We start from the raw sequence: 144,179 nt of genomic DNA, 5'->3' as shown, positions 1-144,179 counted from the left end.
GGTTAGCTATATAATAACCTTTAAAGCGTATACAATCAGATTAGGAACCATGGCGCAAATGTTAGCGCAGCTGACTCTCATTCTGCGGGTCTGTGGTTCGAATCTCGTAACGGACATACTGTCGACGGTACCTATGGTAGGTTTTTTCCTATATAAAAGTGGGGGCGGCAGCAGCCAATGTACATCTCACACTACGAAACCACGTAGTGAGGGTGCGTTTTAGCAACCCCGGGTTTTCTCCTGGGGGGTGTACATGGCGCTGTTCGTTTCGGTTAGAAAAATTCTCCGGAGATATATCTATGACGCCCCCAAAATAAACAGTAGCATGGATGCATAAGCTCTAAGTCACATGGGTACCCACAAAAAAAATTTAGAAAAAATGTTTGGCTAAAAGAAACGATCATGGGATGCCGAGAAAAGACCATAAGAAAGGTCTCAAATGAAGACAAAAGTCTCGGGACAAAAGTCTCAAACAAAGGATCCCATGGAGCCACACAGGCCAGTGCAGGAACCCATGAAATTGATAACCGCTCATCATTGCTACTGTTCATTTTTGTTACAATTTATTATTCTGAAATATATACTTTTTATTCTGAAATATTTTTTTATATTCTGAAATATTTTTTATTTGATCGATTTCAGTACCAACCACCCCATCAGAATTAACAAACTGATTGATTTACATGATTTTGAGTACCAACCACCCCATCAGAATTAACAAACTGATTGATTTACATGACTTTGAGTACCAACCACCCCATCAGAATTAACAAACTGATTGATTTACATGATTTTAAGTACCAACCACCCCATCAATTTCTGAATAAATAAAATATTTCTGAATAAAATATTTCAGATTATAATAATTATTTCAGAATAAAATATTTCAGATTATAATAATTATTTCAATTTGCACAATTTTAAGTACCAACCACCCCATGAAAATCAACAATCTGACTGATTTGCACGCTTTTGAGTACCATTTTACCCGTCAAAATTAACAATCTGATTGATTTGCACAATTTTAATTACCAACCACCCCATCAATTTCTGAATAAATAAAATATTTCTGAATAAAATATTTCAGATTATAATAATTATTTCAGAATAAAATAATTATTGCAATTTGCACAATTTTAAGTACCGTTTACCCCATCAAAACAAACAATCTGATTGATTTGCACAATTTTAAGTACCAACCATCCCATCAGAATTAACAAACCGATCGATTTTGTACCAAACCATCCCATCAATTTCTGAATAAATAAAATATTTCTGAATAAATAAAATATTTTAGAATAAATAAAATATTTCTGAAAAATCATTAAGATTTCAAATACAGATTCACAATCAATTCCTCTCCCCTCGGGTCAATTAAGCGTCCAAAGTGGTCTGTGAACTTAAAATTTATTCGTGTTAACATATTATTATTATTATGACACCGCAGATATACAGGATTGATTGGTACTTGCACGATCAAATACCCAGGGGGTAATTGTGGTGAGAACGTGTATAAAATGTATCCTTGTTGAGCCTGATTTGATTTTCCAAGATCTATTTGATAGCTGCCATCGATCAAATCAGAAACGAGATTAACCGCGATTGTCGATGTTATATTAACGATTCCTGGTGAAACATGTCTGCCGCCGCCGTATGGATCGTTTTCATGTTTGAAAACAAGCGGTGGTGGGGCTATTTTGCTCCATGATTGGATGATTTTATGAAAGTTTTCGTTGATAATATCGTTCAGTGATTTTACTAGTTTGTCAGCATTAATCCCTGGTATTACAAATGTTGGTAATTGTTGTTCTGTTATTTGTAATGATTGAGAAACAACCGTTTAGGGGTCGTTGTTGTAAGTGGTTTTGTATAATGATCAGCATCACCGTGGTAAAATATATTCCAGATGACAGTTTTATTGACGTATCTAAGATCTGATATAACCTGATTTAGATGTTTTATCGTCTTAACGATTTGCTGTTTCACATCATCACTGTAGTATTTTGTGATGTCAGAAAAGAAATTTCGTAGTTTGTTGATTGATTGTCTAAATTCAGAATGAACAGGATCGGAAAATGATTCATTTTATCATCATAGGTATACAAATGCTCTATTATTTTAGGAAGCTGTTCACCATCAGGAGCAACAGTAATTAGGATAATTCCAGTCTGTCTCCACGGGTATTTGCCTCGATATTTTGAAGCTGTTATAAATTTCTTTTCATTTATTGTAAAATCACCCCGACGTGGTTCTGGTGGTCCCTGATATTCTGGCGGAATTTCAGGCCAACCTAGTACTGATCTTAACGATGATTGTTAAATATCAACGGCATAATCAGGTGAATGTATTTCAATCGTTGCTGATAAAGTTGGCTCATGAACGTTAATTGATATTTTTGCTTCTTTTCCCGTTATTGATTTTATTCTACGCGCAAATTCTTCATTAATCTCTTCAATCTCATAACTGCCAGTGGGTATCCCAATAACGTTCCAGTCAGGTGTTCCATCATCTTTATTTTTATTAGCAAATACAAGCGAATTATTTGCTGGTGTACCATTAAATAATTTCGATCTGATATTTGGCCAACTGTGATATACTCGTAATTGTGCCAGTGCGATTTCTTTTACTGGAATCGCAGTTGGAAAACTGACGTTAAATTCAGGATTAATCGAACTTACTGAGATCATCGCTGTTTTCAGCGGAGTTGTGTTTGTCACGATCTGCTGGAGTAGCTCTAGCGATGTCATTATTTAATATATTTGTGCCTTTAATACCAGCACAGTTGTATATTTTAATCATTTCTGTAAACTCAAAATCAGATATAATTCCATCATTAAGATCTATTGATAACAACGAAGATAACTTCGAGTATGCTACCGTCGCCGTGTGCAACTTTATCATGCAATCGGATAATCTTTTATTCGTGCAAGTACTTATCTATTTTGCAATGATATTGAGCACACCTGCAATTGATGTTGTAGCTGAAATACAGATTGTTACGGCTACTGGCGCCATCATTGTTATTGTTGATAATAATACGCCGGTGGACACAACAACAGCGGATATTGAATAAACGATTACGTCGACGATAACTAGTTGTCGTCGATATTTCTTTATTTTTACCGTATATTGTTCGACTCGATTTTTTAAGTTCGTTTGCCATTCACGTGCTTGATTGTGCCTGTAATGCTGCGATGCTGAGGTACTCATTATATTTTATACAGTAACCAATTGAGATGTTTCAGCTACAAATTCTAGACACCACCAGAAAGATGCTTCGGTTAATTTCTTATCAGCTGCTTCCAGAATAAATATTTCTTCGTTTCCGCTATTTAATATGATAGACACAACTCCAGAAAACTTGTCGGTGGAATGACGCCATAGGTACGTTGTAAAAATCTCGAATTTTGCAGCACTAAACACAGACAGCCTGTACACGCCAGTGACTGTTGCGGTATATTTAATAGTTTTATTTTGCTGTGCCCATGGTGCGAATCCAGATGACACCGTGCATACAATATTGGTAATATGTCCGGGAGTTATTCCGGCTGAAATTTTAATCAGACTAATTTTGTTAACGATATCAGGAATTCCACTTACGACATCTTCTAATGTTTTTTAGTTGCGTCTAGGTTTGTTTTGATATCAGAAAGTTTTATGTCAACGGCGTGCGGAGTGCCGAAGAATTTATCGATGGCTTCATCGGTTTTTTGAAAATTTCTTCGAAATCTTCCAAAAGCGACTACGTGCACATCACACTCTGCTTGCAACGTGGATAAATTACCATCTACGGTGCTGTAGCCGACGTCATACTCGGCCCGCAACGTGGATATTTTACCGTCAACGGTATTGTAGTTCACGTCGACGTATCTTTTTGTCGCAGCATCTTCGTCGGATGTTGGATCTCTTAAAACTACTGTCTTGTTTCCGTTTATGCTAAGTTCACCTGTCATTATGTCGCCGGTGTTTCTTACACGATTAGCAACACTTTTTGCAATTTCATCTCTGATGGTTATAAACGATATACTTGAATCCCTGATTCTACCGCCGTCAGTAAATACAGGAATGTTATCCGTGATCGCACCGAGTACTCGTCGAACTATATCATTCCATTTGATATTGCTCGTTTTTAGTTTTCCATATCGGTCCTGAAAAACAACAACTTCATCTCGGTCAACTCCAGCCAGGTTCATAATATCAGCGAGTTCATCTTTAGTCGCGTACTTCGACAAATCAATGTCGGTTTTTTTTTTACTGGTAGAAGATGATCTTCCGTAAATATCAACCATTATAATTTAAGATCTGTTCAAAACGAAGCGGTTACTTGTATAATCATGCACGACTTTATGAGGTGCCGCGGAGGACTTTGATATAGCGTCGAGTACGTTAATTACTTCACTGCCACATATTGGCGGATCCGTCATTGTTTGTGTTGGTAGCGTTGAATACCAAACCGCTGCGTGAAGTGGCGCGACATACCTGATAAACTCACGAGGTGGAGCTAACCCGTACGAATCGAAATAAACAATTCCACGTGGATCAATTGCGTATGCGGTCCAATGAGTACCAGGTCCTGAATTATCATCGAGATTAATAATACCTGTTTCAGCTCTGTTTGGTCGGTCCGGCAATTGATCTCGCATAAAATCACCTCTGAAGTTTTTTATTTTTAGTTGTTTAACAGCATCAAGTAAATCAAAATCTGATGCTGGAATAATTAACGAAGTGATCCTGGAAGCCTCAGACCTTTTCCCCAACGAGATCCCATCAATCTTAATCCGGTCCCTCTTTTTTTAATCCTCGCCCTGTTGCTTTCTTTACAGCCATTTCAGCAGCGGTTCCAACAGCACCTAATGCGGCTGCTTTTGCTACGGCAGGTGCGGCTGCGGCAATTAATGCTGTAATATCCGCGAGAAGTGGAAAAATACCGCCTGTTTTAATTGAGTCTTTAACCGCACCCGCAGAGAGATTAAGTTTCACGCCTGTTTTTGATTGTTTAGCACTGTTGAAATGCTTAAGTTGACGTTCTGATAATGATAATTTATTTTGACCGCCCGTGATCTGATCTCGCTTTAGTGATAATTTCATTCCGCAGTTTTTTGCTGAATTTGATTGAAAGTTTTTAATCTGACCAGGAGTCAGACTGACACTAACGTGATGATATGGCATTTTATGATAATACTCGTGTTTTTAAATAACATGATTAAAGATTTTCCAATGGTGCATCAATAACCCTCATTCGACCACTACCATCTTCAAGTAACATCGCTTTGTCACTGAGTATAACCGCGATTGCTCTGTAGGCGGCACCACCTGGCAGGTCAGTAACACGAGCTCGAAAGTGTATATCAACGACAGATTGCTTGGATAAATCAAGATGCTCCGGCGAAAAGTAATAAATCGGATACAGATTTATAAAATCTAACTGTGATATTTGCAGCCCAGTATCCACCTTTTGATCACGTCCCATAAATGACATCAAACGATGACATGCACGCGCTACGTGATTTTGACCAAACTTTAGCAATATATCTTCAGCTGGTTCTTGATGTCCATTTATCCGCAAGGAAACTTCATCAACTCCAAGTTTGTCAAATATCATATGTGAATGTTCTTGACTATTCGTCCGATCATTATTTTGCAGCGCAATAAAAATATGTCGTGGCGCAGAAACACCTTGCTGTGATGCTATATTCCATGTAAATAAACCATTAGCATTATTTTGAGCAGCATCTGTGGTTACTGTTAACCATGATAGCAATGATTTACCGCCTTGATCCGTAAAAGAGAGTAATTTTTGTTCTTCAGCAATAGATGGAATCATTACTGGCATCCACAATGAAAGCTTCGTTATATTTACTTTACCAGCATCAGCAACACCAACACATCGCCAGATTGCATCATTATCATCACTTTTTCTTGCGAGCACAACTGTGTGTTTAGCTCCAAAGATGACCTTTCTAACATTTCTGCAAAATCCAAAGATGTGAGACAGTGGAATTGCACATGAAAAATTTCTATTATCTCCTGACAACGCTGCTCGGCGTGTTGCAAATCCTAAGTTGTAAGTTGCATTAACTTTTCCCATGATATCAAAAGCAGCACCTGGTCTGGCTGCATATTCAGGACCATCAGCAACTGGATGTGGATCAACTGCAGTACCTACTGGTGTCCGTATTTTAATATATTGAACATGGTCAGCGTTGTTGGTAATATCCTTAGCAAACATCATTGTTGGACCAGCTGATCTTGTGTAATCATCAGAATATCTCGCTAGACCAATTATTGTTGTAGCAACATCAACATCATTCTGAATTGATTCAATATTTTTTCCATCCATCATGTATGTGGCGCTATTAAACAGTGCCATAATCCCGTTGTTGACAAAACCAACTAGGTCATTGACGCCGTAGTTAGTATCATCCGCCTTTACAAGTTCACCTTCTACTTCAATAAACGCCTCAGCGGGCAAGAAATATCTACTTGTATCCTGAACCTGTAATTCGATTCTCCACCGCTGATTTGGTTGTCTTGCGTCATAGGAATAAAATTGATAATCACGTACTGATTCATCTTTGAGGACCGGTGCATCCATGTCAAATGCTGGGTCGGACATACGCTTGAACATTTTATTATAATTATCAATTTTCCAAATGGTGCTCTAAATTATCGCCGAAGACCACTTCCCGCCATTAAATTTGCAGTTATATTTCTTTCTGCTTCTTCAGATAATTCCGCTAGTTTTTGATTTGCGGCCTGATTTATTATTTTACTGACATTTGCGGGCATAACTTCAGTGCTGGCCAGTTTCATTGGTTGCTAATTTTTTCTTCGTACTAATCGAGATAGTCTGTCCTTGACTGTCGAGAACGCTTTACTGGCAAGATTACCAATAGCGCCAGGAATTTTATCACGAACAGCCTCAATAGCCTTCATCCCTAATTGTTATGCAATTGGTATTGCTTTTGGAGCCATCCTTCTAAATAGACCCTGAACAACATCACCAAGTCCATCTCCGTAAATTGTTTTGTAATTTGGCAGTCGTAAGTTTACTATCCTGACCATGATTGGTCCACGTTGAACAGTGTGTATAATCATTTTTATATACTGATTAATTAATTGTTTAGTCGCTGTGATAATCATCAGCAATTTCTTCAATAAGAGAACGATAAATGCTGCGATCCATAATACCGCCTTGAAATAATCTTCGACAAATATCAGATATTTCATTAACAATTTCTGAAGAATTGTTTCCAGCTCGTTTTCCTCCAATCAGTATTTCTAGTCGTTCTACGTCAGAAAGAACACTGTTAGGACAGGCAATAAGACCACTCCCTTGAGTAACCAAAGGAAAACCGCTTCCAGTGGCACCTGATTGTTCTGGAGGTTCTGATAGTTTTACCGTTCTTTTTACATCCTGTAAAAAATCTTTATACTCTGGATCATCAGTATTAATACTTGAATTTTTAGATGCAAAATATAATACAGGAACCCAGAGTTTAGGAGATATTGATTCAACATATTCAGGTGTCACATATTTTTTTCTGGATTTATAATGAAACGCAGCAATATTAACTAATTTATCTCGGTCAGTAAAAGTATTAAGAACTTCATCGGTAAATACATCTACAGATTTTATTTTTTTTTTTTTGGTTGTTCTGTCTGTTGCAGAGGTGGAGGAAGTTGATAAGAAGATTCTGGCCGGGGGGATTGCGGTGGAGAAGATTGTTGTTGTTCTGCTTGTTTCACTCTCTCTCTCTATAAAGTTTTTGTACTTCGTCAAAAAGTGTATCATATTTATGATCATTACGCCTTACCTGTTTTATGTTGTAATATATACGATATATCCATTTAATAAAATTATCATCATTTACTTTTTCAAAACCGGGTTTTAAGATACTAGATTTATCCAATATACCAGTTACTATTTTTTCAGGTAAATCATCTTCTTCAGTATTTCTAATTTCTCTGATAAATTTTTCATTAAATTTTTCGATTATTTTAATGTTTTCTGTTATTGGTTTAGACGCAAGTTCTTTTTTCACGTCGGCGATTTCAGTACGAACTTTACCAAAAACCTCAAGTATTTTTTCATCAGGTAGAGGTTGAGCTGCAGCTATTTCAGTTGGAAGATCTCGTAAAATCATTTTTGTTTTCTTGGTTCTTTCTGCTATTTTTGTAGTCTGCGCAGCGGTTTGTTTTAATACTTAAAGAATACCCTTCTTCTTTTTCTTCTCCTCGTCCTCGTCATCCTCATCATCCTTAAAATCTCCCCATACAGCTTATTTAGTAATTGTTGTAATGAGTTTAAATAACTGGTCTGTGCCTTCTGTAAATTCAACTTGGGCTTCTTGATGTTCTTGCAATTTTTGTCTAACAGAATCACGAACAGGAAGAAATGTTTTGATTGCTTTTAGTCTCTCTCGAGCTAATCTAGCAGTGTGAGATTCCTTAGCTGGTGGCATTATTAATACGATAATTTTTAATTGATAGCAGCAGCGGGGCGGGACCTCTGGTATGTAAACACAACTCTCGGTCAGGTTAGTAGTGACCTTATTTTTATTTATTTCGGAAGAAGCTTATATTTTAAGCAAATTAGGTTTCAGACAAGTGGTCTGTTCGCCCCCTCTGCTGCTACCTTACTGTAGATAAATTTTCTATGTTTATGTTCATTGTTGTATGAATTGCAATCTTAAGCTACAGCTAAAGTGGGATGATTAAGCTTACACTGTAGATGACACTGTTAAAGAAACAGTGCTTACACTCGACAGCCTATTGATAAAAATCGAAAGTGTTGATACTGAAGCCAAAAACGTCTTTAAAATTAAGTAACAAGACACGGTAAAACCAAACAAGCATTCAAGTTTCACACACACACACACACACACACACACACACGTCTGTTGATTCTTTCTATGGATTCTAATGTTTTCAATACAATATTTTAGTGGGGAAAATAAGCAGTCTCTCCGTCTCTATCATATCTGGTGCCAATTGGAAGCAACAACTTCATATAAAAAGACATTGTCAAGCACTTTATCAAAATATATTGTTGTCAACCTCGACTAACTCTTAATTTCTCGGCGGTAGATACCGTGAAATGGTCATATAGTCCTCATCGATACTTACGGTACTCTCCATTATCCCCAGCAACAAAAGCGCCACTTTCACCCAGTATTAAATACCAACGTGTGGTGACATTTTTAATAGTTTAAAATGTATAGCAAAAAATCATTCACCACATTTTATAAGTAGACTGTTCTTGAATATTTAAAGTTGTAAAAGTAGTTCCAGGCTTAGTGTCCGATACGGAAATTTCAGATGTGCAATGCAGAATCAAAGACTGAATTTCTATATCGAGCATCAGTGTGTATGGAAAACAATTCTATTTATAGTATTAATTTGTGACAGACAACAGTTTTGTAAAAAGAAGTTAATTTGTTGAACTATTTTGTCATGAATAAAGAAAACACGATGTTAATAAGATTCAAGTCGTAACGATATTACTCGGGAAATTCCTTACATTTTTCACTGACGGAATAATAAATAAAAAAAATGACGTGGTTAACCGCATTACCCACTACCTCGCGCCCCACTACCTCGCTACGATTGCTGTTCAACGACGTGGTTAACCGCATTACCCACTACCTCGCGTCCCACTACCTCGCTACGATTGCTGTTCAACGAGCAAACGACCAAAGCATGATATTATCGATTCCAGCTGGGTACCACGAAAACATTTTGTATTGCGGTATTTCAGAATATACCGCGATACATATCACGGTACACCGCAATTTTATTAGAGACAAACACTTTTAGTTTTCTGGGGCAGGGGCATGGGATTTTTTAAAATAAATGGCAGACTCTAAAATAGCTGGAAAAATATCTTGCTTTGAATCTTGGCACAATAACAGCGTAAAATCTACATTATTTTATCTAAGAATTTTTTTTATATTATCTTGTGATAGTTTGAAAGATAATCGAGAGACCCATCCACCTCCACCCCTCAAAACTGAAATGGGCAGTACCTTACAGTAGATGAATTTACTATATGTTAATTGCTGTATAAGTTGTCACCTGAAAACTATTTGCTATATGTTAATTGCTGCATAAGTTGTCACCTGAAAACTATTTGCTATATGTCAATTGCTGTATAAGTTGTCACCTGAAAACTATTTGCTATCTGTCAATTGCTGTATAAGTTGTTACCTGAAAACTATTTCCTATATGTTATTTGCTGTATAAGTTGTCACCTGAAAACTATTTGCTTTATGTTAATTGCTGTATAAGTTGTCACCTGAAAACTGTAACTGAAGTGGGATGATTAAGCTTACACTATAGGTGACACCACGTAAGAAACTTTGTGCTAACATTAGAGAAAATGTTGATAAAAATGGGAAGTATTCACATAGCCTCTGCAACCACTGAATGGAAAACAGACGAAGGACAGTTGACAGCTAAGCTAGTATCACTTGATTCAATATCCATAGTCTAACATGGATGCACAAAGGAATTCAGATTGCATGAGCGCACCTGGTAGAAGATGAAAATCACATGCCCTGGAGCTTGCGTCCGTGCACACACTTGACAGCATTTCTATGTACAAATTTGGTTGAAAATAATGCCTGTTGATGTTTGGTGAAACAAGATGGCCGCTATCGCTTAACCGGCTTAAAGCAGTTGTTCCGTTTTTTAGTGCCGTTTTCACGATATTTGTGCTTGTTGCCTGTTTTCATCTTCGTTATTGTGTTCATTATGTATTGGCTGTTAAATTCGTATATGTTTCTTCATCACCTTCTTTTGGAAATGAGAATAATTAGATTTTTTCTTAGCTGTCTTGCTCCACTGTTTTTGAACAAACCGCCATCACGTGATACCCGCCTGTCAACCAGTTTATGCTACGATGGACCCTCATTAATTGCTTTAAATGTTCACTCCTTGGCTCTCCACACTACACTGTGCTCTAGACTAAACGAACTGGGACTACATTCATCATTACCTAAATGTAAACAGAAGCGGAAAAAGAAACGTTGTTTCAAAGCTGGCCGGCGTAGAACAGGAATAAGAATTCCAGTTATCTCCCTTATTTCGGCACAACCATTAAATTTTTTTTCGACCGTTAATTTAGATAACCTAATTCAAATCCCAATTAATTCGTCAACCTTTATGTCAACTATCCAAGAAATACCTCTGCGCATTGCATTATTCAATGCCCAGTCAGTAGGACCACCGGAAAAGCGCACAGAAATAGTTAATTTTATCAACGAGGAAAATGTTGACATATTATTCTTGACAGAAACATGGTTAAAACATCAAGCAATGAGCTGAAGTGTGCGGATCTAACACCCACTGGTTACTCCATCAAATCGTTCCCCCGTAATTCTCGCGGAGGTGGAATTGCTGTCATCACAAAGAACTCCATGATAAAACGTCTTAACTACACCACAACATTCAATTTCGACCACACATCGTTTGAACTAGTCCAAACCACACTCACACTGGAGCAAAGGTCAGTCCATTTTTTTCTGCCTATACGGCCCTCCTCCAAGTAGAAAACCTGATTATTCTTGGAGATTTCAACTTTCACTCTGACTGTCCCGGAAACTCAAATACATCAAACCTCATAGATTCCATTAATGTTTTCAACCTCAAACAGTCAGTTAACCAACCCACCCATAAACATGGTCACATTTTAGACTGGATTCTTCATAGACCTGATGACAACATTCTACGGTCCCCCCTGGTATCCAATGACCTTGCATCAGATCACCTCTGCATTATATGCCATCTTGACGTATCAGTCCCTAACCCTCCACCTTTATCTGCTACTAAGAGAAACCTCCGTATGATAAATAGAACCAAATTAATGCACGACATCCAAGCTAACCTAATAACTTGCTTACCTCCTACCGCAGAACAACTCGATAACTGTCTGCGTTCATTACTTGACAAACGTGCCCCAGCTACCAAGTGCAGAGTATCAATTAAAAAGTGTTCTCCATGGTATGGCAGTGTTAGGGACCAGCTTCGCGCTGCTAAAAGAGACCGCCGTAAAGCTGAGAGGCTTTGGCTTTCCACCAGACTCACTATTCATAAGCAAATCTATGAAGCCGCTAAGAAGAATGTCACAGATATGGTCCATGCAGCGAAATCAGCCCACTGCACTACTAAGATCAAGGAAAGTTCCAGCTGCAAAGAGCTCTTTGAGATTACTAACAAGTTAATGTCAAGGAACAAATCAACACCACTTCCAACTACCTTCTCTCCAGTCGACCTTCCGGACATGGTTGCAAGTTTTTTCCGTGACAAAGTACAAACCTTTAGAGATAACCTTGACACCACAATTTCAATTGACTCGTCGTCACCATACAGTTGTGATACAGAATTTGAGCGGCAACCATTAGCAGCATTTGAACCTGTCTCTATGGATTTCGTACGTACAATCGTGATGAAGAGTGCGCCAAAGTCATGTGAACTTGATCCAATTCCAACATCACTGCTGCTTGAGTGCTTAGATCCAGTATTGCCTTCACTAACTGATGTTATTAATACCTCTCTCTCTTCTGGGGAATTCGCATCATTTTTAAAAACTGCCATTGTAAAGCCTCTGCTGAAGAAACCAACACTAGACCATAACGATTTAAAGAACTACCGCCCAGTTTCTAATCTCCCATTCATTTCAAAAATCTTAGAAAAAGTTGTTCTATCCCAGCTTGTAGTTCATCTAAATTCAAACAGTCTTTTTAGCAATGTACAATCTGCATATCGCCCTTGCCACAGTACTGAAACTACTCTTCTAAAAGTAGTTAATGACATTCTCTCTGCATTGGATAGCGGAAAGATTACAGTCCTCACCCTCCTTGATTTGTCTGCAGCATTTGACACAATAGACCATGATATATTACTTCACCGTCTCCAGCATGTATTTGGCATTCATGATACAGCCTTACTGTGGTTCAAGTCCTACTTGGTCAACAGGACACAAATTGTATCTGCAAATGAATACACTCCAACCCAATTGATCTATGTTGTGGTGTTCCACAGGGGTCTGTTCTTGGACGTGTTCTCTTCATTCTGTACACTCAATCGCTCTCAAGTGTCATAGATCATCATCCAGTGTCTCATCAATTGTACGCTGATGACACCCAAATATACAAATCTAGCCACCCAACTGAAGTTGATGCTACCATCCAAGGTGTAGAGAGGTGCATTTCTGATGTGAAATCATGGATGACTTGTAACAAGCTGCAGATGAATGATGATACAACTGAGGCCATTCTGATCACAACACAAAGACTTTCTCATTCACATCCTTTACCTCAAACAATAAATATCAGCAACACCAACATTAAATTCACACAATCAGTACGAAACCTAGGTGTTACTCTGGACAGTACTCTCACATTGCACCAACATGTCATGAACATATGCAAGGCTGCATATCATGAGCTGAGACGCGTCGGCTCAATTCGCAAATATCTTTCAGTTGATGCCACTAAAACACGTGTGTGTTCATTAGTACTTTCAAGACTGGACCATTGTAACTCAATTCTGTCTGGTTCATCTCAATATCTGCTCCAGAAACTTTAAAAAGTTCAAAACACAGCTGCTCGGATCATACTTAGAGTATCACAATCAGAGCACGCCACCTCCCCGCTGCTCTGTACCCTACACTGGCTATCCATTCGATCCAGAATCAAACACAAAATTTGTTCTCTGTGCTACATTTCACTGTCGGACTCTAGTCCAACATACCTATCTGACTTCACCCACGTGTACACACCAGCAAGATACTTACGCTCCTCTTCTGACAGCCGTATACTCGTTATTCAAAGTATGAAAACAAAGTCATATGGACAGCGTTCTTTTGCATACCAGGGCCCATCAAAGTGGAATGAATTGCCCACTGAACTTAGACACAAAGACACGGTGATCACATTCAAGAGTGCTCTCAAAACTCACTTATTTCGACAGCAAGAACAAACTTAAAGACCTAAAAATGTTTCCTACCTGAAATATTCTCAGCATGTTCAATTAGGGTTCAGCCCAACCAAACCAGTGATTGAGAATGTGTTTCTGACCTTTACCAATAGAAGTGACCAAATACAATAAATATATTAATGAAGTTCATTTTTAATCTTAGAATTTAAACGTATTGAATCGACAGTATCCAGACGCTGATTCCAATATATTTCTTTCTGACATAAGTTCCATTTCCAAATTAGCAATTTCAGTTGCCTTAAATGAAAAATCGTGTACATTATCGAAGCTGTCATGAATGTATATGAATGCATCAGATTAAAAAGATGAATTGATAGAGATATTTATGTCAAATCTATGTTTATTTTTCCGTTTAGATTCTTTCTGACAGGGATGTTAAACACATTTCTTTTTACAAGCTATAAAAGAAATCATATTCGACGTTTGCACAGTTAGTATCGTAACGCATCCAAAATGTTTCTATTGGTATTACTGCTACGAAAAAGAAATAGTGAGATCATCTGGGTCTGTTGTATTGGGTTGCTGAACCATGATTTTTAAACATTTAAAACCTTATTTAATATTAAAATATGCTAAAATTGTGAAATCTGATGTTAGAACCAACCTGCCATACCCTTCAGTTTATTTTACATACTTAATAGACCTACTTTATATTTTTCATACTTAATAGACTTACTTTATATTTTCCATACTTAATAGACATACATTGTAATTTTCATACTTAATAGACAAACTTTATAACTTTCACATATAATAGACATACTTTATAACTTTAATACTTAATATACATACTTTATTTTTTTCATACTTAATAGACATACTTTATAACTTTCATCCTTAATAGACATACTTTATAATTTTCGTGCTTAATAGATAGTTTGTAGACTTACTTTATAATTTTCATATTCAATAGACATACTTTATAATTTTCATACTTAATAGACATACTTTATAACTTTCATACTTAATAGACATACTTTATAATTTTCGTGCTTAATAGATAGTTTGTAGACTTACTTTATAATTTTCATATTCAATAGACATACTTTATAATTTTCATGCTTAATAGACATACTTTGTTTTTCATACTTAATAGACATACTTTATAATTTTCATACTTAATAGGCATACTTTATTTTATAATTTTCATACTTAATAGACATACTTTATAATTTTCATACTTAATAGACATACTTTATGTTTTTCATACTTGATAGACATACTTAATAATTTTCATGCTTAATAGACAAACTTTATAATTTTCATACTTAATAGACATACTTTGTTTTTCATACCTAATAGACATACTTTGTTTTTCATACTTAATAGACATACTTTATAATTTTCATACTTAATAAACATACTTTATAATTTTCTTACTTACTAGATATGGTTTATATTTTTCATACTTACTAGACATACTTATATTTCATCTTCGCTTCCTGTTCTTATTTATACTTATGTACAAATATTTTACCATTCAGCTTTATTTCATCATGACCTGTGTTCCTTAAGGAATTTGTATATATTTTCAACGTATGAAGGCAGCGTAGGCAATTGTTACCTATCCACTCTATAGTTACAATTTTCATTTCATGTCTGATTCTATCATACTCTTTTTTACTCGATTATAAAACATTCTCGCATTGCAACCAGATATATACCTTTCTGTCCTATACCAAACAGCCATATCACATTATATTCAAAATAGTTTCTTTTAAAAGAAATTCAAAACAAACCATGCAACAAACATAATATGTAACAAACAAACCAAATTCCTTCCTTTTCACACATTTCATGCAATCAGATTCCTTCCTTGTCTCACATTTCATGCAACCGAATTCCTTCCTTGTCACATATTTCACGCAACCAAATTCCTTCTTGGTCACACATTTCATGCAACCAAATTCCTTCCTTGTCATGCAACCAAATTCATTCCTCCTCGCACATTTCATGCATCCAAATTCATTCCTCCTAACACATTTCATGCAACCAAATTCCTTCCTTTTCACGTCAAATTTCATGCACAATAACTTCAATTACAAATTTGTACATGCCATTGTTCCCGTGTTCTCTCTTTATACCTTTTTTTAAAAGTGGCCATCCTATTTTTGTAATTTGTAATCGATGCAACTAATTCGTGCCGAACTCTACCAGCTGGTGTGTGAGCCATTCCCATTTCAGAAATTCGCCAGTGATTCATATTACACTCAGTGCCATCTAGCGACAGACCGGGGTGATGTTTTGAATTCCTACAAAATTTCATATTTGTTACCAACAATCTCACTGATCGGATTTTCTTTGTAAGAAAATGATGTGATTAATCGGTACGTGAAATTTAGGTAATTGAAATTGGTCGATGGCACAAGTACCAACATACAATCTAAATGTTGTCTTTACTCATGGGCTGCGACTTGTATCCCAAACAAAACGAACGCAGTATAACAGGTTCACATGTAACGCCTTGATACTATATGTTTAAATCTTCATAAGTCCAAAACAATTTTAATTTACTTGTTAATGAAGTTTAAGTGTTACTGCTAACATGGCCACGCTGTTGAAAATTCAGCGGAGCATTGTCCGTACTGACATGCTCTCTGACAGTTGTAAAAGTTATATTACGTACTTTCTGGATGCAATTTAAGGATACTATTTTAGTTCTAAGGATATTGCTCTGAAAATTTATGAAGCTCAAGTGGGGATGAGACAAGCATAATGTTATAGTTATGTTATCAAAAACGGCAGTCACGTTAAGCCATTTTGTTACATGGCATAATGGAAAATGAAGTCGCTCAATAGTTAGCCGTCATACATGGCGTCATAAACGGGCAACGCAAGTACATAGATACAGACAGCTGAGATTTGTACAGACTGCGGACGTGTTTTCATTAAGTCTGGACGTTCATTTCTATTGAGGGAGATCATTTTAATTCTTGGAGTTTGGAATAACAACGCTGAACACGACGTGTAAGTTGGCAAATAAATTAGATTTAATTGTTAAATTGATTAGCATTTATGAGAGTGCATGGTTGAGATATAAGTTTGTAATGATAAATAAATATATGATCATTGTAATCCTTTGATGTAAAATCGATTACCACCTGTAAAAGTATATCATGGTGAGCTTTTTGTTTCAATAACTTTGCGACACAGGAATATACCAAATTAAATATCAAATTAATTACTGTCGTTGTTGAGATAATGCAATAGTATTTTTTTTCTTCCACATTTAAAAGGAGACCACATAAGAATTGTCTGCTACTCCGGTTTTGTTGTATGTAAAAATAGAACTATATAGTCTTTCATGTCGCAAACGTGTAATAAGCTTCTTCTGGTTCATCAGTGCTTGAGATATGTCTGATTTTTCGCCACTGAAAAGAAGAGGGAGAGAACAACCAACTAGTATAGGTATAGGTGAAGCAATTAGTGCATCTCTAAGGCAGAGGCTCTATTTATTTATATACGATATATATTTTCATGCACATCCGTCTGTCCGTAGTTCCATTAACAACGAAAATATTTTAATCCAATTCCAAGCTCTTTGATAGTGTAATAAATGTTGAAAACGTATAGTGCGTATGTACTCAAACATCACGCTTATATATATGGTTTCACACACACATGGAAAGGGGTTGAAGTTGATTACATCTTCGTCGTCCGGTTTACAATTCCCATATACTGAAAACAAACTGATCTTCTATAATATAAATAAGATCGCTAACCGTTTAAATACTTTTCCAAGACGATACCTTACTACTCGACGACGTTAAAGAAGTCACTGTAATCTAAATGAGATGCTACATTTTGCAGTTACCATGCTCCAGTCGTAAATTCAGCTTTGACTAAAAATAAAGCAAAAAGCCGCTTACCTCCAAAAGTTATCATTTCGATGACTGTAAATATCGTTATATTCATGACATTGGTGGGTTCTAGTCTTCGGCTCGGCCTATGTGGATACGTGAAAAAGCTTGCCAGTAGTTTCCCGTGGATCGGTGGTTTTCCCGGGTTATATTGGCCGCTATGTATAGCCTATTGAAAATGGTGTTAGGCCCACAGAAACAACAACAATAACAACAGCAGCAACATATTAGTGGTATCAAAATATATCAAAAGAGATTTTATCATCACCCTATGTAGTTTTGGGTTCTACAACCAACACTGTTGAGTAGAATTGTCTATCAATTCCTAGCTATTTAAAATAAAGCATCGATAGTATGTACTTTCAATTATATGCCATGGAGAAATAATAATAAATCTATAACATTAAAGACGGCCACACAACACAAACCTAGTATCAGAGTTTTCAACAGGAGTCATCTCATGTGCCCCACCCAATAATAATAATATATATATATATATATATATATATATATATATATATATATATATATATATATATATATATATATATATATATATATATAATTTATAATGATATAACCTTATCTTAGCCAGCTACGGAAAAAAAATATATATATATGTGTGTGTGTGTGTGTGTGTGTGTCCTAGTTAATCATCTTCTTTTAAATAGATTTAATAAGATGCTCCTTAATTTAACTGCACATGCAGCACATGATAGATTATTTTGTGGAATAACTATGTAATAATAATAATAATCTTTATAATGAAATAACCTTATCTTAGCCAGCTACGGAAAATAATAATGTGTGTGTTTAAGGGATGTGATTATGCGAGAGTGGTGAGTGGTGGTTGGAGTACCATGCAAAAATAAAGTTGCGAAAAATAAGACACTGGCTGGGTATTGGAGAACCTCTGTGGTTGCCAAAGGAACCTACTCTTTTACGAATACCACAGGATAGATCTTATACGAGGAGTATTTAAAAAGTTCAGAAAAATAGTACTCCGTACAACAATATACTTTTTGTGAATTCTCTCCAATTACTCCCCGAACACCTCTACACATCTTCACGGTCTGATTATCCAGCTATAAACGGTCTTCCTAAACACAGTAATGTACAGTAAAGGACAGTAATGTACTGTAATGTACAGTTATGTACAGTAATGTACGGTGATGGACAGTAATGGGCCGTAATGAGCAGTAATGGAGATGAAAATACTGTAATGTAAGAGAAATTCCAGGAGTGGAGTAAATTAATGGAACTAGTTTATAAGATTTATATACCAGCATGTTATATACCTATACTCTTACATTACTCCTGTTTCATAAACTCTTCTGCTGCACATTTTCTCTCTTTTCTTTCTTACATCTTTTAGTGTTTTCTCTCTGCAGGCTATCTTCTTATTTTCTTGTACCTTTATTCCATTCATTGTGTAATAGCTCCAAATCTAACTGTTTGAAGTCTTTATACAGAGGACATGGCTTACGTAGAGAGAAAGAAACAAAACAATAAATAAATAAACAACTGTAAGGCAAGTTGACAAGCACACAATATATGCTCCAAGTTATTCTGCATTTGGCAATCCTTCATGCTCATATGAATTTCCAAGAGAAATTGGCCATTATTTCTTTTCTGCAGAATATTTAATGAAGAAACAAATGAACTTTATATATCGCAGATTATCAGTAATAAATACTGATTCTGATACATTTTTATTTAGCAGTGAACTTTATACTGTAGCATAAACAAATTTGCTACAAAAGAAATGCAAAAATTTATTATTAACAGAAAAAGATTCAGAAACATTTATTTACTTTTTGTTAATTCACAATTTACATTCCAGACCACATGAATCACTATTCCTCTGATTAATCCTTCTTGTATCCCTCTCGCTTTATTATTCGTATGTATCCAGACTGTCTTGACTTTTACCAGACCTAGTGCCTGTGTGTTCATTTTTTAAAACTTTTTTGTTGCTAAACGGAGCCATTATTTTTGTATGGAGACCACTCTTTATTCCAAATGCCCATCTCATCCTACTTTTTGCAAAGGCTCAGCTGTCTGTTTGCAGCTCATGCCGGTTTGCCTTATATCTGAGACCAAAAATCTAAAATCCGGACACGAAATCGGATTCCGACCACATGCGAATTTTGGGTTTTAAAAAGTCTGGTCCTAAAAACGAGGTTTTTTATCTGTATTTTGTAGTGCAACTAGATATTCCAGATTATTTGGTATCATTGTAGAGCTACATCTGTCTACCTTTCTATAATACCACCCATTTTAGTGTATCATGTATGACCATGACGCTACAGAGCTCGGCAGTAGGATACTACCTCCTGCCCCGTTAAGTTGTCACAAAGGGGTTAATGTGTTTAAGTGTTCGTTTTTCATAATTTTCATCAAAAATAGTTAGCTGATTTCTATTTTAGGATTAATAGCTGAAACTTTTCAATTGCACAACCAGCTAAAACTAGTAGACTGTGCTTTCATCAAATGCCGCATTCACATCTGTAGCACGTGTGCTTGGTGTCCACTTTAACTGCACATAGAATACAATAAGCCGAGTAGGCAGTGTCATGTATGACCAAACATACGCATCGTTTATTGGCATACTTTGAGATGTAATGGTCAATGAACATTAATAGAATGGAATAGAGGTATGAACAATGTTGTTTTTTTTTAAAACTTGAATTGATATATGAACAATAGTGCTTGTTACAAACTTTCCCTAATGTTTAAACATAATATAGGAAACTATAACTATAAGACTAAAACTCAACTGAAAGACTAAATAAACTCATGTACCAGGAGTGTAAAAAAATATTGATATACATAACATGGTAACAAAACAACCTTAAGGCATAAAAGCCTGGCAGGGATTAGATCGATTGAGAGAATCAACGCTGAAAACGTTCAAAAACACACTCATCCAATCCACTACAAAATTTGAAAATGAAGAGTAGTCGGATTTAACCAATAGATGAGCAGCGAGTCTATGTGTTCTCCCTCTATCCAAGCACCATATTAATAATCGTGTACAGGTGTGTGTCACGTTATAAGTACGGAACAATAGCCAGATTGCAACGTGTAAATGCCAGACCCTGATGCTAATTAATCGCTTCATAAATGTTGCGAGTGTACACTGACATCAAAAGACGGGTCATAGGAACTTGTTACTGGCGCCTTATTCGGCGGCGAGCGATTCACAGGTAAGTGACCGGTTTGGACTCGAAAGAACATCAAGTGAGGGTCGTAAATCCACCCTTGACAGACTGCCGGTGAGGAGGCAATGTCTGCTAATTGTGTTGACCACGGGTGAATCGACATTCACTCGGGATTGAGCAAGGCGTGGCCACGATTGGAATCGCAAGTTTAAATCTAGTGTCTTGAAACTAAACGTCAGAATTCGCTAAACCATCTTGCGGTAATTACATAAGGAAGTTCTAAGCTACTCCTACGTCATCCGAAATTGACGGGAAACATTGTGATTCTGGGAATTACAAAGTAGCTTCGGAAAGGTCAGTGACTTATTTGCTCGATTGTCGCAATCTATTACGGCAAGGTAATTGTACTTTAATTATGTGCAGTATGTATACTTCATTACTAGAATCGTTAGTACGTAGAAGTACCATTTGTAGCGTTTGATTCATTTGTAGTGTTTGATCTACATACATATTTTGAGATATGATCAATGTTTATGTAAAGAATTAATATTGTAATTCGCTATTTGGTTAAGTCGTAGTAACCTCGTGCATTTAATCGTGTGATATTCTAGATTTGCAAATGTTGAATTGAATTATAACTTTGGATAATGGTTGCAGTGTGCAACATTAGTTAATATGAGTATTTGACTATTTGTGTATACTTTGTAGGAGTATAATGTGTAAGGATATATCAGCGCATGGATATATGGATATCTGTGTACACTTAGTAGAGGTGTAATGTACAGAAATGCGTCTGATTATGTGTTATTGTTCTGTATAATAAGATTGAGAATCTATATACATGTATACCGATGTGATGAAATATGTTGATATATGCATGATAAGCAGTTGATACCGTGTATACCATACCAGAATGTATGGGTATTTCGATGTGCACGAATGCGTGACCAAAGAAGGTAATGGCTTATCTGATGATAGATTGTTGTTTAGTAAGGCTAGATAGCTAGAGGAATATACTAATGTCCTTGTGTGTGTTCGGACAGGAAGCTTTTAGGGACCGGAGGAACTGTAGGAGACAGATAAGGGGAATACCCTGGTACGGTTGGTCCCGAGTCTCTGGGAGACAAGAAAAGGAGAGAACGGAAGTGGAGAAGGTGGAAGGGTGAAGGACGTGGTTGTTGGACTGAAGGTGTACTGGATACTAGCCAAGAAATACTACAGATCAAGAGATGAGTAGAAACACAGGACAGGAGGTAAATCTATCACACTAAGTCAGATGATGAAATAGGCTATCACTTTGTCGAGTGAAAGACGAGTGATAGGGTTTTGAATATTGAATTTCATTTGAAGAAGGATTATCTGTAACTGAATGGCGTTACATTTTTTCTTTTTTTTTCAATTTCACCTTTTGCGTATTCAGTAATTTAACTGTCGGCATCGCTGTCTGGGGGCTTGGAGCTTTGCATCTCTATCACTACTTCAATTTCTAACAAAAACGAGCCAGGGTGGGTCTTCTGTAATAATTAAAGATAATACTGGGAGCATCCCATCCCAACCTAAGGTATGCAAAGAGAGCCTCTTTACAGTGTGAGGCGACTAAACATATTGATCTTCGGCTGATTGGTTTCAATGAAATTTAATTCAGTGGGAATGCATTATACAGTGGTAAAATGTCGTTTGTTATTGCTTTTATGTGTTGCTAGAAAAGATACATACAATTTTCATAAATGTGTATAGCCTCGCTTTCATGATATCTATTGCGTGATGTATATATTAACCTTCGAATACAAATAATAACCTCCTCGGCATTTAACTTGCAGTTATTAGACATGCTTATAAATTAAAAAATAACACAAAATATTGTTAACTTTATTACCATTTCTCCAAAACTTTTGACACAGATCTTTATATTTTAGCTCACAGCATATTTAATTGATAAAAGTTGCTTAGTTTTCAGTGTGATCCACTTAAATAGCATGTGTAATCTTTTAATTGACTCATATTTGTTGTAGCGTTTTAATGTAAAAGTTTCATTTTGATGCATTTGTTTGGAATGTCTTCCCTTGTCTCTATTACAATGAAGTTCCCTGCATAAAGCCAATTGGTTGTGGCAAATACATAATGAACATAATATACACAGAACTGGGTGGTACCACACAGATCTAGAATCTTTTCTGATTTATTATTAAAACTTAAATGGTACATTATATATATATATATATATATATATATATATATATATATATATATATATATATATATATATATATATATATATATATATATATATATATATATATATATATAACATTATGCATGCACGATGTGTCTCCCTAACAGTTGAATTTTTAAATACTTTTGTCATGTCGGCTGTTGTAGCGTCTCTTTTCTGCTGTCACCGTAATGTCTATAAGTGTTTCGCTAATATGTACTATATATATATATTTGTTGAATTATGAAATACCTTTGTTTTGTCATGTTGATAAAATAACTTGCACAGAGCTTGTGGTTTTTTTTACCAAGACCACAGATGTTTAAAAAATATTTTGTATTTTCTTGAATCTTCTAAAAAACAAATTCTTAGAGACAGCTTTAATTTGCAGACAAATAGATTTTGAAACATACTTGTATCCAAAAGGCGAACTCCATTTCTAATATGATAACACAATAACTTTTCCGACCATCCACAAAATGAATTGCTTTGATCCTCAGCCATAATGATAAAAGTGGACTCACTTTCGAGTTTAACGAATTGACATAAATGAGTGACAATGCAGCATGACTGGAGAAAAAAGTACAAGGAAGATATAAAAAATGTATATAATTTCTTGTGATATTCTATTGTCTAAATAATTCCTTCCTCATGAAACACAATTTTAATTTGCATCAGCTGAGCGGTTATTGCAGAAACCCTCCAGTGACTGCTTAAAGCAAGAAGAAACTAATGTTTTGCTTAGAAAATATTTGCCTCTTGACAGCAGACGGCATGATCGTTACATACAGAATATTTATGAAACACATTTGCTAGAGGGAGATTATATAGGATGTGTCCCAAGAAAGATATTTAGAAACGGTGTGTGTAGAGTATTTCGATTACAGATCTGTTTGATTCAGGCACATTTTGCCACTACAGTGGCAAAGGGCAGCGCACTCGAGACCTGTCATATGGAATCTGCAATGTCCCCTGTATTAATGCATTTGCAACACATTTTGCCAACAAGCTTTTGCTGTATCTGGAAGAGTTGTCCATCATATTTCCCAGGCACATCTTGCATTTTTGTTCCACTACTCACTTGTGTTACGTTTAGGCTCTTACAAAACGCAACAAGAAAAGAGTGAAGACAGCAAGCTTTGTAAAATTTAACAAATAATTTATTTCCTTAGGAAAAACAAGGTAAAAATGAGAAAAAGAACTAACGGTTTTACGAATCAAATCTATAAATAATCCAAGAATAATTCAAGAATTAAAAAATAGAATTCCTAATAATAAAAAGTCATAATGAAATTGAGTTCGAATTCCGATCAAATCCGAAAATGGAAGGCGATGACGTATACTGTGGTCAGTGCCGTACTGATGTGTCAACATTTCTTTGTTGAATCACAGAAAATAATATTCCAGTGTTTGAATTCTGTGCAAATTTCGATAACTGTCATTGTCCAAGAATTAACTGAGAGCACAAGTATTTCCAGAGGAAAATAATCTCTTGAAATCCAAATAATTTGAATAAAACAAAATAATTAGCCCCCTCCCCCCCAAAAAATGGTCACAACACAAAACACTTTAACTTCTCAAGTGTTAAGGCAAGTAATGAATATTCTTTCTCAAAACATCAATAATAAATATAGCTACGGCGCAAAACAGATGCCATGATACATGCAAATCCACTTTTAAAAAACCTAATTGATACATGTTATTTGACACATACTCACATACTTGAAGCATAGCCTAGATTTCCATTTATGAATCTTACTCTGAGAAAGAATTTAAAAAAATAAAAAAAGTTGTTTACCTCAACTCTTACTGATTCCGAATCAAGGTCAGGAACTAGGTCAGTATTAGATGCAAAGTTCTGTATTAGTTGTTTACGAAAAATTAGTCAGGTCAAATATAACTACTGAATTTCTGGAAAATGTAAAATCCAGTAAATAAAGTAAATAAAATTAAATCAAATATAAATTAAATCAAATATACATAACACTTCCCCCCATAAAGAAAAAGAAAGATCTATATAATAAAGCTTTCATTTTACCATGATTAATTATATGAGTTTTTTAATTTAAAAAACATAAGAAGAACTCTTATGAATTATACAAAGTGTACATGAAATACTATTTCTATACACGGAAAGCGCATCTGCTATTAATTATCTTTTCCATTGATGTGCCTGATGTCAATATTATATTCTTGTAACAACAAACTCTAACTCAGCAGTCTTTGATTTTTATTTTCATCTTGCCGATGAAAGCAATGGGGTTGTGGTTACTAAACACAATAATCAAAGAAGGAGCTAAATTACTGTAAGCTTCAAAATGTTGTAATGCTAGTATCAAAGCCAATTAATCCTTATCGATAATTGAAAAATTTCTTTGGTGCCTATTTAATTTCTTAGAAAAATAGCACAATGGATGATCAACACCATTATCTTCTTCTTAAATCAATACTGCTCCAACGCCAACATCACTTGCATCAACAGACAGTTTAAATGACTGGCTGAAATTTGGTGTGGTAAGAACTCATGCGCCCTTAAGTATGACCTTTAACTTATCAAAAGTCTCCTGACATTTTTCAGTCCAATGAAACTTGGTTTTCTTGCTCAATAAATTTGTCAGGGGTTCAGCAATTATGGAAAAATTGGAACAAAATTTCCGTTAGTGTCCATCTATACCTAAAAATCGTCCCAGTTGCTTTTTACTAACAAGCGGATGGAATTCAGAGATAGCCTTGACCTTAGCATCTATATGTTTAACTTGTTCATGTCCCACGATATGTCCTAGAAATGTTACACTAGCACGGCAGAACTCACTTTTGGATCAATTAATTGTCAAACTTGCAACAGTGAGTCTGTCAAAGAATTTCCGAATTGTCGCTAAATGTTCTTTCCAGGTGTCGTTGTAGATGATGACATCATCGATGTAAGCATCACAATTATATAGACCAGATGTAATCATATTTATTCATTAAACGTTGAAAAGTTTTTGCGAACCCTCCATCCCAAACGGAATCACTTTGTATTGATAAAGTCCATATGGAGTCACAAATGTCCAAATTTCCTTTGCTCTTTCCGTCAGTGAAATCTGCCAAAGTCCTTTCAGAAGGTAAAGTTTGGTGACATACTTGGCATTTCCGATCTTATCAATGCAGTCATCGATTCTTGGTAATGGAAATGAATCTGTTTTCGTCACTGTTCACATTCATATAATTAATGCACATACGGAAAGTTTCGTAACAAGTATACATGGTGAACTCCAGCTACTTTTGCTGGGGTCTATGAAATCGTTTTCCAGCAAATACTGAATTTCTTTTTTCAAGTATTACAGTTTGAGAGGGTTCATCCTGTGTGGGTGTTGTTTCACAGGTTTGGAATTTACAATTTCAACGTCATTGGACATTTTATTTGTTCTTGTACGAACATCTGGAAATAAGTGCACATATTCAAATAATAACTGTTTAAGTTCATGGGACATTTTATTTGTTCTTGTACGAACATCTGGAAATAAGTGCACATATTCAAATAATAACTGTTTAAGTTCATTCCTTTCTTGCCGTTGTAAGTGTGAAAGTTTCTGGTCCAGATAATTTATAATTTCTGATTTCCGAAGATTTGTCACTCCAAAATCAGCGGAGTCCAATGATATTCCTTCACTTCAATCTTCACTGAGTGGGACAGGTACAACTAAATTGATTGTACGTTCAACCTGGCTATCTCTTTCAATATACTGGTACTCCTTTAATTTATTTAGATCCCAGGAGAACTATAATTTTAATTTAACTCATTTTCTCAACTCTGTAAGGACCGTAATATCTAATCTGAAGAGAATTTCGAAGAATGAGCAAGAGAGACCGAACTCTATTACCAGACTCAAAAGTTCTCTCCATTGTAGTTTTGTCACTTTTGACGAATTGCTGAATGCCAAATTAAAGCATAATTAGCTGGATAATTCCCGACATAAAATTTGACCCTTGATCAGATTTGGGAAGGCCAAATTGAGTATAAAAAACTTTATCAAAGCTTTTACTATGGTTGTAGATTTAATATTCCTTAAAGGAATTGCCTTTTGGGAACCTTGTTGACGCACCTATTATGGTCAACAAGTATACATTACATGACTTGGTCTTAAGTAAGGGACCAGCACAATCTAGCATTATGCTGCTAAATGGTTCGTCAAATTCGGGAACAGGTTGCAGATTAGCTTTATGTATCTTCTGATTGGGTTTTCATACCATTTGACAAGTGAAACAAGATCTACAGTATTTACAAACATCACTTTTGATTTTTGGTCAATAGAAGTGAGTTAAGATATTGTGATAAGCCTTATTAATCCCCAAATGACCAGCCAAAGGAGTTTCATGGGACAGGCTACGAATTTCCTGTCTGTACCATTTTGGAACTACAATTGATAGTCTGACCAACTGACACCAGCAGGTACCTCGGGAGGTCTCGATTTTCTCATAATAATTCCATTTTTAGTGAAATAACAGACATGTACTTCAGTGGATTCAGTTTCACTAATGTCATTTTGAAACAAACAGGATATCTTGTGATCTTTTTTCTGTTAGATGACAAGTGATAGTCGTTTGTCACCCTGATTAAAATAAAGAGAATGAGTGGTTAAAAGAGGATCACTGTGATCAATACCCTTTGATTGATCCAAACAAAATGTGAAAGTGACCTCATCAAAAGCCTGACCAATACACGTCAGCTAAAGGAATACTTTCTTGATCAGCATCATTCTCAAGAGCTTTCTATGACAAAGCTCTAGTAACTGCACAAGCTGGGTATAAATCAGGGAATTCTTTTTCAATAGGATCGACTTTCAGATCCAAGCAAGGTTTGTCAGTTACAAGTGGATTAACCACAACCATATCTCCAGCTAGGTCATTGCAAGTAATGAATGCCCTCAACAGGTAAAGCATAGTGTTCTGACTGTCATGGGTCTTGAGACTAAGTCTGATGACAGATTTACACAATGAAGAGGAACATTAACAAAACCACAATCTACTCCCTGAACAAGAACACTCTCATTAGAAGAAGACTTCTCAGGAAAAGTTAAGTACCTGAAAATAAAAGACTCGTGAGAAGCTCCTGTGTCCCTTAACTTTTTTAATAGGGATGGGATTGGCCAAAGATTGATATAAACCCTTTGACATGAGGTTGAGGAAATATAAGCCAATGAAAAAGCTTTTAACAAAACTGTAATGCAAATTTTCTACTACTGTGACCTTGACTGCAGTCCAAGTACAAATTTAAAGCTATCCCTACCAAGACTGGTAACTTAAAACATCGAGTAACAATAAATCAACCAAAAACTGAATATTTTCAAACACACTTGACTCTGCATGAAGACAACTGAAAGGGTAGTGTATGAATTTGAATAGGCAGTGTTTACTGATTCAACAATACAGTTCAGATATGAAATCTTTATCTTTTACGTGTTGGGGGTTATGACCTTAAAAGGGAAAAATATCCTTTAATTCAAAATGCAATCTGGATTTAAAAGTGACCTCAACTATGTCCAAGAGATTGAGATATTGTAAAGGTGTGTGTGTATATCAAAGGGCAGTGCTTGTTAATTCTGCAGTTCTCTGATGCCTATGACTTGACACTATACACAAATTATAGTCCAAGTTAAAAAGCTATCCTTTGTAGGTTTTGGGATTTGGGATCTAAGAGAAAGTCACATCTATAAATCTAATGTACATTTTTAAAAGACTTCAACCTTGCCTGAAGTTTCAAAAGAAAGAAATGACTTAAGTCCAAGCATGAGAATTACTGATCCAAGGCTTTTGGAATAAATACCATACTAACAACTTAAAACTTAAGCAGTTCACTGTTGCAAGCAGAATGAGTGGTACCTATTGCATCTATTAAAGGAGGTGAGACAAAATATTAAATCCTTTTCTCTGGCCATCATGACTAAATTGTCACAAGATTATCCTTCAAGAAAGTGCACGATTTTCTGCTTTGTGTGAAACAAGCACTGTAAATGAAAGAAAACAAGTTTAAAATAGACATGGATGTCAGTCTTAATGTTTAGTGAGAAAGAGTAAGAGTTTTTTAAAATCCAAATATGAACTCTTGACATGTCAAATCCACTTTCAAAAAATACTGATGAGCATAAAATGTATCCTAAAAACAGAATAGTTAGGACAAACAATATCAGAGGATTTTCTTTTATTTCCACAATGAACAGTTTAATTTGTTTCAAATAAGATTTTTATTGCATATAAATCATCATCAAGCAACAAATCACAGATGCACATATTACTTATACAAAAATCAACTTTGTTATTTTATGTCATTTCTTCTCATTGAAGGAAACAGCAATAAATCCACAAGAAGTGCATGCAGATAAGCATAAAATTGGTAAATTAATACACACCCATACATACACATATATTCTAGCACCATAAATCTGACATGAAAATGAAAATATTTTTTACTGAAACATTAATTACAAATACACAGAAATAAAATCAACAATAAAAATTCAAAATTGTGTGCATGGTACATTTTTAAAACCATTCATGCTCCAAGTATTTCAATAGCATTATAACAAGGCCAAAAATGAATCTATCTGACAAAACTGACCAGATAAAAATTACCAGTTTCAGTAAAGGTCAAGCAATTTTAATCACTTAAATACCCATCAAATTAAATGTCAGAGAAGAAGTTTGCAGAGTCAATGATGTTAAACCTTGAGGTTGGAATTCCCATGACCAGTGTATGAGTCTTTATCATTGATTCGTTGGAACCTGGTGTAAAAAGTACTTCACAGACTGCTGTGTTACTGTCACTACAAAAGTGCTTTATCTTGCACGACATATTTATGATCAAGTACTAATGTACAATAATTAGAACCAGCTGTAAATCAAATATTGGAAATTTTTATTAATTATTAGAAGAGTATACAAATTTTAATAAACAGTGCACCAACTATTATGAGCATTGATTAAATTGATATTCACTGCACCATTCATTTTGTACATTAGACATCCAAAACTAATTAATTATTGATTTTAAAATTATTTAATAGTTTGAAAATTACAGACCTACCTAACAAATGAATGATGACAGATTGAATGAAATGATCATTCACACCTTCAAATCATATGCAGTGATATGAAATGTTTTTTTATTTATGTAAGCTTACTGGTAAACTAACAAGCACTTTGATCATCAGACTGTGTTAAGTCATAAAGCACGATAATATAAATGGCTCTTTAAGCCCTATAATATAAATGGTTCTTTAAGCCCTATAATATAAATGGCTCTTTACGTTGGTCACATTATTCCTAAAAGTATGTCTTTGGATAAGACACAACATTCAAATGCTGTATGATATCTTGAACTTCAGTCCAGGGAACAGTAAAGGTGTAGCTGAGCAGAAGCTGTGACACTGATGTGCGATATACACTTGCTTACAAGCCAAGTCCGAGCACAAAAAACATAGACCTTAATCTTCTGTTGCATAATGTGCCTGGTCCAGCAGAGCAGGGTCTATGTTGTTTGTTCTACTGATTACTTCTAATTAACTGCAAAGACCCAGATGTGCCAGCGCATTATGTCATATTAGATTTGGGTCTGTGCAGTTCATAATTGGACTCAATTTATAAGTGAGTGTATACAGAAGTCAAGTCTTCTTTATGTGAAATGAAACAACTGCACATTGTGAATCAAGACAGATGGTCATATGTAAACAATTTTGTGCAAAACCACTTCTTTACTAAGATAATGGTCACTTTATTATGTAACACCTGTGGAATGTTCAATTTCACCTCAAATGAATCCTTTCCAAATCATGACATAGTAAAACATAATGCTATGCTCATGAAAGAAAATCTTGTCTCCTTCCCGGAAAAAAACACTTGTTCACACTTTTTGCAAGTAGGAACTATTTTATCACATCACTACATTTAAACATCAATGAAATTCAAAACAGACATGAAACCCATCACAAAATATTCTATGGCATTTCAACAAAGCTTGATCACAGTTTTTGAAAGCAAGAACCATTACCACATTACAACATCTGTATATCAATGAAATTTAAAGCAGAAATGGAATCGATCACACAATTTTCTATTCCAAAGAAAAGCTTTTTCAAAGTGTTTGGAAGCAAGAACCATTTTACATCAAAGCATCAAATAGAGATGGACCTCACCATGAAATATGCACTGGCATTCCCATAATCAAATTCATCATTAAATGATATTCTTCTAGAACACTTGCCCGACCACATGAATGTTAAGAATTTAAGCTCTACTACCTATAAAATCCCAAAAGACAAAAATTTGCCTTTCATGTTGATACTGTACAGAAAAAGGTCAATAAGTCTTTCCCAATACTTGCCCTTGCAACCATCAGGTAGTGATAGTTACAAGCTGAGTGGAACACCCTGAACAGGATGCTCACATTGTAGGGAGGATAGGAGGGTATTAAAGTAATGTGATTGGGTAAGTATTCTGGGAGAGACATAATTTACAGAAAAATTTGCTTTCTCCAACATACTGAAGTATCATCACTTTTTGTGTGAGACCAATAATCGTGTTTTTTGTTGTTGCCCAGAACCACGAATTTAAATCCCCAACAAAAAATGAGCCACGTAGGATGATGACCCCCTGCCCCCTCCCCCCGATTTCTTACAGTGTTTCATTCCTAGAGATTAACACAGCCAATAGTATTTGATAAATCAAGGTCAATACTGTAATCTGATAATTAAATATTAGCTTTTACGTGTTTGTTTATTTTTTATTTTAAGCTTTTGAAACAAGAATTATAAATCACTTTATATTGTTTCAATGCACACGTTTGATAAGGTATCTGATAGCTGTAATTTTACACTCACTGCCTTAAATTGATATGTGAGGTAAGTAAGGATAGAGAGAAAATAGAGAAAAAACAAGGTAGTGGAGGTAGTGCTGATGTCAGCTGGGTCTGGTAGCAGCCTATGCAACTGCAACTGGGCATCCCAGATCAAAAGTGTGTCACTGTGGAACTAAATCATATAAGCATGTCCAGAAGGCTGACTGTGTGCAAGCTGACAGCCTTGACAATGTCTCGGATAGAAAAATTATGGTCAAAGACAAAGCTTGCAGAGACTGCTCTGATCTCATAGGCTAAGATTTTCATGAGGTGACTTTGTTCAGGTAAGATGTCAGAGTATGCAATTAGATGGTCAGTTCTTGGGCTGCCGGGGCCCCGAGTGGCCGATTGGACTACAGCGCTCTCCGTTACGGATCACTGCCATCTCACCTCTGTCTGCGTGGGTTCGAGTCTCAAATTCAGCCAATGTGGGTATGTGAGAAAGCTTGCCAGTAGCTTCTTGTGGGTTGGTGGTTCTTTCCGGTGTTTTCCCGCGTTCTTCCTCCACCATTAATACTGGCCACCATGTATAGCCTATTGTGTGCTGAAAAATGGCGTTAAACCCTACAATAACAACAACAACTTGGGCTGCCTGCCTCCATATGTCCTCTATCTGCCACTGAACAGCAAAGGTGAAATGAAGGAAATGGTCTGCAGGGTCAAAACATGGCATGAGCTTAAGCATGTGTTGCAAAACATAAGGTCAAGGTTGGCAGAAGCAGTCAAACATTTGCCATCCAATGGTGAGCTACCCAGCTAATCACATTTGCTATTCATTTGGTAATGTTACGCAGATGCACAGAGCTATCACTCAGATCCCTGGCAACATTCCATGGAGAGCTGGATGCTATAGTCAGTAGTCAATATGGCATCAAAAATAAAGATGATGGCATGGTTTAATAAAGTCATGCATAAACCCAACGTGTTTGGACTTACAGGTCCAAAAGACATGCTCAGACATGTGTTGGTGGTGGGGACTTGTGCCCACTGGACTGCCAAGAATTGGGAGAAAAGTCCCAAAAGTGTAAAAATTCTCAACATAAAGAAAACAAAAGCATGAAAATGGCATGAACTAATCAACTCTTGCTGTACCAAGTGGCCACATCTGTAATTACTGAGATTGTGCAGATAGTTAAGAAGTCAAAGTTCCTCCATAGATGTAACTATTGTAAAAATAGGTAAGGTACATCACATCTTGGGGAGGTGGGGTGGCAATGGCATCCCCCACCAGGCTGGCCAAAGACTCACTATTATGATGAATGCTTAAAACATCAGCATTTTCTGCCTTTGATTTTCCACATCTTTACGTGTTTTATGCAATTTTTCAGTTATGTAGACAATGTATTCACCATCCAAATGATGCACATGTGGCACGTAGCCAACAATGTACACTGTGTACAGCTCAGACACAGGTCATGAGAGAATTGGCTCCAAACTTCTTGCATTTAACACATTCTGTTGCCATGTTGATTTTGAAAAGACAGTAGAGAAATGAAAGAATATTTGACTGCATAAACACATGCCAGAAACCCCATTGCATAAAGGGTGACAAGATAAATACTGCGTGTGAACACAATATATGACACATGCTGTTACAACATTGCTTTGTAGAACCATGCTTTCAGAGATTGCAGAAACAAAGTGTATGTGATAAGACTCAAATAATAATGGTAACATTTTGATGAAAATATTTACTGCACTAATCCCAGGAAAATCATCCAAGTTCAGAGAAAAAATGATCGAATTTTACAGTTTAGGGAAAAGAAAACTTTGTGAATATCTGGGATAAATAGACATATAATGCCTTTAAATATGAAAATGACCTACATCTGATAAAAGAAATTTACTTTATAAGTATTAATATGTAGCCCATAAGCATAAAAAAAAAAAAAAAACCTAAATGAATGAATGAAACTAGCACAAATTTCCAGTAGATTTCAGTAGGTGATGTGAACGATGAATTGTCAGTTCACAGCAAAAGTTTAAAACTAGCATCACCTTGTGGTGGCAAGAGGAGATAATGTACAAAAGTTATTGCCCTTTTTTGTCTCTATAACAGAGCAAAGTTTAATTTTTGTCTTTTGGGAGGGCTGGGTTCAGGAGCTACTAGGGCTTGTGTTTCTAATGTTAGTGTGTTTGGGGAATATATTTGAAAGAGAAATGGTTGTTTACAGTTTTTGAAAGATAGACAATGAACAATTTTGCCACATTACAATGTATGTGATATTGAAAGCAAAAGCCATCACAAATATCCAAACAGTTTTATTTGTTGCTTTCCCCTCCCACAAGCTGCATCCAGGATCCAACCTTTATCCCTTTACCAAACATAATCATCCTCCTCCACTGCTCCTCAATTGATGTTGACAGAGTTCAGGTTGCAAGAGGAGTCTATAAAAATGTGACCTTTGATCCACCCCACCTCCTCCTTCCACTGAGGTTCCAACCAGGATTAAAAACAAATGCTGTCATCCATGCTTCCATGTTAAAAAAACACAAATAACATGCCAAATATGGTTTCCCGCTTCATTTAGTATAGACAGAGCTGAGCTTAATAGGAAAATGGTGATGGATGGACAGAAAGCTGAATGGATGAATGGACATATCCTAAAATATCAGCAAATGTGCAAATAGAAAGAAGGGATATTTTGCTTAGTATTTTCATCAATTAATTTGAAGCTCATGTAGCATTAATATGAGTTTCTTGCCTCTTTTGCTTTCCGGAACAGCTGCAAAATGGAAGTAACTTACTGGAGAATAAAATCATTTTATCATTCACATGTACACCTTGCTCACATCTTATAACATTACTGAATTAATATAAGCATTAATAGGAAATTATCACATTTTCATTATCTTTATCCACAGCTGTGAAAAATAGAGAAAAATTTGCCACTGTATGACAATACTGTCCTTCAAAACTCTTAGTAAACATTTAGTACTTCTGAGAGTATATAAATATCACATTTGAGGAGAGTAAACATTGCAATAAAATTGAAAAAAAATAAAAGGCATCTTATTAATACACACCAAATTGGTTCTTTGGTTTATTAAGCTCAAAAAAGTAGTTTCATTATGATTTCAAGTAGTGACCATCTACCCTGTGAGGAAAATGCAACTGATTTCCTGTAATAAAAAGGGTTATGTTTCTTAGCACGACATCACTGGTGCCAATTGTCATTTTGCAATTATCTCTGCTTATCTCAACCAGTAATAAATTCTCTTAATGTCAAGTTACTTTGGACCTCAGTTTTAAATAGAGACTACACTGTTACATGCTTTCAAATTTGGGCATTTGCTTCACGTTTTAATAGCTTTTACAACTTTCCCATACATTTATGAATCACAAAATTGTAGAAAACAAATCTGTTAATTAGTTAATATGAAATGCCTTCATGCAAAAAAACCAAGGATCATTCTATGTGAGGGCCATTCTTTATAGAGTGAGAGTCATTCCAGGGTCATTCATGATTGAGAGAGAGAGAAGAGTAATAATAGTAGTAAGCAACAGCTTGTTTAAATTACATCTAATTAGCAATAAGTGCTAAATTACATCTAATTAGCAATAAGTGCTAATTAAATCTAATTAGCAATAAGTGCTAAATTACATCTAATTAGCAATAAGTGCTAATTAAATCTAATTAGCAATAAGTGCTAAATTACATCTAATTAGCAATAAGTGCTAAATTACATCTAATTAGCAATAAGTGCTAAATTACATCTAATTAGCAATAAGTGCCAGTTTAATATCAATGAACTAATTCCATTTAAATCAAATTTTTCCACTTTTAACTGGAAGACACAGTGATCAAATAAACATCAGATGAAACAGATTCAATAAAATGAAGACCTGTATTGTTTTCTTGTTGGAATTAGTGGCTTATCAGCCATGTTTAAAGTTTTTTGTGTGACCCATCAAAGTGAGACATAACAAAGACATAACTGCTTTATTGTTTTGTCTAATAAAAGCAAAAAAGTAATGTCTGTCATTCTTGCAATTTACAAATAGCATTCTTTACTTCTTGGTTTCACTATGGTCAAAATGTCAACACATGAAACAAACTGTTACCATGTAAATGAAAATTAGCAAGTTTTCCAATCGATCTTACAGCCTTTCAATGTTGTTTTCTTTATCCTCTTGTTAGTTCTCATATCTTGGTGCATTCATATATTTCACAATTGTCCTATTTGTCTCTTCTCTTGCACAATCATTCATGTCATTCATTGTTAATTTATTACTTCTTATACTTCCTCTCTGATTGTTCACACATTTTCTGTACATTTCTTTCTTAAAGCCATTTAATTAAAAAGGTAAAATCTCAGATTGAATTAATTATTATCATTTTGACAGTTATAATTGTTTTTTAAAAATCAGTTGCCAGTAAAACCATACTACATAAAGTTACATTTAAATTGATACTTTCTTAGTGGAAAAATAACTGGTGATTTTTTTGCCCATGAAATCTCAGGCTTTAAAACTGCATTTTTTAAAAGTGGTGTTGCACAAGTCCTCTGATCTCTATCTACAATAAACAACCTTATCCAGAACGGCCATTTCTTATTTGTCTTTGACAAAACAAGATGGAAGTTTGTCTTAAAATTGTCTCCTTTGCTCAGTGAGTATTGCTTTTCACAACTAAAGATGATTTCTTGCAAAGAATGATACATTTTTGAGGATTCTGCTAATTACTGTTAGAAAGCCACAAAACAGGATATCAGACAGACTCAGTTTCATTTCTTTACGAGGATTAATTCTACACTTGTTGTTACCTATGAAGATGAATTTATGGTCCTGTAACTGATGAAGGATCTCTTCAAATTTTCCTAGAATGTACTTTCTACACAAAATATTAGTGACATAATGAAAACGGCAGTATTTTGAGAAGAAAGAGCATTCATGAGGTGAATGAAGGAAGATTTTACAAACATTTTTATATCATTGGCATGAGATGAAAAATCATCTCAGTTCACTGAAGCTATATTAGTGAAAGCATAAAACACTGCTTTCTTAAAGTGATTAAGTATCATTTGATCACAAAGTTGATAGTTAAAAAGGTTATTTGTCAACTGAAACAAGTGAGTGCTACATGTCGGACCACACTGACCTCCATTATAGGAATAATACAATGCAGTAAAAGACTGCCTTTTGGCACCAATGATGTCACATGTTTGAGTATACCAGAATTAAAACAAATCTCTTGTTTCACCTCTGCTTAAAATGCATATTTTATTGGCTCTATCGTCTGATGAATCGTACCATATCATGAAAATTAAATATTAAAGCTCATGGAGCCCATATATTACAGGCTGTATATAAAATGAACCGTACAGAAAATATCATCATATTCATCATGTTAACATGATGATCACAGGAACCAGACCTGGAGTTTTATCACTTTCGGTCAATATGAAACTCATCTCCTTCTCTGATATTAAATGAAAACAACTGCCTGTTGCTTGACCTTAATTCTGTAGAATCCTTATACTCTCCATGAAATGTTTCCATGTAATAAAGTCGAAACTTGTTCCCTGGGAGTCCAGTGAAGATTTGAAGGACCTTCTTGAATTCAGTCACAGTGTTCCGTGAATCCACCAGCATCATTTCTTCTTTGTCCTCAAATTTGACCTTTATGTTGAATATAGTCTGAGGTTCAAGGTTAACCTTTACTAGTGGATCCAATTTCCCATGTATGGCTTCTAATTCACTGTACCTGAAAATGATTAATAATAAAGAACATGGGTTAATTCAACACTAGAAATGAAAGGTACCTTATATCAAGCTTGTAATGTTGACCAAAAATTCTTAATTTTTACATGACTGACAATAACCAAACTGATGCCATTTAATTGAAATGATTAGAAACTTAAACCTTTCCTCCAATTTGGCTTAAAGTACAGCTGACAGCTGTTACAATGTGCATGCTGTACCTTGCTCAACTTAACGTCTGTTTCATTTGGTGTATATTGTTTACATGTTGTATGACAGAATTTAGTTTGTAAGACATGTCTTTTGTTAAAATTATCTGACAATTTCCATAAACATCTCTTGGAATGTTGTGATATTGTTTTCTATTGCATCATACACTGCATCTTCATGATGACAAAATCAATAATGCAGCTGGATGGACTGCCATGGCATGTGTATCAGATGCTGCTGACTGATCCAAAATGACTAAAAAACAATGTATTTTCTTACAAACTCAAAATGGGCGTCTCTTTAAACTAATATGTAACTAATCAAAGGTTCTGTTAAGAAACACATTCAAAAGGTAAATAATATAGTTTAAAATATTTGCATCAGCATTATCAATAAACCAAGCTGATTTGCAATGTTGTATTCTGTGCACTATTACCAATTCTTTCTGCTTTTTCCTACAGATGAAAAAAGAAAAATTAAGGAAAATAACAAACTGCTAAACTTTCCAAATTGGAGATGTGGAAATATGTAATAATTTAATTGCATTAGGTAGTTCCTGCATCACCATCTTCACTAGCCAAGGTTCCAATATGTTAACTCCATCTACACCTTGGCGGATCGATCAGCTATTTCAATGCTTGGTCCAAGTGCATCTATTGGATTTTATGTGTTGCCTTCCTTAGTGTGTAATAGGCTGAAAATGGTGGTGGCAACTGACTTCAAAAGGATACTTTGGAAGTTTAACATTGAAAGTATGACTTTGTACCAGACAGCAGCCATTACATGGACCGACAGTGGAAAACGAGTCCATTCCAGCTGTGTGCTCCACTTGTTTCGTTCATATAGGAACAGTATTCAAATTTGAACAACTTGATTTTGATTAGATGCTGTAGGTTGCTGCCACATCCAGTGAAATTCACAGGCCTGAGGAGCTTGTGTGGCATCAAACAATTCATGACTCTTTGGTGTTTATGAAGTTTGTCGAGATGTCTAAATGTGTGCTATCTCCCAATGCCAAAACACCAAAATCCAAGCAACCAAAGTATCACACAAATTCAATCATGGATGGAAATGGGAATTTCAGTGGTTGCAGTCAAGTCTGAGGAGACAGTAATATGCATTCTGCTCTTCTTTTACATGTAAAACTGATTTTAAAATCAGTTACGGATGCAAGAATGACATGTGTCATGCAGAAACCAATCTCATAAAAGCATAACAACCATGGTATGCAAATGATGAAATCCATGTTCATGGAAATTGCATAAAATGTGAATAAAGTTACAGATGCTGAGAAGCTATTTGCCAACTTTACAACTGAACATAATCTCACATTTCTGGTAACTCATCATTTTTGAGATGTAATAAAAAAACAATTCTCAGAAATCACGGAAAAGTTCTTATGCAAACAAATAGAAACTACTCGTGGTGTGACTCAAGCTTTGACTTTCCTAAGTGAATTTTACAGGTTATGATTTCGATTTTGTAAACATCAGGATTGTTGTAGACGGTAATTTTCCATTAGGTAATGTGTTTCTTTTAGAAATGATAATTGTGGCCTGAGGCCAAGTAGAGAACTATATAATCTTGTGATTGTGAGTACCTGGTCATTTGTGCTCTAAGTCTTAGCACAATCAAACTGTATTAAGGTGGCGCTCTACAGTTTCGTATTTTGCATAAGGTTAGAATTTTAAAGAAAAAGAATTTCCCTGGCTTCCTCACTGGTTATACTGGCTATTTGCCAATGTGGGTATGTGAGAAAGTTTGCCAGTAGCTTCTTGTGGGTTGGTGGTTCTTTCCAGGATTTTCCCAGGTTCTTCCTCCACCATTAATACTGGCCGCCATGTATAGCCTATCTTGTGCTGAAAAATAGCGTTAAACCAAACAACAACAAATACTGGCTATTTAAAAAATATCTTAGGTAAAGTTCAAAGAACCTTTAATTTCCTTTATTTTGGTATATGATTGATGGGTGTAATATGGGTTATAGAGTATACAGCCTGGTCTTACTCCAGATGTGCACCTTTTAAAAAAAGTGCTAGCTCCACTTGGTCATTTTCACTTCCTAAACTTCAGAGGTAAATTGTATAGAAAAGAGCCAGTAGCATTTTTTAAAATACATTTTATATATTTGGTAATTCATTCTTTACACTTTCAGAAACTGGAATTGTCTAGTCTGGCAAAATTCATTTTCCCTATTTTAATAGTTGTAAGGGAGCAGTCATTATATTTAGCAGTGAGCTTAGATCATGTACAATTTCCAAAAGTACAATATCCAAAGAAATATCATCCACATTACATTAATTTAGCAAAGAGGTATGCCAACATTCTCTTCAATGTGCATGTTTTAAATGCAAACAACTTCACCTCACATAGGTCACTCTCTCAAAGGTACATAACAACTAGTGAGCACCCCCTATATGTTGTGACCAGTTGGGCTCAATTGCATTTTCTCCAAATTATTGAATTCAAGTGATTATTTTCTCTGGAAATACAAAAGTGTTCTGATAAAACTCTTGGATGAAGACATTCACTGGAATTTATAATGAATTCAAACCTTGAATTATATTACTGTGATTCAACAAAAGACTAGACACATCAACACTTCAATAGCTACCACAGACATGTTATTGACTTCAGTTTTGGGATTTTTTTATACTTTTATTGAATTTTATTCAAGACTTTAAATTACTAGGACTTGTGTCTGTAAATCTGTGATTATTCTAGGATTTAATTCGCCATACCGTAAGTTTTTTTCTCATTTTCACTTTGTATTCATGGCAAGTAAATATATTTGTCAAAATTTACAAAGCTTGTACAGTTGTCTTTCACTCATTTCTGTTATTTATTTTAGGAGCAAAGATTTGTAACAAACATTAAAAAAATAAAATTAAAATAAAGCAATAATTGTCATTCTTATTATCATCTTTTTAATTTCAGTCATATAAATTTGAGAATGTTCTTAAAAAGATAACTGCTGCACAGAAATTAATCCATAATGCCTGGGATTAAGTGATAATCATTTTCAAGCTTTCATTAACGGATGGTGAAAGTGGTGATAACAATGACATCCAAGGGTCCACAAATTAGCCTTAAAGTCACAGAGTATTATGGTATAATGTATGCATTAGCGCTTCATGTGAACAATCTAACTAACATTAAAACAACACAAGATGGGTGGGAGAGCAATAAATACTCAGTGATCCTATTAGGTATTTTGTCTTATCTCCTATATAACAAATTGTAACTGTCAGCTATTAATGGGTTAACAGTGAAACAATATTAATGGTTGAACTACTGATTGGAAATTAAATGCAGTGATCAGTCCCTTTAAAGGATAATATCATTCCAGAATTTTTTTGTTTAAAACTGTTTCAGTAAAATTCCCTACAGATTATATTTTGATAGAAGTGTAATTTTTAGATTTATACCTTATGAAACCACTGTAATTGATTATAATATTTTAGGCAAATTCTCCCTTGAGCCAACTGAATTGGAAATGTAAATGGAATGTAATGATTGAAAATAAAACATTAGTCAGAGAGAAAAATCCCAAGGTTTCTAACATTGGATGCATATGCCACCTGGTAAGCATCTATATCCCTTTTGATCTTAACTTCAATTTCTAGCACTCTGAGACACGTTCACAATATAGTCAAACCACAATGCATATGTTTTTTCAGGCATGTTCTACTGCACAGAGGTTAGTAACATGGTGGACAAATTTCTATTACATGATGAAATCCTTGAAGCCATGGTCTACCTAAACCAAGATGTCCAGGATTTCAAAATGTCCCAACTCCAGCAGGTGAGTCAGATAACCATTTGATTCTTTTTTTTGTGAAAATGAGAAATAAGTTTTCCAACAAAAAGAATGCTTGGACATGTAGTCTTTCTTCATATTTAAATGCAGCATAAAACCCCCAAATTTTATTAGAAATAAACAGAGTTGCCTTATACATGTATTATATTTTAATTTACCTATTGTGTCTCCATGGCAACTAAATTTTAAAGTTATAAAGCATTGCATTTTGTTCTGCAGTGGTGAAGCTGTCACAGAGGTTCACGACATTAACCTGGAGTGGGAGAACTGCACTGGAAGATGAAAAATTTAGGACTACATTCTCACTCCCAAAGAACTTTCCAAATTCAACCCAGACAGTAGCAGTCTTGAGCAGTGTGGGCAGACAGCCAGCAATCTAAATCTATCCACAAGCAGGAAACAATTTAAACTTCTTGCTGGACTCTGTAGATTTGTACTGACATTGCCACATTGCCATGCAGACAATCAAAGGAGATTTTCCATTCTGAGAAAATTTGGGCTTATTCTAGAGGAATCCTGGATCCAGTGACAGTTCATCGTTTTTTAAATGTTAAGATCATCAATGATGAGGGGTGCCATCCAGACAATGAAAAAAATGCCTGTTGTACATAAAAGGAGACTTTTGAATGGCAAAAAGTTACTGTAGAAAATGACTAATTTACATATTTTAATATTAAAAAACTGGAAATATTTTTTTCAAAAGTTTGTCATTTTTGTCCATTTGCTAGCTAAAACTGGGTCAATAAAAATTTGTTGAGGTCAAATCTCCTAATCTGTTCCAAGATGACCTCTCTCTTCTGTTACAAGTATAAGATGGGTCCAACTGTGAACAGCATAAACTCAGACCTGAGGTCCCAGACTCTGCATGAGAATACCAGTCATATGCATAATAAGTGCCAGACTGTCGGTGTTGTTGTTGTGGGGTTTAACACCATTTTTCAGCACAAGATAGGTTATACATGGTGGCCAGTACTAATGGTGGAGGAAGAACCAGAGAAAACCCTGGAAAGAACCAATGACCCACGAGAAGCTACTGAAAATCTTTCTCACACACCCACATTGGCTGAACCTGAGACTTGAACCCATGCAGACAGAGGTGAGATGGTAATGATCTATAATGGTGAGCACTTTAGACCACTCAGCCACTTGGGGTCCCTGCCAGACTATAAGCAGCATAGACTCAAACCTGAGGCCCCTGACTCTGCATGAGAATACCAGTCATGATATGCATAAAATGAGCCAAACTGTCCACTGCAGAGACTAAGATCTGATGCCACAGAGTCTGCATGAGAATCTCATGGTCGACAATGTTCATTTTTGTTACGATTTATATAAGAACAATGTAAATTCAGGCCTAGAGATCAAAAAACAAAAAGCCTGAGTTTAAGACTGAGTTTTCACTTTGACTCAATCAAAACTGATGTTACAGAGACTCGTGTTTTAACGGCTGACCCTACTGGGTCCACATAATATATGGGCAGAGATCATACAACAGTTTTATTGCATAATTATCCATTTAATCTCTCATGCTTGATTTAGCATTCGATACAGCTGTTCAGTCTGTATTTCCATCTCAGACACCCTGACTGGAAACACTATGTAGTCTCCTTGATGTTGCTGTGTCTGTATTTTTAGATGCAGTGAATCAAACTTTCGTAAATCCTAAATCATTCTTAATTTTATTCATAAAGTTAAAATACTTTCAAAAGAGAAAAAAGATGGGGTATGCAATAAATACAAAACCACATTTAATTTTTTTCAGAATCAGCAGAAAGACTTTGGTTAATGTGGGTTACGAATATGTTCTGGCCTGATGACCTTGACATCCCAATGCCATATCAAACTTGTTCGTTCCACAGACTTGGAACAAAACACATATGAAGTTCTGTGTATGCATAAGACAAACATACACTTGTCAAAGAGAGAAAGAGAGAGAGAGAGAGAGAAAGAGAAAGAGAGAGAGAGAGAGGGTGAAAGAAAAGAATTAATAACCTACAACTCCTACAATCATTAAGATGGAGACTTTATATTTCTAAACATATATAGGACTTGACCAAAGACTTGCACAAAAGTCTAAGCATTTCTTCTTTCCCAAAGCTCCAGTAAAAAGTGAGGTGGAAATCAACAACCAAGAAAAGTGTGAAGACAATGGTTTTTCCTGAAAACTTTTAGTAACAATTAGTATGTAAAATGCTGTCACCTCTTTGGCTTCTCTTCATGGTTGATATAATATCGGATAAATGCTCTCTCAGCATCCTCTCGCTCTGCTTCTGTCACTCGGCTACCATTGAGACGTGTCAACTTTGGCAACCTTGCAATGATGAACTGTCTCCTCTCCTTCTCAGGGATTTCCTGGTAAGGCACATGAAAAACAACTGAAACATATGAATATCAAAGTAAACTGTTTAAACTAACTCATAAGAATTGAGACTTTGTTGCATCTTGTCTCTTCATTCTAAAATTGTTAAGGGGGTTTAAGATAGGAAAAACCAGAGTGTAATCAACAAATACACAACTCTCCTCTACTTTTACTGGTCTCCGTTTGCCCTAGTCAGATCTTGACTCTTTACTAACTAGTTTTCTTTTTTGCGATATCTTTTATAATTGCATTTTACTTCTAATCATTTTTAATTTTGAACTTTCATTTTGGTATTACAAAACCAGTATTGGGATGACATTGTGTAACCAACTACCTACCAACCCACCTACCTACTGTGACAGGGCATAAAAGACAAAAAACAATAAAAAGGAGCATTCTATCCTATCAAAGTAAAAGTAAAAAGTTGATAAAAAAAACAGAAATTATTTTTTTATTAATTTTTTAATTCACTGTTCTTAAAATCTGCTTGAAAAGCTGTTATCATTATCTGCACCTAGAAGCCAGATTATACTGAGTGAAAGTAATAGACTTTGAGTAACCTTGGAGTGACATTCAACAGTACATAGTTCATGCATCAATACTTACCTTATTTAACTATTACAGGAGAGGGATCAAATGAAAAACATGTAGCATGCAGTCCACCCATCTAATTCCTACACCCATACGTATTTACAATACTGTTATATACTGAGGGTAACATATGAGCATATACAATGAATAGTAATTAATATGGAAAGTTTACCAGTAAATAAACAAATTTATTCCTACTTCCAGCTGCACTGGTCAGAATAAAGCCTTGTGAGTTGGCTATGATGTATATATGGTTATCATATGCTCATAAACACTAGAAAAGTATAAATTGTAGGTTACTACGACCTTCTTTGGTTGAAAGGCTGTATTAATAACAGATGCACCAAATTATCAAGTTTCATTACTGCACCCATGATGTGAACTTTTAACCCTAAATTCAAAGAAAGTCACTGAGCATAAAATATAGGCCACTGAGACATTTTTGGCAAAAAGGCTGAAGAATTTATAATGATGCATCCATTCATAAAGCTTACAAATCCCTTGTAGGATAGCATGCATATAACTTGTCAGAAACTTGAATGGTCATAAGCTAAATGAAAAAATGGAGAAAAAACCTTGTCCAAAGCCAGGAAAATAGTAAATAGAGACCATGATAACCCTCCTTTGTTAAGGGTGTGGTAGTAACAGAAATTCAAATCGTCATCTATTCATTATTCTTACATGATCAGTGCCTGAAAAATCAAATATCAAAATTATAAAAAATGTCAGTTAAGTGTAAAATATGCCTGATGTTGACCTACTTCTCTAACCAGGAAGAGCTCATCAAAAAGTTTCCGTACAGATCAATACCCACAAAGCACACCAATAGTCTATGATCATGGGCAAAATGTAACAACCTGATGCAAGCCAGTAAAATGTGGAATATATTTCAGTGACCTTTCATGATACAGGTGTAGTACTAAGAATGATATATGCAATCACCGAGTTTAATTATTTAAGCATGAACGTTAAATGCATCAAATTGAACCAAAGTCAGTGACCTACTTTTTCGATGAGACTATAGTACTCACCCTAAATACAACTCACCATGTTACATTCTTCCAGGTAAAGCAGTGTCATACTGTAGCAAAACACCAATGTGGTCATGAGCTAAATGCAAAATCATGTAAGTCAATAAACTGTTAAACGTAGGTCACAATAACCTTCTTTCACTGCAAGGGTGTGGTAATAATATAGATGCATCTGATCACCTAGTGATTCTAGCAGGAAAAATGCCCGAGAGTGAACCAAGGGCTGTGAAGCGTAAACTATGGGTCACAGGAACCTACTTCTTTCATAAAGGTATAGCACCCATTAAAATACATCCCATCGCCATATCTGTTGAATCTTTTTATAAAAGTATATGTACAAGGTGCTGGAAAAAGCTACGTGGTTATGAACTAAATACAAAAATGTAACCTATGTCAAAAAATTGTGAAATGCAGGTCAGTGGCATTCTTTGGTGGTATGGGTTTGGTACTAATAGATATGCATGAAGTCATCAAGTTTGATATTTTAGTATGGACAGAGCTCGAGAAATTTATTTAGAACAGGTTACCCATGTCAGCTAAGCACAAAATATAGAACACAGTTACCTAATCAGAGATGCTCAAAGGATTTTATCATAAGGGGGATTACCCCCACCCCCTTGTCACAAAGATAATGGGGGATGGGTGTAGAACAAAGTTAAGGGTGAGGAGGAAATGTCATAGTTCAATATATACAAAACATGCAAATATCTATCTCTCTTTCTTCCTGATCCACTCTGAAAGACCCCTACTGAATTAAAATCTTTAAAAAGATGTTCCTTCTAGTTGTATACACATTAATCTGTTCACTGTTTCTCAGCCTAATCTGTTTTTCATTTGCATATGGATATAGTTCTGTATTGAGAACACTCATGCACATCTCACAGGTATTGTCTTTTGGATAATTCTGCTACAAAATAAGATTTTTAACAAACACAAGCTTTGCCAAAAAATAACTTTCTTGAGTTAGCACTCTTCTGACTACAATGCGCGATTTGCTAATCCGTAATACTGTATTTAACTCCATTAATGATATAGTCTTCTTGTTCAAACAGAGGTATTTATATTAAAAAAATATCTTTACTTTTCAATTCCATTTTTTATTCTTATTTTGAAATATCACTGAAAAGAGGAGTTAACTGTCATGCCATCTGTTTCTGTCCATCCAGCATGTACATTGGATTCATATTTAACATCATTATTTGAGTTAAAAATTACTGACTGGTATCTCCATTAACACTTTCCCTGCTCCTTTAATGTGATATAATTCCAAAGTTTAAAAATAAGTTGCCTTCATTACTATGATCAGTCAGTATATACTGATTATAAAATTGTCATCTGACGATGACCACTTGGAATCATCCATTTTGGGCCTTGTAGATAGCCCATATTATAAATGCATATTTGTAAAACTTCCTTGACGCAAAGTTCAAACTTCAACAATACTTATTACTGGGCCCATGAGCCATTCAAGTTTACTTTAACAACCTCTCTTGTCAAGCCAAAGAAACCAGATGTGTAAACAGTTATGAATAATATGAGCGCTAAAATGTTCCTACCATTCTAGCAAGCACTTTAAGGGTGAATGGCTGAATAAAACTGAAAAATAATTTGTGGGATTTCTTGTGCATTATCACCTTCCAAGTGTGCAGATCTGTATGAATTCTGATCTCGTGCACTGTGTGCATATCTGACTACTTATGTGATAAGTGTGAAGTGCTCATCAAAATGCATTCCCTCACGAATATAGCAGTGTGTGTGTGTGTGTGTGTGAGTGTGTGTGTGTGTGTGTGTGTGTGTGTGTGTACATAGTGTGTGCTAATGACCTATCTGAGCATTTCTTGGCTCCCTGGTTCACCCAGGTCAATTGCTTGATAATCATCAATCTCTCTTTAGATCAGTGACAGCAGATGTTGAAGGCATAGTTCAAAATGAAACCCCTAGCAGCTTCTACAGCTTTAATTTCTTACACACCCCATATTTAACCCTGCATATTGCAGGTGATACCAGACTGCTCCAGTGGTCTAAGTGTTTTGAGCATCCACCTCGGATACAGGAGGTTGTGGGTATGAACCCCAACCAAGTCATACCAAAGACTTATAATAATGGTACTAGCAGCTGCCTTGCTTGGTGATTAGCATTAAGAGGTTAGTGTTAGGATTGACCTGTCTGGTGTCAGGATAATGTGACTGGGTGGGACATCATGTTACATCTCTGCAGCATGATGCCCCAGTGCTAAATATCACTAACTGCCACAATGCAGACACTGTAGCGACATGACTGCTTTTGTTATAAAGCTACATTAAAATCCATATCACATGCACGCACGCACTTATGCATGCACGTATGCACACACACACACACACACACACACACACACACACACACACACACACACACACACACACAGAGGTGAACCTTATAATTAGAGAAACAATAGCATATAGAAAAGAATCAGACAAGCATCCCACTGAACTTATAATGAAGTGGATGCTATTAATTCAAGTAAATGCCAGAGGACATTGCAGAAATGGTTCTAGGAGGAAATGATCATTTAATATAGATACAGCTAAAAAGGTCAAGTAATGAGAAGAAAGCAAAGAGCAATGGCAGTGATTACCTTATTGTACAAGAAAGACAACTGATGTACAAAATATTTATATGATGATACTGAGTTTATGCTCAGCTGGATGACTTCAAAGTTATTTTACTGGTGGACTAGTCATCCAACTGGACTAGTTATCCAGCTGGATGAGTTCAAAGTTATTTTACTAGTGGACTAGTCATCCAACTGGTTGACTTCAAAGTTATTTTACTGGTGGACTAGTTATCCAGCTGCATGACTTCAAAGTTATTTTACTAGTGGACTAGTCATCTAAAATTTTTGCAGACCTTATTGTTGCTCCATGGAGACGATGTACTACATTATACCTGATCACATGCATGGATAGGGTGAGTGTTTGATTTGAATTTTGAATGTAACTTTAAAATTTCAAATTTTTTAAATTTTCAGTCACATTGCTACGATGTCTGCAGTGTGACAGTTTGTAGTGATGTCAAGCACTGGGACATCATGCTGCAGACATGTAGCATCATGTCCCATCCAGTCACATTATCCTGACACCAGGCTGACCAGTCCTAGCACTAACCTCTCAATGCCAAGTGAGCTAGTTGCTATTACCATTTTGATCAATCTTTTGTATGACTTGGCCAGGCTTTGAACCCATGGCCTCCAGCATCCAAGGCAGAAACTCAAAACTACTAGGCCACTGGAGCAGTCTTGCAGGGATAGGAAGAATAACATAAAATACTGGAAAGAAAATGCAATCTCACCTCCAAAAATGGTATATCCCATAATCGTACATCCTGCAGTGAGGGGAATAGGTCCAATTTATCTATCTCCTCCCATGAACTGAGGTTTGTCTTGCTGATATTTAATGCCACTAACTTTGAAAAGACATCACAATTAGGTCCATCCACAATGATGCTCTCTATATTGACGTTAATCATAACCATGTTTTCAAGACTTCGAAAGGCCTGGCCAAGCTTAATAATCTCATGCCACTCACTAAACTTGTTTTCATTCAAGAAGAGTTTGGTTAATGAGTTCTGTTGGCAATCTGATGGCAGGTCAACTGTAGCATAGTTGTTTAAGCTAAGATGAAGTTCAACAAGGCTGAAAAAAACAAACAATGAAAGACAGATAGTAAGCCCCAGTACATAATGGTGAATTACAGTATGTAAAAGTTATCTATGAATATTGAGAATAAAAAAAAAAACTAGATAAATTCAAGTTGCACGTCTTACCGTTTAAATTTTAACTTACCAGCCATGCATAGTCAGATTAATGGGATGAAAATTCAAAGTTTTGTTCTTTTTTTTTTCTACTTACTTGCCCAATATTTTTTTAGGTGTCTGGAGCAAATGTGCAAGTGAAATGATTTTGATTTAAACTATTTATTTGCCACCACACATGAAAATCTAACAAAAACGGAGTAGACAGTTTTTCATGCTCAATAATATTAATGTTTACTTTTTTATGTCACTGATGTTAGTAATGAAGGCAGAGGATTGCAGACATTGAAAAAACTAAAGAGATATTAAAAGAAAATTGTACATACAATATTGTAACAATATCTGACAAAGTATATATATAGTGGAAATATATCACATGTATTATAAACATAGAAGACAAAATATGAAAATGTTGGTGCTAATGGCGAGGAAGGTAAAGGCCCATTAACATTAGCTCAGATGGTTATCTCTCTCTTTTTCTCTCTCTCTCTCTCTCTCTCTCTCTCTCTCTCTCTCTCTCTCTCTCTCTCTCTCTCTCTCTCTCTCAATACAACATGGTTATGTACGTAGTAATTAAATATGTACAAAATTTTCTTTTACTGCTCCTTCATTTAAAATAATCCAGCAAATCTTTTTATGACATTTTATGTGAAGTTGCATTTTCCTACTTCACCGAGCATTTGACAAAACATACAACATGGTGCAAGACTGAAATATTTTTGACACCATTCCAATCATGACATGCATGTGACCTCTGCTTCTGTACATTCTGTAGCCAATAGGAATGTAATATGGACATAAGTTCATTTTGGGGAAAGGTTTAAATAGTTTCAAGTTTGAAAGGATCAGAAATTTTATGCCTGAAAAGCCCTAGTGAGCTTATTTTTGGTAGATAATTATTACTAGAAAAAGAGAAATGTTCTTGTTGAAAGACTTCACAATGTGATATGAAAATATAAATACATCTGCTTTCATTTTCTTCTTTTGATTAAAAAGATATCCAGCATACAATTACAGAATTTGCACCAGCATCAATCAGATTTATGACATTAGTTTGTTCAGTTTGGGTCAGATTGTAATGAACTGTAGGCTTCCCACAAACCTGTTTCCAACACTGATTATATATATACATATATGTAACTGATATTATATATAATTAGAAAAGATTCAAGTTTAAAGCTGCAATGGAATTTTATCACATGAAGATCTGAGGATACTTGCTTTGGAAACAATTTGAGGACTTTGCCAATGACATCCCATGAAACAAAGGTACTGTTCAGGACAAGGTCAGTGATTTTTGGAAATCTTCCACTGTAATCAATAGGAAATGTTGAGTCCTGTAGATTGTTCGAGGTTAGGTTTAGAAACTTCAGCTGAGGCATCTGTTCCACAATTCTGAAAACCTGAAAAGATAAGCAGCAGGTTTAAAAATAGTCAAAAATAATCATTACAAGGGATCAAAACAAACGTTTGAACAGTTAGAATTGAGGGAAAAGTGTGTAATACAAACTACTGTATGGCTATATGACGTGTGTCAAACTCTCACATATGCTGATACAAGAGGTCTACAAAAATCTGGAAATGCTGGCAGTTATTTGACTTGTCAGTAGCATGCCTATCCCTTCCATATGTACCATATCTCAGTAATAAACTTTACTTAAACAAACATATTAGTCATTTAGTTTACAAGTTTGCATACAGCAATGGAAATGCCATCATAATCGCCCTTTGTTTCTTAAATGCAGACCACAGCTTCGATCACAGAAGATGTATGTTGTCTACTAATACTCTACTTTGATGACAGTCACACCATAACAAGTCATGCAGCTAGCTAGTCACTAACTCTGGAAGAAAACCATTTAAAGTTTAGGGGTAGAACAGTATACAACTGAACCAACTTTATACTCAGCTCCTGCTGTGCACTATGTACAAAGCCAAAGTTATCAACCTAAACAAATACTTAAATATGGATTATTTTTTCTTCTCTTTGCCCCTCCCTTATTCAAATGACATAAGTGATTGACAGGGATCCGTCTTAATCTTTGAAATTGAATGTCTACTCCCAAACTTCGATGCGGCATCGTAGAAGTTACATCGTACCCTTTGCGAAAGCCAGAATGCAGTTTCAGATCTATTACAATAGCATTTATTGTTACCAATGCCAAATATGTCAAGTGAAGATTCTGTCTGATGTCTTACAGTGTTTTACTTTCTAAATGATAAAACTCAAAACTGTTTGCATGATTACTTTATTTGAAACAAAGCTGCAACGGTTGTTGTTGTTGTAGGGTTTAATGCCATTTTTCAGCACGCGATAGGCTATACATGGCGGCCAGTATTAATGGTGGAGGAAGAAACCGGGAAATCCCCGGAAAGAACCACCGACCCTCGAGAAGCTACTGGCAAGCTTTCTCACATATCCACCTTGGCCGAATCCGAGACTCGAACCCACGCAGACAGAGGTGAGATGGCAGTGATCCGTAACGGTGAGCGCTTTAGACCACTCGGCCACTCGGGGCCCCTGCAACGGTTGTCATAGTAATACTAACGAAGATGAAGAACTGATTCTCTCTGAGACATGACATTACATACACCCGTAAAGATGGCATCATTCAGAGGCAGAGGTAAATATGATAACTGGATTTGATAGTGAAAGCATGAAGCCAGGATGAGGAAGCATATATGACTGATCTCATGGTGTTGGACAACTGTCACTGTCACATACAGGAATTGAACTTATTACATTTTACATTGGTGAAGTTAAATATAAAAAAAGAAGAAAAAAAAAGATTTAAGTTCATATCTACAAATGTTCGACAGGAATATATCATGGTCCGTTCCAGTATTGTTACCATCAGACATGTCAGGCATATACAAGTGTTTAAATGATATTTATCATTTGCTGATTATTACTTACCACTGGTCAATACCTGCTTAAAAAGGAGTGAGGAATAAACTTAATCACAGGCACACAGAAAACTTGTAGGACATTCAGGTCTAATGTCCATCATGTACTTAAAAATACTTATTCATACAGGAATAATTATCAAAACAGAAAACTGATTTTATACATTACTCTGTGTTAATGATTAGGTAGACAGATGCAATGAAAAACCAAAAATCCCCAAATCCTATACCTTTCGAAAGATTTGACCACTGATATAACAATTATGTTCAAGATATTGAATCACATCATAACTGGTTAAGAAGAGAGTTACTGGAAACTTTTACCAATGTAATCGTGGGCAAATCCAGCTATGGTTCTAGAATGCCTATATATAGGTTGTGCTGATGTTAGCAAGGTCTGGTGATGAACTGTGCGGATGTTAGCAAGGTCTGGTGAAGAACTGTGCTGATGTTAGCAAGGTCTGGTGAAGAACTGTGCTGATGTTAGCAAGGTCTGGTGAAGAAATGTGCTGATTTTAGCAAGGTCTGGTGAAGAACTGTGCTGATGTTAGCAAGGTCTGGTGAAGAACTGTGCTGATGTTAGCAAGGTCTGGTGAAGAAATGTGCTGATTTTAGCAAGGTCTGGTGAAGAACTGTGCTGATGTTAGCAAGGTCTGGTGAAGAAATGTGCTGATTTTAGCAAGGTCTGGTGAAGAAATGTGCTGATTTTAGCAAGGTCTGGTGACGAACTGTGCTGATGTTAGCAAGGTCTGGTGAAGAACTGTGCTGCAGCCATTGGTGCCACTGGATTCAGTTCTTGTTTCTGGAGAGCTATGTCCAGGAGATAGAAACTTAAGAACTTAAAGGTTGACTGCGCAAATCTGCCAACAGCTTCTATTTCATATCTTGTATCATATCATTGCTCACTGAGATTGCTCAAATTTCATGTCTTGTATCGTATCATTGCTCATTGAGATTGCTCAAATTTCATGTCTTGTATCATTCCTCATTGAGACTGCTAAACTTTCATGGGTTGAAATCTTGATAAGGTGACTCTGATCTCTTGAGACCTAAAAGTTCACAGAGTGTACGAACCACTTCAGCAATGATGCTATGGGTTGAGGGGTAATGTCTTTTTCTTTGACCTTGATCAGGAAGAAGAGCTGTTGTCATGTTCCTTGAATTATTTCTATGTGCTAAAAGGTAATGTTTGAGAATGAAGACAGAGGGAGCATATTTAAACACTGATTGCCTACTGAAGGCAGTCTCTTCTTGGCAATAAAACCTGGTTATGTCGTGCGGACCACAAAACCAACTGATTTGAACTGAAGATAGTTGATGTCCACTGAAAGCATATGAACTTCTCTCACCCTGCCAGCCAAAACTAAAGCTATCAGAAATTTTTTTGGTATGATAATATCTTCTTTGGAGCTCTGGCTAAAGCCTCAAATTTGTCTAAATTGAGCCAAGTCAGGGCCCATAATAGATTCCACTTTGGAAACAGGGCGAGAGACTTTGGTCAATTCACATCTAAATTGACTAGATGGTCTGATAGATCTTTGTCATGACTGATATCTTATCTACCATAACGCTGGAATGTGGTGACATCATGGAACAGTAGCCCCTGTTGGTAATTGGGGACGACCTTTTCTCATAAAGCCTGAGAATTTTCTTTCTCCAGTTGTGTGTTTATGCAACTAAAAGGGACGATATTATCATCTTTGCACCAGTCTCTGAATATATGCTGATTTTCCTTGTATGTCTTCAAAGTGGAGGGTCTTCTTGCTCGTGAGATTCTGTCTATAATCAAAGGTCTGAATTCTTTACTTCTTAGAGCACTCCTGATATGAGCCAGTTGTGAAGGAGTTGAATGGAAAGGAAAGGAATACCTGTGACCACAGCTGACCGATAAGATTTCACTTTGCTGGAATCTTCCTGAATAGATCTATTGCCAGATTTCAGACCCAGGACTTGTTCCATTTAAGAGGGGCAATCAGAATCAGTCTGGATGCTCCGAATTATATTTGGTACTAAAATTGTGGGCGTGAATACAAAAGTCCCACAGACCATTCCAAACGATTGAAAGTGCATCTATGGCCAAAGCTGCTTGACCGAGTATCAGCCAAGACATTGAGTCTGCCAGGAATATGTCTTTTTTTAATTGTAATGTTGAGTTGAGAACACAAGAAATGTAAAACCAGAATGCACAGGTTAGGTGATTTGGTTCCCCCTTGCCTGACATAGATCACCACCACTGAGTTGTCTGACATAATCAAGACAACTTTACCATTGAGCTGAAATAATTATTGATTATTATTGATCACTGATTACAGCCATCATATCTAGAGGACATATCCTCCGAGTCCCAATGCCACTGGCACTCTTAACCATAGTGGCACCACTGAACCAGGAATTATAGTATATGTGATATTAGGTATTCCAAGCACTTTTAGGATATCAGCAAATACAATTAAAAGCAATAAGCTGTTGTTACCATCCTTAAGACCTTAATATGAAAATAAAATGTTGAAAATATCATGTAAATTGGTCAAATACTTTTCAAGATATGAACTTTCAAAGTTTTTGAGGGACTTAGGAAAGTTGTGATCCTCACTGAAAATGCAATTACCAGATGAGCAAAACAAAATAATTTGAAGCTATACAACAATGGCATTTACTGCAAAGCAAGACAAGCTCCTTGTTATTCAAGAAATGCAAGCACTACAAGCATACACAAAAATTCCTTTTTATTAGGTTCATACTAAAACAGCAAAACTTCAGAGGGCGACCTTACTGGAAAAGCCAGAAATTGAGCATTTCTATGACTTTGCAACCTTGCTATAATAAGACTATGACATTTAAATGCAAACTAAAGTATGTTCCTGTGTGAAAACCTTCTGAAAACAAAGCCCAATTTATTCTGGGCCAATGGGTATGAAACTTTTGCCGTACCAGATCATAGAAATTGGGGAAAAAAAGTAAAAATGTGCATGTCCGAAAATATGCAAAAATGACAATTTTCAAAAGGTCACAACTTTTTTAAAATTAATTAACAGATTTTAATAATTCTTGTACCAAAATGCAGGGTATTATATGAAGAATTCATGCAACATACAAAGAGTGTCAACATTAGTGTGAAAGTAGGTTTTAAAGCAGAAGCAATATCTGAAAAAGACAAAAATGGCAAAAACAACAATTAATGATTTCAAGTATTCAAAATACAGATATAAAGACAAAAATAAATATAAAACATTAGAAACAAATCATTTTACTTACAAACTAGTGATAAATAATCCATGGATGGAATATCGGAGGTCATATTGCTTCTTGGATTTACATTGAGTCATGTGGCATAAGAGTTATGCCAGCCATTACATATGGCTTATTCCCACAGCATACTTTAAAAAGCGCGGTGATCTCGCGTGACATCACAGAAAATTCTGCTGTTCATACAGAAATTAAGTATAATGAACACGTTTTAAAATGATATCAAATTTATATTTTAAAATTGAGATTTACCTGAAAAATTGTCATTTTGAAGTTTTCAAAGTGTAAAATTTGAAGCAAAATCAAAACTGATTTACACAGTAAAGATATCAAAATGTAGGTCATTCTCTCTGCTTAACAGTGGTGCTAAATATAGTAATATGGGAAATACCATGCACAATCCCAAGCCTTACAATAAACATGTATGCAAAATTTAGATGTTCGGATGAACCACCGCTGCACAAATAATGACCGTTACATACCTCAAACAAACATATTTTTAAATAAGAAAAGAAAAACACAAAGATGTATGCACAAAATGATAGAAGAAAAGTAGTTATTGTGACAAATGCATATATTTATTGATTTTATGAATAGTGATGACATAAAATTTATTGTTCAAAATGTGCAACAATTTTACTTTTGCCCTGCTGGCAGCCCACTGACCTGGTCAGCTAGGGCAGCTTGGAATACCTTGAAATATGCATTTTTAATGGAGCTTTCACACTTTTTCAGTCATATCACTATTTCTTTAGTATGGCAGTTTATAGTGATGTCTAGCAGTGGAGCATCATGCCGCAGACACCTAGCATCATGTCCCACCCAGTCGCATTATCCTGACACCAGGCTGACCAGTCATATCACTAACCTCTTAACTCTAAGCGCCTAGCAAGGCAGCTGTTAGTACCATTTTGAGAAGTCTTTGGTATGACTCAACCAGGGTTTGAATCCGCAACCTCCCACATCTGAAAAGACACTATAACCACTAGGTCACCGGAGTGATGGAATTATATCTCATCTGAGATTCTGATCTTTTGATCATGTGGACTGGGAAAGGGAGCCAATGAGCTAGCAAATTAATTTGTAAAAGGTGCATGAAAAGACAGCCCACTGGTCTCAGGTTAGCTGCTGCAATGAATAATCTGAGGAGTTGCAAAAAACTCTCTCGCAGAAAGCCACTTCCTTTTGGAAGTGGGCTGTATGAGTTCCTTGACAGTCACCATTCGAACAAGAGTTAGTCATAACAGATTCAGACTGATTATAAATTCAATCCCAAGGTAAACAAAATACTGGGCTGGACAAAGGTCAGACTTTTCCCAGTTGAGCGATCCAATGACAATTTATGTGCAGCAGTCTGGCACATACCAGATTACTGTCTGCAGACATTTGGGATGGTATGACATTGACAGGAGTTAGGAAGCTTGGGTTGGGAAAATCTTGTTTCTTGCCACTCCCTACACCCAATAAGTCTAACTCTTAAAATGATAGGGCTCCTGTTGCCTGCCACTGGACTGAGATCATGAAGATTTCTGTGCTTGTCCAGAGAATGATCCCTTGTTCCTTTGAGGCCAATCATCTCTCCTTTGGGGTAGTGACTGATTGGGTCTATAAGGTGGTTGAATGATGAGCTGCTCTGTTAATGACTCTGGTAATTGGGGCTGTGGACATCCATGCATAGTCATTACCTGATTTCTCATTGAGCTGGAAAATTGCTTTGATTTACAAGCCCAAATGAAATGGTCTTGTAGCCACGGGGTGGGATTGTTGCTTATACTTAGAGGCATATCAAGAAAAAAGGGGAGGGGGGGGCACATTACACTCCTCAATACTTTTGTTTTTATAACTGAGGGATGAGAGTGGCTTAGGGGCAACCCTTGCCCCAAATGAAGAAATGTGGATTTCAAGGACATAAATCTTGTAAATACCTATGCATGCATGCATGTACATGTAATATCCCTGTGATTCTTCATAAACATGGTGATAAAAATCTGCAACTGATGTTTTTACTGTTTCGTGTCTTATCTGTACCATTGGAACACCATTCTGTTTATATTGTATGCTTCTGCAACCCACTATGTAGCAGCATTGGATAAGGACATTATACTCTTGGGATCTTCAGTGTACCTTATGTACTCACTTGTAAGTTGAGGCAAACTGCAAACAGCAAAGATCCTGATCTGCCACAGCATATTGTGCAGCAGATAAAGGTCTCTCTTGTTTGATCTACTTATTTACTCCTAAAATACTGTACAGACCCATATATGCCGGCACATTATGTGATGGCAGATCTGGGTCTGTGCAGTTTGCAGTTGGAATGGGATTATAAGCATGGTACATAAAATTCTTGGCAAAGGCTCATATCTAAATTAAAATTCACTCTTCACTGAAATTTTCCTAACTATATCAAGGTCTATTTAGGATACCACTAGTCCATTTCTCTCCACCTTGCAGTCAAACCATGTAAAAATCTGTATTATTGACAACATGCAGGATAAGTTGTTTGAACATCCATGTATAATAAACAAAGTTTAAAAAATAAGACCTCTTGCCAGTCCCTGATGCTGTTCCCTGTGAGGTCCAGTTCAGTCACATGACTGCAGTGGGTGGCAATCTCCTTTTCATTACCAGCATAGCAGATCCCACATTTGTCAAGGGCAAGAGTTGAGGGAAGAACTAGCTCACCAGAATCTAGAAAACAAAGCAGTATGTAGACCAAGCTGAAGTCATAAACTTTTTTTAAAATTCATTCTTGATTAGCCTAGTTTTGACTGGTTAGACATGTAAAGTTCAGCTGTACTCAAAACATTAGAACTGCATGTTAGAGTCCAGCTCTTTAGGTTTGCAACTGTTGATCTTGGCTACTCTGTACAATCAAGCTTCAATTCAACTCTTCATCTGTCCTCCAGAAAATCGTTTTCACACAGGAAATCATGTTTGAGATCTATAAAATAAGTTTTTCTTTTTTATGCATATAACGTGAGAAGATGAAAAAAGAAATGTACTTGTCCAGTGAAGTTTTCAACACATTCTTGACTTACATGCAATTGATTTTTCAAATATACATCATTCTATCAGACTGCGGATAAGATTTTTTTTATGAATTAGGAATTTGACTTCCTGCTTTGGAAAAACATTTAAAAAAATTTCAGAAGGGTATTTTGTTAGTACCGTAAATTACAATTTAATAACACAGTACAAAGTCTTAATCACAGTGTGGTTCATGCCTTTGAAACATCATCAAATGGCTTGATGACAATAAATGATGAACACTCAATATGATAGCTTTGTTTGATGCTTTGTTCCCACTGCCGATGAATACTATCACTGCAAAACATGCACAAAAATTCTGAAACTTTTCTCTGTTGCAGCTTCTGTTTGCCAATTTTACAGTACCTTAATTTTTTTTTACTGTTCTATATCTTTCAAACTACTCTGCTACTGCATATTTTAAATTCATAAAAAATTATTTATACAATTCTTGTCCACTAGTTTGCATAAAATATGCCACATGCCACTTACCCAGGCCTCTGTTGTATTATTTTCTGGTAAAATATGGGAATACTATAAATCTGTAAGATATAATTACTAACATGTCATAATATTTAAGAATGATGCCTATTTTTGTAAATTAAATTGAAAGTGGTATATTTATGACCTAAAATTCTGTGTTTATTGTGATGGACAAAATGTCAATCTTGTTACCACACCAGGGCTCTCAACTGAGTAAAGAATGAGGAGTTCTAGACTCTTTACTCATGGAACTCATGAATCCCCAGCCTATTTCATGAGTCATGAATTCATGAGTCATTCACTTTCAAAAGAACAGAAAAGAAAATAAAAAGCAAATTATCATTATATTATTATATAATGGGTGTAAATACTCACCCTCAAAAGATCACATTATAGAGAAATTTATTTTTCAGCAAATGTCCAAAATACTTTTTATTATACTGCACTCTATCATCAGAAAATTAGTTTTTTCAAACAAGTTAAGTTCTTCACTTTTTCTTGTTCTTTGACTGCTACATGTAATCATACACTTCACTGCTCCACGTAGTCATACACTTCATAGCTCTGTGTAGTCTGATTAGTCTGTCAATTAAATATGCAGTATGAATGTAGTTGGCATCACATCTCATAACTTTACATGAAAGTGAAAACTAATTGTTCTTCAAGTCTCTGTCTCATGTCTTTTGGACCCAACATGCATTTGTTTGTATTAGACCAAGAAAACATAAGAGCCTGAACTGCCAAAAGATGGAAAGGAAAACAAAGCACTTATGAGAGTTATGAAATTGTATGTTTCTGAGGCTTCAAAAGGTTGAAGGGACGGACAGCTATTACTAGAATATTTGAGTATATTTATTTGTATGTACATACTGAAACAGAAATGAACAGTTTTATTTACCTTTAAACATGTATAACTGATTAAACATTATGAAATTATCAATTAATGAAGCTTATAAAAAATCTCAGAACAAGAACTGTTAAGATATGCATGATGGTATCTAAACAGTGAATCCAATGTTTCCATTAATACATAGCCAATTTCAGAACTAATGATGAATTATGCCCCTTTGTACAAATATAATAAATGTTCTACTGTATTAGTTTTCAACAGATACATGTAGCATAACGACCCTGTTTAATGTATCTTCTAATACATCATTTTTCTGTGCCATTTTTCATTTATGGAATATAAATAATTTGTTAGAACACTACAAAATGATCCACACTAATATGTCATTTTGTCATTCTGGTTGTAACTTTATTTCTCTCTTAGAATTCAATGGGATTAAATATCATAAACAATGATTTAAATTTAGTCCGAAGAATCAATAAAGTAAAACTGATCATGGATTTTACATGTATGTAATTAGAAATATTAAACAGAGGTCTCGCTAGGATTTTAAAACTAGGAGTCCAGGACTCCCATTTTGGTAAAAATACGAGTCCCACCATCAAAAGTTGCAGTCCCTTCTTTCCTACAGAATCAACAGACGTGAGTGCATCTATTTTTATATGGAGAGGTTTTCACTCACTGTAATATAGCTTCATTACAAAAAGTCCATTCACAGGTTCGCAAAAGTTATAGTTTATTTATTTGTATACGTACTTGTAGTAATTTTAGGCAAATAAATAGTATCTGATTTGCTGTTTTTCCCAGTATTTTCGCAAATACATGTCAAGTCAGAAAACAGATTAGACCTTAAAGCACATCTTGCAAATTCCACAACATAGCACTGTCCCATATGTTTCTGACCTTCATAATTTGCATTTTAAAGTTAAATAATACCTATGCTTTGTTTTCAATGATTTGTATATTTATTCTGAATATATCTGCCCGATGATTTAAGAAAACAGACAACCTAATAAACTGGTACATCCCAGACTTAGCAAAGTCCACCATTATTTCCCATTAGGCCTACTGGTTCACTTACAGTTTAAAACTAATTTTATGACGAATAAGTGTATAAGAGGCAGTTAATATATATCCAGATCACCGATTCTGATCTTAAAACACACGTTTGTTTGTTTTATCATCAAAGGATAGCATACAGGAAATTGATAGTTGCTACCTTACTTGGAAAAGGATTAATGGTCAATTAGCTATCAAAACATAATTCCTGTGAATGGGCAAGAGTTTGTCAACGTAATTGATATAAAAACTACGTATAGCTACTGATGCCTTGATGAATGCATTTCGCTACAACACCAGAACTAACCAGGCTAAGGCGAGGGGCATTTTAAAAAAATACGCTATGGTCAGTCAATGTACCTCTTAAAAAATCACATAGCGAAGTCATTTTCACTTTCCTAACATAAGATGGCGAAGTTTACACTTTTAGGCAACTTGTCACCCCCTTACGAATGGCATTTTGTCTAAGTCTCAACATGTCTTGATTCTGAGGTCACGTGCACTGCTTATTCCGCTACATTCGGAAATGAGCAATAACAAAAGCTAAAGTTGTTTATTTGATGTACTTTTATAAATGACCACATAAACATCTCTGGGTCTTTCTGCCTCTGAATTCAATCTCTGTAAATATCAGTACATTTTGCCACCCGGCCGCCATTCAAAGCCTTTGAACTTGCCACCCAGCTATTGCATCATGTTTTTTTTTATGTACTCTTATAAAATGGCAACATGTATGTACATCAAGGGGTCTTTCAGTCACTGAATTTTGTCATTGTAAATATCAACACTGCTAACTGATCAACACATTTTCCCACAAAGCAGGTGCCTGAAGCAGGACTGGCAAGTCTTTGAATTTTTCCACACACCTATTACATGCGTACGGAGGTATCAACATGGGGTTTTCCTGATGTCTACTTGGTACTAAATAAAAGTGGTGCCAATCTGACTTTAAATATGATTGGCATGGTAACCATCTTGAAAATCAACATATACTTTTATTCTTGAAAATTCTTTGTAGGAAGTCTAGTTGGTCCCAATAAAAATAGTGATGATCTTACATCTAATATTGCAACCATGGTACCCATCTTAAAAATCTTTTAATTAAACAAGAATATTAGAGATTGTTTGAACACTCAGCAGTTAATAAGAAGCAATGGTCTTTGATTCCTGGAAATTCTAAGAGCATCATGTTGTTAAATGTGTCAGTTTTGTTGTCTTTAATAAGTTGTATAATTTGTTTGCTCTCTTAATTAAAATGCAACACTGTTATTATTAATTATTTCTGTACTTTTTATTAAAAAAATTGGACTCCTATATATTATAAGCTGGGACTCCAACATTTTCAAAGCTGAGAGTTCTGATCCCAAGTTTTAACATTCTACTTAGAAGCCAGAAAGAAAACAACGGTAGAAGTTAGAGCCCAAATACAAAATGAGAATAAAGGTAGAACTGAGAATAATAATCTGATCTGTTGAGATATATAAAAAGAATTTTTACAAATAATATGCACCAAAATTATAACTTATTTTATAGCTTTCATATAAAATAAAATGAACTAATTTGTTTTAAAGTAAAAAGGGCAATAAGAACATAACTTCACCAAGCGCATTTAACATTTCACATATACAAATACTAAGAGGCTTCCACATCTAGAGGTGGAAGCCAGACAAGAGTGATCTTCCCTTGGATAGAGAGAGAGCTGCTAAATGAATACACTGGTTGCTACTTCCACTTGCTCTTACTGCAGCAGTACTGATGGTGTATGCAACGTTCATGCCGTTTCCTTGCTCTCTCATTTGTCCAGTTACTCTCTTGGTCAAGATGGTCACCCCTACATTCTCTGACCATCATTTGCATATACAGCTCGCATCAGTATTGATGCATATACTTTATCAGTTAACACCCACCATGATCAGAACATGTCTTATCTGTAGTGACTATAGGACCAACACCAACTTGGCATGGTGACCTATCTGGGTTAGTGATGGACATATATTTACATTCCAGTACTGGTTACTATAATTTGTCCCAAAATAGCCTGTGCTGGACTTTGGTATCTGATTGACTACAGTCAATACCAGCTCAGACACAGTCTCAACCTACACCTGGAGTTCCCATGACTGGGTATGATGATCTGTTTCCCCAATATACATTGTACTCAGTCCTAGGTTCATGACAGAGATAGCTTCTGACATCTGGAATTTCTAGCCCTACCACTAGTTCTGACTGACTTCTGCTAATCCCCAAAGAAGCATCAAAGAACAATTGACCTCACCTCCATTAAATTTTGGCCTCCAGATGGCAATATTAACTGACACAAGACAGGCTCCTTCACAACCCAGCAATGGATACAGTGACATTCCAGACCCAGATGCTAGGTACCAAGTGTTAGCAGACCTTTCATTCTGCTGCAATGAATCCCAGAAAATATTAACAAGGCTTCTGTAAGATGCTTATAAAAGTTTTTCAAATGGAAGTCCCTGACATTGAATGGGAATGACAAAACTTTGCAGGATCCATGCCTGATTTCAAGGATCCGTGCTTGATTTGTTATCAGTGGTTATAAATCAGCAATTTAAACAAAGATCCATGCTTGATTTGTTATCTACGGTTATAAATCAGCAATCTGAACACAGAGTAGCCTTGCCCACTGATAATTCTGTTGATCATATTGGAAAGCCAGTACTGCAGATGGTGCATGTTCCGATCTGAACTGAGCAGCACATCACAAGTTTGTCAGTTCCATCAGTGAATTTGGAGCTTGTGGAAATAAATGCCTTTTTCTCTACTTTCACCCTCCTTAATGATCACCATAAAGCTTGATTCAGATACAGCCACTGTCATCCAGCAGATGTTTGGCCCAAAGAGGCAAACATCACAAACTTCACACAGGCCAACATCCTAGAGTTTAGGTCTCATCTGCAGGAGAAACATAAGGGCATGGCAAAAAGAAAACAGTCTGAGAAGCAATTTTCACAAAATAAAAATTTCCACGTGCCCATTATCACAAAAAGTGGAAGATGATGATTGTTTACATTTACGTATTTACACCACCACCCTCATCACACATTCAGCTGGGTGGTGGTACTCAAGTGAAATTGTTACTATTGATGCTTTGAAAATACAGTGGTCCCCATTATGAAGGGCCCATCTGACCAGTGGCCACCCACTTTTTGCTGCCAGAATCCCAGGACACTGATGGGTTTGTGTTAAAAAATACACCCTCAAGAAAGACCACCCCTCTAATGCGACCAGCGGCCAACATATTAGTGCACAAATGTAAAATTTACCCATTACAAATGGCAACATTTTATTATTAATATGTGTTCATAACCAATATTTAGTTACGGTAAGGTAAGTAATCTGATTATCTTTCATAATGTCTGTTTCCGGTGTATCTGGTTTTTGTTATTGAAAGAATCTTTGGCTAAAGTACATGTACCACTAAGGTTATTATTAAATCATTAAGGATGATGTTTGCAGGAAATGAAGTCAACAATGTTTTGATAGATCTTTGGGCTTCACACAGCAATATTTTTTTAAAATTGAGGATTACGACTGGACATAACTGTCAAGATGATAACATGGTCAGATAGAAATTTGGTCATCAATGTAAAAATAGAGCTTTGGGCTTCACACAGCGTTTTTTTAAATTTAATTGATGATTATGACAGACATAATTGTCAAGATCATAACATGGTCAGATAGAAATTGGGTCAGCAATGTTTTGATGAGCTTTGGGCTTCACTGAGGGGATTTTTGTTTTTTTTAACTGACGATTATGACAGACATAATTGTCTAGATCATAACATGGTCAGAGAAGCTAAAAATAGGGTTTGTGGATTAACACACATACACTCCCCCATAGAAACAATTAACCGTGAACAAACAGGGTACCAGACAAAGACCAAACAATCATGTGACAGTACATATATCACATCCTTTATAACAAGGCATTTCATTTACAAAAGTTTGCAAAATTAAACTGCAGTATTGTACAATTAGCAACATAGGAATAAATCATTACAAAACTTTAAAATGTCATCACATGAACAAAGAAATATTACTTTAGAAGAAAAAGTAAAAGTTATTCGACTTGATACCAATGAGAAGAGCTCATTTGCAGAAACATTTTATATTGAGAAGACTCACTGAACACAAATAAACAAGATTGTAAAAGATAAAGAGAATATTCTGCAAAAGTGAGAAAATGCTGTAAATGGAAAGAGAATAATTTTAAATACAAAGCAACAAATGTACCAAGATTTAAGTAACATTTTAAATGACATGACAACAATACCCCCAATCACATTTCATGCCTGAGAATAAGAACTATTAATCTGTTACCTTGAAATAAGTGTTTTTAAGACAAAAAGAACATTTTAATAATTAATGCTATTTGTAAATGAAGATATTAACTGCTTTAAGTTATATGTAGTTTTCCCACTACATACACATACATACAGATCTCACAAATATAATCCCCCTTTGGAAAGGCCACCCGTCTCATAAGACGACTTTCCCCAGTGCAGAAGGGTTGGCTGTATCAGAGGGGGACCACTGTATAATATTAAAAGTACAGGATGGACATTTTATGCATGTACCTGACTCTGGCACAGTACTTTCAATGCATACAAAGTGAAGAATTCATGTGTGTGTGTGTGTGTGTGTGTGAATCATGGTGTTCCCAGAATCCCAGCTCTTTATTTTTTTGAGCAAAAGATAAGTATTACAATACTATCATGGATAATTTCTGAACACACTTATAATGTGAAGGCAAGTGAGGATATTATTCTTTTCTTATGGAACAGGTCCAAATCAGGCTTCTAACTACTTAACTTTTAATAAACTGCAATTTAAATTAGTCAAAGTTCAATATTTTGCTTATCGTGTTATTAAAAAATGTGCGTCAGTGTATGAGAATTTGGAGTCATCATAAAATTAGCAAATCATGCTTCCTGAGCAAAAGTAAAACAACAACATTCACCACTCCCTCAATAACTCGTGCCCTGATAACTCACGAACTGACTTATAATGCGGGGTCAGGCGTGGATCCCATTTTTTAAATCCGAAAATAACCCAAAAATGTATCCCTACTTGTTGAACTTTAAGAAAATTGCGATCAAAATTGGAAATGGAAACTTTGATGTATCGCTCGTTTTATCATTAAAAATGGTAGATAGAACCTGGAAATTTTAATCAACATTATGAAATATCAAATTTAAAACTAGGTCATAATTTTTTTTTACATTTTCTTTCCAAATGCCATTCCTGGTACACAGCAACTGACGATATGTAAGGAAATTTCAATCAACGAAAATATAACTTATGCCAAGTTCAGGCAGTAGTTTAATAACTAAATAATTATTTTTTAAAAATTGAAATTTGTGTTTAGTTCTATCGTTTAATTCCTTTTAAGTGCAATCGTCATAAATGCAATGTGTCCTCTTGTAATTAAACGTAAAATGAGTCAATCTACCGTAAAAGCTATGTTTGTGAGCTTTTCTCTGAGAACCTAATAAAGTGCCAACTGTGTTTTGATAACTGACTTCCAGAAGTATTTGTTGTATTGCTGTGCTGAATTAAAAGCTGGCTTCCTTTGTATTATCACATTAATTATATCTTTTGAACAACAAAAAAAGGGAGGTGGAATAAATAAAAAGTTAAAAGGCACAAAAATTGTACAAAATTAAAATCTAGCAGCCGTATGTCAGGTGAACTCACTTCATTTGATCAATCAAACACTGTTATAAATGTTATTGTGTATGTAACATAAGCTACCTTAATTTAAATTACTCTTTTATAACTGTGATCAAAGAAAACAAGGCAGCCAAGCGAAATGAATACTTGGTGTAAAACAATGAGCTTGAGTTCACAGATACGGACCATTGTGGACAGGCGAGTTTCAGAGAATTCTTGAACTGGCACTTAGAGATATCTTCATGGATGATAAGAAATTTCATTATTACTTCCAATGAAATCATGACATAAATATTGTACAGTTCAAACATTGAGTTTTGACATGGATGATTGTCTCACGAAATGTATGTCGCATGTTTTTGTAAAAAATAAATCTTGTTTGGTGGTTTATCAACAGTTAGTCTAGTTCCCTGCTTGTGGACTCCAGATTTGGCAGGATACTATTAAACACCACTACAGGAACCAGACTCATCAAGAAAACAAAAAGCAGTGACGTAATACACAGATTTTTCGTGTACACGTGATGGTTATTTAAACCAGTCAGAACAATCTTTCATATGTTGGACATTTTAAAAATAAATGTTATTTAAACAGAATAATGCATAACTTCATTAGAAAAAGTGCATTATTAAAAATTATTATCGACATGATTGTAAAATGAGGATTCAGTCATTAAACAGCCCCGTTTCTTAATGCTGCTCCCCCCACTGTTTTCTTGATGTCAAAGCGATTTTTTTCAATTTTTGGAGGTCCCTCGGTAACTCGTGCATCACTTATAGTGTGGCATATGTTTGTGGACCCCGCTGTGTGCAAGTTATCGAGGGAGAGGTATAAAATGAAATATCAGTCAGTGAAAATGTTGAAAAAGGCTCATGGTGCCACCCCAGTATGAAATAAATAACAATTAAAAAGGTTATCTTAACTGAAATATGTTTTTAATTAATCTATGAATTAATTTTAATGTAAAGTAAATATTTAAATGTGAAAAGAACACATCGATCGTCATGCCAATGCCTGCATATATTTCTATCAGAACCTAATTAAATGCTTATTCAGTTTCTTTGCTGGTGTACTTTTGATAACTGTTGTGAACTTAATAGTCCTTCAACATCACACATGCTAATTAACAGATTAACTGTCTCAGGCTTATTTATTGTTGTGATTCTAGATATGAATCTATCTAACAGAAAGAAGCAAAACAAACAAATTTAGTAAAATCAACGAGTTACTTATTTCTTGAAATTACAAAAAAATGAAAAGTTAAGAAACACAGTATTGTGAATTAAATTCTAAATAATCCTAAAAATTATATGGCAAGTTCAAAAGTACTGATATTATGAATGAATTACAATAGTCCTCAATGTCCTGACTTACAAATAGTCATGAATTTCTTGAATGTCCTCATGCACCTAGTCTTAAATGTCCTGATGTACCAACAGTCCTGAGTGTCCTGATGTAACAATAGCCTTGAGTGTCCTGATGTACCACAATGTTTATATTACGATCACCGAGTTGTATTAAATCCTTTGCATCTATTATTGGCAAATAAGTACTGACCTTTGATATGGCTATTTTGAGAAATAAACTAGTGTAGCCACATGGATGTGTTTGAATTCATCAGTTTATTAGCTACATGGCTTTAGTTCATTCAATTTGCTTTTCAGGAATATATATTAAAAGTCTTTTATCAATTTATTAACATTTTTTAACTTCTTAAGATGTACCATCCAATGATACAAAATCCATTGCATAAATATTTGTGTTGGTCCAAGGAGATTATAATTCTCATGTATCAACTAAAGATGCTAGCACTGCCCCAAATGCTAGTCAGTGTTACCCAAACATTTCTCTTGCTATCCCACATTCTAGCTTATGATGTGGTTGATGTTTATGGACCTCACTGCTTGAGAGTTTTCAAGAAAAGGTGCATTTGCAAATAAAGGAAACAGCAGCCATTCTCCACAATGTGCTTGCAAAAACTGATTTAACTTTTTTTTAAAGTGTTTAACTAATACTCAATAACTGCCATCAATGTGTCAACTATTGGTTGTGTCTTGGGTAATCCCAGGATATAAACTTTGACATCGATGCTGTACTTTTTTAACAGCCACTGGTCAATAAAATATATGATTTTTTTGGATTGACAGGACAGTCCTCATATCTGTACAAACAAAACAGGTTTGTCTGAAAACCAAATTTGTATCAAGTATGATAATAGGAAAATTTACCAGTTTTGCCTGGAGCACTTTTTGGCACAAATATCTGAAAGCTCTGGGCTGTAGGATCACTGTCATACTTCTCAAGAACAGCACTTATCAATGTGTGTCCATCAAAAGATTCAGTCCTACCAGTTTCCATTTCCTGCAAATACAAAAATTAAAAATTTAATCTCTCATCTTTTACTGATTTCCTGATTATTTCATTGACATTTTAACCCACTTACCACTCAGAGATTAATACTGACCAGTCAATCTATACAATCTCCCAGAATGCATATGTTCCTTTCAGAACTCTAGATAAGCTGGGCTATCCATACTGTAAGCAAAACAGTAGTCTATAAAAACAGTAAGAACTGTTTTAATGTATTTTAAAGGTATGCAAAAAATTTGAACTGTTAGCAGTTAGTACAAAGTTTTCAGCCTATTACTCATGCTATAAGTAGAGTGAAGGCTTTATTGAGGCATTCTATTTATATGCACCACGCAAATGGGACAAATTCTTTATGACTGTTATGTGCATGTTTCAAATGAAAGACTAATTCAGGCTGACTTTTTTTTAGCATAAGGGAGCAGTCATTTTAGTTACCAGTGTGCTTAGATCATATACAATTTCCATAAGTACAATATCCAAAGAAATTTCAGCCACATTACATCAAAGCAGCATTGAGCTAAGCCATCATTCTCTCCATTGTGTATGTTTCAAATGGAAACAACTTCACCTTACATATGTCACTCTCTCAAAAGTGCATATTAACTGGTGAGCGCCCCCTTATTCTTACAAGCATGATAAGCATCTTAAAGATTAAGTACCATATGTTGTATTGTAAATTGTTCAATAAATATCCCGTACATTTTGCAGAACTCCAATTAGTTTTAATCCATAGAGTAAAGACCAATCATTACAAGGCTAGGGCCTGCATGTTGAACTCACTATCAAAGTATTACCTAAAATGTGTGATCTTGATGTTAAGGTCTAAAGGCAAGGTGAGCATATTATTGAATTAACTGCATTAGCCTTAATGAAACCAAAGTATGAATAAAATCTAATAATGGGTTTAAGTAATGCAAACAATGAAAAGATTTTGACCAAAACCGTAATGCAAATTTTCTATGCGACCTTAACATCAAGGTCAAAGGAGCAAGTGAGTGTGCAACATAATGAATTGTTTTAACTTATAAGGTTTCATCAACAAAAATGAAGAAAATCAATCATGGGGTTTCGGTTATAAAAGAATTTTAAAAATATATATAACCAAAATCTTAAAGGCAAATCTTCTATAACTACAACCTTGACCCCAAGATTACAAAGGCAAGAAAACATGATGTAGAATGTCTTGGCTTTATAATGGTTCATCCCAAGTTTGAAGAAAATCCATGACAGGGTTCAAGAAACATGAACCCAAACCTTAACAGACTGTTGACAATGATGACAATACTCTCAGAAAAGTGACTCCTAATGTTTTAATTCTCACCAATATAGGCTCAGCAAAAATCCTATCTTGAACTCTGATTTTGCAACAGGGCTATAGAGAATCAGCTGAGATTATCATGGGCAGAGGATGTAATTTGTGAAATATTATTCTAATTAATGACATTTGTACCTTCTACATTTCCTACTGTGAATTAGAATCCTAATTGTGAATAAAAGTTTCTACTAAGCAAAAACCACTTCTTCCCATCTAATTTGATATATTATTTTCTACCTTTTTTTATTCATTATTCCCGTAATAGATTGACCAATGGGTTGAAGAACACCATCCCATGGTCACCTTACAATCAAAACATTTCTGGTTATCAATTAGTCAATGGACAATAAATCAGTGTATCCCCAAGGGGTTAAAGACTGAGGGTCAAAAATCCAATTGTTGTCAGAATTGGGGCTGGGGGGGGGGCAGACAGAGTAAAAAACCAACTTTGGTATCAAAACTGCAGGTCAAATTAAAATTGTGGGGGTCCTTGAAGCACAATGAGGGTAAAGGGAAACACTGGATAAATAAATTACTTTCTAACTTATGATCATTTTAATAACAAGCAAATTGATGTCCGCCATGGTCAGTAGTTTCATCAAGTTTCCTATATGATCTAGCTCAAACCAAACTGTCCATTACTAAGACAGTAACTGAGTAGTAAATGAAAATGGGTGGATCTGACAATTATGAACTATATCTTCTCTAAATGATGGTACAGAATGCTGATCATAAAATATAATAAAGTGAGTGGATATGACAATCAGATTCTATATATAAAACTGAACTCATATCAAGTCTGGTTCAAATAAAATAATAAGACATGTTATGGTACCAAATTCAAAGTGTGATGACTGAAGGATGGACAAAGGGACAGACAGGCCTAGTTTACTCTCCTCATGTTTCTATCAAAAGTGGGGTGGAGGCAAAAACCACTGAAGTTTTCTGGAAATAAATATCTCAGTTCTATCCAGATTATTTTTTTTATCGGAGTAAAATACAATTCATGCTAATTTCTCAAAAACTGTATATCATATTTTAAGCCCTACCTTTATTTTACTAAATACCTTCAATATTCATGTAATGAAGGTGAACGGGGTTTCTCCTTTTTCTGTTCTACCATAGACATTGATAAACATTAAATAAATTGTTTTAAAAGATACTTAATTCTTCACAGAAATAGTAGCATTGCAGTTTTTGATGTATGTAAAGTCTAAGAAAATAAGTTTCGTTATTGCATCACCCATACTGAAGTAGAAAAGTAGTTTACCAAAAGTGACAGCATTTACAAATCACAAATCTGATCAAATTTTACTTTCACCTATTATTTTCAAAATACAAGATCAAAAGTTTCAAATAACATATATTAATCCATTCTTACATCAATGACAAATAAATGAGTGTGATTTGGATTTTTAACGTAGCTTCAAAACAAATTATGTTTTTTTTTATCAAGTTTGTATGATTTTAATAGTGAATGTTTTGTGGTTTATGAAATAAACAAGCATATTTTGCCTCTGTAAGCCTGTGCACCATGCTTTTCCTTTGATCACAGGAGTTAAATGCCCTCATTTACATATCAACTGGAAACATATTATACTTGTTGGGTTATATTAGGGGTTATCTATCCCTGCTTATGCTAGTCCAGTAGTCTACTAATCCTTGTGAAACAACATACCAACTATAATCACAAAATAGTGTAGATAAAGTTCAGACTATAAGGATAGTCCATGTTCCTATGAAAATAAATTTATGACCATTGACCGATATCCTTCCTACCCAAGGGGATGCACCCATAATGCAAAATCTATTTCTCTCAACTTATCAATGTGAAACATCATACCAAGTATAATTACCCTTCCAAACATGGTGTAGATGGATAACACAATACAAATTAGTGTCAATATTACTGGGAAATGCTAAAATATTGAGCAGTCTCTTGATGTCATAGTTCTGATTAATCACCAGAACCTGCTAATATTATGCTAAAATGCTGACCAGCTAATATTATGCTAAAATGTTGACCTGCTAATATTATGCTAAAATGCTGACCAGCTAATATTTTGCTAAAATGCTGACCAGCTAATATTTTTGCTAAAATGTTGACCTGCTAATATCATGCTAAAATGCTGACCAGCTAATATTATGCTAAAATGCTGACCAGCTAATATTTTGCTAAAATGCTTATCTGATAATATTATGCTAAAATGCTGACCTGCTAATATTATGCTAAAATGTTGACCTGCTAATATTATGCTAAAATGCTGACCAGCTAATATTATGCTAAAATGCTGACCAGCTAATATTTTGCTAAAATGCTGACCTGCTAATATTATGCTAAAATGCTGACCAGCTAACTATTGTGAATAACAGTTGATCCAACTATGGATTTTTATGATTGAAAGATGTGGAACTTATTCTTTTTTGCCCTTGTCAATCAATGGAGGTTGCAGATTGGTTTAATTATAATCAATATTTAAGCTTATGTCAGAGTACTGTTCCAAAAAACTGTCTAATAAGTCAGAGCTGTGCATGACTATAATGAGACAGTCAAGCAGCATTTAAAAATTAATTTATATTGTCTATACTGATTTACTGTATTTATTCCTCTTTGACAACATTGTAATTTTATTCCACATTTTAGAATATTAAACATTTCTGGAATGAACAATGAACCAGAAAAATGTGCTTTACCTTTCACAAGATTTCAGACGATGTACAATACAATAATAATAACATATGGTTAAAATAATGCTAAATTTGTACAAACCATATACTCTAAAATAGCAATAGTGAGTATTTAAGGTTTTGTTCTTCTCTTCCTTTTTCTAGTTTACCATCTTCTCATGTTAATGGAATGAAATTTCAATGAATTACTTGTAGAAATTATTTTATTGTACAAAAATGGCAGGCATTATTCACACATAAGAAATTATAATAAATACAAAATTATTATTGTTAAAGTTTATTATTATAACACTTGCAATCATAATACAAATAATATTACTTTTATTATTATTTCACATAAGCTCTTGTAAATACAACTTTCTTCAGCGTTCAGGTCATACAAATTACTATAATCAAGACGACTGTTTTGACCATTATGTAGACATCTGCAAGTTTGTATAGGGGTGAGTAAATCTGTTATAATGTTAATTTACAAGAAGCATACCTAAAAAGAATTTCATTAAAATTATCATGAGATTAGTATTTTTTTGAGAGACATACATTAGAAACTATTTATAGATACTTCTTAGTAGTCTCACTATTCCTACACATTGATCCATATTTGATTTAAATTAATGGTTATTTACAAAGGTAAGCACACCAACACATCTGCACTGTAAGTTTTAGTTGTCAGAAAAGTGTTAAAATGTGCAGACTCATCAGCATTTTACATTAATCCTCTACCATGACATCTTTGCTGGCCAAGGTTCAGATATGTTGACCTATATGTACACCTTGGTGGACTGATCAGATATTTCGGTGCTTTGCATTAGTGACACTTACTGGATTTCACAAGTTGCCTCACTTAGCATGTGATGCCAACTAACCAATAGTGGGTCATAGAGGTGCATTGTACATTGGCCGCAAATGGTAGAGGCAGTTGCTTGACAAAAGGATACTTTGTAAGTATGTCAAAAGCATGACTATATATCAGAAAGAAGCCATTACAGGTGTATTTGGGGGAGTGTGTGTGTGTGTAATTTGGATTTTTTTACATTTTTTCAGTCATACTGCTATGACGTCTGAAGTGTAACAGTTTATAGTGATGTCTAGCACTAGGGCATCATGCCGCAGACATTTAGCATCATGTCCCATCCAGTCACATTATCCTGATAATAGGCCGACCAGTCCGAGCACTAATCACTTAAAGCCGAGTGCAAAGTGATGCAGCTGCTAGCACCATTTTTATAAGCCTTTGGTATGACTTGGCCTGGGTTCGGACACTAACCACTAGGCCACTGGAGTGGTTGTATCCAAGGGAAAGGATGTATATGTGCTAACATGGACAGGCTGTGTAAAATAGCTTATTTATGAGTCCATTCCAGTTGCCACAGCATCCACTGAAATTCACAGACCTGAAGCAATATGGAATTCAGGTTATGAGGAGAACTGAATGATGGATGTCTGCACAGATACAATGACAGAAAGAAATTATGAACTAATGAAATCTATCCTGAAAATGTCAATAAATATAGAAATATCCTATAGAGTATTGATATAGTAATTATTGTTATTAGTATTATTATTATTGTTATTTTTATGCAATACATAAAATGTTGTATGTTATACAGCATCCACATAAAACAGCTATAATAGACATAACACACATGCAACAATGAAATCATACATTACATTAATAAAACACCTACATATATAAAATCATTGCCTATATAACATATCATTACATAATCTAAAATAAAGCAAATACTATTCCACAAAGAAAAATAAAGAAACTCGTTAATCTATCAACGAAGCTATAAGTTCCTTTTTTAAAAAAAAGTTTCCAATTAAGTCCTGATCAACAAACAATCTGTTCTCAACTCTTGTTTTATTTTTGGTCGTGGCAAGTCAAGTCACACACACAAAAAAAAAAAGAGCAAAAGGCCGAGCACAACTTGCTGGTCTAGACTACCGAGTCACTAATCACATAATCTGCTAAGTGCACACAGGTTCTCGGGCAGACCCCACCCCCCATCAATTTTAAAAAATGCATTCTATTAACTCATAAACTGTGGCCCAACGCTTTTCGTCACCTGCACCTTTGCCAACTGTCGCTTGATCGTCCGTTATTAATAAAATTGCATTATGATTGTAATATAATTAATTTAGTAGACTATTAGAATTTCTTAACAAATGATGTAGTAAAGCTATTCAGATTTAAGATGAAATCTGGCTGAACAGCAGGCGCTTGATGAAACGATGAACTAGACATTTAAATTAAATCTAAATTTAACTTGGACGACCAAGAAACATGAACATGACTCACATAAATGACTGTACTCTACATTTCAAAATAGATAAATAAGCATTAGCTTATTAACATATTCGATACACAGTCCAGCAAGATAATCGAGATCAACTTCTAGAAATGCTTTTAAAGTCTTAATCAACTAAATAAGCGTCTACAAGCCGGGACTACTTCCACGTAGAAATGGCTTCTTCATAGGTTATGGATGGGAATTATGAGAAGATACCTCGCGATTCTGCTGACATACAGGGAGATATAACAGTTCCTGTGGTTCATAATCAGTCTCTTAAACACAGGTTTTTTTATTTACAATTTTTTAAAAGCAAACCCTTTATCGGGTAATAGCTTAACACAATATATTTATTATGAGATTTGGGCCAAAACAAACTTTCTTACTTCAGCCTTAGGCCATATTATTCTTACATTGTAAGTTACACCACCCCTTTTGTTTGTACCCCATCGGATGTTAAAAACACAGATAGATAAGGTTAGTCCTACAATTAATCATGGAATGTGTTACACAAGTTTACACGCATATTTAATCTATTTTAATCTATTTGATTGCAACAAATTAAAAGTTTCATTTTTTTTATTTTGTTTCTAATAGTTGGGCCGACCAGAAACTTAAACATATTTTATGTTTGACTTTACATCATTATGGTTCACTCTATGATTAATATGACATTGTTAATCCTAACAGATTTTTTGATTATCCATGTTAGTCTTAGTACTAATATTAGTACCCTTACTTGTACCTCGTGGACAGGGTACTGACATGAGCATATACGTGTTAATGGAGCAAGCCGGGTGTGATTCACACCCGGCGCTCTTTTAGTCTAATAATAACACTTTAAACATATTCCTTGCATATAATCCAATAAATTGAGTGGTCCTCTTATTTAATACCGGAAGCATCAAAAATCATTGTAGAAATAGCTGTAAAATCTCGTTTACCTTTTTAAGTCGATATTTTCGTTTAGATCGTCCACCATATTATTTCAAATAATGATTACTTCTGTTCTCAGCCTCGTTTGTTTGTGTGCCATATAAGGACCTTGACGCCTTATTTGGAAATGTAAACAAATTGTAGTAAAACTTTGGCGCCATTTGGGTCAGAAATTCTGCGCATTAAAAGTAAATATGGTTTATCGGCAACTTTGAAATTCCACCAAGAAGCGATTATTTGCCACTTGATTGATAATACTATAGCATAGAATATCCAAAATATGGTCTGGCAAGCCTTACGTAGAAAAGGGGTCACGGCAAGAGTCTCGCGTTATCTGTCGTGGCGGACAGGATAAGGTTAGAGTGACCATGCCAATTTATTTTATCATGTAAGGGCTTAATAAATTCAAAATAAGCCAAACTTCTTTCACAACATGATTATACTTATGTAATTGATTTCTACACTGTTTGTTTTTCTGACTTTAGTGATGATTTGTTTTGTTCCATTACATGATATGGGATCAGTTCGTAGCCTCAACCACAACAAATCAAGTTGAGACTATGACATCGTAGCTATGTTAGTCCTAGAATGTAAGACTTTTATTATGTCACTTGTTTAGGCTCGAATAAACAGTAATACAAGACGGAGTGAAAACAACAAGCCTTTAAAAATACAATAATTTATTTCCCTGGAAAAATTCTGTAAAAATGAAGAACAAAAATATAAACTTACAGTTTAATAGAATCAAATACAAAAATAATAAGAGAATAAAATTTTATTAGTCCTAATAACAAAACGTTATACTGATTTCGCATTCGAATTCTGACAAAGAATCCTAGATGGGAGACAATGACATATGCTACAATCTGTAGTGTTGATGTCTGTATTTCCTTGTAGAAATAAGAATTATCACTCCGGTTTCTGATAGCTGAATAAATTTTTTATAAAAAACTATTTTTGTTCCACAATATTGCATGAGCACACGTATTTTCCCAAAAAATAACAGAATTTATCCTTTTGAATCCAAGTAATGTGAAATATCTTCAGACCAAATAATTTGAAATAACTCCAAACAGCACAACATTTAACAGTTTAACAGCGCAACTTCTACTGAGATTAATTCTCCAAAACATGGGTTATATAGGGTTTCTAAAACGTAAGCAAGGGTCATATGATCATCTTCTGGAAGTTTATAGAAGGAAATACATGTTACAGATCACGGTGACCCTTACAAAAACCAATCATTTTAACTCTAAGAAATAAAAAAAATAAAATATTGTTTATATCTTAAAGACAAGGTCCCATAATGACCTTGGAAACAACCAATAATTTAAAATAAAATAGAACTTGTTAATGAAGGTTGCTACAAATTCTGAAACCAAGTCAGGATTTAAATCAACACCTGTTGTTTATAAACTAACAGTCAGGGGTCAAACTATTTTCTAAAAAAATATCTCTAGTGAATAAATTTACATTACAATATCATGTAATGAAAAATAATTTTTTAAACTGACAAACAATTAAATTGAAGTAAATATATATTAAATCAGATATAATTAAAGCAAATATACATAACACTTTTCACATGTTAGTTGTGTTTCAGTTCTGTATCTTACTACCCAAATAATGGCCTTGTATAGGTTGTTGTGATGTTGGTTGACATTGGAATGAGTAGTCAAAGTTTCAGGTATATCTCACACACTTGGCAGACCATATTCCACTAATTTATATGTAATTAATATACTTACTGTGCTGTTTTTATCCTGGTAAAGCAAAATTGGACACTAGCAAATGGACGCATTTTCATGTTCTGTTGACATGCATTTGAATTTGTTGAAATGGGATGATAGTCAAGGTATGCTGAAGTATGTTCAGTTAGGTTCATGTGGGGGATGTGTTTCTTGAACAAAATGAAACATTGCTTACAGTTCCAATAGGCATAAAATATAATTTTATTTGTTTTGGTAAAGAACAATATTTCATCTTTACCAGATTTTGGCATCCCCTGCTTTCATCACTTTCCAGCCAACTGAAATGTAGGCAAACAAATCCTTGAAAACAGGTTCATTTGTTTTGTGAGAACTTTAATTTATTAGAGAAAAGACATCAGAGTAAGTAAAATCTGACTAAAACATTATGACTTTACTTTGTAGAAAAGCGTCATTATTGGTTGCCAGTTATGTGAGATATTCCTGATAATTTGACTTTCGTTGTGATGTTAGTCGACATCACTCTACACAGCACTGTTAATTAGGCAGTAAGACCCAGATGCCTAAAACATAAATATCAGCATCAAGGTCTTACATGTATGACTATATCCATGTGTGATTTTTGTCTAGCTATTATTCCACAAGTCAGTGTTGTATGCAACAAAATTGTGATTCGTTTGATTATTTAAATGCCATATTCCTTGAACTAAAGTTAGCTGATAGGAGAAACAGTCGCATGCTCTAAAGTGATTGCCCATTTCTTCAACAGCCCAATGAGAAGGCATAATACATATAGTGGATCATAAATATTTAGTGTGTCATGTCAGAGTAGGATCCAGTCTGTAGAAAATACCAGGTTATGGTGTAGTAAGTCTTACAATGAACATAATCCAACTGAATTTTAATTGACTTTTTTTTCAGACTCATGTCAATTTCCTTGTCGAATGTCACAGCCCGAGAGTGGCTGCAGAAAAGAAGGGAAGCAATTCAGCCATGGGGAGAATTCTTGAATACTGGAAAGTTTAAAAATCCTAAATCACTTGCACCACTGCCTAAAAGGATAGTCAAGAACATTGAAAAATTTCAGAGCAATTACTTGTTTGTGTTCATTGGTCTTGTGATATTTTGTGTGTAAGTATCTTGAATATCTATACTGACAAACAGTCTTATCTTTTCTGCAGAGTTATTTAGGATGTTTTAAGAGTGCTATATGTTGTATGGTAGGGGTGAAACGATTCATTGATACATCGATACTTTTGCTGTAATGATACACATCGATACAAGAGATGGAGAATGGATGCAAAAATATACGTTCCGTATGCAAGTTATTTTAGTCTTCATCAGTCATAAATAATTATTATTTGTTTACCTTATTATTTTTTAAAATTAGAATTCATCTGACACAACATTTGTAAAAATGAAAATGACTATTGAGAATACTCACTCGCGATCTCTAAATTAATACGAAGTGACATGGTTGATAATTTGCCCCCTTCCATGCTGACTGTCTAAACCTAGCAACACATTTAGCATGTGTATAATGATTCATTATGAAGCACTTTACTTATCATTTAATAACTCACTTTTATGCGAAGTTTCTACATTGAATTGTATCATGTCAACTTTGGTTGATTTGAAAGCTACACTTCCAGTGTGTCGCACAGTCATATATGTTACACTGAATTCTCATTGGTGGTTATTGCTTGTTCTGGTCCAGGCGAAACAATAACCACCAATCAGAAATTAATGTAGCTTATCCCCTGCATGACAAAGAGAAAGTATTGGCAAAGCAACATAGAAACTTCATGCAGAAGTCATTAATTGATATGTAAAGTAGTTGAACAGAGATGCTGTCAGTGTGCATGATTGCTTGAGACATGCAAAATTTAGAGAACAGTGATGTGTGAGAACTCCCGCAAATTAGTTGATTATTGATAAATAAAAGTTTTTAGATTGATAAAATATTGAATTCTTTAAATTGGTAATGATATAGACACAGTGCATTGTATTAATAATCCTATGGAAACAAAATATATGTAGTATAACAAGTTGAAGCTGCAGTTTTACATAAACACCATTGAGAAGAAAAATCAGTGGCAACATTTTTAAGTACATGATGTGACCTCTGGCTGTGATAACATGAGAATAAAATAATGAATCTTTCTTTTGATGCAAACTATTTGATTTTTTGACTGGATTACAAACCAGTGCAGGCATATGGTGTCTTTTGGAAAGTCAATTTGCCCATCTGACATCAACACTGAGGTTACGGTTTGTGTTTTGGTCATTTACTCAGACACTTTTGTAAAGATACAGACAGTGTTACAATATATATTTACTGTCTGAGTTTTCCATTCTGCAATCCATGAGTTTAAGTATGAGCAAAACATATTTTTTTGTGTGCAAAACCACAAAAATGTATGTCTATGAAAAAATTGAATTCATGGTACATTATATTACAGTTTGTAGGCAATGTATGAACCAGGGGTCTCATAGGATTTTAAAACTAGGAATCAAGGAGTCCCACCAGCAACAGTTGTGATCTCCTTCCAGAAGCATGTTGCAGTGGCTAAATGTCCATTAAAATGCCAGGAATAAACAGACACAAAACTTTGTCCATTTTATTTGTAATTATTTATTATTCTTAAAAAATTATGTATTAAAATTGATATCATTTACAAATATATTATTTAACTTCAATATAATTCACTTTCGTCTATGTTGTATTTCACTAAATTTTCTGATGCTGGGCTTTGGGTCATATTCCTCCACACTATGTCCCTCTTTGACTCGCATCAATTGTTTTAAGGTCTCATGTTTTATTCTGAACCTTCCCTTCATTTTGATTTTGTTTGCACACTGAAGCCTCTCTCACATGACACGGATGTCAGAGGTGACACCGACACAATTGCAGCTAGGACTGCAAAGTCTGGAAATACATTTCTGTACTCTTGAAGCAGAGTTGTACAGGCTTCTGTCACTGTGCAGTTCAATGATTTTATGACTACCAAGCGAGTAGGTGGTCTCATGATGTCCCATGCCAAGAAAATGTGGAACTTTGCAGATAATAAGAACCAGTATTTGCCATCGAATTTAATTTCCACATTCTTTACACCACTGGTATATAGTTCTTTTTTGTCCATCAGAATGAATTTTGACAATCCAAGGAAAGTTTTTATTCCACTTATATCACTTATCTGTAAGGTCACTCACAATCACATATCACTTATCTGTATGGTCACTTTATATTCACATATCACTTATATGATCACTTCACATTCACAGATCATTTATCTATATTGTCACTTTACAGTCACATATCACTTATCTGTATGACCTCTGTCTGCGTTTGTTCGAGTCTCAGATTCGGCTAATGTGGGTATGTGAGAAAGCTTGCCAGTAGCTTCTCGTGGGTCGGTGGTTCTTTCTGGAGTTTTCTGGGGTTCTTCCTCCATCATTAATACTGGCCGCCATGTAATGCCTATCATGTGATGAAAAAGGACATTAAACCCAACAACAACAACAACAACTTATCTGTATGATCACTTCACATTCACATGTCTCTTATCTGTATGGTCACTTCACATTCACATATCACTTATCTGTATGATTACTTCACATTCAGATATCACTTATCTGTATGATTACTTCACATTCACATATCACTTATCTGTATGATTACTTTACATTCACATATCACTTATCTGTATGATTACTTCACATTCACATATCACTTATCTGTATGATTACTTCACATTCACATATCACTTATCTGTATGATTACTTCACATTCACATATCACTTATCTGTATGATTACTTCACATTCACATATCACTTATCTGTATGATTACTTCACATTCACATATCACTTATCTGTATGATTACTTCACATTCACATATCACTTATCTGTATGATTACATTCACATATCACTTATCTGTATGATTACTTCACATTCACATATCACTTATCTGTATGGTCACTTTACATTCACATATCACTTATCTATATGATCCCTTCAAATTCACAAATCACTCATCTTTATGGTCACTTTACATTTACATATCACTTATCTGTATGGGGGCCCCGAGTGGTCTAAAGCGCTGTCCGTTATGGATCACTGCCATCTCACCTCTGTCTGCATGGGTTCGAGTCTCGGCTTCAGCCAATGTGGATATGTGAGAAAGCTTGCCAGTAGCTTCTCGAGGGTCGGTGGTTCTTTCCGGGGATTTTCTGGGTTCTTCCTCCACCATTAATACTGGCTGCCATGTATAGCCTATCGTGTGCTGAAAAATGGCATTAAACCCTACAACAACAACAACTTATCTGTATGGTCACTTCACATTCATATATCACTTATCTGTGATGTTTGTTCTTTTTGATTACTCGTGACATAGACCTAGATCTGCTAGTGCATTGTGACATTTGATCTGGGTCTGCTGTTTTTGCAGTTGGACTCAACTTATAAGGAAGGTTTATAGTCTTTCAATTGGTACCAGAAAATAGAGCCACACCTCCTCCACTTCTCATTACAGATTGACATCACCACTGCTGTTGGTTGCTATAGCTGCATGTCTTGGAGCATGCTACATCATCAGTTTGAAAAATCAGGACAAAAAGATAACAATTTTTGGTATGTATGAAGAAGGAATCAAGACAGTGCACACATCTCCCATTTAATGCTGATTTATCCCTATATACAAATTGTAATAAAATTCCACTTCCATAAAAGATTAGTGTCCATAATAGATTAACATAGAAATTCCTATATTATATGATTCATCGATGAAGGGGTGCAGTGTCTCAGTGGCCATCTTGTGCAGTTAGGATTTAGTTGTATTCATGCCCTGGCCAGTGTGGTTTCTTCTCGTCTTTTTACATGTCTGGGCAAAGCCCTTTAATCCACCATTCGTCTTGTGCTATAGTCTTTAATATGCTGATGTTGCATAACACCAACCAATCAATCAGTCTGATCCAATATGTTTCTTGTTAACTTTGGGGTTTGTACATTTCTGAGTGAAAACTGGTTTAGTATTAATACCTTCATTGCAAGAATTTTGTAAGGAAAGCTGTATGGCTTCAACTGATCAAAATTTAAAATCTCACCATGACCATAAAGGTGAGCAAAAATGAACATGCTGCAGATATTATCAGTTACATGGTATTTTTGCATATGACCTGGTGTTAGCTTCAGATGTGTTGATAGTTTTTTTTTGGTACAGCCACTAAAGATAGTGATGTTTTAGTATATTCTCAGAATTTGGCCACTAAAGATAGTGATGTTTTAGTATATTCTCAGAATTTGGCCACTAACGATAGTGATGTTTTAGTATATTCTCAGAATTTGGCCGCTAACGATAATGATGTTTTAGTATATTCCCAGAATTTGGCCACTAAAGATAGTGATGTTTTAGTATATTCTCAGAATTTGGCCACTAAAAATAGTGATGTTTTATTATATTCTCAGAATTTGTAAATCGGTTTAACAGAGGATATAACTGAACATTATTTTATTACACACACTGATATAATTAAAGTACAAGTCATACAGGTGTGCACTACTAGTACTGATTATTTGAGCAAAAGCTGTCATTTTTGATAAATTTGCTTTCAGATTTATACATTTAAGAGGCAGTTACTCAGCTTATTTTGCTGCCCATTGGTCAGTATTTCTTGCAAAATTGTTATGTAACCACCCCATTAAATGTGTCAAAATCTGTGTTAAAGTATATGGACATTTTTAGACAAGGCCAACCATGAAGTGTGATCCTGTCTAAACCAGATTGAATGTCACATACTGCAGTATCACAATGAAAGCACTGCAAATTCAACAAATTATTTGCTATCTCCAGCACTGGTAATCATTGGACCAAGCATCCATTATCGCTTTTATCCAGTTCCTAGCTGCCAGTGTAAAATTCCATAAAGATCAGCGATTTTCATCTGGAAGTTTTGTAATCACAGCTTAGGTGCAGATCGCTCAGCAACCAGGAATGGAAAGACATTTAATATTTAATTTGAACTCTTGTACATCATGAATGATCTAATAAAAATATGATTAATGTGTTCAAGACCCTAAGGCTGTGGCTGTCGGGCATCAGCTTCGATTGGATACACAGAAGCATTGTTCAGATTTATCTCATGGCTCCCTGAATGTTCATGGCAATTCTTCCAGTTTTTACATCCAGTAACAAACATTATATCGTTTTCTTAACATACCTCTCAACTCTCACACTGGGAGAAAAAAATCCCAATTTTTGGGTCATTCCGTGCCTACTTCTTGATTTTGTAATATCTCCCAATTATTTTGCAGAGAAATCCCGATTATTACATTATGTCTATCAATTTTCATTCTCCTAAAACAAAATCCTTCATAAATAGATATATCTTGTACAGTCCACAGAAGAGATGTTCTGTTTTATCACCATTGAATATTGTTGTGACTGATTATCACGCTACAGAGAATTTTATTCTTATGAAAATAAAACATTAAATTTAAATATTATTCACTTCAATTTTTTGTTATTTTTTTGGCCCTACATCAATGCTAAAAAATCAGAAAATAAACCACAACAATAAAATTGTCAGAAATTAGTTTCAACTGCAATCACTGTGAATGTGGTAGCATTTCCATTCCCACCAGAGAAACTTACAAGACTGAACACGTGGCACTCCTGTACTGAATATACAAACATTAATTACCATCATTAAATTAAAAGGAATTAAGAAACAGGCATGCAGCTTATGTGCCCTCAAAAAAACTAATTCAGAATAAATGTTATTTAATAAAGAATGTGAAATGCCTTTCAAGTAGAGAATAAGGAAATAAAGTGCTATATATAGGAGAAATAGTTGCCACATGTACAGTAACTTGAGACTGTATTTACAAGCAAAGAGGGCATCGTTTATTTGCCAATCTATTGCTGGTGCTTACATAACACACTAGAACATGGTTTCTTTGACTTATGTCGGAAGGCCAGTCCTTTTCACAAGATAATTGTAATGATAAGGATTAACTGTTAATTAGTCACACTGGCTTTCTTGCTTGTTTACTTAGGACTAACCTTTAGATATTGTGCAATTTGGCTACAGCTGACCAGAATATGAAAAGAGGGCACATCCTATGGAAAATACGGCACGTCGGAGAGAAAAAAAAACAGTTCATCCTTTGATAGTTTCATGTGTATTGGACCCAGAAGAATGGTTAATATTGAATGAATACAGCATTTTTTAAAAATGCCACAAAAAATCTCCAGATTTTAGGCCCAAATCTTGCTATTTTTGTAAATTTAATCTCCATAATTGGGTTTCGAAAAGTATGTCTTAAATACATAATTCTTTGCAAGTCATACCTACTTCACTGTACATCAACCAGTTAAATTCACTTTGTGGCAAATAATCACTTGATCTTTCTTCTCTATCACACTTCCATTGCTGCTTTTTCTTCCATTTTTATCTCTTTTTTTTTCTAGTGTTGGCTTCTAATCCAACATACATTTTTCCATTATAGTAATTAGTTAGTATTTAGTGATTTAATGCTGCCACCATTTTGTTTCATGAACCAATGCATCTGTGTATCACATATTTTAATTGGCTAGATTGTCTAGAGTGTGGCAGTTTATAGTGATGCCTAGCCCTGGGGCATCATGCCACAGACATGTAGCATGATGCCCCAACCAGTCACATTATCCTGACACCAGGCCGGCCAGTCCTGACACTAACCTCTTAATGATGAGTGCAAGGCAAGGCAGCTGTTTGTACCATTTTTTATAAGTCTTTGGTATGACTCTGTATGACTTAGAACCCACAACCTACCACATCTGAGGCAGATGCTCTAACCACTAGGCCACCAGAGCAGTCCTTATGAGATGCAGATGTTTGACAAAAGAATGGAACATGATTGGCATTTGAACGTATTGTCAGATTAAACTTAAAGTATTTATATAATTTATTTTACATTGACTTAGGAAAATGTATCTTGCCTTTGTGTCATGCAGCTATTCCAGATTGATTGTATGTGTACTAGATGATATCTAGGGTAGATTGATTGTATGTGTACTACCAGTATCTTGGATGCATTTACTGTATGTATACCATCTGATATCATGTTTAGATTTTGTATCTATACTATCTGATATCTTGCTTGGATTGGTTCAATATGCACTTGCAGATATTTAGGGAGACTGATTCTGTAAGTACTATCTCATATATTGGGTCGACAGATCCTTGGTATCTGATATCTTGGGTGGACTGATTCTATGTCTTATCTGATATATCTTGAATTTTATGGACTGATTCTATATATACTCTTTGATATCTTGGGTGGACTGATTGTCTGTGGTCTATCTGATATCTTGGGTGGACTGATTTTGCATGTACTATCTGATATCTTTGGTGGAGTGATACTGTATGTACTATTTGATATCTTGGGTGGACTATTGTCTGTGGTCTATCTGATATCTTGGGTGGACTGATTTTGTATGTACTATCTGATATCTTTGGTGGAGTGATACTGTATGTACTATTTGATATCTTTGGTAGAGTGATACTGTATGTACTATTTGATATCTTTGGTGGAGTGATACTGTATGTACTATTTGATATCTTGGGTGGTTTGATTCTATATGATTTATCTGATATCTTGTGTGAACTGGTTCTATATCTACTATTTAATATCTTGGGTGGACTGAATCTAAATGTCTTATCTTATATCTTTAGTTAGTTGGATTGATTCTGTTTAAATATTTGATATCTTTGGTGGATGGACTGTATGTATACTATCTTTTTTTATACTGATTTTTTATGTACACCCTGATATCGTGTGTGAACTGATTCTACATGTACTATTTGATATCTTGTTGGACTTATTCTATATGTACTATTTGATATCTTGGATGGATGGATTCTATATGTACCATTTTATATCTTAGTTAGATGGATTCTATAAGTACTATTTGATATCTTGTGTGCAATGGATTCTATGTGTACTATTTGATATCTTGAGGGGAATGGATTCTATAGTTACTATTTGATGTCTTGTGAACTGATATGTAAGCTCAAATGCCATATTCCAACACTGCTAATCCACTCGTAATATCAGACAATACAATGACCTTTTTCTCTTCCAGGTCGTGAAGTTAGCTTAGCTCAGCAGTATGCAGCAGTTGGTGCATGTTCATTTCCTCTGTTCTGGTTGGCTGGTGCAGGGTCTGCAGTCTTCTGGGTCATAGGTAACATTCAGTACTTTACCTTAAACAATTTCCAACTTTTAAGAGACTTGTACAGTAATTTAAATTATTAAAATCATCATTTTTAGTTCTTCAGGTCATAGACTGAGAAAGCTTATGTGATGGTCTTTTGTCCATTGTCTGATGTCAACTATCTGTTAGCACAAATTTGTTTTTAACTCTTCTCCTAAACTGCTTGGAAAATAGCCATAAAACTTTGCACACACATTTGTCCCATGGTCTAATTGGTCCTGAATGAAAATGGTACCACTTGGATATCCATTATGGCCACCATAGAATGCAATGTAATATTGGTATGGAGTTTTCACCAGAAGATGTCTTATAATGTTTAGTTAGCTATAACCGAAAATGGTTCCACTTGGACATCCAGTATGGCCTGGGCAGTGGATGTCTTCAATATTTTGTTATGGCTATTCCTGATAGGATAGTCACATAAGTACAGGGCTTTCACTAAAAGACCTTTTTAATGTCTTATTGGTCCTTAATGATAATGGTGCCAATCTGACCACTGTGGTAGCCTTCTTGAACATCTAATTATTGCACATTTTCTGAATGAAAGTCATTTTGGCATGTGGTGTTTACCAGAAGACTTCTTATGATGGCTAGTTGGTTCGGACTGGAAATGTTTCCACCCAGACATCTGATTTGGCAACCTCAGTGGTTGTCTTGAAAATATTGTTATTACTACTCACCAGAATGAATGTTTGTATCAGCGTGGGGTTTTCACAACAAGACTTCTGATGGTGTCTAGTTGGTCATAAATGAAAACTTATGCTTTGATATTCAGTATGGTCATCGTTGTGTAGCCATCTTGAAAATTCTGTTATTGCTGCTCCTCCTGGATGGAAATTCTTATCAGCGTGGGGTTTCTACTGGAAGATTTATGGTGTTTAGTGTTTGATTGATCTTAAGTAAACATCATCCCGGGCACCACAGTTGCCATCTTGAAATTTTATTAATTATTCCTTCAAGGAAAAACTTCATTAATTTCTGCACCTCTTATTTAGTCAAGTTTGTTTCAGTCCACAAGATGCAAAAATATTGAAAAAAACTTTCATCATTTGTCACCCATGAAAATTGACATAAATATAACTTGAGATGGTTCGTGAGTTTGTCATAAAATAAAAACAAATGAAAATAGATATGGTAGGATGAATCTTGTTATTTTGCAGAAAGTTAAAGCAGTAGTGGGTGGAAAAGTAGAAGATTGGTCCTAAATATTATTAACAGAACCAATAAACCCATCCCAGTTTATAGTCTGGTACCAAAACATATGTAAGACTCACAACAAGCTAACTTGCATTCCAATACTTTGTATACTGTCTTAGTTATGCTGACATACAGTGGACACCTGTTTGTAATGAACACTTAAGGATAGTCCATGAATATCAATGTATAAATGATCTACATAATGTGGACACCTGTCTAATGCAGATGGAAATCTGCCCTTTTGGTCAATATTGTTGCACAGAAAGGATATTATGACCGAACCTGTGTGTGGATTTGCATCCCTTTTTACTTGCCACTTACTCTCTTGAATGGATACAGATTTTGTGAAGCCTAGCTTATTTGGACAGTAATCAATAAACAATGACCATTTTCACTTGGTATTATTACAGCATAAGTTCACTTAGCATTGATTTTATAACTGATTCTGTCTTGCTTCAGTTCAATCAAGGGTAACACAGTCATGATGATGGGCACCCTACTGATAAATAAAATAGCAGCTTTAAATATCTTGTCAATTAAACAGTTTGCGAGTGAGTGTGGATGACTAGTGCTGGAAGAATTTTAGCATAATGTTATTAGTGTTCACCTTTCAAATAATTGTATATCAAGGTTCAACATCTATGCTGACTTTAATGAATATCATTTACTTTTAAAGGTCAACCAGTAAAGCTTGTCTACTTTCAGTTTAGGTCTGATAAATTTCAAGGCCAGGCTTCATTGTTCTCTTCATAACGCCCCTAACATACATGAAAAAGACCAAAGAAAATATGGTATTAAGATGGTTATGGGTGATTTTAGACCAACTTAATTGAACACTCCTCAAGCTTGCTGAATAGAATACACTGTTTGCCAAAGAAGCATAAGGTGATCATTTTCATTGAATAACTGAAGCTTGGGTGCCAAACAAGAGCACATGGTCTATGACCATTGTAAGCTTGCGTGCCAATCAAGAGCACATGGTCTATGACCATTATAAGCTTGGGTGCCAATCAAGAGCACATGGTCTATAACCATTGAAAGCTTGGTTGCCAATCGAGAGCACATGGTCTGTGACCATTGAAATCTTGGATGCCAATAAAGGGCACATGGTCTATGACCATTGAAAGCTTGGATGCCAGTCGAGAGCACATGGTCTGTGACCATTGAAAGCTTGGGTGCCAATCGAGGGCACATAGTCTATGACCATTGAAATCTTGGATGCCAATTGAGAGCACATGGTCTGTGACCATTGAAAGCTTGGGTGCCAATCAAGATCACATGGTCTATGACCATTGTAAGCTTGGGTGCCAATCAAGAGCACATGGTCTGTAACCATTGAAAGCTTGGGTGCCAATCAAGGGCACATGGTCTATGACCATTGAAAGCTTGGATGCCAATCAAGAGCACATGGTCTGTGACCATTGAAAGCTTGGGTGCCAATCGAGGGCACATAATCTATGACCATTGAAATCTTGGATGCCAATCGAGAGCACATGGTCTATGACCACTGAAAGCTTGGATGCCAATCGAGAGCTCATGGTCTGAGACCATTGAAAGCTTGGGTGCCAATCAAGGGCACATAGCCTATGACCATTAAAAACTTGGATGCCAATCGAGAGCACATGGTCTGTGACCATTGAAAGCTTGGGTGCCAATTGAGAGCACATGGTTTATGACAATTGAAAGCTTGGATGCCAATCAAGAGCACATGGTCTATGACCATTGTAAGCTTGGGTGCCAGTCGAGAGCACATGGTCTGTGTCCATTGACAGCTTGGGTGCCATTCAAAAACACATGCTTTATGACCACTGAAAGCAAATGTAAAGATTAGATGATGCAAATTTTAGCTAAAATTCTACTGCATTTATTTCCAAGGAAACTTATGGCTGAAGGATATTTGTGACCCCTAAATTACCTCACATTTTGACATGGTAGGAGCCACTGGGCCCCTCTTTTTCCATTTCTGGAACGAACATTACTGTTTATGCTAGTGTAATCTTTGCTTTATAAAGGAAGATTGTAGATTACATATTAGAGCTGATAATACAAATGACGATACATGGATTAAAATTAAATTTCATCGCATATCACTTGGCAATATTATCAAGCATTGGAATCAAATGTTGTGCCCAATTTTGAACTCCAGATGAAGTTAACTGGGTTTAAATGATTGTTTTGTCATTTTAAATTTAAAATTATTTGTTAATGATAGAAGGTTAAATTGAATATTAGTGCCTTACCTTTTTCATTAAAATTTTTGTTTAATTTTAAGCTTGGGTATTTCATTGTTTCATCCCAATGATACTTGATCTGGAGATTTTAAGTGACGTTTCTTTTTCACATTTTGTGCAACACTCATTATTAGCTGTACAAGCTGTAAAATACATTGAGACTACTAACCTAGTTAAGGGTATCTGTATATAGAGGACACTTTTGTCATGTTCCTTGACTGTCCTTTATATGCAGTTTTCATTGTACTTATAATTTCATAACAATATTTAAAACAACTGAAATAAAGATCTTTTTTTGTGCTAGGTTATTAGTCTGTAAAATGTAATTATTATTCACTGAAACTAAATTCCTGTATGTGTGACTAGTGCATAGGTGAAGGCGTTTAATATCATCCACAATCATCTTGTTCGTTGTAAAACTACATTTTCGCTTGAAAACATCAAAGTATAAATAAAATTATTTAGAAGAATGTTAAAAATAAATGAAAGGAATGAAAACGTAATTTGGACACAAAATCTTGGAGTCTTTAAAGAAATAATCAGTGAAAACAGTGAGAAAATTTGGATTAGTTTCAGTACTTTATTTTCATTGTTAGTAATTTCTTCCATGCTGTCATGTTTGAAAGTCCGAGAATAGGAGAAGCACAAGATCTTGACCTTTTTGTGAAATCTGGACCAGATTAATTTGACAACTCCAATTATCACATCACCAAATAATCTACAAGTGTTACTTTGCTGTAGAACACACGTCCTAACCAGTTGAGCAACTTGATTATATTTCATTTCAGGTGCATCATTCTTTGTGATAATGCTCCATGCTTCAATGTATGCAACAGAGGAAGAGGGACAACCATTTGAACTGGAAATGGAGCAGGTGTAGATCATGGATTAGTTGGAGTTACATCCCTTGAATGGATTTTGCACCCACTATCATCTGAATGTTTAAGCATTCTGTGATGTTTACAGTGCAGAAAAATGAGAACGTTTCTTCTTAATTTCTTGTTTGTTTATATCAAATGTAACATATTGAAAACTTTTTGTGGGACTGGTTGGTAGCAGATCTATTTATATGTTCAAAAAGGATTCTTATTGCATTTATTCTTTCAAAATTGTTTATTTTTTGTATTCAATTTACCCTTCATTATATTATCTTTAGCTGGAAATTTAGTGCATTATTATTAATATCACCAAGCAAAAATTCTAGCGTCAAGGCTGTGTCATTTCAAAAGTATTAAAATAATATGTTCTGTCCAAATTATCAAGCAGAGCGTCAATTGTGTGTAATTTTTATGTTGGTGTGGAAAAAAAATAATTGTCTTAGTAATAAAACATCTTGTGGAACAAGAATATGGTAATGCTCAGTGGTTTTGATTTAGATTAGCTATTTCAGTTGTAATGGCAAGATTTAAATTGTAACAGAATTGTACAAATCATACATTGAACTTTTAATGGGAAAGTGTAATATTTAGCTCACCTGCTCAAAGGCTAAGGGAATTATTGTAAAACCCAGCATCCATTATGCATCATGTTTCAAGTCTTGTGCTAATTTAAATTTGTGCAAATCCTCTTAACCAAATTTTTATCAAGTTGGTTCAGAGAATCATGGCATGAAGGGCTTTAAAATTTGTGCAGATGATGCCAGTCCACTTTCAGATATGGCTGCCATGTCTGAAAGTTGAAAAACTTTTAAAAGACTTTTAAACCACTGCATAGAATTTGACAGTTCTTGATGGAAAGCATTGTGGCTGAAGACCTTTCAAATTTACACATCAGTCATGGCCACCATTACTGAAAATAGAGGAACATTTAAATAACTTATGAAAAAACCCCAGCTCAAGTGAATTCGACTAAATTTGAGAGAAATCATCATGTTCTAGAAAAAATAATGTCATTCCATCACTAAAAGGAGAAAAACAGTGACACAATATTATTGAAAAGAGAACAGAATTTGACTTACTGTGACATAAAGCATCCTGGCTTTGGGGCCCTCTTAATATTGGGACAAATGATGCTGATTTGCAGTCAGATATAGACGAAGATATAAAGACTAAAGAAATCTTGAAATGGTTTGTTTTGATAACAGCTTCAGTCAACAGCATTTGGAATAAATTTCAGCAGAAAGCACACAGCTGACCCAGACTTTTGGTCAACTTATTTGGCACTTGGTTGATAGGTAGCTGTCAGCTAAAGAGTGATCTCAAGCCCACCTGGGCCACTTCTTTAAAAAAAATCTTACAGATAACATGTAAATTTACATATAAAATCTTTGGTCAGTTTTTGTACATTCTTGTATGTAGAGATTTATTTAAATAGCATGTAAAAAAAACTATTTTTTCTTTGTATTTGTTGAGTTAATTCAATCAAATGTTTATGTTAGAACAATTTTATGAGTTGCTTTTGAATTACATAAGTGTAACTTGCATAAGGTAAAGATAACTTATGACTAAATCCTTCATCCATCATCTGTCATTCATTTACAATTGTTTTGCAACTTTTTTTAAAACCTGCTCAACCAATTTGCACTTGATTTTAAAGAAAGTATTCTTACATCAAGGCATTTTAAATTTGCATAGTGGAGGCTAGTTCATCATCCAGCATAACAGTTGTTGCTAAAATAGAGCAAACAATTCAAACAGCTTCTCAAAATTGCTATACAGAATTTGCCAAATGTGACAGAAAGTATTAAAGCATGTAGGCCTTTCAGCCTTGTATAAATGATGCTGAACCATATTTTAATATGGCCACTGTTCCTCAGAATAGAACAAACTCTAATATGGCCACTGTTCCTCAGAATAGAACAAACTCTAATATGGCCACTGTTACTCAGAATAGAACAAACTCTAATGTGGCCACTGTTACTCAGAATAGAACAAACTCTAATATGGCCACTGTTACTCAGAACAGAACAAATTTTAACATGGCCACTGTTACTCAGAATAGAACAAACTTTAATGTGGCCACTGTTACTCAGAATAGAACAAACTCTAATATGGCCACTGTTACTCAGAACAGAACAAACCTTAAACAAGATTTTCTCCCAAACTACTCAACAGAATTGGGCCAAATTTAACATGAATCATTCTGGCTAGATCTGGGGCTTTCAGTTATAATCATTGATACAAATGATACTGATGCACCGTACATTTTGGCCACTGTTACTAAATTTAGAGGGGCCCCGAGTGGCCGAGTGGTCTAAAGTGCTCTCCGTTATGGATCACTGCCATCTCACCTCTGTCTGCATGGGTTGGAGTCTCGGATTCAGCCAATGTGGGTATGTGAGAAAGCTTGCCAGTAGCTTCTCGAGGGTCGGTGCTTCTTTCCGGGGATTTCCCAGGTTCTTCCTCCACCATTATTACTGGCTGCCTTGTATAGTCTATCATGTGCTGAAAAATGGCGTTCAACCCTACAACAACAACAACAAATAAATTTAGAAAATCAAGTAAACAAATCTAAAAATAAAACACCAAGCTGGGAGAAGGAGCATTCTGGCATGATTGGCTTTCATTATTTTTTATAAATTACATAAAATTGCAATTAAATATGACTGCTGTCACTAAAAAGAGCAAAACGTAATAACTTCAAAAACTGCTCGACAGAACTTGACTGAATTGGTCAAAAATGCCCTTGATAGAAAACCTTTCTAATTAATACAGATGATGTCTTACCAGCATTAGTTATGGTAGCACTTATAATAGGAACACACATTTATTCTAAAGAAATGCTCAGCATAATTTGAAAAATATTGAAAGCTGCATTTTGGAATTAAGGAAAGGCCTTTCAGTATTGGATAAAAATAATGTTGATGTGTAATCAGATATAGATGATAACACAGACACTAGCGAAATAATGCTACTAACCCATTTTTCTTTGCCAACTAAGGTGTTTGGCAGTTAGGCAGATGTCTGCCAGGTGAAATTGCATTTGGGCCTCTTTTTAATTGTATTATAAAATATTTTGTAATACTTTTCCTAAATTTAAGAATGGATTTTACTGTAGACTTGAAATATTTACTTAGTCTTTGTACACTATTGGTGGGTCAGCTGCTCATTAAATGATGATGAATCTCAAATGTTACTTTTGTTATTCAGTAGTTTAAATTTAGTATATGTATTGATCACACCAGTTTATTCAAACATTCTCATTAAAGGGTATCAGAGTATAAATTGCATCTTCTACATCACAATGGTTTCCAATCTGATCTGAGAGATGTTAACGTGTTCCAGTTGAATGAAACTCGGGTATAAATTTATTATTATCATGATCTATGTTTGAAAATAATGCAATTTATGCTGAGGTTACGAGACTTGAGGGAAACCATTTCAGTAACAGGGAATGATCTGTGGCACATTAGCATGTTCCATTTACATAAAATTGAATTTGAGATATGTTTTTATTGGGGAACACGTACAAAAAGTTAAAGAAATACTTGAGAAAAACCCATACTGGTCCAGACAGAAAGGAGATCAACCCAAACCTATAAACCCAGAATAACCAGCAGTTCCAACAGACAGTTCAGAAATGAGATTGCAAGAACTGAAGGACAACAGATGCAAGTGCAGCATCAGCTCCTTGACCAACGTGTATTCATTACCAGGTTAAAAAATACAGTCCAAGACAAACCAGAAAACTTTGTAAGGTAATAAAGGTCATATAGAAGCAAGTTGACAAGAGTTGGCTGCTTACAGGGTGCTGCTTTATTTTGAAGGAACAGAATTGGTCAGGAACAAAGCAACTCTGGGAAAATATCCTTTCTAAACATGGTAGGGTAGAAATGCTTAGCTTAGCATCTGACGAAATACATGCTGCAGAAGCAGCCAAAAGTACATCACTACTTTTGGTTCACAAAGTTGGAGTTCCACGAGCACCTGTTTGCCTTGAGCATACAAATGTCTTAACTAAGCTCCTGCAAGATTCCAAAGAAAACAAAGGTGATCTGACAGTGTTGTGGTTAGACCTCGCCAACACATATTGAAGCATTCCATACAAGTTGGCGATTCTGACTCTAGAGAAATATCAAGTACCAGAGAAGTTCAGGAATATGATTCACTTCAGAGTGAGCTTCAGCGTGTTAGACTACACAACATCCTGACAGAGAATACAAGTTAGCTTCATTACTGGATGTACCATTTCAGTGTTATTATTTTCAGCTGTAATGAGTTTCCTTGTGAAGTAAGCAGAGATGAGCCAAGGACCAGTTATGTCATCTGGAGTTTTTCAGCCCCCTACTAAGGCAAGGGCTGTCATGTATCACGGACAATTACATTCAAGTCAGTACCAGAAGGTAGGAAGATGTCAGAAGCTCTTTGATACCAGATTAACTGGGCCAGGATGAGGTTCAAGTCATTTAAGTCAAGAAGTCTGGTCCTGAAAAAAGGGGCCACGCAAGAAATCTGGTCCTGAAAAAAGGGGCCATGCAAGATAAATACAGCTTTGAAATGCGAGAGGAAATGATACCTACATTAAATGAGCAACCAGTTAAAGCATTGGCAAGTGGTTTAAAGACTCCATGAAAGACACTTAGATTGTGTCAAACATGAAGCGACAAGTCAAAGATTGGATCCTCGATGGAAACCATAGACATTAGTGGACTACCTAGGAACAACATTGTCTGATGTTACCAGCATGGTATTCTAGTATTCTTCTAATCTAAGAATCCGTTGGTCACTTCTAGTATACCAAGTCCCACTGACGCCCGTAGAAGCAGTCAAGAGAATGTTAAATACATATCTATGACGATGGATGGGAGTGCCAATTAGGTTGAGCAGTGTTGGTTTTTACAGTACCGGTAGCAAGCTTTAGCTACCACTATTCGTCAATGAAAGGCGGGTTCAAGGTGACCAGGGCCATACAGGTGATGAAAAACAATTGAACATGAGAAAAGCAGCAGTTGAGGTACAGATAGGTAGAAGGTGTGTGACAGCAAGTGCAATGAAAAAGGAGAATCTTAACTGAGATACAGTGACATGGTAGTGTTATGACTGTTAAGGTTCATTCAGTCATAAAATATTCTGAGTTTGCCTGGTACCTGAGTTTACCTGGTACTGGCTTGAGGTGAAATGTTTACAGAAATAAGCTAGTGTTGGTGTTGATATTTCTGTACAATAGAGTCTAAGAAGACAATAGATTACAGAGAAGAAAGAAGAAATGTGTGCTATTTAAGATATAAATAAATACTGACAAAATTGTTTTTCTTTTTGTTCTTTCTTACTTTGTTTCTCTGATAATGACATCACGACAATTACAATGACATACATACTGATTTAAATTCATGACCATACATTTACTGTACAAGGCTCAGCAAACAAGGAGTTTACAATTCAACACAATTGTTTTACATGTACTTTAAAACAAAGTTTTATCAGAAATTGTTTATAAACTAAATTTGGTAAAATGAATGTTTATGAATATAAAATTATGATACAATCATATTGGTGGAAACTTGTTGTTGTTGTTGCAGGGTTTAACGCCATTTTTCAGCACACGATCGGCCAGCATTAATGGTGGAGGAAGAACCCTGGAAATGCCCAGAAAGAACCACCGACCCTCGAGAAGATACTGGCAAGCTTTCTCACATACCCACATTGGCCGAATCCGAGACTCGAACCGATGCAGACAGAGGTGAGGTGGCAGTGATCCGTAACGGAGAGCGCTTTAGACCATTCGGCCACTCGGGGCCCCACTGGTGGAAACTTGTACTACCTTACTTAAATAAACACCTGATAAAATAAAACCTTCAAATGAAAAGTGGTGCAAGTCCGAATTTTGAACACTTCAAAATGAGGGCAAATCCGATTATTACTTTTTACAAACCTGAAATTCAGATAGCTCAAAATGTGGGCAAGTCAGAAATTTTAGCCCACCTTAAACTCGGATAGCTCAAAATCTGGGCATGTCAGAAATTTAGCCCACCCTAAATTCGGATAGCTCAAAATCTGGGCAAGTCAGAAAATTTGATAAACCTAAAATTCGGTTAACTCACTGGGTAGCGTTTCGTGGTTCAGAAAAGATCACGTCTTGCAGAAGAGAAAGACGGTCAAGTTAAAGTTGCACGATGAAACAACTTTAACTTGTCTTGGAGCAACATCCATCTGGAGAACTGATGCCTAAAAATGTGTTTTTTTATTCTTGACGTAGCTTTAACAATTTGGGATATATTGATACACTGTCTGTAGTTGGCAGTTCATAGTGATCTTTAGCACCAGGGGTGCCCAGAAAAATCAGCTTCGTCTTACGCATGATGTTTTTCCCCACACCAACAAACCTCGAGACTTGGCGACTAACTGATGACAAACTTAACTTTGTGGGAGAATTGCAAATATAGAGCACGTGCAGTCATCCTGAAATGTAGCTCTTGACAGCTGGTCGTTATCGTTGGCGCCATGAGCAAGTGATTGCTATTATTGAAGCCAGGATGTAGCAAGGAGAAAGAAGCATCAAATGATCAAGTGAAAAGCATCGGTTCCAACTTCCGCTTCGTGAGAAGCGGCGAGACAAGCAGAAGATTAAAGCGAGAGGCATCTTGACAACAGTGGAGGATTCAGAATTGTAGGCAGATGTAAAAGAAAAAAGCAGTTGGAGCTACCAAGGGTCAGCTGTAACACTAACTACAAACCTGATACTGCATGGTGGTCGGGCGGTGTGAAACAGGTGCTTTTGTTTGAACTGACAGCGCCATTAGAAGCTAGAATGGAGGAGGCCAATGAGAAGAAATTGACCAAGTCAGTTACTCATCCATGAATGTCATCAGAATGGACAGGAGGTCGTGAATCTACCGGTAGAAGCTAGAATGGCGGAGGCCAATGAGAAGAAATTGACCAAGCCAGTTACTCATCCATGAAAACCATCAGAATGGAGAGACGGTCGTGAATCTACCGGTAGAAATTAAGATACTGTGGCGTTGCAGTACCTACCTTTCAGTGTGCCCTGGGAGTCATAGTGACTGTAGGACCTGCCGCAGTAAGTTAGTCACCCAGCTTGGCAAACAGGCCGAGGAAGCTTCGCACTGGACTCTATGGAAGAGAAAGCAATGCAGAAGATAATCAGTTCCAAGCTGAGTCTTATAACTCAGTCGGTTCACCCCTGGAAAGCACTGTAGGTCAGCGCCGAAACGCCGAAATAGAAAAAGGGGATCCCGTCCTGATGATGGAACCGGTTGCAGTTTTAACCGAAATTGTCACTATGTGCGAATGTTTGCAGAAACCATATTCTTTGGCAGTGATATTAATACATGCAGATTAATTGCAATTCGCCGGATACTTTGGTCACAATCCTAATTCAAAATGCGTGGAAAATGAGGAAACAAGAAGCAAACACTCGACCTGAAATTATGTGGCGGCCATCGCGGTTATGACATAGTATATCAGTCGTGTGAAATGAATTAGTTGTGAAGTAGTATGTAAGTGACTACTAAATCAAATCACGTTGTACTATCCCATGTAGGGGAGTATGAACACCTGACATTGTAATGTTTTCCAAAATGTATGTTACCATCTCGTGTCGAGATATAAGAAAATATGGCGCACATTTAATTTTTAAAGATATATTTTTTAAATAGTACCGCATGAAGACGAAATAAACTACGTAGTTGATGCAAATAAAGGTACAGATTAATTGTCTGTTATTTATAGTATAATGTACAACAATTCAATAAAGATCTATGTCATTCATGGAAATAAAAAACATTTAAAAAATAATGAATAAAATCATAAAAAAACAGGCACCAAAATATATACATTAGCTCATTTTGAATCAGCCGTAGAAATGATAAAATTTTTACATAAATCTGAAATCTATTATAAACGTGAAACGATTTAAATACAGGTTACAAACTGCAAAAAAAAAAAAAAAAACAGTTCCAGTTGTCAATGGATGTCCTGTTGGCTTTCTGATAAGATAAAGCCGATTTGTTAAATATTACATATTCTCGAAGACTGCTCCCGTGGCCTCGTGGTCAGAGCGTCCGCCTCGGATGCAGGATGTCTTGGGTTCGATAACAGGCCGAGTCATACCAAAGACTTCTAAAAATGGTACTAACAGCTGCCTCGCTTGGCTCTAAACATTAAGAGGTTAGTGTTAGGACTGGTCGGCCTGGCGTTAGAATAATGTGACTAGGTGGGACATCGTGCTACATGTCTGCGGCATGATGCCCCAGTGCTAGACATCACTATAAACTGTCACACTGCAGACATCGTAGCGATATGACTGAAAAATTGTTAAAGCTACGTTAAAAATCCTAAGCACACACGCTTACATGATCTCAATATGTTCAATACTGTTTCAAATATCTAAAACGACAAACATTCAATAATCTTTACTTCGAGTCTGAAAGTATAGTTGTTTATACAGTATTAAATTGTGGGAACAAATTAAGCGGGACCAGACTTAAATAAAATAAGATACATTTGACGTAATGTGTAACTGAACAATTGTTAAGATTCTGTGGTCATAAACTAAAAAAAGAAAGAAAAAAAAGAACCTGAACCAACAAGTGTAATAAAACTTTTAAAAAATGTAATTCCACAAGTTATAAAATAAAAAGTTATTAGAAACTTACAAATTAATCCTAAAAAAGGTTCTACAAAAGTCCAAAAGAATCGAATTTTCTGAATGAAAAACAGATCCTTGAATGCACTGATCTACCAAGAGTCCCCATGTGTCACAATGGCTTTGCCCAGAACTCCTTTGAATAAATTAACAATAGTGTGAGAATAATATTTTAGTTAAATTAGCACTTTGTGTAAGGATGCAAATTTTTGTCGATCTGTGAAGAGCACATTAACCTAGGCCAGAGAACAATTAATTAGATTTATGGGGACAGGTGCTTCTTAAATCGCTATACTGCAACGATTTCTAATGTCTGTGTCGGAAGAGGAAGTGATTCTTAATTAAGCCTTCGTTTATTTAACCGCCCAGACAGACTGGAAGAAAGAGGTTAACTTCGATCTTTGTATCGAAAATGTCAGATTTGAAATTGACCTGAATCAGTTGTTTTGAAATATAGAAGTTAGACTGACCGAAATTTTTGCGCCTAGTTATAAAAGGTGGTAGATATATTTAATCGGGAAAGTCAACGGACACAATTCTGGCGGTAGAAGCAAACAAAGCTTGAAAGCACAAGGTATTTGGGTCAATCTCCTGTAATTTGTTGATACCAATATAAATGATTTGCTTGAATTTATTTGCTTATATTTGCATGAATTTATTTGTTTAAATCCATTGATCAAATCTCTTGATATGAGCGTAACTGTATTTGAGTTCATCTATCTGAATTCGTACAATGATCTTTATATAAGTTTTAATTGTCATAGGAATCTAAGAATTTCATGCATTGCTTTAGTTTATTTGAGTTAGAGAATCCATGTGAATTCATCTATCCTATATGATTTCACGTATGATAAAGACTTGAATGTGTGTATTCGCTGAAAATAATATAGTTAAGCCATTAATGAATTTCAGTCATTTATTTGTGTAATTGAGACGAGAACGGAACTGCTATGTCTCGTGTGATGTTAATGTGAGTCTGGATGGAATAGCCATTAGGAAGTACATTATCTTATGAAACTATGTTTGTTTATGGTCTGCCATGTTTAGCTTGACCAGACAGCCTTTTGTGTCGGTTCGAATTCTGATAGAACGATATCTGACATAACGAGAGGGGAGTAATTATCTGTTCCCAGTAGGACAAATGACAGAAGATTTAGGATGCTTATCTGTTTATTTTGAAAGGGGAAATAGCTCTACTGACGTATCCACGTAGATACTTATCCAAGTATCTACGTACTTACGTATCCACTTACCCACACAAAGATTGAGGGCCGAAAAGAGACGAGACTGTAGAGATGGTGGAGAAGAAAAAAGCGAAAGGACCGAGAACAACAACCACAGTGAAGTTGGAGTGGTCTGGAATAAGCAGGTTATGAAATTGTACAAGGCAATTACTTCGATTGTTCACTCGATTCTTTGATGAACTAATTCTATCATTTAATACAGACCGGCTATTTATATAAATATACATGTGTTTGAAATTCGGTGAAAGATTTATTTAAAAAAAGAAGTGCAACTGCCTAATATAATGTAGTGTCACAATTGTTTATATAATTGATTAAATTGTTGTTTTTATCATTTACGGGGGCTCGTATCATTCTGTTCTCTATATCTGCTCAGATCTTTATTTACTCCACCTATAAGTTTCACACTTTATATTAATATTTACTCGATCCTGGTACTAACACCGAGGGCGATGATCTCCTAGATAACAATAATCTAATAAAGCAGACACCTTGTAAGAAGGTATAATCCGCCAATCAACACCACCCACCATCATCGCTATACTTCGTAATTCGAAAGAATGATCAAAACAAATGTCTCCGCTCAAATTATATCTAAATAAAACATTAAATACATATTGAGACTTCTATTAACATAAGTACATACGAAATGAGAATCTGAAATATGAATCAATTAATTGCTCGGTTCTCTGCTTATATACACACATACAGGCCTTAATCGCAATTTTCTCTTGCTACGCGACATTTTGCAAATACCCCACATCTTTAAAGAACCCACATGACATACCTATCCATTGAGAAGTAACCTCAAACTTGTAAGCAGGTTTTCTCATTAAAAACCTGCTAACGCCTATTTAGGGCCTATTGGTCCAATGCAATGTACATACACGATTAATATCTTAAAATCGAATCTATATCCGTGTAAAAAAGAATTAGCCATGAAATGTACGCTTTAAAGGCGATCAGCCATGAACAAGAATTAAACTCAAGATAGATACAATCGTCTACCCAGATTTATACCAATTATACATGTACAAAAGACAGTCTAAATCTTCGGAAGAAAAACCCCACCTCTTAGAATTGTGGCTGTCACTTTAAGAACAACTTTTGAACACACAAATTATCCGCAAAAATAATCAAATTATTTAATTTTATCAGGGTTTTTTTTTCTTTAGTTACAGCTCATAAATTAGTGAACGGTAGTTTTCATTACTCGCTTATGTGCAGCTATTTGATGTAAGACATATTTTCACGATCTACTGCATTCACATTAACTTTTGCTCTTTTCCCTCTATCTCGTCGACTTTGTTGCAACTTCTTTATATTTCTTCAACCTTTCGATATATTTTCCATCTAGCGCATATTGCATTGTAGATACTTTTTTGTATATTAGATTACGGCATATTACATTGTGTATACCCTTTTACCCTTTTGCAAATTACATTACGGCATATTACATTATAGAAACCCTTTTGCATATTATATTATGGCATATTACATTGTAGATACCCTTTTGTATATTACATTACAACATATTACATTGTAGGAACCCTTTTTGTATATTACATTACGGCATATACCCTTTTGCATATTACATTACGGCATATTACATTGTAGATACCATTTTGTATATTACATTACGGCATATTAGATTGTAGATACCTTTTTGTATATTACATTACGGTATATTACATTGAATATACCTCTTTTGTATATTACATTACGGCATATTACATTATAGGAACCCTTTTGTATATTACATTACGGCATATTACATTGTAGATACCTTTTGTGGAAACTTGTGCTTCATTTAATAAAGTATTTAAATATTGTAAGTGAGGTGATCGTCGATAAATTGGGGTCAATTTGGTGGAATTGTATTTTCATTTCTTTGCAAATTCAGGCAATGCAGTTATTGAATATAAAGTTCAGGCAATACAAAAATAAAAGGAGTGAATTTCAAACTTTATCTTACTTGTATTCGAATTTTTGGTAATATAAAGTGAATTGTGTTCATACTTTATATTCCTTATAAAATGTTGGGGGGGGGGATGTTGCAAATTTATCGAAGACATTAATCTGGTTAAAGAAACAGAAATACCACTATCTGAAGGTATTATGTTTTAAGTGTTATTACGTCAATACAAAAATCACATAAAGTAATAATTTAAAGTTTTATTTTAAAAAAGAAACTTGTAAATACACGTGTTTTCCGCGTTTTCAAAATCTGAAATTTAATAAAAATATTTCTAAAAAAAATAATACTTTAAAGACAATATCTGGAACCCGTTAGATCGCATTATCAGGACTGTCGTTCTCATCTTGCAGTTTATATTCCAATAGCTTATAAGCATTTCAGGAGGCACTTCGTGAGCTGTAATTAAGTTATCTCCCTTATAGAGACATGGCTCAAAAGACGGTCTTACTATATTAAATCCTGGAATCGAATGCAACCTGTAGCCCAGTTTTCTGATGCAAATTGCCACATACACATCCTCTAAATGGAAAAACGGCACATTTTTCGATATTTCGAATATTTTCTTCGCAACACTACTACTTGTAACATATCCTGTCCCAGAACAGAAACCCGGATATGAATCATGTGGATAACTTTGAAATGATGCATACCATTTTGAATCTGGATTCCTATGGGGACTGGCGCCATGAAAGCAGGCACCGCTAACCGCCCTCTGCAAGGTCATCTTCTCGCGTTGTACAACCTTTAAAAGGCCTGGAATGTTAATCCACATGTCATCATCTGTTTTGAGTACAAAGTTTGCATGGGAACATTTAGTACAGGCGTACTTAAATGCCATGATGGTTTTATGTGTTAAATTCTGATATGTATCAATAAAATCTTCTTTAAGTATATCATTGTGAATTTTATTTTCCTCTTCTACGAGTTTTCTTAAATTTGTATCCGGTACCTCGCCTAGAAGAGACAAATACCTTACATTTGCTGTATTTTTGTTGGTATAATTCAGCCATGTCTGTCGAATGGAGTTCCTTTCCTGTTGATGCTGATGTGTTGTAAAAATGAAAATTATTAAATCTATTTCCTGTGAATCATTATAAAGCTTGCACATCACATCATTATCTATGACGTAGTTAAAATTGTGTGTGAAGCAGGCTTCACACGTGTCTGGTCTTGGTGTATCAAAGTTTTCCTTTTTTAATGTAACCTTACTTGCTCCATTGCGAGTTACATCTATTATAGTAGGATGCATTGTAATGGCTGTAAACATATCTCGCAGGTTACTCGTTGTGGCAGAATGGAGAGAAGTTAAAGACGTTTGCATATTTGATATAGCATACACAAAAGCCAGCGTGACGAAGACGACACATAATACAGCCCATATAAAGAATGTTGCCCTTCTAGAAATGGTTGTCCTTGGCTTATCCCCCGTAATTCCGCATCGAAAACGATTCCAGGCTGGTAATGTACTCCAAGAGCATTCCATGAATTGAAGGTATTAACGCTTAATGTGTACAGTATATACATGCAGCATGTACTGAGATATTCCTGGTTGACTGTGGATGTTTTAATATTTGCCACAATAAGGCAAACAGTCACTCACGACAGAATATGACTATTCTAACAGTGGCGTGCGTTCAGCTGTGACATTTGTGAAATAATCCTCCTACGCGAATAAACGAAACTCAAGTTGTATTTGAGACACAGAGCTTGTTAACATTGCTACTTGTGTGTATAAGGAACAGCTGTCAGCTGTTTTTGTTACCTTTGACCTGTGGAGCTGAAAATGAATAGGCCTCTTCCATACTAAAATATATTGAGATTAATTTGATTTATTTCTTATATCTAAAATCGGCAATTTTTAGACTTGGTGGTAAGTTATGCTGAACAGGCAAAATCCTTTTGGATGAGTATGGTAGAAGATTCACGTGTTTCTTAAAATATATTTTCCGTGTGTGTGTGTACGTCATCAGAGGACAATATGCTTTATCAGGTTTTTTGTTTTGTTTTAAGAAACACGTGAATCTTCTAGCATGACATATGTTCACTTGTACGAGTATGAAACAGAAATCGCATTTAAACTAACATAAGAGCAAGAACTGAAAATATTATAATCATAAAACTGGTTCGGTGTGATCTAGTGCAATCGTGAAATGGGAGTGTATTACTGAAGTTATCTCTGACATATGAAAGAGAATGTTACCGTTATCGTTTCAAACAAATTTGACTCAGAAGTTGGCCGTATGTTTTTTGCAATTTCTTGTAAAGCATAATCTTTATTAAAATCGTATATAGCTGTAGTACAGAAATAAATAAAATTAATCTCAATATATTTTAGTGGAAAATTACTTTCAATATAATTTAATAACAATTTACTTTTAATACAGTTTGTAGAAATTTCAATCCTAATAATTTTACAGACAAATTCTGTCCTAATAGAAGGAAAGGACTGATGGGAACACACACACACACACACACACACACACACACAGAGAGAGTTCTTCCGAGTTCTGTATTCGGACTGTCTTTTCTCTCTCAGAAAGCCGTTTCTTTAATGGACAAAATTACCCATAAATCTCTATAGGTATCACTTTCTATACGTACATATAATTCCCTCACTTACGTTACTCAGAAGCATAACTAACTATCCGAATAAATTCTGAGCTAATTCGAAAGATCATCACTCTCGCTTCACAGCGACCGGCCATAAGTTAACACGTGAGCGGTGTAACTAAAATTACCGTATCTCTTGACCTACGGTACCACATGCTCGATAGCTATTGCATAAATTTCAGAAAATTCTAGCTCACGGCAATACATAACCTATAAGATTATTTAAACATTACAAAAGCAGATATAAATATGCGATTATCGTTAACTCAAGATAATCAGTATCGTCATAACAGACAAAGGAAGTTATTTCATATAACCCTATGAAATCCTACACATATCAAAATTTGGATAGCATGCAATCCGTCAAGTCTATCAACGAACTAGTAACTGTAAAATTAAATAGATACATTGCATAGCAACTCTAGCATCAACATATTTCCATGAAACTGAATAAACGATACATAATATGGATCCTAGACAGCCCAAACACATTTGCTCAAAACAAACAATACAAAATAGAAAATTAGTTGAAAAATTTAAATCGCGTACCTTAATGCTGTTCTCTTTCAGAAATTGTGTGTTCTAGCACTAAACCCTGTTCTTTCTTACAAGACAGCCACCTGGTCCTCTTTTCTTATTTAACGAGGAAAGCACTGTTCTCTTTAGGCTTCCTCGGGGCAAAACATCTCCTCTCTCAGGATTTTTGGACTAAAGAATTTAGACCAAGGTCGTCACCTTAAATTCACATTACTTCCAAAGTGTATGCCTTAAATTACTCTGACCAATCGTAAGCAGCGGTTCCTAACTTTTTCCCAAGGTAATCATTTTTTTTTTGGATAGCCTAGAATCTCTGAAATATGTTGCATATCAATTTCCCTTTGAAAATGATAATTTGACATGGGCTCCTAACAAGCGGTTATGGTTGGTAGCTCAAATATTTTCTTCCTCAGGACAGTGTTGCAATGCCCTGGTCAAATCTCAATGAGTCGTAGATGTTAGCCTTTCAAGTTTAACACTGACATGGGGGAAGAAAAGAAGAAAGGTCGAAGTGACTTTTCACAAACACTTTTCTGGCTTAAACGTGAATTTTTAAAAAATACCCAATGCATTCAACTTTAAGGTTCAATGCCATTCACAATTCGACACTTTACACCGTCCAACAAAGAAGAAGTACGCGATCACTGTCACGTCACTGGCGTTTACAGAGGAACTGAAGAAACATGCAAACTAAACATTTATGAATTAAACCAAGTAAAACATGAATTTGTATAGTGCTTCATAACCTGCGTATGTATGATAGCCATTTGGTAATGCAAGAAGTTGCAACGGCATCAAAGACGCAAATATCCATCATCCTCAATAATATGGAAAATATATGACGGTTAGGGTGGGTCAGCTTGCAGTTCATTGATTTGCTGAAGTTTCTGTATTCCAGTTTGGAAAAGCTAGTTAACAATGTTTTACTGCAAAAACTTCAAAAATCACTCGTAGATATTGTACCTATAACACTGACTCGATAGCTAGTTAGATCTCATGACCTCACAGCATCATCCATTTCAAGGTCGCAACTACATGCTAACGCCAAATTGTATTCTGATGTGATATATTATCGTATGAAAAGAACCGAAAACCCATTTCACGTGTGCCATTCTGTCGACTTGATATCTGGTGGACAAAAGACACGCTAACTATCTAGGTGAAGAGTCAACACCGGGAAGAACTAAATTTTGATGACATACATTTTCCAATGATTGTGAATTGACATTGGTAAGTTTGAGCGATGAAAACCAGATATCACAGTTGCTGTCTTTGATTGGAAAAAGGGTCTCAGTCTGCCGTGCATTAGTAATGAAGTTAGTATGTCATATATCTGATGTTGCTGACAGAAGCTGAGTGTGAAAACAAAAGGACTTTAATTCAGCACCTGAAGGTGGAGCTAGAAGAGATTTATGGGGTGGAGGTAGACGAAATCTTTGAGGAGACGGAGCTAGAAGAGATCCGTCACGATGTGGAACTATAAGAGATCCATGAGGTCTTTTGGAACACTATGGATATACTTTGCAGGAAGGCAACCCGAAGGCTTTCAAGAGAGCTGTTGATGGACGTGAGAGACCACTGCCATATCAGTATTAAGTATTCAGGCACAACCGATAACTGATGCAAATTCAAGCTGCAAATCAATCCAGAAAAACTGAAGGTGCTGGCTGTGATCTAACCTGTGAGGTTACTAAGGCTCTCTAATTATAGATTTCGTTGGAACAGTCTCGACGGAGGTTAGCGATATTCAAAACATCATTAAAATGTACATGGGATTCGAACTAAGGCAGCTACAGTCAATGAAAGACACGGAATAATGTGTCACACATGAAGAGACAAATCAAATACTAGATCCTAGGTGGAATCCATAGACACGAGTCGACTGCCTATGAAGAACAGGGCCTGGTATTACCAACATGATATTCTAGTATTTTACCAAGAATCCGTTGACCACTTCTAGTATACGAAGTCCCACTGACGACCGTAGAAGCAGTCAAGAGAATGTTAATTACATACCTACGACGATGGATGAGAACTTTAGCAGATTCGGTTTATACAGTACCGGAAGCAAGCTTTAGCTACTAATATCATCTGTCAAAAATGAATGTAAAATTATGGGATTGGTGGCAGTGTTGGTTCAGTATATAAACCACCAGTTGCATCATGAATTAACCTGATTACTGCAGTCAAAATCTCACATGTATGTTTTCTACAAAAATCATTAGTTTGTTTTTATTTGTATCTTCATTATGCTCATTTTTCTGTAATTGGTCATTGTTGGATGAAAATTCACCAGATAAACTGTTCATGAGACCTTAAGAACCGGTGTCATTTTTTCAGTCTTGTCAAATGTGATTCACTGTGCCTTAGATCATTTCCTTATTACCTCCATATCTTGAATCTGACATAGGTGTTCCAAACATACACTTCATATAGATTTGACAGCACTTAATCATAGTAGAAGAAGGGAGTTAACTCAACAGTTTTAATTTTACCAAGTATTGCTCCTGATCCATTTTCTTAATGAACAACAAAAGCCTTATAAGTTTCATGCAAGGTGGTTTAATTTAAGTATTTCACATACTTATTCAGTTTATCAACATTTTCAGTACAATCTTAGTATATTTTCCTAATTTTATGACGATTGCCTTAATTTAATGCTCTTACATCCATATCTACTCATGATGTAATGTTTCAATACATATATTTCATCTTATTTACAGAAATTTAAGTTATAATGACCTATATATAAGAAGTTCAGGGTTTTATTTTCTTGTAGGCCTCAAGGTGTATGGGAGCACACCTGCCGAAGTGATATTGCTAACAGCTGGACAACATCAAAAATTTAGTCAGACACACCAGTTGTTGTGGAGCTTTCACAGGAACAAATATATCTGCACCAGTTTCATTGAAGTTTTTGGTGAATTATGTTAAATGGATGTCCCTTTTTACATTTTGTTTTTTCTCCTCCCCTTTTTTTACTTTGCATTATTTTCTATTTGCTTTGGATTCGATTCTATGCAGGTGACAACCACTAGCAAAACAAACTTCTAAATAGCAGCAACTTTAACAACATTATGTGCCGGCCAGTATGAACACGATTTAAAGGTGACCTTCTTAGTGCTCTTAAAATATATTATCCACGCATATTATTTTATCAACAGATGGGACGAAGTTGGGTATATAATTTCATTGTTTAAGTTTCTCAGCTGATGTGCTTCATTTTACAAAGATTGGTCCATACATTTGATGTTACCTGATGAGTTGCCTCCCTTACAGTTTACTTTGATTTCTCTATTCTAGGATAGATTTGACCTTCTTCATTAAATCAGTGAGAGAGTTCTGGTCAGTTTATATATGCAGTACATCTTTATTATTCTTAAAAGTATTTAGCATATACATTCTGCAGTTATTTTACAAGAAATTCAGCTTGGCTTCTTTTACATCTTTTATTCACTACTATTTCAGATTGCATGAAGAGTTGTATTATTTGTGCTCTCAGATATCTCTGATATCACCAGGCACTAACAACACAGGGTGTATTAGATATGAAAAACGATAAAACTGTCATATTATAAGGAAATTGTATGTTTCAAAGGGGAAAGTAATACATGAAGTATGAAGCTGTCTCATATCTGTTGCTCTGTTTGATAGCTTATGGTCATCGATAAATTCAATAAATCATAGAAAACAAACAATTTTGAATTTTAAACTTTTTAAGGTTGCATTTTATTTAGAATTGGCCAAAGTTTTGAAAATAAGATTTTCCCTTAATCAGACTGCTATTTGAAATCTTAAGGTCTCACTGCATAGTTTCGTATTTTGACCCCCCCCCCCTTTTTAAGATAGAAGGCATGAACCTAATTTTCACAAGCCTAGCATTTATAAATTCACACATAAGCTAAATCTATAATGTGGTTTAGATTTACTTTGAGTTAGGCGTGGAAATGGGTTGGCTTGTTGGTGACTGCCTGTCACAGTTAGATGAGCATTGGAGATGAAATGCGTAACTTGGGCTGCAAATGAGCAGCCGACTTGACTTACGTATTTACGTATGTCTGCTACAGAGGTAAATATCTAAAAATCTAGATGGTTGAGGGGTGATGAAAAGTATGCTAATTTGCTATAGTGCTAGTGAACTTTATTCATGTATAAGGCAAAGAAATGATTCTTTTAGCTGCCTTGTCACAGGAAAATATTCAAAAAAACCATTTCTTGTCAAAAATGAATGTGAAATTTAGGGGTTGGTGGTAGTGTTGGTTCAACATAAAAGCCACCAGTTGCACCAGGAATTAACCTGATTACTGCAGTCAAAATCTCACATGCATGTTTTCTACAAAAATCATTAGTTTGTTTTTATTTGTATCTTCAGTGTAAAATTATTTTCATTTTTTTGTAATTGGTCATTGTTGGATGAAAATTAACCAGATAAACTGTCCAGTGAGACCTGAGAGAAACAGCCATGGAGGTACAGAAGGGATAAAGTGTGTGACAGTAAGGGGATAAGAACACATGACCTTGTTCTGCTTTCCAAAAAAGATGTTACCAACTCGTGTAAGGATACAAGAAAGTATGAGGGACGTTTTTAAATTTGGTGCAGACAACGAGCATATTCAAATCTCTTGATGAAGCATTTAGTGGAAAACAAAGTAAAGCTTTTTTATATCAGCAAGATTTATGTCACAGAGCCTGTATTGTGTTGAATGCTACAGCTTTCTGACAGGAGTTAAAAATATTCAAGAGTTGGCTAAGGAGCAAAATTCTCAGTATTAAAAGATAAAATGTGTTTTGTTTAAAAGTTTGGATATTATAAAAATATGTTCCAAGCTGGTTCTGTTACAATACATATACAATAGACGAAATTGTTGAGTTGTCAAGTTCATGCAAAAGAAATAGACATCCTTCATTGTTTTGGAAAGATGAAGATTGGCATGTTATATTTCATAACGATAACATAGAGATAAGCATCACTAATATAAAAAGCTAGATTTGGAAACAGTACCACATGAAGACGAAATGAATTAAGTATTTAAAGCGAGTACATATACAGATTTATTGTCTGGTATTTACAGTACAAATCCAAGATTTCGTAAACATTACAATGTACAACAGTTAAATAAAGATATATGTGACTCATGGAAATATAAAAATAAAATAAAAAATAAATAAAAAACACAGAAACCCAATATAAGAAATAGTTGATTTTTATTCAGCTATAGAAGTGGTAAAATTTTGCATAAATCTGAAACGAATCATAAACGTGAAACGATTTGCATAAATATTACAAACTGCAAAAAATATATGTTACAGTTGTCAGACGATGTGCTGTTGGCTTTCGGATAAGGCTTAAAGACAATGGGTCAAAGATAAAATATTCTCATTATGTTTAATACCGTTTCAAATGGCAGAAAAGACTAACATTCAATAATTTTTACTACGAGCCTGAAAGTACAGTTGTTTATATAGCATTCAGTAATGAAACAAATGAAGCGGGGCAAAAATTAAATAAGATACGAAAAATTGAGACAATTGTAACGTACTCTGTGGTCATAAACTAAGTAAGAGAAAGAAGCTAAACCATCAAGTTAAAAAAAAAAACTTAAAACAAAATGTAATTATCAAAGTTATGAAATGAAAATTTATTAGGAACTTACAGTACTATGAATAAAATACAAAATAATCCTCAAAGGCTCTGCACAAGTCTGAAAGAATCAAATGTTCTGAATTAAATTCAGATCCTTGAATGTACTGATCTATCAAGAATCTTGATGAATCACAATGGCTTTGTCCAGAACTCCTTTAGTATTTTAGTCAAATGAACACTTTGTAATTCAAATGAATGATCAAAAGGAAATTTCTCCTCTCAAATATATCTAAAGACAACATTAAATGCATATAGAGAGTTGTAATAACATAAGAACATACGAAATGAGAATCTAAAATAGGAACAAATTAATTGATAATTTCTCTCCTTATACACACACACACAAGCCTTAATCGAAATTTTCTCTTAATCACTACGCGACATTTTACAAATACTTGACATCATAAAAGAATCCAAATGACAGACCTATCCTTTGAGAAGTAACCTCAAACTTTGTAAACAGGTTTTCTTAATAGAAACCTGCCAACACCTGTTTATTGGCCCAATGCAATCAACATATATCCTTAATATCTTAAAATAAAATCTATACGCGAGTAAAAAAAAAGGTTTAGCCCTGCAATCTATACTTTAAAGGTGATCGCTACAATTTACAGTCATGAACAAAAATAAAACTCAATATATATACAGTCATTTACCAAACGTTTACCAAAATATAGACAGTCTAAAGCTTTGGAAGAAACACCCCGCATCTTACAAGTGTGGCTTTCACCTCAACAACCCAACTTTTTGAACACAAATTATCAGCAAAAGTCAAATTATTTAATTTTATCAGGGCAGGGCCGGATTTAAACATGGTGAGGCCCTAAGCTATGGAAAGCTTTTGAGGCCCTCTTGGGTAAGTGTTAACAGAGAATAAGGCTGTGTGACAACCGACCTTGGCAATTGTTTGCCAATTATAAATTATGAAATTTATACAAAATATATTGCATAGAAAATAATAGTGAACATATGATGCAAAAAATCACGGGTTAAATTATTACTTAAATATAAATTATAATAAAACTGTAATTTTTTTGTAAAAAACTTCTAAAATTTCGAGAGGCCCTTCAGATTGCGAGGCTCTAAGCTGTAGCTTGTTGAGATTATACCTACATCCGGCCCTGTATCCGGGTATTTTTTTTATTCCGTTGCAGATCATAAATTAGTGAAACGTACAGTGCCGAATTACCAAGTAGGCAGAGTAGGCACCGGGGCCCCGTGACATAGGATCAAAATAATATTGACAAAACGTATTAGGAGATAATTTGCGAGGGGGTGGGGCAAGATTTCGACTGCCTGAGGGCCTCCACAGGGTTTAGTCCGGCACTGGACAGATCCGGCACTGGACAGATAGTATTCATTACTCGTTCAAGAATAACTGTTTTGTATAGTACACAACGCCCCGGATGCGGGAGGTCGCGGGTTCGAACCTCGGCTGAAATATACCAAAGACTAATAAAAATGGTACTAGCAACTACCTCGCTAGGCGCTCAGCATTAAGAGATTATTTTTAGGACTGGTCGGCCTGGTGTCAGGATAATGTGACTTGGTGGGACATCGTGCGACATGTCTGTGTCATGATGCTCTCTAGTGCTAGACATAACTGTAATCTGCCGCACTGCCCACATCGTTCAGCGATATGACTGAAAAATTGTTAAAGCAATGTTAAAACCCGAATCACACACACACGTATAAATACTTGATATAAGATGTACTGCATTCACGTTTACTTTGTTCTATTTCCACTTAGTTTTTGCGCTGTTGCCCTCTATCTCGTTGATTTTGTTTTTGGAACTCCTTTCCTATTCTGCAATATTTCGAAATATTTAAAACTTACATTAATCTGGTTAAAGAAACAAAAATACCACTATTTGAAGCTATTATTTTTGAAGTGTTATTACGTCAATACATGGGGGCCCTGAGTGGCCGAGTGGTCTAAAACGCTCACTGTTTCGGATCACTGCCATCTCACCTCTGTCTGCGTGGGTTCGAGTCCAAGGCTCGACTAGCGTGGGTACGTGGGAAAGCCTTCCAGTAGCTTCTCGTGGGTCGGTGGTTCTTCCCTGGGTTTTTCAGGGTTCTTCCTCCACCAGTAATACTGGCCGCCATGTATAACCTATCTTGTGCTGAAAAATGGCGTTAAACCCTACAACAACAACAACAACGTCAATACAAATCATACAAAGTGATAATCTGAAGTCTTTTTTTAAAATGGAAACGTGTAAATACTTGAGTTATCCGCGCTTTCAAAATCTGAATTTCAATAAAAACACGTCTTAAAAAAATTAATACAATATTTGGAATCTGAGAGATTGCATTATTAGCAATGTGGCTTTCATCTTGCACAAGTTGAATTCCAATAGCTGACAAGCATTTCTGAAGGCACTTCGTGAGATGTAATTAAGTTATCTCCCTTATAGAGACATGGCTCAAAAGACGGTCTACCTATGTTAAATCCCGGAATCGGATGCAACCTGTAGCCCAGTTTTCTGATGCAAATTGCCACATACACATCCTCTAAATGGAAAAACGGCACATTTTTCGATATTTCGAATATTTTCTTCGCAACACTACTACTTGTAACATATCCTGTCCCAGAACAGAAACCCGGATAAGAATCATGTGGATAACTTTGAAATGATGCATACCATTTTGAATCTGGATTCCTATGGGGACTGGCGCCATGAAAGCAGGCACCGCCAACCGCCGTCTGCAAGGTCATCTTCTCGCGTTGTACAACCTTTAAAAGGCCTGGAATGTTAATCCACATGTCATCATCTGTTTTGAGTACAAATTTTGCATGAGAACATTTAGTACAGGCGTACTTAAATGCCATGATAGTTTTATATGTCAAATTCTGATATGCATCAGTAAAATCTTCTTTAAGTATATCGTTGTGAATTTTATTTTCCTCTTCTACGAGTTTTCTTAAATTTTCATCCGGTACCTCGCCCAGGAGAAAGGAATACCTTATATTTGCTGTATTTTTGTTGGCATAATTCAGCCATGTCTGTCGAATGGCGTTCCTTTCCTGTTGATGCTGATGTGTTGTAAAAATGAAAATTATTAAATCTATTTCCTGTGAAACATTATAAAGCGTGCATATCACATCATTATCTATGACGTAGTTAAAATTGTGAAAGAAGCAGGTTTCACACGAGTCTGGTCTTAGCGTTAAAACGTTTGTATTCCTCACCTGAATTCCCATAAACATATCTCGCAGGTTACTCCTTGTGGCAGAATGGAGAAAAAGTAAATTATTTTGCATATTTGATAAAGTATACACAGAAACCAGTGTGACGAAGACTACACATAACACAGCCCATGTAAAGATTTTTGCTCTTCTAGAAATGGTAGTCCTTGGCTTATCCCCTATAATTCTGCATCGAAAACGATTCCCTAATGGTAATGTACTCGAAGGGTACTCCATGACTTTAAGGTTTAACGCTTTATACATGCAGCGTGTGCTGAGATATTCCCAGTTGACCGTCGATCAGCACGTTTTAATATTTGCCACAATAAGGCAGTCACACACGACAGAATATGACTATTCTAAATGGCGTTTGTTCAGCTGTGACGTCCAGTGATATTACCCTTCTACGCGAATAAATGAAGCTTAAGTTTTATTTGCCAAACAAAGCTGGTTAACTTTGATACTTGGGCGCAGAAGCAACATGTGAGCTGTGCGTTGGACACCGTAAATGACAACTGTATATACACTAGTATGTTAAAAACCCAGGCTTTTAAAAGTATTTACTTCAGTTACGGCTAATAATGAAAGTTATGTTTCCCTCACTGTTTTCCCATTCCTAGAAAGGAAATTGACACGTAGTTATGTCCATGTAGTTGTGTCGTTTATGTTTTTAAAGATGCATTTTTTAACATATGCATAATTATATTTCTTTCTCAAGCTTCAGTTAGAATTCCTTACCGGTTAATACACTGTTTTTTTTAAACTTGTTATTGCGAATATATACTAAAAAAATTTTTTTGAAGTTGTAGTGCACTAATCTGATAAGAGTGTGTGTGTGATTTGGATTTTTAATGTAACTTTAAATTTATTTCAGTCATATCGCTACGATGTCTGCAGTGTGGCACTTTTTAGTGTGTCTAGCATACATGTAGCATGATGTCCCACCCAGTCACATCATCCAGACACCAGGCTGACCAGTCCTAAAACTAACCTCTTAAAGCGAGGCAGCTGTTAGTACCTATTTTGTAAGTCTTTGGTACGACTCGGCCGGGGATCGAACCCACGACCTCCCGCATCCGAGGTGGACACTAGAACCACTAGGCCACTGGAGCGGTCATCCAAGGCAGAAGCTCAAAACTACTAGGCAACTGGAGCGGTCTTGCAGAGATAGGAAGAATAACATAAAATACTGGAAAGAAAATGCAATCTCACCTCCAAAAATGGTATATCCCATAATCGTACATCCTGCAGTAATGGGAATAGGTCCAATTTATCTATCTCCTCCCAACTACTGAGGTTGGTCTAGCTGATATTTAATGCCATTAACATTGAAAAGACATCACAATTAGGTCCATCCACAATGATGCTCTCTATATTGACGTTAATCATAACCATGTTTTCAAGACTTTGAAAGGCCTGGCCAAGCTTAATAATCTCATGCCATTCACTAAACTTGTTTTCATTGAAGAAGAGTTTGGTTAACGAGTTCTGTTGGCAATCTGATGGTAGGTCAACTGTAGCATAGTTGTTTAAGCTAAGATAAAAGACAGATGGTAAGCCCCAGTACATAATGGTAAATTACAGTATGTAAAAGTTATCTATAAATATTGAGAATAATAAAAAACTAGATAAATTCAAGTTGCACGTCTTACCGTTTAAATTTTAACCTACCAGCCATGCATAGTCAGATTAATGGGATGAAAATTCAAAGTTTTGTTCTTTTTTTCTTTTCTACTTACTTGCCCAATATTTTTTTAGGTGTCTGGAGCAAATGTGCAAGTGAAATGATTTTGATTTAAACTATTTATTTGCCACCACACATGAAAATCTAACAAAAATGGAGTACACTGAGTTTTTCATGCTCAATAATATTAATGTTTACTTTTTTATGTCACTGATGTTAGTAATGAAGGCAGAGGATTGCAGACACTGAAAAAACTAAAGAGATATTAAAAGAAAATTGTACATACAATATTGTAACAATATCTGACAAGTATATATATAGTGGAAATATATCACATGTATTATAAACATAGAAGACAAAATATGAAAATGTTGGTGCTAATGGCAAGGAAGGTAAAGGCCCATTAACATTAGCTCAGATGGTTATCTCTCTCTTTCTCTCCCTCTCTCTCTCTCTCTCTCTCTCTCTCTCTCTCAATACAACATTTAGCCTGGCCAGCTGTGCCTCATACTTCCTGATAACAAGTTGCACTGGTTTCACGGGTCTGTTGTAGTGTTGTTGTTGTTGTTGTTGTTGTTCTAGGGTTTAACGCCATTTTTCAGCACAAGATAGGTTATACATGGCGGTCAGTATAAGTGGTGGAGGAAGAACCCTGTAAAACCCAGGGAAGAACCACCGACCCACGAGAAGCTACTGGCAGGCTTTCCCACGTACCCACGCTAGCCGAGCCTTGGACTCGAACCCACGCAGACAGAGGTGAGATGGCAGTGATCCGGAACTGTGAGCGCTTTAGACCACTCGGCCACTCGGGGCTGAATAACCAAAAGACGAAAGAAGTGAATTCGGATAGAAGGAAAGGACTGATGGAACACACACACACACACACACACACACACACACACACACACACACACAATGAAAGTAACGATGGACCATACATATGTGCTGACAAGGGAATTATGGAACAGACACGCAGGCAGTAGTTGCTATAGATCTGTTTTAAGACGTATTGGGGCTTGTTTTAATAACGGTGCTATTGACAATTAAGGTTAATTTTGTGCAGTTTATTTTATTTGTGTGAGTATTGAAACGGATATTGTATTTTTTCTAGTGCACATAAGTGCAGAAGCTTTCCAAATAATGTAGATATTTATAGCTGAATGCTATAGAAAACGTATAAACGAATGACTGAGTGCAAATGCAGTGTGGCGCATTTCTTCATGCGACTATTCAGTGTAGGTTCGAGTCTCGGATTCGGCCAATGTGGGTATGTGAGAAAGCTTGCCAGTAGCTTCTCGAGGGTCGGTGGTTCTTTCCGGGGATTTCCTGGGTTCTTCCTCCACCATTAATACTGGCCGCCATGTATAGCCTATCTTGTGCTGAAAAAAATCGCGTTAAACCATACAACAACAACAACAACTATTCAGTGTCGTGCATTTCTTTAGGCGACTAGGAAGCGCGTTACAATTGTCGTATTTGAAGCTTTTCGAATTCACAGACTGTGATTGTGAAATGGATGCCGAACGTTAAAATATAAATTATTATACAAAATGATAACATATTAGTCGCATTTGTTTTTGATTATTTAATGCACTTATCTATCTGTCTCAGTCTGTCTTCTCTCAGTGTCTAAATGCATTCGTTGTAATGAAATATGTCAATGGTGATGTTAAGAATACGGTTATTTGCTTTTCACCAATAAATTGGTTTTATGATATATCTTCCGTGTGAATTACTGTGAGGATGCAATTTTCTGTCGATCTGTGAAGAGCACATTAACTTGGGCCAGAGAACAATTAATTAGATTTATGGGACCTGTGCTTGTTAAATCTCTATACTGCAATGATTTATAATGTCTGTGTCGGGAGAGGAAGTGATTATTAATTAAGCCTTCATTTATTTGACCGTCAGACAGACTATAAAAGGAAAGGTTGACTTCGATTTTATATCATAACTGTCAGAATCGAGTTTTTCCAGATCAGTTGTTTGAAAATATAGAAGTCAGACTGATCGCCTAATTATAAGAGGCGGTAGGTATATTTAATCCTGATTCGTTACGCTAAATAAGGGCGTATTTTCCCACACGAAATTTCTTAGTTTTAATATTGCCCCATCGAAACATCTAGTCAGTCTACATTTTTTTCTGCAACAGTGAAAATATAAAAGACTCCAAGTTTGAATTTGGAAGAAATTCTCTCGTAAAACCATTTGTCAAAGAGACCGGATGTCGGGAAAATCAACGGATACAATTCTGGTGATAGAAGCGAAGAAAGCTTGAAAGCACAAGATATTTGCATAAATCTCATGAATTCATCTATCTGAACACGTACAATGATCTTTTTTTTATATAGTTTGACGAATTGTTTCAGTTTGTCCTCTTGATTGTTATAGGAGTCTAAGAATTTCATGCGTTCCTTTAGTTGTTATGAGTTACGAAAATCCGTTTGAATTCACCGATCTTAGATGATTTCACGTATGATAAAGACTTGAATGTGTGTATTCGCTGAAAATAACGTAGTTAAGACATATAATGAATTTCATTCTTTCATTTGTGTAATTGAGACAAGAACAGAAATGTTATGTCTCTTGTGATATTAGTGAGCGTCAGGATGGAAAAGCCGTTAGGATGTACATTAATCTTATGAAACTAGGTTTGTTTATGGTCTGCCATGTTTAGCTTGACCAGAGAGCCTTTGGTATCTGTTTGAATTCCGATAGAATGATATTTGAAATAACGAGAGGGGGAATAATGATCTTTTCCCAGTAGGACAACTGACTGAAGTTTTAGGTTGCTTCTCTGTTTATTTTGAAAGGGAAAATAGCTCCACTGATGTATCCACGGACCTACTTATCCAAGTATATACGTACTTACATATCCACCTAACCACACAAAGTTTAAGGGCCGACAAGAGGCGAGACAGTAGGGAGGCTGGAGAAGGAAATAAACGAAAGGACATAGAAGAACAGCCACAGTGAAGTTGGATTGGACTGGAAATCAGAGGTTATGAAGTTGTACAAGGCAATTACTTCGAGCGTTCACTCGATTATATGATGAACAGATGCTTTCATTTAAAACAGATTAGCTAGTTATATAAATATATTCTTGTTTGAAATTCGGCGAAAGATTTATTTGAAAAAGAAGTGTATCTTCCTAATGTAAAGTATTATCACAGTTTTTTGTGTAATTGATTGAATTGTTGTTTTTATATACTGGGGACGGTGTCATTCTGTTCTCAACATCTGCTCAGATCTCTATTTATTCGACCTATAAGTTTCACACTTTATATCAGGGGTGGGCAAACTACGGCCCGCCAAGGGATTTCATGCGGCCCGACAAGGGTTTTCATGCGGTCTAGGAACAAGTCATCATTCGCACTAACTCTGTTTATGTTACTCTGTTTATCAAATAAATGTGCTTCTTTTGAAGTTTAAGTTTAAGTTTTCAAATATTAACAAGATATTAACAACTGAAAATTAATTATGATGTTATTTAGAAAAACCTTTTGTTTTTGCTATTTCAAATATTAATTATTTTACTTAATGAACTATGCGGCCCGCGACAAGGTGTAAATTTGTGTATGCGGCACTTGCACTGGAAAGTTTGCCCACCTCTGCTTTATATTAATATTTACTCGATCCAGGCAATAACACCAAGGGCGATCATCTCCTAGATAACGAGAACCGAATAAAGCGAGCACCTTGTTAGAAGGTACAATCCGCCAATCAACCTCACCAACTCTACCACTCAGCAGACACCTCTACAATTACTACTTCAGTTCTAATATCGGCCGTTTCATTCCTCACATTTGCATTTAGTGTTTCCTCCCATATGTATGTGTCGCCGACATTGCACTGCATTGAATAATAAAGAATAACGATAGATTATCTGTTTTGTAGCTTCTTAAACCTGGATGTCATAGTTCGGATTTTAGGCTCCACCTCCTAAGTTATTCCGAATTTAGCGATTTAAAGGAGTTGTATAATGAAAGGGAATTTCAATGACCTAAAATATATTGAAAATATCCAACATACTGAAGCTCACTCGTGATGAAAGTGACATTATCTATTTATTTATTTAATTCCTTTTGCAGTAAAACACTTACTGCAATATCACTAAATAACTGTAAGAAAAAAATAAATCATATACAAAACAATTGATAATTTGTATGATTTCATACCATTTGAAGAATTTACATTCGTCCATGTACTGAACATAATTTGTTGATAGATGGATTGATTGATGAAATTTCTCGTTTAAGTCATTATTTATTTAATAGATTCATTGGTATGATTATTTCTGTATTAATTGATGTACCTAGCTGAGCCATATGTACTGAAAGTAAACTTCAACTTAAGGTACAAAAATGAATACCTTTAACAGCGGGATTGATTCATTAAGGCAGATTTTCTACCAATGATTGATGCGTTCGCGCGTGTGGAATAAATGTTTTCTATGACAACCCAACAACGATTGTACATTACTGGCAGTAATTGTATCCTGTGGCATAACGTTATACACCGTGTTAGTAATTGTACATTACAGACACAACCTTCGTACGTGAGTGTATTACAGATCCAAGATATGGACGTGAGTCTTCCAGTTATCAGCGCGTTGAATCGTGGTAAAGACTCATTTGAGGTGTTTTTTAGATCGCCCGAGCTTACGGGAAAATGCATCTATTCGCCCGGATACATGATTTTGACTAATGACGAAAATCGTGAGTGTTGTGTGGCCACAAATTGTTGGATCTGTAGCGGTAATTTCAGCCCGTCCAACAAAGAAAAAGTATGCCATCGCTGTCGCATCATTGGCGCTCACAAATGATCTGAACAAACCACATGCAAGTTACTGTTATTAATTTAACCAAGTAGAACATGAAATTCTAAAGTGCTTCATATTCTGTGTAGGTATGATAGCCATTTGGTAAGGCAAGAAGTTGCACAACATCAAAGACGCAAATACGAGTCATTCGTATTAATAAGGACAATTTATGACGTTTAGGGTGGGTCAGCTTGAAGTTCATTGATTTGTTGAAGTTTCTGAATTCAAGTCTGGACAAGCTAATTAACAAAGCTGAGGCCTAAAAACTTCAAAATCACTGACCGATAGTGTACCTCTAATACTGAACTGATAACTAGAAAAGGAGTGTACACCTACTAATACAAAAATGGAAAAATTTGATTAGAAAATTAGCACCGAGCAAGGCAATTTAATCGTCATTGTCTCGCGAAGGTATTCCACCCAAAAAATACACGTACACAAACAATGTATAGTTCGTATTCAAATGTAAACGTATGGGTGACTATCACGATCTGTATTTGAAAACAGACGTGCTTCTACTCGCCGATGTCTTGAAGGCGAGTCTTGACACTGCTATGCGTGCATAGAAGCTTGACTTATCGTCACAGGGAATGGGAATATCTAGCCATGCACCACACACACAATAACTGTGTATAGGAAGAAGCTTGCATGGGTTTTTAATCCATGTGTCGCATGTAGCTTTGTTAACGCAGCAGTGACATCACCGCCTCCACTTGTTTTTGTTCTGGTGTGTTCAGGGATTTTACATTAGCGCTTCATTCGTCGTTAAGAAGTAAATCGTCCTACGTTGATCTTATTTCTACCATCGATGATTTGATTTGAGCACAAATAATCTTGTGGTGTACGACGGTATGATGCTTTAACACCCAGAAAACGTCCCGAAAATATCATTGTCCAGATGTCCACATACAAACACAGACGTGATCTATGTGATTCCAGAAAACGCATTCGTACCTAAATTGATATATTTGAGTAGATTACAGGACGCATATAGTTTTCTCACTCTTGAGTTGACTGATTTAAACAGATGTATATAATACCAATGGAAAGAGAAAAAACGCTAGTGATATAACTGAGTATTCTGACCAACGCCACAAAACACCCCAGATCGACTTAAACCTCCTCCATTACAAAGATGTCCGTGAACGCGAAAGTGGTATGTTCGCGCTGAAATAGGCCAAACGGGAAGACCTAACGGAATTTTGAATAAACGTTTGTACCGCTGATCAAAATCACGCGTAAAACCGCCGTACTAGTCAAAATAGGTCCTGAAACAACCGCTACAACGATGAGAGCAGAAGTAGAACCTGCTAAATTTGTTAAGACCACTTGAGCTATTGAACAATGGCAGATTGCACGCCCTGTAAACCAACTCAAGTCACAGACACCACAATCTAATATATTTAACGAGCTTGGTCTTAAATTGAGGAGGATGCATTAGAATTTGCCAGGCGTTTTCCGTGCGAGTGTAAAAATATGTATCAGGATCATAGTATAAGGCATTTAGATACGAAAAGCGTCTGACAGTTGAGTTGCAGTGGATATATCAGCAGAAGTTTACAGAGCCGGCAGTAAAAAGGCAAAGAGTGGAATTTCAGCAACCGGAAGAAGAATACGCTGGTAAAGGTATCGATAATTGCGCTACCATAGGCTATACACTTGTGGGCAGTTTGAAAACAAGTGTGAGGTCAGTTCATTCAGAAAACAATGCTCCAAAAGACGTTAATGCGGCCGCATCGATTTTTCAGCGGTTATTTGCTCCGGATATCTGTCTGTGTATTATCTATTTAATTTATAATATAGTTTTATTTCAGCCATTTGGGTTGATGACATTTATATTTTAATTCTATTCATTCATTGGCTGACATGTAGGAAAGTACATGTACAATATCGTTAGAATTTCATTAATACACCAAAGCCGATAGTTAGGGTAAAGTCAACAACTATGTAGGTCTAATATGCCACGCATGAATTTGAATGGAGGTCACTTAAACATCACGTGAAAGTAGAAGTGTATTTGTCGTGTACATATATCATGCACGCACTAATTTTTAATTGGTTCAATAGTCTAAGAAGGTCAGAAAATGAATGTTTGAGGTATTTTGAAATATAATACATTTTAATTGTTCTAGTATCTTACAGTGAATCAGATTATGTTGATTTGTTGCGTATACAGAGACTATATAATGAGAATACACTCGCCACATATTCTATGTTTCAATATATGCCAGCTATGTAAGAGTCGATGAGAAGAAATAGAGGGTTATCGTAATATTTGTTTCTTTGATTCAGCGAAACGGAAAATCTTTAATTTAAACATTCATAACATATTGGATTATGTGAATTTATTCCACGACCTGAAGATTTTTCTTATATATAAAACCCATTGGATTGTGTGAAACTTTCAAATACTTCAATGATATTCTACATTCAATGGATTACCTTGAAGTTAAAACATTGGGATTTAGAACTGTGATTTTTCACTAGTGTTAGCACTAAAGCACATAAATACATTAGATAATTAATTCGGAATACCTTTTGAAATTTTCCAGATGAATGAAAAAGTACAATTTAAGATATTATAGGACTTAATACACTGTAAGTTATTTTTAATTCTTTCACTTTGATTTGATATTTTATTTAAATAAATTCATATTTTGGAATTTAAATCTTGCTGAGATTACCTTGTCTTGATACATAGTTTAAGCCCTAAGACGTAACATACTCAACAAAAATCTACTAACTGAATGATGCGATGCGGTGTGTCGTTGCAAATACCAACCCGACTATCAGACCTGTCGATGCCAACTATGACGGGGCAATCCCACACACTAACGACCCCACTAGAGTTATGACAGTTAGAATAATACTCGATCGCTGTTGTTTGCATGTTTCTTCGCGAATAATCCATTCGTGTTTTCGAAGAATTTTGTGCCACCTGGAAAGTTACTGGACTTTCTCTAAATACATACGAGATCGAATCAATGATGACAAACCAATTCTACGTGCAGGAACGTACGGTACCGGTTACAACATCGCGCTGGCCTTTGTCAGGATTTCCAATGTTAATCGGACCTGTGGCGATATCTGTTATATTTATAAAGCTTCGGCATAGACAAGGCAATCTTTGAAGGGTTATATATTGTTTGGATTTGCATCATCTAGGGGTGAAATGATACGCCCAAAATCGTATTGCGATATATTGCGATATTCCAAACCCATATTGTAATACGTATTGTAATACAGTAACACTTAATGCGATGTTATCTTGTAAGATTTCAAATGGGAGTCAAATGAACATATACAACTAACATTACATTAAAATTAGTCTACAAACACTTGAAGCGGCCAAAGTATCATTATATAAAAAATCTCAATGTCATTTCTAGTCTGTCTGTGTTTAAAAATTCCCACACTGAAATTTTCGCTTTTTTGTTGGGAATAATTTCGAAAACCAACCGCTCTCTCTCTCTCTCTCTCTCTCTCTCTCTCTCATAGTCACTGTTTATTCTATATAACAGTGTCTCATATTTCGTGCTGGATAAAACGATGTAGAGGTTTCTCTTCAAATATTTATTTTCTCAAGATGAGAATCGTTTTTCGTAGTAAAGAGGTCACTTCTCATGAAGAATTCCACACATTAGTTAAACGAGTCAAGAAAGTCTGGAAAGCGATACAACGGTTTGACAAACTCATTGTATTTTGTAATATTTATTTCATTTTGTCTTTAGGAATACATATAAAATTTACTGTTCTCGATTAAAGTTATTATTATAATGCACTGTCTGGTTAATTGACTGATAAGTCTTTCCTGTAAATGCATGGAAGGTAGTATGGTTACACCTAGTGCATGAATTATAACAACGATGAAGAATAAGCAATAAGAATAAGCTTTACGAACTGTCATATCGTTCAACTACTGAATGGTCGACGAGATTTGTATATGTTCTTTATATGGTTGAAATGAGATGAAAACCCAGATCGTTGAACTGTGTATGTAAAATAATAAAAACGATAAAAGCTGTTTTGATGTGGCGAAGTAAATCTATCATCTTGATCACAGGTTGCAGGTCATAAATATAATTCATTTCCGTCTGTTTACACCATTGGCTCACGTCTCACGTTCATCGGGCCTGTCAAGGACAATCCTACAGGGCACATTGAGACTGAAGATAAGATGGGAAGATAGCATCAAAGGGTGGAAAAACACGGACTTTGCAAGGTCCCAAAGAGTAGTGAAAAACAGGGTAAACTTGAGGGATTGTCGCAAAATTATCAATAGCGCCCCTACGAACCAGCCAGGTTAAGGGACAAATAAGATGAAAATGAATGACACCATTGCACTTATTTTAACCCTCGTTCAAGTTTGTGTACTGAATTAGGTTTATCGGGGTTGTTTGTATTAATCATTAGGCTAATTAATTGATTTACTAATGGAATCATGCATTTAACTCGCTCACTTTTCGAAATTCACTAGAACAATATCAACCCCACCACCACCACCACCACCACCGCGTAATCGCTCCTTTTAAACTGCTCTTTATCTAGAATATCTGGAAATGCGTGATGAGAATATGAAAATCGCCCATTATCCCATTTTCAACTTAGCTCTCCCTGGTTAGCTTTCGTTACATGGACATTTTAGTAGATGGATGAGCACGGGATCATCGTATTTTCTAGCCACCATACGTAACATTACCCACACACTCGCTGATAAGGATTTATTCTTGTAAATGTATTAAACGGATATAAATATTATATTACATTTACAGTGATATTTTCCGGAATTTGTTACAATAATGGGTAGAAGATATATTCTTAAATGTAATGCACTTCCGTATATGTATGTATGTATGTATGTATGTATGTATGTATGTATGTATGTACGTACGTACGTACGTACGTACGTATGTATGTATGTATGTATGTATGTATGTATGTATGTATGTATGTATGTATGTATGTATGTATGTAAGGGATGATTTGTATGAACTGGTTAAAATTAGTCTCGCAAAATTATGCATTTTAATACAATTGCAATTAATCCACCTACATGTCCCAAGGGTTGATTGGGAACGAAAGTGGATCGGGTTCATTGGCTTGCTAAAGTCTGGCCGCCATGTTGGTACGAAATGCATACCTTTTTGTTTTGTTATGACTAGTTCTATTGAAGTTTTTGATCAATTTTTGACTAATGCGTCTTGAATCGGCTAGCAACAATTAATGCATGAACCACTATGGTAACGTTTCCACAATTTTAAGTCCCTCAGGAATGGCAGATTTTTATTTAAGCAAACAACTGATCATGATTCGCAAGATACACTATACTCATTTGCATTTATACATTTACTCTCTATCGACACGATAGTACCATATACAGACAAGAAAACACGATTTCCAGTCTAAAAAAACAACCATGGTAAGATCTGAGAAAATATGAAAATTTTCTTTCAATCTGATATGTTCTTTCAATCGAATTATTGTCTCTGAGTAAGGAATATGTATTATCTTGTTTATCATGACTATTGGTTATTTCCTAATGAGACTACTAGGGTATTTTTAAAAACATGATTCCTCTTCAAATGTGTCCTTTTCTTTTCTAATGCGTCCATCCACCATGCATTTTTCTCCAACAACATGATGCAGAATTACGAAAACATGATAACAACCACGCGCTGATATAATACAGAGATCACGCATACGCCAATTATTTGTTAAACCCTTGAGCAACTTTCCTCCTTCCATCCTAGACGTTAAACCCTACATTTCATCGGTCATTGGTGCCAGCTTGAAAAGTTACACTAGAAACTTTGATGAGTGAATCCGAATGCAAACTTGGGTTCGCCTCCCTTTGTAAAAGGTTTAGTTGCACATGAATCCAAAAAGTTACAAATCCTGAGTGAAACAGAGAGAGTATGTACCCCTGGCTCCAACATGAGAAAATGTTTTAATATGAGATGAAAGTACATAAAAAATCTAAATTATCTATATGAAACATGTTAGATGGTTATAAAGTATGGAATAATTTGATGTGCTACTAGTTCTGATGTATCACAATGGTATGATACAAAATATCTTTAATGAATTCACAGTAATTCCAAATTAGTTTCTTAGTCCTAACGTTTATGAGCACTTTGTAATTACATTGAATATTTGCAATAAATCCTTTCAAACAATTATTGAACACAACTAAAGGACTTCATCAAGATTATTAAGATAGGAAGAATTAACTCTCAAGTAAACATCCATCATATAACTAAGACACAATAACATTATATAAAAAATAAAACTAAGACACTATAGCATCATTAGGATGCTAGGTCAAATTCTCATTTCCAGAGCATTTCAATTTCTGAGCAAGATCAGGCCCCTTAACAGCAAACCAATTAGAAATCAGGTGACCCAGAATTTCCATGGGGTAAACAAATGACCTGAAATCAAATCGCATCAAATTCGTCAACAGGATCTAAAGGTAACGTAAATATGTTTACCAAACAAAATGACCTTTTGGCACAAACCCACAATGGACAAAATTATATTTAATATGCTTTTGCTAATTACGTTTGGAACCTATACTCATAAAAATTAAAACACATATGAGTATACATAGCAAAGGATTACTTACAAATGACAAGACACAAGAAAGATTCCAGATGGGGCTTTAGAAAGAGATACGCCGGTATCTGCGGCTTCCAATACAAGATCAGGTTGGCAATATGAGAATCTGAAACGATCGCGGGGTCTTTTGAAGCTTTAGCTGTGTAGGAAAGGGGTGCCCATAGACCATGTGTTGGTGGTTATCGTTATCTTAAGGATGATAGATCACAGTGTTCCCGGATCGAGCGGATAATAAAAAAATATGAAATCAATGGACGGAACAAATAGAGATCTGAACAGAATAGAACAACAGATGCCCCCATATATAAAATATAACAATTTAATTAGCTAGATAAACAAAATAAAATTATACAAGACACTTGAAGGATATTCTTCTATGAAAAAATAATTACCAAAACGTTATTAAAAAAATGCATTTAGCAGCTTCGTTTACACAGGTATAACAATTGCATCACAAAATTGAGTGAGAGTGTTTGAACTCAATTGTCCAGCATGACTTTAATAACATGTTGACTGTTGCGGTCACTCCAGATTCAACACCATAGTTTGTTTGGGTCGACCTATTCCTTATATCTTCTCATGTGATGTGGCCTAGAGTGACCTTTCTCTTGTATCCAGCTTTTTACGGGTCTCAACTGCAATATGGATCCCTTTATGTCCCCATTGCTTTGCGTGGAACTATTTCCCTTGCTCTTTTTCCCCTTTTCCAGAATCGTACCGTCTTACATAATCGTCTTTCAATATTTCCAATAACACGTTTCTTGGACAATCGTTACGAAGGTGTACACCTTGCTCACTAAGCCAAGACATTCGCTTAATGCAAAACATAGACTGACTCATTTTGCGATGGAGAACATGTATTAAAGAAAAGCAAAACTTCGCCTGAGATCACCGCCAAAGACGTTGCTTTAACCAATCTGGATCTAGGTTTATTTAACCGCCAAAATTAACACACGCCCATCCAGTTTTGGGGTAATTCCAAATATTCAGTGCTTCCCTTAATAAACCGGTCTATGCAAAATCAACGTATATTAATATTTTTTATCAGGGAAGTACAAATTCTGTTTCTACAACATTTAACCCTTGGCATTTACGATACTTGGAACTAAAATTCAACTCGCCTTGGCCAATTTGCCTAACCATTATCAAACGGAAACCTCATTATAAACCAATCAAGCCGCACCGGGGACATTAAAGCACCATATTCTAGCTCAGGTCATAGCCTTAAAACGTTACCTTAAACACATTCATCAACTTAATTGGCTATGTGTCACGATGACTCTGCAATGTTCGCTCAGTTATGTGTTGTCCTAACATCTTACAAAATGTATACTGTTACAGACCTTAATGATAGAAATGGAACATCGTCTCTCTTTTATTAAAACGTTAGAGAATAAAATCAGCAATGTGTGATAAATGTTCATTTTATATTCTGTTTGGTATACCTATATTATGTGTTTGTAACGTTTGTCCACAATTGTAGATTGAAACTTAACTTAATGACATTTGTAAACATGTTTATCTTTAGATATGCAACTTTTGAGCATGAGTGTAGATTGTTTAAAAGAAAATGGTAAACATGTTGACATGGCCTTTTCATCTTAGAAAGTTCTGGAAGCAAACCTTTGACCCACATCCTGGTCATTTTATTGTGTCTTAAGTTTTATACAAGCTTCTTGTAAACATAATTATTCATTCCTATCTTAAGTTCAGTCTTACGAAATTATTTAATAGTGTTCAGATATATTTTGAGATGAATCATAATTTAAACTATTCATTGGAATTACTAAAATGCTCATTGACTGATTTAACACTATTTCGCGATTATTGTTAATTCATTCAAAGACATTCTGGATTATATCATTGTAATGTATCAAGAACGTTGGTATATCAGTACATTCAAGATTGGAATTCATTCGGAACACTATACTTTAGGACTTATGATAGAACGTTTAGAATTACTCGAGAGTGAACTCACAAAACTACATTTTCACTTTGTATTCTTGGGAACATACAGTTCTCGTAAAATTACGTCAAACTATTTTGTTTTCGCTTTCTTCCTGTTACTTAGTTTAGGACCATAGATTCGTAACCTTTCTCTTTAAATTTTTCAAATATCCGTTGGGCATGCTCGCTTAATGTACTCATGTTAAATATTACCTGCAACGTTTGACACGCCCCATTGACTAGTTGGGGACCATTCAAGCAATATTAAAACTAAATGTCGCATTTCTTTCCAATTACTAGTGTACTTGACTATGTTCAGAATCAGTTTTAAATAAAACCTTTATTTCAGTACAGCTAGTAATTGCAATATTTTGATCAAAATTTGATAATGTTTGGGAAAAAGTATCAGTTGAATACAAACTATGTAGAAAATCTTAGAAGAACCATAGCTCGAATGTATACATACTTAGAAAATATTATGTTACATAGTCGAACAGAATTCGTTACATTAAAAGCCATACTTACTAAATTTGTCTTCTCAAGGTACTTCACGCTCTCTGGTTCACACCTAAATTATTTCAGTTCACCTTATACAGGGTAATCGTAGAGTTATGTACTGGAATCCCCAAAACACAGTATAATTCTTATAAAATTCATCATGCAGGTTTTTGTATCCCATCTGTCTTACTACAACTGTTTTCATATTGAAATTCTTTTCAATGATTTCACCAGCTGAAACAAATCTTGAGAATACTACTACTACTACTGCTGCTGCTGCTGCTGCTACTACTACTACTACTACTAATAATAATAATAGCAATAATAATAATACGTTGCTGATTATTGTTATGTTATTGTGGAACAAAAGTCTATCCATGCATCACATATACGTATATTTCATACTTTAACATGCAAGAACTTCTCGTACATTTTACCCACAACTTTGCTTTCTAACATAATAATGAATGATGGAATGTGTTTACCATGTATATTGGTGTACCTGTAGAAAGTGAAGCAGTAAATAAATTGTCGAGAAGTGTAGATGCTGTAAAGAGATTATGAGTTTGAATAAGACTGAGAAGGTCAGGGTGGATTTTATCATTGATCATCCTAGATGTCATATAGTTTTTTTGGATGAATATGTCCTGGAAGCAGCATACTGTGCCAACATTCAGCAATTCGGAAATTGCAAGGAAATCCTGTCAGAAAAAATTAACATTTGTAGGAAAATTATTCTTACAGTAGTTATGGTGCCACTATCAGGGTCAATTTTGGGACAAGTGATTGCTTTATATGCATGTGAAAATTATGCTTAAAATTCCTTTTCATTAAATCCTTCCTTTATTAACAAAATTTATCAGTACTATCATTTTACTTTAGTGTGGAAGTTTTACCAAACCTTTCAGTGTGATAAAAGATCGTGCTAAAATCATTTATCCACTATCATGGAAATAATAATTAAAAATTCTTTAATCCTTTATAATTTCATTTAGTGAACAGATTATATACTATGGCATTAAAAACCTATTGCTATCTGTTCATGTTCACATTTGATTCATTTACCTTCCTAACAATGGTTGTAGTAAAATCTAATTTTATGCTAAAAGCATTGACTCTGAAAATTGTGTGAGCACGCTAGTTGACCTTTAGCAGCAGAGAAGACGAACATACCTTTTTTGCTGGAAGGATCATTTTTGAAAAATATAGCTTACTATGAAAAACTTAAAAAAATAACGCCAATAACGTCAAACCGAAGCTTTTAACTCACTGATAGTTTTTTAACTGGGTGTTTTTCAAAAAATACTTTATCGTTGTCGTTCGTTTTTTTTTCTTCTAAATTTGTATGTACGTTCGTTTACGCACCAGACGTTTCATTGAGGTTGCACCCTCTCTGCTGTTATAAATGTATGAGTAATTATATCATTATTATATCAGCCTCTCAACCAAAGATTTTATCGAGACCTATACGATATCGCGATCGAGGATCATGTAAATTTATTGTAATAAATCCGTCTGGAGCAGACTGTGCTTTTGAAAAGAAGTTTTTGAACTTAATCATGTCCCTATCCCCACTACATCAAGTCTGATGAATATTTCGCAGTGTATGCATATCGACTCCATTAAACGCAACTAAAATATTACAATTATCTCTGATCACTTTAGGTATTTGTGTATATCGCTGAGTAACATAAATCACATCAGTACTTTTATGTCTGCCTCCAGAAAATATTCTAGCTAGATTTGATTGTGTGTCCAGCATTACCTCATCGTATACTGCTAAATTATTAATAAATCCATCGAGGTCATCTACAGATGGGGCTTCATCAATATCAGCGATAAAATAAATAATAGCTTTACCATCTTCTTCCAACAATTTTGCATTTTCATTAAAATATTTAAGTACATCATGACATCTCACCATCAACTGACAGAGCTACGAAATACAACTTATCCCATTTGAGCCATATCATTATCAGATTAATTAATATGTTCGTCTTACCGGACCCAGATGGACCTAATATTATCATTCGGATGGAATTTGGTAATGCTGAAATATGTTGGACTAGCTCTTGTTTTCGTGTCGCTGAGACATAAATGACATCCATGTTGTACAAATATAATAAATGTGATTTGGATTTTTAACGTAGCTTTAATAATTTTTTAGTCATATCGCTACGATGTCTGCAGTGTGGCAGTTTATAGTGATGTCTAGCACTGGGGCATCATGCCGCAGACATGTAGCATGATGTCCCACCCAGTCACATTATCCTGACACCGGGCCGATCAGTCCTAACACTAACCTCTTAATGCTGAGCGCCAAGCGAAGCAGCTGTTAGTACCGTTTTTGTAAGTCTTTCGCATGACTCGGCCGGGGATCGAACCCACGACCTCCCGCATCCGAGGCGGACGCTCTAACCACTAGGCCACCGGAGCGGTCAATATAATAAATAATATGGATCTATATTGTGTTCATTGTAGAGCGTCCACCCCTGCAAATGGATTAACAACAATGATAACAAGAAGTTAATGATTTGCACTTACAGGCAAATGTATAAAATGTGGTACAAAAATATAAATTTATTTCTAATAATAAAATCGGTGGTGATATCGCTACTTCATTAGGAAAAATACCAGGAACTCCATGGGCTAAGTACCCAGGAGAAAAACATCTGCGTGGGTATAATTATTGTGGTTCTGGAGCCCGACTTGAGATCCGACTTGACGAGTGAGATCGACCAAGACCTGGAGAGTATCCAATAAATGCTATTGATAAAGCATATCACGTTCATGATGTAGCTTATAAAAATCAAAATCTGCAACAACGACATATTGCAGATGTGAAGTTGATTCACTCGTTAAATTTCATAAAAACAGATCCTTCAGAGAATCATTAGCTAATTGGTTGGTAAGATCAGCGATGAAACGTAAACTTGTACTAGGGACTGGTAATTAATCATCAGATTATTAAAATAATGGACCCATTATCATAGCCCAAGAGTATATTGGAGGGGTAGAGCAGCTATTAGTAAACTTGCTGATGCAGCAAATGCAATACGTTTTGTTGCTGAAAAATGGATAGCACGACAGGCAATAGGGAAAATTTCTACCATTTTAGATATTTTATTTTTACCCGACACGATACTATTAAAATTGGTAGACGTCAATCACGTACGTATAAATACGCATTGAATGTCGTTGACTTTGCAAGTAGATATAAGGAAGCAGAGCCGTTATAAACTAAAATAGTAACTGAAGTTTCTTCTGTGTTTGTATGAATTTAACAACCAGGACCCTAGCAATGGCCACAGTTACTACAGGTTGATCCTGGCTAAGAATTTCTTGGATCAGTATCATCTCTGATGAAAAAACATAACGTCAAAATCAGACGAGAAAGATTTAATGGACCATTTGCTATGCGGTTATATGGATATCTATATGCGAAGGAAATAATTCAGAAAGATAAGAGATCTCGCGAATGGCTTGCAAGATTACCAAGTGTGATAGCTGCGTTAAATAATGAAATTACTCGAACAACTGCCATGAAACCCATCAATGCAAATACAAAAAGCACATACCAATAAAACGACATGACTTTTCAGAACAACCAGTATTAGGTAATGTGACTGTAAGATATTTGTATGAACCTGGTGAACTTGAAGGTGGTAAAAAAGAGCGACTGATCCTATTTGGAGTATTACGACACATACAATTTCTAGCGTGCTAAGATCTACGGGTAGACCTGCAATCTACAGACTATGATCAACTGCTTCTCAACGTGGATTTGTACGTGAACAATTACAAGTAATTCCTGAAGACACACAATTACCACAAATTAACTTTTGTAAACAGGCACCTCGACGTCAATTACATTCAAGGCAGATCAGCATCACATTTTCGCGTGTGTGACAAAGACTACTATTAATTCTATCTACAGCAAATTATCATAGATTATTATTTGAATACTGTCACAACATTACTGTGCTACAGCTCGCACAATGATTATTCTGTTGTTGTTTTAATATCATGACAAATTCAGCATCGAGATTAAACTCGCGCTTATTTTTTTGTTACACTGTTTATAACTAATTTATTTGCTTACTATATCATCGCCATTGCCAGCAATGGTTTCCTGAATTTCATCATTATTTTCTGTGAAGTCTATGACAATTCTCTGCAGCTGAGATGTTCTTCTGACTCGAGACACTACGAGATAAACTAAGTTGACCATTCGATGCGATCATCGACGATCCAAACATTTGTATCAGAGATGGCTTATCCTTGTGATGAAGAAATTGTCACTGCGTATTCTAGCGTCAACAACATTCACAGGAACTAAAACAATGTCATTTATTACAAGATTTTGTTTTTATGATGATCCTGGTATATCAACGTCGATATTTTGTGTTATTGTATCTGCTGCTCGATGCCACAATGGTACGGGTAGATTTGAACTTTTTTTTTATGTAACATAAATAATTGTTGTTGAAGTGTATCACAAACTATCTTTCTACGTGCCACTATCAAATCATTTGAACTCCATAAATTCCAAAAATTGTTAAAAGGAGTTTCTGAAATTATTTCACGCATATTTCATATTGAATTTTATTCGGTTGTAGTCTGATATAATAATCTACAAAATCTCTCAGCCATTTATGTAGAGACAATCCAACAAAAGGTGATTGACCATGAACGCCACACATTATCACAGCAACATCTTTTGTCAATAACCACTCAAAAAATATTTTGTAAATGTCTAATGAAACAATGCATATTTCATCCCAAACAATATACCTTGGAATATATTTCTCTCCCATTCGTTCAGGATTCCATTTATCTCCCTTCCATCGAAATAATGTATGATAAGTGCACGATTTAATATTTTTTTCTCTCATATCTCTTGCGAGGCTGTGTGTAGGTGTTAATACATCTGTATCTAAATTCCGAAATTATTCGATCACACTTGTTGTTTTACTACAACTATCAGACTCATTAAGATAAATCGTTTTATATCTAGCTACAAGATCATATACAGATGGTGCAGATGACAATTTTGATATAATTTTTTCGTAATCAATATCCTTAATTTCTACGTCGGTGGATTCAGAATAATTAAGTATATTTTCTTGTTTTATTCTCCATTCACCCCATGAGGCAGAAGTGCTCATATGTAGCTGTTCTACCAATCCTGTATTTTTTTTATTGATACAAAATAAATCCGTGGCGACTTTAACCGCGGTATCGGAAAATATGTTTATCATCGATAATATATTTATCGGGACGTACGCAAGCAATGAAGATCTTAAATGAGTAAACTGCGTTGACTCATCAATATAAGTCACACTTGTAACACATTTAGTTCCATTTGGCAAGAAAAATGTTTCTCGACTTATAAACGTATTTCTATTAGTTGTAGCAGTAACTATAAGATCTAGTTCATCATCGTCCATTATCAATCTTGTACAACATCGTTTATGTTCATATGATCCACGTTGGGTAAATTAAAAATATTAATATTCTGTCGAGATTTTTTTAGAGTTTATTCTCGAAATCGGTTATATCAGAATTTTCATCATCAGAATATTTCTTTTGTTGTGGTAACCAAATTTCTTTCTGCGGACGATATGATATAATTGCTTCACTTACTGTGAACAATAATAGTATTTTTACATCGAGCATATATCGTAATAATACTGTTGGTGCCCACATTTTGTCTGAAAAATGTTTGCCAGACCAGACAAATATCGAATGAAGATCTTCGGTAAACATAATTGACTCGATACAAGCGAATCCAGTCAAATTAAAATCTGGTAATGGTCCGTTTATCGATACTTTGGTCATCTCGTGTGTGGGATGTCCAAATCGCTCAAAATACTTAGAACACTCTTCCATGCCAAAACAACTTCCAGGATAACATTCAAGTATATTAACCGAGATAACATCTTTAAAATCTTATCTGGTATTCTATAATTCAACGTGTCCGTATTCGATATTATATCATTAAAAAAATCAAACCTAGTAGGCTTCCATTACGTTTTCTCTCTAGCAAAATGATCAGCGACTGATGGAATGGTAAAACAATTACTGAGTAACATTTCATGTATGACATCGTCATTGGCATATTTTGTCCAAGATTTTTCGTCTTTGTATATCGATAAATCTCACCATTATGTCATACAAATCTGCTTTTGTTTTCAATGCAGATACTTCCATCACGTTGCAGCTGAAACACAAATTGTCACAACTGCTGGCGATGTTGATAATAATACGCTGGTTCCAGCAATAACAGCAGGCTCCGAATATACAATTACGTCAACAACGTTTACACGCCTGCTATATTGTTTTACTTTTACTGTATATTCGTCAACGATATTTTTTAGTTTTGTTTGCCATTCACGTGCTTGATTGTATCTATTATGTTGCGCTGCAACATGACGTTGAACATTGATTGGGGAGCTCATTATATTTCAAGTAGGTGGTAGTTTAGCAACTAATTCAAGACACCAATAATACAACACGGGGTTGCCTTTTCTTCAGGTTCCACTACTAATGTTCCCTCTTCGTTTTGATCCAACATCACTAACATACATCCAGAGGACCTAGTTAGTGGAAAACGCCGTGAAATTGTAGTATATCTTGTATATGTTGTAGTGCCTAGTACTGAAAGCTTAATGTCAATGTCTGGTTGATTTTTAAAAAAAAATTGTTAATGGCTCTATTTATATTTCTATGCAAATTTCAAAACGTTTGTACACGATTAGAGTAATCAGATCTAAATGTTATCATTCCATCATTGATTGTCATTGACGAGTTCATCATCGGAATGTTGCTATCATCGACGTATTTCTTTGTTGCATCGTCCTGATTTGAATATGGTTCTCCAAGGCCCGGAATTTCATTATTAGTCATATTTAGAGAACCATTCATTGTATCACCTGCGGTTAATAAACGATCATTGATCTCAGTTCTGACCATGTTGTTGCTGCTTTCTACATATCTTTTCGTTAGCGCATCATCAGCTGATTTTGGTTCTCTAACATTAATGATTGTATTTTTACTCACATTGAGATCGCCGTACATAATATTTCCAATTCTTCTGATACGTCCAGCAATTTCTCCCATGATTGATATCGATGATTCATCTGATCTTTTAATTGTACCGCTTTTAGTAAACACCACTAAGTTATCTTTTGTTACATCTGGAACCCGTGGAATAATATCTGTCAACGGGATATTACTCCTCTTTAATCGTCCTTGTTTATCCTGAAAAACAACGGCTTCATTTTGGTATACGTTTGCAAGACTCCAAAGATTAGAGAGTTGATCCTTGACCTCGTCAAGGGTTGCATATTTAGATAAGTCGCCTTGCTGAGTTTTACTCAGGCGAGAAAATCTTCCATAAATATATACCATTATAGTTTAAGATCTGTTTACAACGATTAGTGGTTACTTGTATACTCGTGTACGACTTTATGAGACGGTAATATTGATGAAGATATAGCGTCGAGTAGAGCAATTACTTCACGGCCGCATATTGGCGGATCTGTTATTGTCCGTGTTGTTATGTTGAATACCAGACTGGAGTTTTTATTGTGCTTACTTAACTCATAAATTCATTTGGTGGAGCCAACCCATACGAATGAAAATAAATAATTCCAGGTGGATCAATCGCGTATACAATCCAGTGAGTACCAGGACCAGAACTATTATCGAGCTTAATGATACATGTTTCAATATCTTTTGGTTGTTTTGGTAATTGTTCACGCATGAAAACACCTAAAATATTGTATTTAATTTGTTAGCAGCATCAAGTAAATCAAACTTTGACATTGGTCGGATTAACAAAGTGTTCCTGGAAGTCTCAGACCTTTTCCCTATCGATAAGGGCATCCTGGTAATCTTAGACGCCTTCCCCTTTTCCAAATCCTTGTCCTGTTGCTTTCTTTAATGCGATTACAGCAGCAGTTCCAACATCACCAAGTGATATTTTTATTCCGCATTTCTTTACTGAACTTGATAGAAGCTGCTTAATTTGACCAGGAGTCAGAATAACGCTAACATGGTATTATGACATTATAAATATCGTGAGCGATTTAATTACGTATTTTCTACTGTAGCATCGATAAGTCTAATTCGTCCACCAGTGTCTTCAAGTAACTTTGCTTTATCGCTGAGTATAACTGCAATTGCTCTATAATTAACATCACCAACTGGGTTCACGTGAGCTTTGAAATAAATTTCAACGACAGATCGTTTGAATAATTCTATATGCTCCAATGAAAAATAATAAATCTGATACAGATTTCTAAAATTAAACTGTGATATTTGCAAACAAGTATCTATATTCTGATCACGCCCCATTAATGATATTAAACGATTACATGCGCGTGCTACATAAATATTTTCAAAATTTAAAGTTATATCTTCAGATGGTTCATGATGTCCATTTATCAGTATATAAACTTCCTTAACATTAAAATTGTCAATTATCATATGACTACGTTCTTGGTTATTAAATCGCTCAGCATTTTCTAAAGCGATAAATATATACCTCGGTGCAGAAACACCTTGTTGTGATGCAATATGTCATGTAAATAACTCAGCAATATTACTTTGAGTGTTATATGTAGTCACTGTCAGCCATGATAACAATGATTTTCCGCCCGAATTCATAAAACTAATTAATATTTCGTTCTTCACCGATTGTTGGAGTCATTACTGGAATCCACAGTGAAAGTTTGAATATTACTTTACCAGCAGCAGCAGCGGCTTGTCTCCAAATAGCATCATTATCATTGCCCTTTCTCACAAGTACAACTGTATGTTTTGCTCCAAAGATAACGTTTCTGACATTTCTACAAAATCCAAAAATATGTGATAATGGAATTGCGCATGAAAATTTTTTACGACCATCTTTCAGTATTGATTTACGTCTTGCAAATCCTAGGTTATAATTTGGTTTGGTGTTAATAATCATGTTTTCAGCATCAATATCAGCAGCGCCTGCATTGTTTCTTGGTATTCATATCATACAGGTCACTTTCAGGATGATCAGTGTTATCTTTGTCAAAGGTCATTGACGGACCAACTAATCTTGTATATACATCTGAATATCTTGCTAAATTTATTATCGTTGTAGCAACATCAACGTCTTTTTGAATTGTTTCAATATTTCTACCGTCAATCATGTACGTAGCGCTATCAAACAGCGCCAAAATACCATTGTTAACAAAGCCAACTATTACATCGGCTCCATATTCTGTATTAAGAGGGACGTCCGTTACAATCTCTCCTTCTACTTAGATAAATGCTTCAGCTGGCAAAAAATGTGCTTGTACCTTGAGGTTATTGTTCTTTTCTACCACGCTGATTTGGTATACGTACGCCATAGGAATAACATTGATAATCGCGAACAGATTCATCTTTGGGAATTGGTGCGTCTATATCAAACACTGGATCGGATATATGCTCGAACATTTTATTATAATTATCTTTGTCTAACATTAAGACTACTTCCTGAAATAAAACATGTATTTATCGGCATAATTTCATTAGTCAACTTTGCTAATTTTCCATTATCAGCTAACTCAGCCACTTGTTCATTATCAGACAACTCTGCTAGTTTTTGATTTACAGCTTGATGTATTATTTTACTAATATTTTCAGGCATAACTTCAATGCTGGATAATTTACTGGCTGTGGTTTTCTTCGTACTATACGGGTTAACCTTTCTATAATTGTTGAAGAGGCTTTATTGGCAACATTACCAACATCACCAATACCTTCATTGCGAATAGCGTCCCAAGCTTTCATTTTTAATTGTTTTGTAATCGGTATTGCTTTTGGATCTATTCTCTTAAGTAAATCCCGTATAATATCACCAAGTTCATCTCCGTAAATCGCTTTGTACGTTGGCAATCGTGAGTTTACTATCCTAACTATTACAGGTCCACGTTGAGCATTGTGTATAATCATTTTTAAATTACATGTCGATTAATTATTTTTTCAGTCGCTGTGATAATCAGCTGCAATTTCATTAATGAGAGAATAATAAATATTAAGAGCCATAACACCGCCTGTAAACAATCATTGGCAAATATCAGGATATTTCATTAATAATTTCTGGAGAATTATTTCCCGCACGTTTTCCTCCGATCAAAACTTCTAAGCGATCAACATCGGCAAGAACACTTTCAGAACAGATTCCTAAACCACTTTTGGTTTTTGGTTCAGGTTTTCCCAACAGTTCAGTACGAACATCTTCATCTTCGTGTTGTTGTGATTGCTGTTCTCCTTTTCTTACTTAGTCTTTAAATTTTTGAAAATTAATGTCATCGGCTCTGAGAGAACTTTGATTAGTAAAGATGAGATATACATCTCTAACCCAATCATCTTTTGTCCAAGATTTAGCATGTTTCGTTCGTACATATTTCTCTATAATATCATAATTTACAGCAATATCGTTAACTTCTTCTGTTCTTGCATTCGCAATAGCATTAAAACATTTAGTAGTAAATTTATCTTTAAGAGCAGCTTCAGTTTCTGTTTTTTTATATTTTAGGTTCAGGTTTAGGAAGTTGAAGAGGTTGTTGCTTAAGTGATACTGTGATACTGCATACAATTTATTTATCTCTGTAATTTATCGATGATATATTATGTCTTCATCTCTAACCTGTCCTTTTTTGTAATATATGCAATATATTCATTTTTTATCAACATTTACACCAGCATACTCAGGTTTTAAAAAGCATACTTTTCAGAAGAAAATCTACCATTGCAGCATTATGTAAATCTTTTTCTTTAACGTTTCTAAGTTCTTCAACAGCACCTTCTTTAAAAATTTTAATCAGTGCAATATTTTCTTTTTTCACTTTAGGTTTTAGTTTTGGTTCAAGATCTTTTTTTATTCACCAATACCATCAAGTATCTCTTTTTCCTTACCAGGAGGTTGAGCGGCAAATATTTCACCTGGAAGATCTCTTAAAATTATTTTTGGTTCTTTGATTCTTCTTGCTATTTTTTTTACAGTTTGCTCATCTGTTTGTTTTAATGCCCGAAGAAGACCTTCAGGAGCTTCTGCAACTCTTTCGGAAACCTTTGTAACAGGTTTAAAAAAATCGTTCTTTATCTTCTGCATATTCAACTTGTGCTTCCTGGCGTTCTTGCAGTTTTTGTTTGAGAGCATCATGAATAGGAATATATGTTTAAATTGCTTCTAATCTTTCTCGAGCTAATATACTAGTGTAAGATTACATTATTGATATAATAATGATTTAATTACTGATAAATTTATATCAGCAGAGTAGATGTGACCTCATTGAAACGTCCAGCGGTAAACGACTACACATACGAATGTAGAAAAAAAAGGAACGACAAAGATAAAGTAACAAAAAAATCTAACCCAATTAGACAAACTAGCTGTCACAGGATTAGGCCAATAAATAACTTGGTTTGGCCTGAGAACTATTTGACTATTTTTAGTTGTACGGGCGTACAACGTTATCTAGGGTGAATAAGTGTTTTTTCCAGGTAAGCAACTGTATTAACATGCACCTCGCCGGAAATTACTTGCGACGAGGGACATTAATAACATGATATGCACGGGTATTTTACCCTGACTATTGCTCACTCTCCTATGGATTTAAGTAAGATCAATTTCTAAACCGACACTGGTCGTTTTGGATCACGTCAAGGAGTGTACGCTCTCCATTGTTCTCCAGCCATAGGGGTAAGTGTTAAATTTATATTTAATTTGATACGCGAAGCTTATTCGGTTTGTAATGTCTTATCGCGTAATAATGCATTTATTACTACGCAGATTTGAACTTTGAATTACAAGTCACTATTAGAGGTTAATGTATCAGCATATATCGAGAGATTTTACAGAAACTATTATTATGACCAGTTTGGTTTTATTGTAGCTGATTGTGACTGTGACAATGACTAGACCTGACTAGAGTGTCTAGAGCTATCTGCAGCTGTTTAGAGCTGTCTGTAGTTTCCAGAGTATTGAATGGCTGCGTGCTGTCGATACGTATGTATGTATGTACGTATGTCTGAGCCACGGACGTAGACGTAGCTAACTCAAAAGGGGACTGTATGCTGTCTGTACGTGTATATACGTATGACTGTACATGTGGCGGATCCATAAAATGTGCGAACGGCCGATAAGAGTGTGGGCCAACCCAAGGAATCGTGCGACTGTACAAGGGATCTAGGAGCATACGTTTGGTTCAATTATTGTTCCAATTGCATTTTTATGTTCATAAGATTATTTTGAATCTTAGTTGTGTTCCAAGAGATTATGTGAATCTCTCTTATAGTTTATAACATTATTTGGAAACACAATTGAATATCATAAGATTATTTTGAATCTTAATCGGAGTCCATACTTGAGATTATGTGAATCTTTCTTGTAGTGTATAGTACTGTTTGAAACGTATCTACAGTCCATGAGGTTTCTTGGATCTGTATTTCATACTGAATTCATATTTTTGGTTTATTTTTAGTGTGTGAATGTTTGTGTAGAGTGATTGGGTCAATCGTATGTTGAGAGCGTGAGAGAATCATTGCATTTTTACACCATATATTTTTCTTTATCAATTCATTTCATAAATTTCCATCTTTCACACATTATGTTTTGTCTTATTCATTTAGTCCACTCGGTTTCTATTCTGCGACACTAGCAGTGAGTTAAAAGCTTCGGTTTGACGAAATTGACCTTATTGGTTTTAAGTTTTTCGTAGGAATCTTTATTTTTTCAAAAATGGAGCTTCCAGCAAAAAAAGGTCTATTCACCCTCAATGTTGCTTCTTTAAAGAGAATGCAACTCATTTCCATTTGTAGGTCAAGTAAGGCTATAACAGTTATTCACGCTTTGTTTAGTTATAACATACAAACCTCGAGGAAAAAGTCGTTCCAACCTCGTTTGAAAGTAACACAATACGGGCCAAGAAAAAAGACTGACCTC

The 144,179-nt window shown here is 35.3% G+C and overlaps 4 protein-coding genes across 5 annotated transcripts; 1 reads left to right on the top strand and 3 right to left on the bottom strand.

Moving 5' to 3' along the window:
- Nucleotides 1–29,401: 29,401 nt before the first annotated feature.
- Nucleotides 29,402–75,566, bottom strand: LOC149794313 (tubulin-specific chaperone cofactor E-like protein). 2 transcript variants are annotated; one of them, XM_089968467.1, is made up of 7 exons: nucleotides 75,303–75,566; nucleotides 69,117–69,249; nucleotides 58,312–58,457; nucleotides 50,838–51,019; nucleotides 49,155–49,497; nucleotides 44,044–44,195; nucleotides 29,402–37,817 (listed from the first exon to the last, which is right to left on the bottom strand). In XM_089968467.1, the coding sequence occupies exons 2-7, from the start codon at nucleotides 69,244–69,246 to the stop codon at nucleotides 37,499–37,501; spliced, it is 1,272 nt and encodes a 423-aa protein (XP_089824593.1). In that variant the 5' UTR covers nucleotides 69,247–69,249; nucleotides 75,303–75,566; the 3' UTR covers nucleotides 29,402–37,498. The 2 variants fall into 2 exon arrangements, with proteins under 2 accessions (XP_089824593.1, XP_089824594.1); XM_089968468.1 differs by having other exon boundaries at nucleotides 75,334–75,566.
- Nucleotides 75,567–75,689: 123 nt separating this feature from the next.
- Nucleotides 75,690–94,960, top strand: LOC149794312 (prenylated Rab acceptor protein 1-like). The gene is made up of 5 exons (XM_089968466.1): nucleotides 75,690–75,844; nucleotides 79,125–79,334; nucleotides 82,739–82,836; nucleotides 87,332–87,433; nucleotides 91,680–94,960. The coding sequence occupies exons 1-5, from the start codon at nucleotides 75,750–75,752 to the stop codon at nucleotides 91,769–91,771; spliced, it is 597 nt and encodes a 198-aa protein (XP_089824592.1). The 5' UTR covers nucleotides 75,690–75,749; the 3' UTR covers nucleotides 91,772–94,960.
- An 8,878-nt stretch (nucleotides 94,961–103,838) lies between these two features.
- LOC149794311 (beta-1,3-galactosyltransferase 1-like) lies at nucleotides 103,839–105,929 on the bottom strand. Its single transcript, XM_089966558.1, has one exon. It carries the CDS (start codon nucleotides 105,137–105,139, stop codon nucleotides 103,928–103,930), a length of 1,212 nt encoding a protein of 403 aa, XP_089822684.1. The 5' UTR covers nucleotides 105,140–105,929; the 3' UTR covers nucleotides 103,839–103,927.
- Nucleotides 105,930–113,745: 7,816 nt separating this feature from the next.
- Nucleotides 113,746–116,030, bottom strand: LOC149794310 (beta-1,3-galactosyltransferase 5-like). The gene has a single exon (XM_089966557.1). The coding sequence runs from the start codon at nucleotides 115,902–115,904 to the stop codon at nucleotides 114,783–114,785; it is 1,122 nt and encodes a 373-aa protein (XP_089822683.1). The 5' UTR covers nucleotides 115,905–116,030; the 3' UTR covers nucleotides 113,746–114,782.
- Between the last annotated feature and the right edge of the window lie 28,149 nt (nucleotides 116,031–144,179).

Source organism: Sinohyriopsis cumingii, chromosome 8 (assembly GCF_028554795.1).
Source record: "Sinohyriopsis cumingii isolate HCF-2022 chromosome 8, ASM2855479v2, whole genome shotgun sequence".
NCBI lineage: Eukaryota > Metazoa > Mollusca > Bivalvia > Unionida > Unionidae > Sinohyriopsis > Sinohyriopsis cumingii.
This window is presented reverse-complemented; position numbering and strand designations above follow the sequence as displayed.

Coding starts and splice junctions, on each gene's coding strand:
- LOC149794311 (XM_089966558.1), bottom strand. CDS start 105,139: ATGGAATGCTCTTGGAGTACATTACCAGCCTGGAATCGTTTTCGATGC.
- LOC149794310 (XM_089966557.1), bottom strand. CDS start 115,904: ATGTATAAAGCGTTAAACCTTAAAGTCATGGAGTACCCTTCGAGTACA.
- LOC149794312 (XM_089968466.1), top strand. CDS start 75,750: ATGGATGGGAATTATGAGAAGATACCTCGCGATTCTGCTGACATACAG. Junction 79,335..82,738: donor GGTCTTGTGATATTTTGTGT/GTAAGTATCTTG, acceptor TTCTCATTACAG/ATTGACATCACCACTGCTGT. Junction 87,434..91,679: donor TGCAGTCTTCTGGGTCATAG/GTAACATTCAGT, acceptor ATTTCATTTCAG/GTGCATCATTCTTTGTGATA.
- LOC149794313 (XM_089968467.1), bottom strand. CDS start 69,246: ATGGAAACTGGTAGGACTGAATCTTTTGATGGACACACATTGATAAGT. Junction 51,020..58,311: donor GCATCAGGGACTGGCAAGAG/GTCTTATTTTTT, acceptor TTATCTTTTCAG/GTTTTCAGAATTGTGGAACA. Junction 49,498..50,837: donor GTCCTCAAATTGTTTCCAAA/GCAAGTATCCTC, acceptor TGTTTTTTTCAG/CCTTGTTGAACTTCATCTTA.